The following is a 106,748-nucleotide window of genomic DNA, read 5'->3' on the forward strand; positions in this document are numbered from 1 at the left end:
GTCTACAAGGGTTTGCAAGGAAAGGGACTGAGGCCTTGTGCAGTACCTTATTGGCCCAACCCAGAAAACAGCCTGAATTTTCCCTCTTGTTTTAGAATCATAGAATCATAGAAAGTTTTGGGTAGGAAGGGACCTCTAGAGGTCATCTAGTCCAACCCCCCCGCAGCGAGCAGGGACACCACTAACTAGATCAGGTTGCTCAGAGCCCTGTCCAACCTGGTCTTGAATGTTTCCAGGGATGGGGCCTCCACTACCTCTCTGGGCAACCCGTTCCAGTGTTTCACGGCCCTCATTGTAAAGAATTTCTTCTTTATATCTAGCCTAAACCTACCCTGTTTTAGTTTAAAACCATTACCCCTCGTCCTGTCACTGCTGTCTCTACTAAAAAGATTGTCCCCATCTTTCCTATAGGCTCCCTTTAAGTACTGAAAGGCTGCAATCAGGTCTCCCCGCAGCCTTCTCTTCTCCAGGCTGAACAAGCCCAACTCTCTCAGCCTGTCCTCGTAGGAGAGGTGCTCCAGCCCTTGGATCATTTTTGTAGCCTTCCTTTGGACCTGCTCCAACAGTTCCATGTCCTTCTTGTGCTGAGGGCTCCAGAGCTGAACGCAGTAGCTCCATGCTTTACCTGCTTCCTAAGGCCCTACCAGAACCAGCAGGCAACATTTTGCAATACGCTTACGGAGCTCTGCAAATTCGGGGCTCTGAGCTACTCCTGACTTGTGAGCCGCTTTCCTGCTTCTGTCCGGTCTGCAGGAGGCACACAGCTCTGGCTCTGGCCCTTCTGCCTTCCTTGGGGCAGGCGCAACAGCCAGGTCGCTTGCTTTGGCTCCTTGCTGCCTGGCTAGTAAAGCTCTTATGGGAGGATTTGTCCATAGTTCCTGACGATGTAGAGCCCCCCACAGCGGACAGGGAGAAAGGGAATAGCCATAGAACTCGGTCCTGCGGAGGAAATCACCAAGTGGCAGCCTGGTATCTGGAGTTTTGGTGGCACGGGCAAGTTTAACCATGCGACCACGTTATTCTAGTGAGGCAGAACCTGCCCTGGTTTTGGGACTCTTCTCTTCCTCAGGAGTCTGAAATACAGAGGGGTCGCAGCCCCGATGGCAAACCCAGAGGCTTTTCTCTGTTTTAACACTGTCCCACGCTGACATTGAGCACAGGCTTTGCTCTTAGCAGCGTTGTTTTCTCATGAGTTAACGACCTTTGCCCCGTAGTGTTTCTCATTTAGCAGCTGCCCCAGAGCCCTGCAGAGAAGTCGGTGGGAGACGCACAGTGAGCTCGGAGGACGGCAATGGCAGGTCATCGCGGGACAATGTGGCTTCTTCCCCTTGTCCTCCTTTTCCTTCACTTGGTGCAGACAGGTACAGCCCTTGCTTTAACTTGGCTTTCTGCTGCTTTGCCTAAACCACAAAGGTAAAATCATTGGCCACTATTTCTGCTTTGTGCGCCAGGGTGACACGAGTGGAAGTCTGGTAGCTTTGCTTTCCAACCCGCATTGTTCCCATTTGTACTAGGGAGTACCATTCTGGACGGAAATCATTGTGTCAGTGCAAAATATGGGGTTAGTACATCAAGATGCAGGGCTTTCAAACTAACAGCACAAACAATGTGCTATTCTTTGTGTGCTCAAGAGAAGTGAGGATTAAATAATCCGTACTACCCACTCACAAGCTATTGGGTGACCAGAGGAACCCCACTAGGTTTAACAGTTCAGGGGGGAACCAGAACCCCACACGGTCACCTGCTGTGCTTGTCTGAGTCTCAACACAAACATCACAGCTCCACTTGAGGAAGCTTCCCACCTGTCTTTGAGGTTGGAGCCTGAGACGCTTCTCTACAGAGGAAGGGTGTGAATCACACTGCAGACATGATGCACGCCTTGTTGTTTAATTTTGCTGTAAAAGTCATTTGGTGATTACAGAGGGCTGCTTGGACACAACTGAACAAACACCTGAGTCATCCACGTTCCAAGAGCTGGGAGTTAGAGGGAGATTTGGACATCCCAGCGATGAGGTAGGAAAGGTACTTCGTGGGACACGGGGTGCCCTGAGACTCTTCAGGGTGTTTCAAGGAAAATTTTCTCCTACAAACACGTAGAAAGCAGTTTTGAGTGCACTCCTCTACATTTGATTTTAATCAACACACTGGAAGTGGCTGACAGTACAAAGATGGAAGATGACTTTAAGAAGAGTAACTGTAAAATGACAGAGCTCGTGAAGGAAGTAAAGAAAAAGAACAAGGGAATAAAATTAATGTGTCTTTTAAAGAGAGAAAATCAGGCTACTTCTAAAAAACTCCACAAAACATCCTGGTACAAAACCAGAAAAACTAAGGAGTAAATGCAATGTGATAAACATGATGTGAAAATCAAGAACTGATCTAAGCATATGGATATTGTAAGAGAGACCAGGAAGAAAGTTAGTCTGTTCCCAACGGAGAAGAAAATCTGTATTCGTTATGGTACCAGATGACTTGTGTCTAGCAAGGAGGAAAGAAGCTGCAGAACTGCAGTAGTCAGGAGCAAATCTCATCAGTCTCTTCCAACGCCAGGGTAACAGGCTGGGTGGCTGTAAAATATGCAGTACCTGTCAGGTCTTTCCATTAAGGGAGGCTTCTAACATCATTTTACATAACGCTTTTATTGTAACAGAAACTCTGGTCTGGATGAAACTATTTTAAGTTTGGTGCACATCTGGTTGGGAAACTGTGCTCGTCTGTGTTTCACTGTCAAATGAAAGGTTATATGGAGTGGAGGGCCCCACGCACATGAGCCAGAGGAGCTCTGATACTTGGTATTTTCCACAGTGGCGTGCAAGACACAAGAGAGTGTTTACTCATTGCATTTGTAGCTCATTCCAGACTGGAAGGACTGCCATAAGTCGAGATGAGAGTTCAAGACAACCTTGTGAAATTTGAGCAATGGTCTAACATGAATAGGAGGCATTCAGTGAGCACAAAACCAAAATTTCACCCTCGGTCCCACAATACACAAGCAAGAAAATCTGTAAAATACATAATAAAAGCAAGAAGTCTACTTCATTTTCACAAGGGTGAAGAGCTAGGACAAGAAGTAATGGGATCACGCCACACTGAGGGACACTCAGTTATCAGGAAACACTTTTTAGATATTAGAAGGCAAGTGAAGGAGTGGATTAGGCTGTGTGGGTGGGCTGTGGAATCTCATAGTGAATCTGTAAGAACAGGTTAGACAGCATCTGTTAGGACTGGTTTACCTCTCCTTGCTCTCCCACTGTTGGTGCTGGGAAGAGCTCTCCCTTGCTGCCTCTGATCTTGCAATGCCAGGGACTGAGCTAAGGTGAGTAGTATGAGCCATATACAGATGCAAAAGGAATATTGCAAGGGTCTACCTAGAGGCTAATATTTCATTTATTACTCATACTTTTGTTGCTGCTAATTTTAGCCTCTTACCTACGCCCACGTTCATCTTCGCCTTAGTACGATGGCCGTTCTGGTGAGTACGGATTATCCTTTCCTTTGCCCTCAAATTGCTGCCAGTTATAGCTGGGAAACACAGCAGAAGGTGTAAAATAACAGTGGTCTACCTAATGTTGACAGCTTACCGTTTTTTAAATAATGATAGCTACAAATGTTGTTATTACTAAGGCCTTTGGCAGGAATTGTTCCCAAAATGGTGGGGAGTTTGACTAATGCTTGCAAGAGAGGTTTTGCAAGCTGCTTGTGTTTTTAACTGCCTATAAATGTTTAACCTGCCTATAAATTTATCTCCTTTGCAGTCATACCAAATGCATGCAAGGTCAACAATGGGAACTGTGAGCAGTTCTGCAAAGCTGAAGATGAAGGAGTGGTGTGTTCCTGTGCTGCTGGCTATGCCCTGGGCAATGACAGCAAAACCTGCGTTCCTGTAGGTACGAAGCCACACTTAAAGCTCACTGTATGGGAGTGAACTCATCACATCTTCACCACGTTTGGGAAGTGGTGGTGTGTCGCAGTGCCATTGTAGCATAAGGAATAACATTAACTGTTCACGTCTTTCACATTTCTTGCCTGAGGTGTTACCAACAAAGATAGTAAGATCTTAACTAAAGGTTGTAATTTAAGTAACGTCAATTTGTGCAACTGTGAGCAATGTGCAGTGGCAAAAATATCTGTGCAAGTGGGTGCATTCTCAGAGAGGACTGCAAAACCCACGTCCCAGCAGGTATGAAGCCATATGAGAAACCAGTGGTTACAATGGGACTCAGGCTCCTCTTTGCCCACAGACTGAAACAGGCCTCTCATCCTTCAGGAGATTTTGCTAGAAAGGAATGGGTTAGTTTTATTTTTGGTGAAAACTGGTGTCTATTTTCAAGGCCTCCAGAGTGTGCTGAACACCTACACATCCAAACGAGTAGAAACCCAAGAAACTTCTCCCTTTACAACATGCAGATCATACGGAATCTTTGTAGTTTCATTGGTAATGACATAATGAGATTGCAGCTACATCTCACTTGCTTACACTCAAATATCATCTCTTCCATTTGAAAAGAATACAACCTGCATTTCCACTTTCTTCTAAAAGCTAGTTTTCTTCAGTTAACATACAGTAATCTAATACACAAATAATGACTGACATTGAATTTAAACCCACCAGTTTTACCTGCATTCAGAGAAAGTGAACAGTAACAATTATTCTTCACCTATTCTTCTGTCTGTCTGATTATATTTGTTATAATGTCCTTTGTATTTTAATCCCATATTGCTGTCATGAGCTTTTAATTCCTGATATAGAATACTTTGCTCAGTTTCCCAGTTACAGAAGTTTTACTAAAAGCAAGTACACAAAAATAATGATGCTAATAATAGAAGCTGTTTAACTTTTAACAACTTTGAGAATGCTGAATGTATTTGCCCACTTGCCCAAAATGGGCGAATTTTAGAACTGGAAAATTATTTTCTTTTTTCAACCGTTCTTGTCACCCTCCCTTTTGCATTTACAAAGTTTTTGTTAATGTCTTGAAAAGTCTTGCAGAACCAACCCTGATAAGGACACCTGCGTATCTAATTTAATTGAAAAAGCCTGCTGCCAGGGAGTTTTCCTTGAACTTTTAATGAGTTTTCTCCCATTTTCATAAAGAGTTGTTTTCCTGAAAGTGACCTGTTTCCCTGCAAACCAGTCTCCTCCACCGTAGGTATCTATCTGTGACTCTGGAGGCTACTTCTCACTGCCAAACCCATGTTCCAGCAGGTTTGAATCATTTATTGCGGTGAAAAGCAACACAAAGTGCACTGGAATCTTGATTTACTTTTCTGACCACAAAACTGTCCCTTCTACTGTGGGCTCTGTCAGACAAGCTCCGTTGAATGGCACTTTGGTGACAGAAGTTGTTTTCACCAGCAACTCTCTGTCCTTCTGCTCTGCTGGAGGTTACTGTCCCTTGCCTGTCACTTGGCTTGGTATTTCAGGGACAGCACAGGCACCAGCCCCCCCAGAGATGGAAGGCTGTGCTCCTCCACATCCTATAAATTTGCTTAAATCAGCAAAAGTGAAGGCCGGTAACAGCAGCTGAGCCCTCACAGCTGTTTGCTCAGGGTTATGGATGGGAATGCCTTGCTCTCAGCATGCGACACGTGCCTCAAAGCTCCAGCGCCATCCAGACGTCAAGTATTAGTGTTTCGGTTTTGCCTTCGCAGTCAAGTTCCCATGCGGTAAGCTTCAGAGAAGTCACAAAGCCGGTCAAGAGAAAGTCACAGGAACCACAGCAAGTCCAGATGCTCATCCTGAAAATGAGGGAACAACTGAGGCCCTGAGCAGCCATCCAGAGGTCACCGGGGAGGCTGGCGGCTTACCCAGTGTGTCCCCATGGCAGGTAAGGTGCCCTTGTCCTCAGATGTTTAACACCTGACCCTGCTCACCAGGATCAGCAGCCGTTTGCTCCTCTTTGTACTCATCCCTGCTTGCCAAGGGGATCTAGGTTGAATTGAGACAGACTTCCCTGCTGTCAACATTTTGGGTGGTCATTCCACTCTCCTGAGTACTGTGTTTCTGCACAGGTGTCCTACCATGAATGATGTTGGGCCTCTGTTTCTGCATCAAGCGAATGCTGAGAGGGGGAGGCTGCGGGAGGTTAGGGTTGTAGCTACAGGACGCAGAGCTGGGTGAGCTGCAGGGCCCCTTTGCTGCCAGCTACCCCGCTACTGACGTTGCAGCGTAGAGGTATCAGCAGAATGGCTTGAGGTCCTGTTGTGTCCAAGACTAAAGCGAAATAAAAAACCCCAAGGAGGAACAGTGCTATTACAAGATTAGCTGAATTGTGTTTAAAAAATAGCAACCAAAAACTACAGGCAAAATAACTGAATGCACAAACTCCGCTTTGAGCCAGGAAAAAGATCTGTCTTGACAAGTTTCCCACTGCGGTGGCCACACCACAGTGTAACTCTCATCACCTCTGAATGAAGGATGCCTTTGACAGAAAATATGTATGAAAATGTCTACTTAAAGAAAACTGTTTGAATCCCAGCTAGCTGTTCAGGTTTTCTCTGTACATATGTTTTGTGCTTTATCTTTCTTCTCACTCTTTGCAGGCTGTTCTGTATATCGATGAGTATGATGAATGGCATTGTGGGGGCACAATTCTGAATGAGTATTTTATACTTTCTGCAGCTCATTGCGTTAACCACTCTAAAGACTTCTCGGTTATCGTTGGTAAGTGCTTCTCATTTTGCCCTTTACTACGAAAATAAGAAACTGTCCCACATTCTAGTCTCCATACACAGGACATCTAGCTCTGCCAGAGTTTTTCTTACTCTCCTGTTATTTCCCACTGCCTCATCTTGTCCTTTGACTAACTGTGACATATGTATTGAATGGACAGTTTCTTTAAGCCTGGTGTAGCTTGTGTATGATAGAAGTCAAGTATAATCTGGAAAGATATGTGGACAAGTAGGGTTGAGCTGATGTAGCTAATTGGTCTAACATTACACCTTTATGCAATTTCCTGTGTTGGCCAAACCCTGAAGAATTCCAGATGCCTCATTCAGATGTTAGCAATAACTGTTTTCACAGCCTGTAGGTACTAGTCTGAGACTGTTCCACACTTGAAACCTCAAATTAATTATTTATTACTGTCATTTATGAAAAAGTAGTTTATCACAAGTTCTAGGCACTGAAAAATGATGTTCTGAGTCATAAAAATTGTACTCAGCCTGCAACAGTAAAGCAAAAGTTGTACTTGCCTAAACTCCAGTTGTCTGTCCATTTAATTCCCAAAGACACTTCATACAAATTGAGAAATACTAAATATATATAAATTCCTAAGTTTTTGTATGCAGAACGTTAAAGTTTTAAAAGACAATGAATATCTGTATCCTATTTAAGTCTGACTATGTTGCTCTACAAATGACAGGCAATATTCTTCTTTTCTGTGTTGAGGTTTTTTGGTTATATATTAGAAAAGTGCCACTGGGGATATTGTAATGAAGCCCAAGATTTTGTATCAAAGCTTTTATTGAGAACATTATTCTGCTAGGAAATTTCTGATTTTCTACTGGCTTGGCATTTTGGCAGCCTTTTAAATCCCTTGAAAATGGGTATAAAATGCTACAGCATCAGGATACAGGACTGGTCTATTTTATTTGTACAGTAAAATGCTTAGAAAAAGCGCAAGGAGCTTTGGTCCCTGCTTTTATTGAAGTGCAGTTTAGACTTGTTGGTATTGTCTCATTAACAACTGCTTTACTAATCTGGCACAGGGATGGTGGACAAAGAAAAGGCAGAACCAAGTAGAGCAACGCACAGAGTGAAAAAAATAATTGCACACTCTCAATATGATATGTCAACTTTTGACAGCGACATAGCCCTTCTCAAATTAGAGGAACCTATCACATTCTCTGAGGATGTTGTCCCAGCGTGCCTTCCAGAAGAAGACTTTGCTGACTACATTCTGATGAAACAAACATTTGGAATTGTCAGTGGCTTTGGGAACACATTTGAACGAGCACCACTGGTCAGAAGAATGAAAGTGCTTCAAATCCCTTACGTGGACGAGAACACTTGCAAGCTTGCCCTTAATAAGCCGGTCACAAAAAACATGTTCTGTGCTGGTTATGATAAAGATGGAAGAGATGTCTGCCAAGGAGATGGAGGAGGTCCCCATGTAACCGAATACAATGGCACTTATTTTGTTACTGGTGTCACCAGCTGGGGAGAAGGGTGTGGAAGGCCAGGGAAATATGGAGTATATACCAGGTTGTCAAAGTTCCTACCCTGGGTAAGAAGTGTTTTGACAGAAAGCTCTTAACAGTTTGACATTTAATCCACCAAATTGTCTCAGCCATCAGATCTGATCCCAAAGTAATTTTTTCCTTTTGTTTTAACATGCTAGCTAAAATTCTGATAGTTTGTGCTTCTCTTAAGAGACACCATCTCTTTCTTCATGAGCTAATGCCTCCTTTCCAGAAAGTGAGCTTGAACTTCAAACAAATTTTACTGGTTTTGGACAATAATGAAGTTTCTTCAAATGTGATAGTTTAGGAACTCTTTCTGCTCTCACTGTGATAACCTAAATTTGTCTGTTGGAGACTATGTCTGTGCTGATAAGCCCCCTCCCACTGCAATGAAAACTGGAACAAACTCAACATTTCTGTGGCAGCACCTGCTTTATATAAACAAACCAGACTAGGATAATATCAAAGGAAGACAGTAACAGAGTAGGACAGCATTTTAAAAGCCTCTGGAGTAGCCACCTAATTTTCTAGATTTATATGAATGTCCACGGAAAAAGCTAGAAAATGCAAAAACCACCCATGTATCCACACGAGTCGAAATAACTAGGCATGTGACTTAATCCAATGAGTTGTTAGATTAAGCTCATTGAATTGGAAAGGCTTTTTTATCGTCATCAAAATCACTGGTGTTCTGATATTTTCTTGCTTTCTTTCTGAGGTACCTTCTTCACCAGTGTTATTCATGTTGTGATTTTGGCCATAATAAAGTGAATGCATGGCATACCCTATAAATTACAATATTGTTGTATGTCGTCATTTATATAAAGCATTATAAATTATTTTACATCAAGCATTATTTAAATTATACACAACTGAAGAGTTTTTAAATCTACAAGGATAAATAATATTTCAAGACTCAGAAAAGCCTAACTGTCTAGTCAGTTGAACCTGACATCCTCTGTCTGCCTTATTTCAGTCCAGAGATAAAAACGACTTGTTTTTCAGCCAACTCAGTGGTACATAAAAACGGTGAACTTTACTTTAAAAAGTGTGTGAGTACATATTTTGGAAGAGAGGGAAAAGAAATGTTACAGATCATATGGTGGCATGAAGTGTGCAATACTTTTCTCATTCCCTGGCTTCACAATATCAAGTTTGCAAGTGTGAAAGTTACCCTTTTGAGGTAATTTTTAATAGGGATTATGTCAATCTATTTGAAAGGAATAGGGAGGTTAAGTTTATCCTGCAATGACCACTGTCCTGTTCCCCTCCAAAAATCTCAGAAGAATCACGCTGGAGTCTGTTCCATTTGTAGAATTTCCGACCACCCCACTCCATCTTTCTCTGATACATCTCCTAAACTTCGGGACTGCTAAAAGAACTCGGCCCTGGAGTGACAGCACTGGTCATGTCGTTTAAGCCACAGAAAGAAGTTCAGCCCCTGACGGCTGCATATGCAACTCCCTGATGTCACTGCTCCAAAGGCGTCACCCCTGCTTGACTTCCCACAGGTCCTCCATTGAGCACCTTAAATTGCAACATCTGGGCACAGCCGCAGGGCTGCTCCCCACGACCTCAGGGGAGAGTGTCAGGTGGAAGAGAGAGGAACAGAAAACAGCATTAAAACCTCTGAAATCCAGGTAAACTCCAAACACTTTCTCCTTATTGCCCACTTCAGACTGTGTCAGTGTTCCAGGCATTTGTCTGAAAGATCCCCTGTTTAGGTTTCTCTGTAAGCCATCCTCAACCATTTTTATCTTGAAGTCCGGGCCAGGATAATGGGGAGATATTATTAGAGAAAATTGGAGAAAAAATAATAAAATCGTCATGCAAATGGCGCAAATCCTAAATCACGATATTGTTCATCTCAGGGCTGAGTTAACCACCTCACAAAACTCCCTTATCCATCACTGAAGCTGAATCTAGGAGCTTAAGTGGTACGGCACTGTCTGTGCTTCTGCTCTGCCATCCTCCAGCTCTTCCATACCCGGTTTTATTGGTTGCAGTTTTGGTAGGGAAAAGGATATTAAGACAAAAGTGGGGAAAAAAGGTAAAGAGCCAAGAAGATGGAAATAAAGAAAGCATGTCTTTTAATAACTGAAATATTAACAACAATTGCTATTTTTAACAATGTGTGCACAGAAACAGAAAGTGTCAAAGTTTGCATCTACAGAGATCACAGAACCATAGAAGGGCTTGGGTTGGAAGGCATCTTCAAAGTTATCTAGTGCAACCCCTCCTTTTCTTTCACTAGATCAGGCTGCACAAAGCCCCGTCCAGTCTGACCTTGAACACTTCCAGGGATGGGGCAGATGTCAGAGTTGTTCCGAGATGAATTTTTGTTTTCACTGCCAGGCTGTCAAGAGACTTGTACAAACTTGTGGCTAGGGTCAAAACCTTTTTGCGGGTGCAGCATCCATGGGATAGAACCAGAGCTCCCCGGGGTTACATTCCTCCCCCCTGCCCTTTCCCCCAGGATTTCTTGCAATCGATAACCAAGCCAGAAGGGCGGTGCTGATGTTCCTCTGAAATGGCTGCAAGTTCGTCCAGTTTTTGGAAACGTTGATGCCCTCTGGATTTGGCAAGAAAAACTTTTTTTTTTTTTTTTTCCTGCAGGTGGTGAACAGAATTGGCTGACAATAGCCCAGTCGTTTAGCTGAATTATAACCCATTCTAACCACACTAAGGATTAACCCTTTGCAGAGTTTGTGCTTCCTCTCTGCTGGCTGGGCAAAACTCAGCTGACATCTTTGTAGCTTCTGTACTCACAAAGACCCATGCTGCTTATAAGCATGGATGCTGATAACAGTGCTTCGTACGAGCTGAGTGTACATTGGCATGTAAATGGGATTAGCTTGTGTCACTCATCGCTAGCTCTTGACCAAGATTACACGTGACCACACTCACCTGATTTGAACCAACTGGTGTCCAGTCAGGGCTGAAGGATACACTCCTGTTTTGTTGTTCCTAAACAGCTGTCTGGAAGTGGGCATTTCATCTTAATTTGAAACAGCACTCCTGTGTTCCTGAATCTGCTGCTTCCATTTCCATATTCTCGATGCAAAGAATAGCCTCAAGCTCCACAATATCTCAGACCTCTGACAGCGGAATTACTGAGTTACATCACAGTAAAACCTGGACTCTGCCCTCTTCGTTTCTTTGGAGCTGGCAGCCATCGCTGTGATCTACCTGCAGCTTTTCCAGGGCTCTTCCTTACGGGTAGGGAGAGACCAGCTGGGTAGGGGGTGGTTCGTCTCGGTCCCCTTCTCTGCCTCAGGTGAAGGGATGGTGCTTTGGTGACCCATCGATGCTCATGGCATGGGGCAATTTTGCCTTCAGTTTGCTGGGCAGGAGGTGGGAGATGAGTGACCTGTATGGAAAATGATGACATGGAGGACAAGGAGGTGGCTTGCCGCAGCCGTAGGAGTTAGCAAAAGGGGTGACAGGGCCATAGGGTTCAGTAGCTCTTTGTCTGCTGCCCTGTGCCACCTGGGAGTGGACAGGCGTTGCCCAGGGCTGGCTGCAGTGGGGCTGTAAGCACATCAGTCAGTCTCATCTGCTTCAACATCCTCGCCCTGCCAGCCGGGGCTCTGGGGAACCTGGAGCAAGGAGAGAGCACAGAAGAAGCCAGCAGGGTTTTGAGGACCGTGCCAGAGGCACAATGGGGCAGAAGAGGAGGCAGAGGCAAGAAACTCGCCAGGTCCATCTCCACCACAGATGGTTCAGAACAGAGGGGCTTGGAGCTGTGGTGTGGTAACAGGCACACAAGACTAGGGGGAGGGGGGGGCATAGTACAAGGCAAGACGGGAGGGGTCTGCTTCTTATGGACCCAGTCCCTGTCCCTCCTCTTCCTCCCAGCCCTGTGGCAGCAAGCAGCTGCAGGCTTTCCTCCATCCCAGGGCCCCCAGCTCCCTGCCGAGGGCTGATGTGAATAGAAGAGGAGGAGGAGGCTGGAGCTGCTCCTGCGAGCCTGCACCTCCTGCCACAGGGCAGGTGGACCACAGTCCACTTCAACTTGAGCCATCTTCAGCGTACACAACCCAAAACTAACCGCAGAGCCTGCACGTCACTTGGCAGAAGCACAAACCCAGGGAGAAACATGGCTGCGAGCGCAGCCATCAGCTTTCATCCTTTGCTTAGGGCAGGGGCAACATTTTCTGGAAAAAAATTGCTGTCCCCTCTCGCTAGCTGAGGTGTGCATTTCCCAAAAGCACGACAGTGATGGGGTTGCTCAGGACAGCTGCCCCCAGCTGCCCCCGCCACAGCGGGTGCCAGCCAGGGGCACGATGTGGATGGCATTGGCGTGTCCCCATCACTGTCCCATCGCCACCTGCACAGCTGGTCTACAAACTTGCTTTTCCTAGTTCCTTGCACTGCTGGCGGGAGGACTTCCACGGGAACTGGTTGCTAAAGCAGGACCAGCTAACCCAGTTACTTCACCCTGAGGAACTGCAGGGTTTGTATCTGACACCAGGTGCAGGCTTCACGTGGGGAAGGGCAACCCTTCAAGCAGGAGGCAATCCTTAAGCAGGGCTGCAGGAAACAGGGGTGCGGGACTCCTTAATGAAACACGTCTCCATGTGCTCACCGCGACAATTTAAGCAATGGAAAAAGAAATCCCAGTAACTCTTCATCAAGACAGATGTGAGGATAGGACTGCCCTTTCCAAACCCCTCTCTTTGTGCAATTTTCCGTAATATTAGGAAAATTAAAAGTAAGGTCTGTTGCAGTAACATCCACACGGAAAAAGCCAAGTCAGTGCCCTAGCGTACTGAGTACACTGTGGCCCATCCCCAGGGACACAGCTGCTCTGTCAAGGAATACTTTGTTTAAAACAAACACAGTAAGAAAAGATGACTGTGTAAACTAAAGTCTGGTGAGAATACAGCTTCTGAAGCTCTGTGTTGTCATTATTAACCTAATTTGAAGAATTACCTTATACCTTGAATAATTACCTAATACCTAAAAGAGCTGCCTAATTGACATAGGTTTGCAAAACATAAACAGCTTGTTTTAAAAAAAAAAAATTAATCTGCAGACCCTCATGTTTGTGCTGGGTTCTGTGAAGTCCTGTGCTGACATCCAGTGGTGACACGTTTTCCATGCCAAAGGGAGCCGGACTTGCCGTGTTGCGTATGTACGGGGCGATATTCGTTATCTCGGGGAGGTGCTGGCTGAGCCCCCCAGCACCCACCAGATGTGACCGCCGGCAACAGCCCCAATTTTCCCCAGCCAAGAAACCCCTGGCTGGGACAGTACAATGGAGCTTGGTGGCCTCAGGGGACTGAGGAGGCCACCAAGAGCTCATTTACTAAAGAAAACTTGACCCAGAGTTAACCAAAGAGTATGGGAGGCTATGTTGATTGGTTCTGCAGAAATACCAAGGAGGGAAAAATAAATATGAAAGGTTATGATCTGGCTGTGAATAAAATCAAGCTTGATATTTGAAAGGTTTTAACTCTGAGTGAACTTCTGGAACAATGTGCTGGCAGAAACTGTGCAGGAAAAACCTCTCACAATGCAGTTTTAATGTGGAGGTTAATTATTTGCTGAAGGCATTAGGGTCCATGACGCGAGCTGCAACATCAGCCCTGGGTTGGCAGGGACTGGCCTTGGTGAGGCACGCAGTCTGCTTCAGCCCTGCTCATCTGCCTTGGTACTCACCGACGCCAGTTTTAAAAACTGCAGTTGATGTAACGTGAAATTTTATTCGAATTCTCATGAATTCTCAGGCCAATTATATTTTGTTACAAGAACTGCACACTCAAATAGTAACTGGGAATTTATGACATGAAAATACAGAATGGTCTTTATGTTTCAAAGTCAGATTAAAAAAATATATTTCCTCTCACCGGTTGTTGCTCCAACTGTAGTAGAATGGCTTCCTGCTCTCCCCAGCAGCCTGGCCGTGCTGGGAGCCACACAGCTCCCCGCGTCCCCGTCATAGTGGCAGAGCCCAGCCCATGCACACCAGCGTTTGGCTCCTTCCCCTTGTCCTGGCCCAGGCAGGAGGGCTGCACGGCACGGCACCCCAGGGAGCTGCTCCGGTCCGGCCCGCTCCGTACGCCTCCTTCCACAGATCGTGTGTCTGCCTGCGACTGGGATCCTGACGTTGGGAAGAGTTTCCCCTGCTATCCTTCATGGCTGGGCAGCACAAACCTAACAGTCAAAAGGAAAAATGCCATACCTGTGCAGATACATCCCTGTGGAGAAAATCCCATGCTTGGTTGTTTGGATGCTCCAAAACCCAGTGGGATTTGACCGGTGCAGCTAAGCCTCGGCAAATGTCTTGTGGGGACAGTGTGTGAAAGAGCCACGCCACCAAATTGATCCCTGTACTCATCATCCAGCTTGTGCTTTGATGTGGTACAAATAAATGGTAGTACTGTTCGTCTTTCCCCATTTTGTGTCACAGCAAAGGAGGGCTGGGAGGTGGGAGGAATCCCCAAACCCTGGAGCAGCTCTCAGCAGAGCTGGTAAACCTACTCAACCTTCAGCCCGAGCACTAAGTGAACGGGGGCTCTTGCAGCGCTAAGCAGGGCTTTTTTTGAGGTTTTTCGTGTGTTGACATTGAGGCCAGGCTTTGCCCTTAGAGGTTTTGTTTTCTCATGAGCAGCTGGACTTTAAACTCCGACATCTTTCACGCAGCCATTTCCCGCACAAGCTGCAGGAATGCAGGTGGACGGCCGTTAGGCTCCGAGGGTGACAATGGCAAGGTGCTCCTGGACGAGATTATTTCTTCTCTCTGCCTTTTTCCTTCAGACGGAGCAGACAGGTATGGCATTTGTTTTGCTGTGGCTTTAATTCTGTGCTACTGCTCTTCTGAACATAGCAGGAATGTTGTACCGTGCCTACAAAGTGTTTACTTTGTAGCGCAGGGTGACACCACTGAGAACTGTCTGTTCCTGATTTTCGTTACATTTCTCCTGGTTTGCCTTTTTTTTATATATATAGCAAAGTGAAAACTGCAGTAGGTTACTAAGGCAAAGCAATTTTGAATTACCATCATGTACACCAGGGTGATATTCCGTCTTTTGTTATCTTTCTTAAAGAGTACCCCAGATATCAAAGAGAAATTTGTTTTGTATTTCTAGTTGCTGCTGAAATAGAAATAAGTCTTATGAAAGAGGCTGAGATGAATGCTTTTTATAGCTTGAAGAAATTAATATTTCCGTATTAACCCTCCATGGTTTGTCAATATTAAGGAGGAGCTGGGCAAGGACGAAAAAGATGGTGAGGGCTTCAGAAGGTCAAAACGCCCCTGGCAGCAGCACAAATGCATCCAGTTATGCTGATGCATCAGAAACATTGCACTGCAGAAATGTGCACTGGGGAGTCAGATAACTTTTTAAATTGCAAAACATGAAGCTTTTTTTCCTTTTTTTTTTTTTTAATGTTACGTGGAAGCCTGTTGCTTACCAGCTATCCTTCAAAAGCACAACTAAGCATTTGTACGCAGTTTCAGGAGAGGTTTGCTACTGCCGTCACTTTTTCCAATTCTAGTATTATCGATTATTTCAACCTTTGTGCCCAGCAGTGCTGGGCTCCCAAACTCTGTATAAAATAAATAAAAACCCGAAGACACACAGCCCCATGATCCTGAATGTCAAAGGCAACCGGCTCCTGCACAGCACCAGCCGTCCCGCTGGCAGGCAGCTTTTGTTGTGGGTATCCTTGCAAAGAGGAGTTATAAGATCTGATAACTCTCATGTCTTTGATCTCTCCTCCTCTTTACTCAAATCAAAAAGATGGTGGTGTCTTCCACATATAGGATGGTACATGATAAAGCCCTCTTAACACTGAGCATCGTTGAGATGCAGCTTTTATTTATTCCCCATAAAACAGAGTTGATTGAGAACTCAGCAATGTCATGGTTTTGCTTCTCAGCAAAAAAATCACTGCGAACTAAGACTGCAGGGCATCAGCTGGGATCCACCATCATAAATTAATACAAATCATTTTCACCTCTACTGATGAATCTGAAAGCCCCATGCGGTCTTACCAAATAGTGTCTGTCTTTATGATAATACTTTACCCCTTTCCCTGGTCATGCCACAGCAACGCTGCTCTGCGCGTCTGATGCAGGAAAAAAAGTGTTGGCAAGGGCTTCAAATTGTCCCTGCTTGGGAGCAAACCAGGCACTCTCCAAAACTAAAAGTTCACAACTCCTCAGCTGAGTTTCGGCTAAGAAAATAGGGCTCTTTCAGTATCTAAGTTTAATGTGGCTGAAACCCTGAATCAAAAGGATTTATCTTTAAAAAAAGGAGGTAACAGTATGTAGAGAAACGAATCTAAGTACTCACGTTACCACTTTGTCATACAATGTTCCAGTGTTTATATCAGCTGATGATGCAAACAACGTTATTAATAGACAGAGGCGTGCCAGTTCCCTACTTTTGGAGGAGGTCCTCCAAGGCAGCTTGGAAAGGGAATGCCTTGAAGAGAGATGCACACAAGAAGAAGCAAGAGAAGTATTTGAAAATGATGAAATGCTCGTAAGTATTTTGTTTTCCTGCATGCATAATAAAAATTACTGCCTTGGTCCTTTACTACCAAGTACAGCTCCACAGCCACCTTAATTTCTTTGGGTTTCTCTCCATGTGAAATCTCTGCACTTTCCACCTCAGCAGTTAGAAAGCAGATGTCTGCAGTGGTCAAAATGGAAATGCAGAAGTCAACTCTGACACTTTGGAAGTCCCCTCCTGGAAATGATGTGCCCTGCTCCTTCTGCTGTGAAAGTTTACGGCTGTTGTCCCACCCTGACCACGTGCAGAGACACAGCTTCAGCCACACTTAGGGACCAGGAGGGGCAGGGAGATGTGGAGATGAAGGGAAGCAACGCATGGGCAAGAAGTGGGACCTATGAAGAGAGGCTCGCTTGGTCAGCGGGTGGCAGGTCCCCCTGTACAAGAGGCCATCCTGCCACGTACAGCCAGATGTACAGCCAGACGTACAGCTGGACACTGTGTTCTGTTATGGGAATCTGGCTGGAGATCATGTTGGCAGGGGAAGCAGAGGGAACAGCCATCGGGCTGCCCGCGGGTGGTCCCGGTGCTTTGGAGGAAGTTGACAGAGGGGAGGTACAGGGTGGGGAGAGGTGTCCCCTCGGGGAAAGCAGTGGCAGAGCTGACTGAGTGTACCCAGGGAAAAGTGGAGCGCGTGAATGTGGTGACCAGCGCTAGTGACCTGCAGCTCCGCACTCTGCCTCCAGCAGCACCTGCTGGGGGACAAGCCCGATGGGACAGGATGGGATGGGATGGGATGGGATGGGATGGGATGGGATGGGATGGGATGGGATGGGATGGGGTCACTTTCCAAACTGCTGCATGCCAGAGAGGTTCAGCTCTTCCTCTCTTGCCTGCAAAGTGTTTCTTTTCCTTTATAGCTTCTTAAGAAACAATAAAATGAGCAGGATGCAAACCCCCTCCCATCTCGTTCGAATTTTGCTGACAGGGCAGAATTTGTAGTTGTGCAGCTGGATAAATGTTAAACCATAGTATATATTGTCTCATGTAATGTTTTTGTTTTACCAAAATATATATGGAAGATTATCTTATTTGAGAATTAAAATCTAATTTCCCTTTTTGTTTCAGAAAATGTTTTGGGATGCCTACCACGGTAAGCTGGCCTCTTGATTTCTCTGCATATATGCATATAATCATTTTTCTATCCATATGCATATCAAGCTAACACGGGAGACCTAAAACACCAGTCTCATACTGCATTCGTAATGAATCCATGAACTGTAAGCCAGTGCTTCTTCCTGAAGCCGAGCATTTGTCCTCCAGCAGCAGGCTCCGCCTCTGGGCACCTCCCGGCCTCCCTGCCAGACGCTGTGGGAACACCTCTGGAAGCAGAGACCTGGGCTAAAATTACCCCTGAGCAGCAGTTCGGAGAGACGTAGCCCATTCCTTTCCGAACTGCTTTCGGCAACGCTCGCCGCCGGGGAGGGGGCTGCGCAATTCGGGCGGGCGGTGGTGGCCACTCACCCCTGTCCCGTGGCATTTCCGCAGGTGGCAGGAGGTGCTCGTCGAGCCCCTGCCAGCACAACGGGGTGTGCGAGGACAGCATCCGCGGCTACACCTGCACCTGCGCCGAGGGCTACGAGGGAGAGAACTGTGCTTTCGGTAAGGCATCGCCCCCTCTTCAGAGAACCCGTCTCCTCCTGTCGTCGGGGGTCCCTGGGAAGCCATATGCAGAGCTCCCATTATACCCAGTTGTCACTTTTTAGGTTAAAACACACAGTTTTTGGCAGAGCAGGGGTGATGTGTGTTCCCTGTCTACTGAAACACTACAGAATCCCGAGGTTGCACTGGCTGCCTCATCCCCCCAAGCCTCCCTTCTCTGGGGACGCAGAAAAAGGGCTGGAGCAAGCCCCCGTCACGAGTGGGCTCCAAAGGCAGCCCTGCCCGCTGCCACCCATGCTCCCCGGCTGCTTGTCCTGCTGTGGGGCCTGGAGAACCAGGGCTGCGGTGCCGGGGTGTCTTCCCAGCCACCATGGTCCCTCCGAGGCCACACACCCCCACGAGACAGTCCCCCGGGATGAAGGGACTCCAGAGAATAAAATGTTTTCAGTGGAAGTGTAAAAGGCACAAAGCAAAACAGACGCTTTCTGGCACGGAAGCCACCCTGGGACAGATCCTACATTTTTACATCTGCCAGGTCGTGCTTTCCAGCCCTGACATCAGTATTTCTGCCGGCTCAGAGGTCCCCTGGGGTGGGAGACGCCCTGGCTGCCGCAAGGCAGGGTCATTTTCTGGGTCAGGGGTGTGACCGTGACCAGCTTCTGGGGGAGCACAGAGGGTGACACAGCTTGGACCAGTGCTGGGAACTGGATCTGCTCAAGGTGAGCCTTAGAGAGCCTTAGCTGCGTGGGGTTCTTAGCTGCTTCTCCACCTGTGAGCTAGATCCACCATCAGATGGCTGTTCCTCCTGTTCTTTTGTGCCAAAGCTTAGCTGTTTGCTCACCTACGGAAAGTTGACTGAGCGTGTTTCAAAGGTGATTAATACTCTCTTTCTTTTTTTCTTATCTTTGGCAGCTGTTAAGTTTTCTAGCACAAGCATGAGAAATAAGAGCTATGTATTTGTTTTTTTCTGAAAAACAGAAAGCTTTAGCCGTTTTCTTCCTCAAGCAATTCCTGCCTTCTGAACACGTGCAACGGTTTCCCCCCCCCGGCGGCAGACACTTAGTGAGAGCAGAAAGAAAACCCACGGCATCCTTTTGTGGGTTCACATGGAAGGCCTAGTTTGACCCTTGGCTAATGCTCCCCAAAACTCAGAGGTGCAGAGAGTCTGGCGCAGGGAGGTGCTGGGTGAGTGCAGTTTGCAACGAGTCTGTGGGCGCTGCAGAGGCTCAGAGGTCTCTAAATTTCTGCTTAACAAGGGGAGAAACAATGTGGTGGGAAATACTACCAAGCCAGAGTCCCTACCCACCTCCACACGAAATGAGTAAAAATAAAATGCTTGGTAAAGAGGACTCCAGCTACGCAAGCATACTCCAGCTGAACTGTTCCCAATGCTTTTCCTCCGCTTGTTCTGTTTAGCTAAAAACGAATGCCACCACCAAGCGAAGGAGGGATGTCACCACTTCTGCTACCCGGGAAGTACTTCTTACCGCTGTTCCTGTGCTGATGGCTACGAGCTCGGGAAGGACAACAAACAGTGCATTGCGTTAGGTAGGTGTGAGCACGGCCGTGCCGGGGGCACACGCTCGGTGCTGGGGTGGGCAGGCCACCATCTGATGCCCGGATGCCACCAGCCTGCTTGGAAACTCAAGCGTTGAGAATATTACTGACCTTCCAAACTGGGCAGAAAAAGGAGGAGTCTAGGGACCACCACCCAAGATGCCAGAGGAGTGGTAAAAAAAGCAGTATTTGATCTGAACTTTTAAACCTGGGTCTGCAGAGAGGATTTGCATCATCCTACGTATCACTCGCTGGGCCAGGTTTTCCATTCCTCTGCTTGGTAAAGAGCAACTCCGCTGAACACCTGTCGGTTTGGGAGTGAAGTTCAATTCCGATCAGGTACCTGATGGTCTGACAAATGAAAGGCAACATTTTCTGCCATATTAATTAGTTTAAAGCAGTAGTCCTCTTCATTTTTTCATTCTCATACTAGGTATCTTATTCAACCTCACCCCTTTACAAAGTGGGCCTACTAAACCCACATTAGTATATTTAGGCCCTTGTCTATATCAGCAAGCAAGGCAACAGAACAGGAGCTGTAGAGCCATGCTCTTGGTGATGAAGGCTTGATGTCCACACTCAACACACATTTCAGGTGGGCTTTACTTCAGACTAGCTCGTTTGGTCCCGTGGACCAAGCACCCATTAGCTATGAGAGTACATTACATGTGCTGCTGGAAGGTGCCTTCTGCTTCAGCTTCACCTGAACAGAACCCCATTTGCATGACCCAAGACCATGCCACCAGTGAACAGAAAGTCGCAGTCCAGACATGGGACACAAAGCTGAGAAAGTGAGCCGGAGAGGCTGGCTGGAGAGGAAGCCTCATTTCACCAGTCACAGGAACAGCAAAATCCGGCCACCACAAGCCTCACGCAACAACCCAAAGTGTTCAGTGCCATCGCTAAGTGATTAGAGACACTGAGCGAATTATTCTGATTTTCACCAGCTGAGAAACTGTCTTTCTCCTTTTCCTTGGTGCAAAAACGAAACCCCAAAGTCAAGGTGGAAGCAGTAAGATAGTAGTTGTCTTGAAATGATACAGCATGAGGTTATTTAATTTTTTTTTTAATTAATTTGCTAGATCATTGTGCATGTGGCAGACTTCAAGACAATAATAATCTGATAAGTGAAACCAGGAAGAAACGTGATGAGCGATTTCCTTGGCAGGTATTTCTAGCAATTCATGAAACCCATCACTCAGCCTCACATGGACAATGCTATCTATCGTTTTTTCGCATTTTCTTAGGTCCTGCTGCTAAACTCCGAAGGGAAGGGCTTCTGTGGAGGAGTGCTGCTAAAAAGTAACTTCGTACTGACTACAGCGGAGTGTGCCCTTCTGCACAGCCACTTCGAAATCGGGGTTGGTGCTGGTAGGTGACCAAACCCACTGTCTCTCCTTGCAGCACATTTTAGTATTGACAAGCTAATTTAAAAAAAAAAAGCTTACTAGAATTTTTGCTGCATAAAAACACTGTTAAAGGAAACAAACCTGCTGTCATCTCATTTAAGCACCTCAGTTAAGTATCTTGAGCTAGAACTGGAGCTGCCCCATACCCCCTACAAGCCACCCAGAGAGACAAGAGCTCCCCTTGAACGCCATTCAGAACTCAGCACCTGGGGATAAGCTAAACCAGGTGGATTTAGAGGTGGCTTTTGTTACATGCCAAAATCCACTTCTCTTCTTGGGTGTTTGTCCTTCCCTCTGAAATTACGCATGTTTCTAGGCAGCACTGAAAAGCTGTCTTGATCTCATTCCTAGCGTACCTTTACCGCAGTGGTTTCAAGAAATAGCACCTTTAGTTTCTCCGCTGCACGTATTTCTCAGCAACACTGGGCAGTTGTCAGCTTGCATGCAGTTTTCAGTTCTCTGATAAATTATTCCGAAGAGCAGTGAACTGTCATTGCTTCACAGGGCTGAACGGAACAAGTGGAACTGAGAAGACAATGCAAGTCAGCGAGAAGCACATTCACATCCGGTACGACGAAGACACCGGTGAGAACAACATTGCACTACTGAAACTCCAAGGGCACGTCGAGTGCAGCAACCACCAGCTTCCTGTGTGCACCCCTGAAAGAGACTTTGCAGAACACGTTTTAATTCCAAAATTGGCTGGTACAGTCAGTGGCTGGAGAATGGAAGGCGATGAACTTCACGATGATGAGCTGCAGGTTTCATACCTTCCTGCCGAGGACTGCAAACAAACACTCAACGTCAGCCTCACCAACAGGCAGTTCTGTGGACACCTCCAGGAGGCCGTGGACAAACAACTGGCAGGAGGAAGCTTTCTGGCTACCAAGTATAAGGGCACTTGGTTTCTGACCGGTATCCTGGGATCTTGGCCACTAGAAGACACCGACCGGGAAACATTTCTATTCACTAACACTGCGAGGTATATGATATGGTTTAAACAAAAAATGAAATAAGACACAAACACAACCAACCCTCCGGCGCCAAACCCCTAGCAATCACTGCAAGGAAATATTTGGATGCAGCCAGTACACCCAATTGACTGTCTACCATGATTTGCAGCAATGGAAGTTGCAACGATACGTATATAACTCCGATACATATAGAAAAGCCCATTTGTCTTTCCTTCTGTTGACGCACCACACGGTAAACCTGAACTGTTCATCCTAAAACTCAAAAAGCATTGATGTTTTTCTGGGATTTTAAGCTAGAAGGAAATGAGTCCTTTTAATTCTTGTTACCCTGAGTTTGATTCAGCAAATTCATATTATTATTTCAGCATCCATACAAGAACAACTTATGAAGAGCCAGGGGAACTCGAAGCCTTTAAATGCCTATGTTGATGTAGGACTTAACACTCTCATCACACTGAAAAATGCTTCCCCTCGTACATGGTACCTATGTTTTCCCTTATGAATCATGTCCATGTCATTTAGTGGGTAAACTACAACCCAACTCTCAGAGAGGGGGAAAAAATGTTTTATTCCCTTTAAAAATAGTTTTAAAAACCCCGAACTACCATTCCATCGCTATAGACGAAGATACGTTGTACCACTCCCTAGCAAACAAACAAAACCCCCAAGGCAGTAACACTTAAAATAATGGATCCAGTGGCAGTGTTTGCCTCAGAAGCAGAATAAATCACAGTATGGATAAGTTACCTAGCTAAGCTTTTGTTCATCACAACAAAAGCAAAACAAAGTATTACCAGAATTAAAAAACCCCAAACCCTTCTGTGGGCATCTACAGACAAAAATCCCACATTTACTTGAACCCGTAAGTATTGCTGACACTGTAAAGCTTTTGGTGTCAAGCACTTCTCCAGTTTATAGAGGAAGCTTGAAGACAGTATTTAATATCAGCAAGACTACTGAAGTGACTTAAAAAAACTGAAATCATGAAAGAAAACATCATTCCCACCCTGAAGAGTGGATTAACACGAGTAACAAGGGATGATACTTCTCCTCTCCAAAAGATAAATGCAGATATAGTAACACAAAGTACTTTATTAGAGCTTTTAAGTAGTTTGGAAGGAATTTGGAATGCTTTACTTTATTTCGTCATTAAATACTTTGAATGATCTAGAAAGCCTGCGGAAACTATCACTGAAAAGTTAGCATTTCGTTCCAACGCGCTCTGTAACACTGGCACAGCCTTGGTCATTCTGGGAAAGGAGCCACAAACAGTTCCTGGAATTCCAGTCCTGGCCACGCACCACATCATTTACAGTGTCCTCAGGGTGATTAGGAGCAGCCCCGCTGGGCAAGCGGAGTATCTGAAAAGTGCTTGCACAGATAAGATGCAACGCTCAGCACACTGTTGACAGCGGAGGAAATGGGTTCTGCTTACTGACCACAAGCTTTTGATGCTGATGAGATATATAGCCTTTAATGTGACCCTGACCGAAGGAGAAAAAGAAAGCGTTAGTACTGGAAGCTGGTAAAACAATGCCTAGAACCTCAGCTCTCTTCAGACCACATCAAGCAAAGCTATGTGTGTATACTCAATCACCACTGCACTACTGCACTTCATACCTGTAAGTGGGTCAACTCACAGAGTAACCAGAAAGTTGGAACCATAACCACGTTTGCCTACTCACGGTGCTGTCAGACTGAGAGCCTGTTGCCAGGGCCCCCTCCTGGTCTGCTTACATTTTCTTGAAGAGTCAGAGCTCTGCAGAAGTGTTTCTAAATTTACTCTTGCTCACTTTAAAATTAGGATTTTAATTAATCGTTATTCCATACCTAATAAACTAAATAACATAGCACTTTCTTTTCAGACACATAATGTTGGAACACTGAAAGAAATCCTCTAGCCACCTGATCCCACCCTCTGTTACTTCAAGACCACACCCAATCATCTGTTTCTGAAACAGAAAAGTGGTTCACTTTCTTGCTGACACTGCAATGCCGCTCTAAAATCTCCAATTTATTAGAAATCTGTTAATTTCAAGCCTTTATCTGTTCATGCGTAGCTGAGATCCATTTAGAGTAAAAGACAAAATGTGGAACAAAACCAAAGAAAACTGGTCTTAATTTTTCCTGATGTTAGAATGTTGAGAGTCTCCTACTTCAAACACAGAAGTACAAATCTTTCTTTGGTCCCAGCTAAAATTTTGGTCTTTTTAAATCAGTATTTGCATATATAGAAATGTCAGTACTAGATTTGTAACATAAAATTCAACTTCAAGTTATAACTGAACCCTGCAACAGAGGCGAGAACTAGAGGAAGCCCTTATGTCAAACGAAAACTCTTTGGGCACAAGTGAAGCAACATTTTTTACAGAAGAAAACCTGGGATTACTGATATGTTTTTTGTAATAAACTTTTATTCTCAACCTAGTATTTTTTACTGTTTGAAGTGTGGAAGGACCAGACAACAAGTGGTCAGCACATACCATATATATAAGGTTAGCTAAAATGCACTGGACTTCATCAATATCAACATCGTCTACTTGCATGAATTTCAGGGCAAACAGAAAGGCATCTAGAGATAGCTGATGGGTTTTGAGTAGTAAGTATCTGAAAGAAACAACAGAAAAAAATCAGTTACTGAGAAACAATCACCCAAAAATTCTGGTCCTTAGAAAAAACGGCCTTCCTACAATACATTCACTTTAACGGGAATTCAGCTCTCTCAGAGAGAACTAAGGAGCATGTATGTCTCTATCTCAGTCCTAGATGAAGCCATATTAAATCCACTTTTGCCAAAATGGGGGGTTTGTTATGCTTACACTTTCTTAAAGAGATTTCTGTACGTGATGATTTTCAGCTTCTCAAGGATAAGAAAGATTCCACATCGAATAAAGAAAGTCTCATGCTTTGTCAGAGCGTCATTCAGTAGGAGAAGATTGCCTTCACTATGAGAATGAAAAAATGAAAACATGAGAAGGTCTCACTCAAATGAGAAAAGAAATTGTCTGACTTGGTAGGAATATCCCTCCCCTACCTTCCTCAGTCATCCCACATAAACACCTTTCACTTAACACTTTTTAAATTAACACACAATGCAGTAAAACAATCATCATACCTCACAGCCTTTGTTACTTCAGCAAACTGCATAAGGTCATACTTTTTTAAGAGCTGAACTGTTGGCATGTGGCCCTGAAAAATAAATGGTTTCCAAGTTTTCCAGGGTAGAGTCAAATGCATTTTAAATGTAATCTAGTCGGTTATAAAAACTTTTGTTACAGAAAAAGACAAATGTTTAACCACTTTTGTTTTTTTCTTCCCCGCAGAACAAGAGGTGAACAGAAGTATTTGTAAGACAACTCCCTCGCCCCTGCCAAACACCTAGTAGTTCAACTCACAATAACTACCTATTTATCATGGTATAGGGAGTCTTCATATTTCTTAATGTTGGGGAAGAGTTATCAAACTTGTAAAATCAAGATCCTGTGACACGAGGCCTAAGCAGATGCAAATTTTATGTCATAGCTGTATGATCTAATCCGCAAACAGAAGAACCACGGGAATCCCTAGCATTACTAATAATACAAGCAGTGCTTCCGCACTGTCAAGTGCTAGCTCAGTCTGTACCAGATTTTTTTCTTCACTGTGCTCTTGTGTGGAAATAAAAATGTCCTCTCAAAAAACAAAACAAAAAACACAGACAGAAAGTTTAAATTTAAAGAAACAAAACTAATTCTCATTGCTAGATCAGGTAAGGCTGAACCACCTACCCTATCAAAAAGAAACTTTGGTTTTTTCCCCCTGCACAGCAGGGATCAGATTGCACACTGACTTGGGTCAGACTTTAAATTTAGTTACCATCATACTGTGCTGCTGGTAACTCCTTTCCTGGTTGCAGGATGAGCTGAGAGCAGAACTCAGCCGCATGTTTACTGAGAGCTGCTAGGAATAAAAAAAAACATCCAAGCTATTTTAGTACAGTTTAAGGTTAGTGTTAATGTTTGGGCACTGACTTCAAAAAGCAACTGTAAAAACAATGACCTTTATCTAGTTCCTTTAGCGCCTCCTGTGCACTAGAACTGCTCCAGAAAAGCCACAGTAATTGTAGGCAATAACAGACCCACCAGTTTAAGGCACCCAGTCAGGACTGGGACAAAGTTCTTAGGAACACTGTTAGTTTTCCTTTATCAATCCTGCCATTGACTGATCTGAAAACAACCAGTAAGAAAGTCAATAAACAAAAAATGAAAAGCAGAAGCCAATTATCACACCCGCTATGCTTCCCCTTTACCCACTTGACAGTGCAAAGGACTGGAAAGGGAGCACTGAGTGGAAAAGGGAGGATGGGCATAAGCAGGTTGGAGCAAAGGCAGAAGATGGCAACTCACAGGAGCAGGCGGTAACAACACTCTCCATGGGTAACTTCGGTAACAGGGCCAGGAAAAGGCAACTCTGAAATCTAGTTTTTTCCCCTTCAGTTACACTGAATTAATTGTTAGCATCATTCCACTAACTCAGGGATACATAAAAGATAGCACAGCACATGGGAAAGGACAGGAACAAGAAGCAGAGATGTGCTTAATTCTTTCAACAGAAAGATGAAATGTTCAAATAGTAACCAGTCTTCACTGATTTTTTCAAAACCAAAATGCTCTACTTCATGACCGTTCTGACGTGCCTCGAATGGGCAAATGCACAAGGTGCAAATAGAAAACCCAAAGACAAGAATCTTTTCTCTCCTGTGGCAAAACCCCCTCAACAAGTCTTCAGCCATCTGTTTGCACATCCTCCTTCTCTTCACCAGGTGAAAGCAGACAGAACTGTACTAGTGAATCCACACTTTCCTGGGCCCATCTGTGCAGCTGATCAGATCACCAGACAGGCGCTCTGCTACACGATGTTAAGTTACACTGTTAAGGGCTTCTCTAAAGAGCTCAAAGTTGTCTTTATTACAGTAACTTCAAGCTGCACCTTTTGGAGGGGTGGGAGGAAACCAGGGGGAAAGGAGGGTGGGGTTTTTGTTTGGGGAGTTTTGCCCCCCCTTTCTCATTTCCTGTGTTCCTATAAATAACAACACTTCAACATTTTCTGTCCTCACACAACAAAGTGTGTACATACTGGCTCCTATGGGAGTGAGGCACAGATAGCCTCTGCATTCCACTAAGCGAAAAACAAGAACCATACTGAGCACCAGCTTGGTTGTCTGCCCCCCAAAATTTGTTTAGAAGATTAACATCTACTCACCAACAACATTTTCACTGGCAGCAGGTAGATCAAAATCATTCTTTTGTTCTTCTGGCTCGAGCGGTGACAGTGCTCAAAGGCAAATGACAGATACTCTTCAGCTGCAGACACAAATAAAAGTGCAAGTAACAGAAGTCAACAACGAAAATGGATTAAAACTGTAACCCATATTCTGTGTTCAATGTCCATCTCTAGCTTGAACACATAATTATTTGAAATTATATAAAAAAGAACCACGCCGATCAAAATACACTAAGAAAAATGCTGTAAGAATTACTGGAGATTCACACAAAATACGAAGTATTACCAGAAAAGTAAGTCCTCCTTCAGTAAGTCAAAGAAAACTTGTCAAGGTCTAGATGTCAATTACAATCAATATTGGAATTTTCAGCTCATTTTAGTAACATTATTGTGTTACTAGTACAAGGAGGGGAGAATCTCAAGAAGCACTGATGAAACAGAACTCTAAATTCACAGATTAGGTTCTTCAGAGGATGTCAGCTGCATGTGATACACACACCTGCTAAGCTGCAGAAACGTGCCCGTGAGATCACACAGCATGACAAGATGAAAATCGCTCACCAGTTTTCACCAAGAGATAAGAATGACAAGCCTGACAGGCAGAAGACACTGTTTAGAGTAACCAAATTGGCTCCAGAATACATTTTGATCAGGGGCTTATGTCAGCGATGAAGGTTATACACCTTAGCTCTAGAAGCATTTCTATTAGTGAATAAGAAATCTCAGAAATGCAGTTTCTGCGTCTTCCAAAATCAATGCACTGAGAAACCAATTCTATAGAAGAGATTGCGGAAGGTTTCCTACACAGCATACAGCAACTTGACGAGGACAAGACAGTCGCAAAGCCTCACTTGCGAAACCTTTTAGAAACCCATTCTTGTGGATGCCAGTGCATTTTATTATGCACTACAAAGAACTTCGCTGCCACAAATATTTTAAAATGGGCATCTACTACAATTAGAACTGTCATGTAATCTCATCTCTGATCTGACTCCGCCTGTGGGCCCTGGACCAACGCAAACTCAATGGCACGTTCCACACGCATTTTCAGTCAGCCAGATTTCACACCAAGCAGCATGATTTAAATCTGTCTTCCTGGCACACAGTACCTTGCTTGAAGTCACTGTCAAACATGGCTTTGCGTCCAACATAGTATCTGTACGTAACTCGCTGTGCCATACTATAATCATCCTTCAGATTTGAGCTGTCAATTGCTCTAATTAAGGGCTTACATAGATGGAGCTTGTTGATCTGTTAAAAAAATTAACTGTGTTTTACTCAGAGAGTGTAGATTAGCATTACAAAATAAGGGTGGGTTTGACTGAGAATATGAAATACAAAACACAGCTTACCAGACTTGAACCCTACCTTAAAATAAATTTTAAACAGCTGATTCACAAGAAACAGCATGCCCCACTTTTTGGAATCTTCAATGCCTGCTCGACTGACATAAGAAAAGAAAAAAGAAAAAAACTACTAGTACTGAACACCATAAGAAAATAATTACTTTGCCCATATGGTAAATTCCCTCCACAGATATTTTGTGGATTGTAGGGTGAAAACAGGTGTCTGCACATAAAACTCAAGGCCAAACTCCTTCTCTTAAGCCATACCAGCACTGTCAAAACAGAACATGTGCTCCCATCTTAAATTTTACACAGCTCTGCTACATTTCTTCTCAACATAATGAAAAGGTGTAATGCAAAATGCTATTCAACTTCATCACAGGGTTCTCACTCCACTCTACAGGTAACACATACAGTAGCATAACAGTTGCTTATAATATTCAAGGTGAAAGAAAGATGGAGAAAACAAACAAACGAAAACATTTTGTCCACTTCAGAAGTGCTAAAATTGCTAAGACTGGAAACCAAAGAGTCACTTCTTTTCCACCTAATCATAATGAAGCAAGCTTCACAACTGAGCAGGGCACAAAAGCGTTAACAGTCTTTCCTGAGTAATGGAAACTTGATCGGTCCCTCCCAACAACATCTGCTAGGAGTGTGAAACCTGAAGGGAGGCCACTCCAGCTGTAGTCAAGAGAGAACACAGTATAAAAGAGAGGAAACAAGCCTCTGAAGTGTTCATTCTTACACAGATATGGTCTTAGCAAGTGGAAAAATCTTACGTGAAGTTCACTAAGTTGTTAACAATTTAATAGTGCAAGTTCTGTAGAAGATCTTTCACTTACGTGTCACTGGCACAGACTCGAAAACAGCTCATCAGCAGTTCTGCTGCTTTTTCCAACATGTCGCCAACTTTGCTTTTCCCTTTCTTCACTAGCTGTTGATCTGCCTGTCATTACACAGCAAAAAACAATCTGTAATTTGATATCCTGATTCGCTGGGTTGTAAACTGCTCAATTCCTTAATATAGCATTTTATAAGGTCTTGTAGCAATAGATTTGTCACGCTTGCTATCCCCCAAATCCAGAAGGTAGTCAAGCTCACAGAAGAGTAGAAAACACTTCAAGAGGCTCCTGAACATGTACCAAACCTAATGCACAGGAGGACAGCCCTTTGAAAACAGCACTGACCGCTATTACCTTTAACATCACTAAGCTTAACGCAGCTCTCAGAAACCTGAATTCAGCATCATCTGACAGCTAAACTGGAGCATTAATATCTCAACCCAAGTTTTCAAAGACCAAGAGTCTGGCAAAAAAATGTCTTCTGAATAAAAGCAAACTAAAATGACGCCCCAGCTATGGAGTTGGAGTTTTAGAATTTATAATTATGATTCTGTCTGCAGCCACAAGGGCTAGATTTTATTTCTAAACAATATTCAACATTTTCTAGTAGTAACACACACTGCTAGGACCTGGGATTTTCAGAAGGAATTGAAAACATGAGGTACAGTGGCAAGAGAAAAAAAAATGAATTGCCAACACATGGGAAAGATCCATGCACTGATTAATGCAGAACTTAAACAATGAAGAAGGGGGGAGTGGGAAATAGTGAGTAGATATTTACTATGTTCTTTCTAAGGACTTTTATTATAATCCTTGCATTCTCGTGAGCTGAAATGTGAGGAAGAGAAATGGACATGTATCCTTTGCTGCAGAAGCCTTCTCTGTATCAGCAGCCTTTGAATATACTAAGGTTAGAAAACAGAGTTCAAACACTTCCAACATAACTGATCCCACTTTCCCCTTTCTCATGCATCTCAAATAGATGAATCTGACCCATTCCAACTGAGAATCGAGACTTGTAACAGAGCAGGCATGCACACACAAAAAATATTCTCTGTGCAAGCATGCTAAATGTGTTGTGTGTGGGTGAGTGGGCACAAGAATGTCCTGAGGGGACAAACACTGAAAATACTGGGTATTGTAAAACTCTAGCCCAACTTCAACTCTAGCTTCGCCTCTTCAGGTACAGTGAACTAGGAGTAAGATCGTGACCCTGCCACTTACATTGGCCTAGCAGTTCTGATTAGATACCTACACAAGCTACTTCAATTCACTAGCCTGATAAAAATAATGTAATTTTGTTTTTTTGCTTGTCAGCAGTTGTTTGGGCTCAGCAAGGGCTCCAACGAGCATCAAAAGCAGTACACACAGCTGGAAGAGGGGAAAGGAGGCAGAAACTTCCCTCTTCCGATGTTGTGAGTGGTTCGATCATCTCAGTTGTCTAGGATATCTCCACCCTTATAAAGATCTCCATCAAATCCCAAGGATAACACATGGAAACAGTGAGTTGTGCCACCATGCTACTAAGACAGTATTTAGTCACTTTATATGCTTTAAGCAACTGCTGTGAGTTGCATGCAGGTCCTCAGAACCTCTCTAGTTCAAGCTGCAAACAGGAGACGGGCAGACTGAGTAATCTAGTTTTTCGATAGGACTGGATGAATTTAGTGTGTCAACAAAATCCTAAACAAGGAGTTAAACAGTACTGAGCAAATTTAGGCTACGTAATAAAGTCTAAAATATTTCAACCATGGAAACTCCTAACTGTTACCCCTACAGTAATGAGGCTATTAATCAGACCTACTTACATTATTTGCAAAAATTCGAAGATCGAGGGCTACAGCATACATAATAGGTAAAGCCCTGGAAATGTAAAACACAGTATACTTAATATGTGCAAATCACACAATAAGTAAGACACAAGAAACAAACTTTTTTTTTTTTTTTTTGCTAGTTGGTCTTAAAACTAGAAAAGTATACATAAATCTTTAAATAAAGAAGGATGCACTTTTTAAAAGGAAAGGTCTTCAAGATGTCAGCATTTCAGAAATCCTACGCTGGAGAAAGAATTAATTCAGAAACATTTCTGTGGTGACCTTAATAAAATACCATCTCACCTTGAACAAATATTTCACGTGTTTACTTATGGACCATTCTACATAATTAAGTTTAGATGTTTAATTTCCACACTTTTGGATCTAAAAGCTCAAAAAGGCAGCAAGAACAATTAGGCTGCATTCAAGTATCGTTAGGGATAAACAAAAACTATAGGCATAATTTTAGTTTGACTACTATAGTCTTATAATAGTGAAAGATGAGTCTGGTTTCTAGCAGCTCTCCATGATGTAGCACTCACCAGTTTTCCTCTTTATGTGCCTGAAACGCTCGCAGGAAAGATGTATTGTATTCAGGAAAATTTAAAATGATATTAAATGAGGCACAGATATAAAACCCAGCAGTTGTATGGTACCACACATCACTACATGGAAGGGCAGAAACCAACAAAGCAGCAAGTAGGTGAGAAGTCAGGATGCAAAGATACAGTAGGGAAGAACGCAAGCACAGCCACGCGCTCCTCGGTGCAGCAGCTGCCGTGACAAACACTGGTCCCTTAGAGGTAAGATAGCAGCTTTCTTTATCAGTATCTTCCCCTCCAGCCAAGAACAAGCTGGGATGTATATTAATGATTTGAGGGTCTCCTCTACTCTGTGAGAAAAAAATTTTCTATCCTAGAGCCAAGTGACAGATTCTGTCTTAGTCCTAGAGAAAGATGAAAGAAGAGTGTATCTGTATTTCTTTGTTTAAGAACCTAAATAGCTGAAGTGTATTCGGAAGCAGACCACGGGCTATTAAATTTAAAAGGGGTAAAGATAACTTATTCTACAGGAAGACATACAGTCAATTCAAAAACAATACACAAGATTTATGAAAAGGATATTGGACAATAACTGTTTGGCATTTGTACGCCTCTATAAAGTCATGGTTTCCAACAGCATAAGTACACCTGTCAAAGAAAAAGTGCATTAATGCATCAGAAAATACCCTATACGTAAGACAAATATTTATTTTTGCCTTTTAACAGGCACAGAGCTTTACAGTTCATTTAAAAGAGCCACAGAAATTTGAGTAGAAATGTTCCTAGCAAAATGGCACAAGTATTTTACCACAGCACTAAGCCTGATAATTGTAGAAAACTGATCCAAGAGAAGAATCAGGATTTGTTTGTGTAACACATACAGTACCAACTGTAATATGCTAATGCTTATTGAAACTGTCACCAAGATTAGCACAGACAAAAAGAGTTCCAAGACTCCTGGACTCTCTTTTCAGTCTTTTAAAATAACTAAGTAAACTTAAGAATATCCTTCCCTATTCCTGGATGCCTCACAAGTGATTTTACATTTCTGGTCCATCTTTACCTTAAGTGGGCCGCAAACATTTCATCATATGGTGGTTCCAAAACTTGCTGACATTTCTCCTCTGGAGATGGAAGCTAAGTATAGAATAAATCAATGAAACATTAAGGGAACATCCAATGCACCAGAAACAGAACATCAAATGAATATTTTCTCCCAGCAGTTTTATGCATACATGCCCCTGTTATCCCTCAGAACCTTAAATTACATTAATTATCACATCCAGTGTAATGAATTGCTAGCATGCATTCTGTCTCCAGAACCTGATTAGAGCTAGCCTTAAATAAAAGCATCTGAAATGTATGTAGCACAAAAACTAGACCCTTGCTACCCACTGTTTTTCTTTTTATAGTCACTTCCACGATGCTACGATACTAATGTAGACCTGGCCAGAAGGGATGTTCAAGACTGTATCTACAGAGAAAGGAATTCAAAGTGGAACACAAAAAGGCATCCAGGGGAAATATCCTAGTAAGAAGAAAAGAGAAACAAACCTACAAGGGAATTGTGCTCTGGCTTATGAAACAGATTTCTGAGGTTTATCTCCAAGGGAAAAGAATCCATATAGAGAGCTAGGAAAACTGAAAGCAAAACAAAAGAAAAGTCACAGACAAGATTCTCACCTGTAGCCTTGGGTTTGCAACATGTGGATGTTTAAATGACACCAATTCTGCACAAAATTGTCCATCTCTGCTGTCAATGGCTTCTTGCACCTACCGAAGAAAACAGCCACATTACAAAGTCCAGCCACACAACACATTGATACATGACTACAGAAGCCAGCTTCTTGTTACCACTGTTCATCCACATCGATAGCAACCCAAATGTGAGTTTTTAAAGGTTTAAAACTGAATGAATCAATATTGTACTTTCAATACACCTGTTTTTCAAAAAGCTCTCAGGGAGAAGGTAGGGTGAACATTATCATGGATTCTTCCTTATTTGCAGGACACAAGCAAACCAAAGAATCCCCAAACAACTTACATGGGTTTAGCATTGCAAAGCAGAAGTTGTGAACCAGATTTGGTTAAGCTTTTTAAAATTCCAGTTGGACTTTTGGGCATCAAACATATATGTGAAGGCATAAACAATCTTTGATTAATGCTTAAAAATAAAGACAGGTAGATTAAACACGGAGCTGTCATTCCAAAGGCAATGTCTGATATTAGACTAGCATCTGTATAGAATACTTATGAAACCTGTCAAGACTGTAAATTTTATATTCTGTGGAAGAACAGTTTAATTCTGCTTCCTGCTAAAGAGAACTCCTCAGATAGTCTGTCTGAGAAGCTTACTGTGACATCAAGCTGGAAATTTCTTCGGTTGTGGAAGCAGTTTTAGATGTTACTTCTTAAAGAGTTCCTTTCTCACTCTTGTTGCTTTATTTGTCATACTTTTGTGTCCTGGTACGAAAAAAAAAATATTTTTGCTGTATGGAAAGCCCACGCCAAATGGGGAAAACAAAAAAACAACAAAAAAATCAACTGCTTAAACTCTTTCAGAGATTGGTGTGGGTTTTTTTCAAGTAAAGGAGAGCTAGTTTTGTGTTTTGGAAGTAGTATTTCTTACTAAGAGATACATGGACCGTCAACTGGAGAAGACACTGACTTTTCAGAGCAGATCACTGACCTGAGAGATCTCAGCTGCTCCATTTTTGAGACTAAAAACCAAGCAATTATTCTCTTTTTGTGCCTTTCCCTCAACTGACTTGACCAAAGCGAGTAAGATGATAACAATGACAAAAATATGATGGTTCAGAAAGAAGCAGTACGAGTGGTCACACTAACAGCTTGACGCTGCAAGTTCAGTCCAGCTTGTACCCTTGTGACCCTGCTGCTGTATTTCCACCCTCCATGCCACGCATGCTGTGCTTCCACGTCTGTGTGCTACTTCAGTCCCTGTACTTCTCCAATCCCTGAGCTGCGCTTGTTACTGCACGCACACACAACCCCACCACGTCAGTTCTTACGGATAAACCACTTCACCATCCGTTATGGCAGTAGCCATCGTGCTTCTCAGAAACCCCAGGCACGCACCCTTGGCACACAGCGGTATGCTTACTACTGACTTAAAAATCGTGTTTGCTTATCACACCACATAATCGAGGTCGATTAACTTCTTAAACGAAGTAACAAATTTCCAGCAAAGAAAAACACATCCACGTAATCCAACAGCGCCCACCAATAAAAAAAGCGTTGCTTACTTGCTGCAGATACTGATTTATGGTGATGTGCGCCATCACGCAGCAGCGGCGGGACTCCCAGACGAAACGCAGCCGTATCACATTCCGCAGAACGAACGGGCCCGTGAGAGAGGGGCGCAGCGGCAGCCCCTGACGCGGATCCCGCCCTCCCCCCGGCCCTGACGAAACGCGGGATCGCCTCACCGAGCCCCCCGCCGGCGGGCAGCTGCTGCCGGCCTGCGGGAACAAGGAGCGCGGCCGCGGGGAGCGCGGCGCAGAGCAAAATCGAGGGAGGGGAAGGGGAAAAACCCGCGACTCCCGGCCGGCCTTGCCCACCCTCAAGCCTCGCCGCTTCCGGCAGTCGGTCCGGCGCTTCCGGTGACTTCAACGCGCTTCCGGTACCCTGTGAGGTACGGGGGCGAGCCCGCTGCCAGCCGACGCGCGCATGCGCCCCACGGCCGAGGGGCGGTGGGAACGGCCCGGTGAGTCATGTGACACACCCCGGCCGCAAGCGCTGCTGCCGCGCCTCTTCCCCGCCCACAGCGGCAGCTGGGAGGCGTGGCTCTGCGCCGGCAGCCAATGGGAAAGCGCGGTGGGCGGGGCCGAGGGCGTACCTCAGCGATAAACCTCGTGCGCTGGGGCGCGCGGCACGTTCGCGCGTGGCGGTGGCCGGTGTCGGGGGGCGTTCTCCCTGCTCCGGCCACCTCGTAGGGGCGGCGGGCCCCGCGCTGCCGTGTGCCGGGGCGCGGCTGGCGGGAGCCCCGCGCCGCTTCCCTGCGGCAGCCCCCGGGGTCTGACCTCCCGCCGGTGCGCTCCGGGGAGCGAGCCCGCCCGCCCGCCAGTAGCGCTGGGGGTCCGCGCGGTTAAATGGCGCGTTCCGCTCTCCGAACCGTTGCCCTTCAAAGCCCTGGCGCGAGGCGCGTGACGCGCGCGGGCAGGAGCGGGGGTCGCGGGGGACCGGGGCGGGAAACGCGGCTCCGCTTCTGCCTGCCGACCGCCCCCCCCCCCCCCCCGGTACCGACGGACGGAGCCGAGGGGGTGCGCGGCGATGGCGGGGAGCCGCTGCCGCCGCCCGCTCTGCCCCACGGGGGGCTGCCCGGGCCGCCGGCGGGAGCCATCTTGTGAGCGGGGCTGGCGCTGCCCGAGCGCCGGGGGCGGCCCAGAGTCCGGCACGGACCCTGACCCGCACCCGGGATGGGCGGCGCGGACGGGGAGCCGGCTGCCGGGTCGTCCCGGGAAGGGTGGAGGTGGGTGGCTGCCGGCTCGGCGGCGCTTGGCAGCCGCCCGCGGGCAGGCCCGGGAAGCCGGCGCGGTGGGGGAGGGCGGCTGGGTGGCGGCGGCGGAGGAGGAGGGGAGCGGAGCGGGGGCGGGGACCAGTCGGTCCCGGCCCATCCCAGCGCCTTGCCCCGGCCGGACACGGCGCCCGGGGCGGAGATGGCGGACGAGCCCCAGAAGAAGCCGCACTTGTCGGCCCTGGTGGGGCACACCAACGGGCTCACCAAGCCCGCCTCGCTGGCCGCCGCCACCCGCGCCGGGGCGGGAGGAGGAGGAGGCGCCGCCGCCTCCTCCAAGAAACTCGTGATCAAGAACTTCAGAGGTGGGTGCGGGCCGGGCCGGGCCCTCTGCCCCGGCAGGTGCGCGCTGGCCCCGACCCCGACGTTGTTTACCGCGGGCCCGGCCGCTCTCCGGGGTGGGGGGGCGGGGGGGGCCGCCGGGCGCTTTCACCCTCCCCGCTGCCTTATCTGGGCGCGGGGAGGCTGCCTGCGGGCCGATAACCGTCCCGGCCGCGCCGCCATCCCGGCTGAAGGGGAGCGGGAGGAGCGGCGCAGCGCCGGCCCGCGGCACGTCGCCACCTCGGTGTCAGAACTGATTAAAGCCAGGCGAGGGTTACCTCGGTAAGAGCGACGCGGGGGGGGGGGCAGGGGCAGGCGGCGGGGCCAAAGGCGGCGTGCGAAGGGTTGGTGGCCGCGGGTGCAGTCAGTGAACCGCCGCCCCCCCCCCCCCCCCCCCCCCCCCATCCCGGGCCGGGCTCCAGCGATCAAGCGCGGCTGGGCAGAGCTTGACGAAGCGGGGTGGTGGGAAGCGTTGCTGCAGGCCCCCGCCGGGCGGCTGGTTTTCAGCTACCTGTGTCCCCCCCCTTTCACAGAAAGACCCAAGCTACCGGATAATTATACTCGGGACACCTGGCAGAAACTTCATGAAGCGGTGGGAGCGATACAGGGCAGCGTTTCCATTAAATACAACCTTGAAGAGCTCTACCAGGTAAGGCGTGTAGGGCTCGCCTTCACTTTGACAGGAGGAAAACTGACTGCTTTGGGACTTTGACCGAGCTGCGTGGTTAACTTAATGTGTTTTGATTTGTTAAAAACCGATCACGTTTCCCAAACTGTCTGCTCCCTACTCTGTTTCTGGCCAGTTTGCAGTTTTAGGTGCCAGGTCCTCGGAGAGCTATGAGGATCTGGGCCTGTGAAAAAGCAGTTTGCGTTGGGAGACGCGGGAAGTTGCGCCTGGGCAGGGCCGAGGTTTCAGTCTGGGTCTCTCCCATACGGTGCCTACTCAGGATGCTGAAAGCGGCATGTCACACGCGCTGGGTTGTGTGAATACGTATTTTATGATGATTTCTCTTTTGTATGTGCTTTGGTCTCTTGTAAATAGTAATGCTGAAATATTTGCCATTATTAGATGATTAGACTCAAGCATCAATACCCTTTGGGGAATTAAGAAAGAATCTTGGTTGAGCAGGCAGCAAGCTATCAGTTCACCTGTGGTTCAGATTACTGTTACATTTTCGTAACAATCAGGATCTTGATTTTTTTTATTTGAATGATGAAAAAGTATCTCTGGAACATCTGGATTACTGGAGCAGGGGCTAGGGGAGGTAAAAGAGAAATGCTCGTGAGCCATTTCTTCCTTTCTACTTTCTCCACTTATATATGGTTTAGTTCTATGTATTTTAATGTATGTGCTTTGAGGTATTTAACCGAAGCAGTAATTTTGTGGAGTTGTTATGTTAAAAAAAATTACTGGTGCGCTACATAGCTTAAGCGAGTTAGGAGTTCTCTGTGGGTGCAGGTGTTTGATCTGCAGATGTGGATCATGTTGTCAGATCAGGACTTAAGACATTATTATGCTCAGCTAAAATTTTCTAAGTGTTGTCTGCAAAGTGCAGACTGTGAGGGAGGAGAAAGCCAGCAGCCTATACTGGGTCTGTGCTGAAGAAAAGCAGGATGAATTAGAAAGCTGACTAGACTTGTCTCTGTGATTAGTTAGGGTGTATAGTATATGGGTCTAAAATGGCTGATTATGTAAGTGCGTATTCATTTAATATAATTTATTGCCTTTAAAATAGGTAACTTGACTGCAATATATTAATCTATTAATACTTGCAGGTTTGCAGAGTTTGAATTACATAAAACATTTTATGGTTTTAAACTCAGCTTTTGAAAAATCCTGCTTTTTCATGCCTAGCTAAAAAAAAACCCTGCAGATGCTTTGAGCGTTACCTAACTTGTTTTTAGAGGCTCAGATATGAGATTATAGGAACATGGCTATGAAATCACCGGGGTACAGACTGGAGTTTTGGCAGAAGAGGAGGAGAGAGATTTAAGATAAACTGTGAAGGGAGAACTGCACTTCTTGCTTTTTCTGTTTGCCTGCTTATTTGTAAGAACTGCGCAAGACCAGTCCAATAATCTGTAAGGCAGCGATGCAAATCAGCAAGATTCCTGCCCGGTGGGTGGTGGTTGTCAGTGTGCCTGTGCGTAGATAGGTACTTACTCTCCTGCCAAAGGAATAAAAGATGAAGTTCAGCATCCATTGGAAACCTGATCTGTACTTACAGATCGTTTTAGCTGCCTGTTGGTGAGCACTGAGTCATCCACAGGGGGAAATTTCTCTGCGTGCATCGATTCTTACTATCAGGGCTTTTTTCTTTTTGACGTCTTTGTTTGACATTATGGGAGGAAGTGAGAGGCCTGTGAGAGTTCAGTGAGGTGAGCGGGCTGGTGTACCAGCCTGCCTTTGAACTTTCTGATTTATTTATTGAATTTGGCACGGTGGCTGAGGAAAAAAACCTGAAGAACAATGATAAGTCCTTGTGGGAAGCCTGAAGGATACTCCTTTCCAGGCATTACAGGCAGTATGGGGTCAGGCATGAAGGTGCTTGGCAGAGACATAGTCAGTGAGCAGTGGGAGGGTGGCAGCCAATTTTTTGTGACTAAAATAGAAATGATGTCTGGGATTGGTGGTAGATTGCACAGATTTTGATAGAAGCAGCTTATACTTGATGGGATAAAGTGGGGCAGTGCAAAGAATTGCCGAGTGTGGACTGAGTGATAAAAATAATGGAAAAAGAAAATTCCCTTTGCAGCAAAGTCCTAAATAACACGAAATGGGGCAGCACTGCCCTTGTGGAGAACAGAGTAGGGCAGTGTGGTAGTGAAGGAAAAAAAATCATGAGTGTCCTAAGAAGACTTTTATTTAGATAGATCAAGAGGGGAGGGCTATGGCTTACGGAATGCAACAAACTATCTGCAGAATGATTAGGTGTGAATACTGTTTGTTGCAGATGTCATTTTACTTACCTGTTTTAAGACCAAATGAAAACATAGCGTAGGCACTGTGTGATAGTTTTGTTTGTTTGCTTTCTTTAATATTGTTTGGAAATTGATGAAACCATAGTTGATGTGCATTTAAACAGAAGTTACCCCATGGAGAGATCTCTGAGAAACAGGTTCATTTTGTTTTAGAAGACAAACTCTTCAGGATGTTAGAACATATACAGGTAATAATACAAGAAGTAGCAAGAATTTGCATGCTAAATGTTAAAACAGAAGACTCTACTCAAAACAAACTATTAAAAGGTTGATTTGAAACAGAAATTCTACTAGATTTGTGTAGATGTGGAGTCTAAAAGTGTTGTCTGTCTTGTATCCTTGTAGATGTGATAATTACTGTAGCTTTTTCCCAGACTAATTGTGTGCAAGACAAATAAAAGTCAAATCAAATTTCTTCAGAGAGGCAGCAAAAACTCTGAAACAAAAGGTGAAGAAGGAGAAAATTACTGGATTTTATGCCCCCCTCCCCCAATCAAGAAAAGCAGAAACAGCTAGTAGAGGCAGTACTGAGGTGATACGGCTGCCGTTTGAAATACACTTTAAGCCAGCACCATTGCCCAAAGAAGCAGCCCTGCTTTTCCCCTCCCCTCTCAGCCCACACACTTGCTAGCCCGTGTGTTTGGGTGGTCTTAAACTGAAAGAGAGTGAAGAACATTTACTAATGCTTTGACAAAGAGTTACACGCTGGCATTAGGCACCATAATGTTTAATATTACAAAGAAATGAGACACATCAAAAAAAGCTAAAATTTGGGGAAAACTGAGTAAAGGCCAAGCACTGGGAAAATACTGAAACTTTGTCCAAGTTCATTGCTGCTATCAGAAAATTTGTCAATAAAATTGGACACTGTAAGGAGCAAAGGAAAATATTCTTGAGTCAGTTTTGGTTGCCTGGGTGCAATAGTTCTTTAAATCTTAGGCAGCGTTCTCTGCAGTATCAACTTATAGCTTGAAAACAGTTGAGGTGAAGTTAAAGGAAGAGACAGCTGGGTTTTTAGTTCTGAAACCCATGTACAACTCCTTTAGATAATTTTGTATGAAGCGCTGAATGGCCAAAAATCCTTAATGTAAACTTTACAGTTCTCACAGAACATTTGGATGTCTTCATTGTGATTCATTTCAGATGCTGTGGTCTATTAATAAAATAATTTATTGAAATACAGCACACAAGTTAAAATAAAGTGTGCCTGGAACAAAGTCTAAATATAGGCAACAGTATCAAGTAGGGCTACGTTTTCTCTTTGGCATTCTCATTGAGTTTCTTGTGAGGAAAAAATGTCAGTGTAAGGCAATGTAATTACTGAATAGCTGAACAGCAGTATTCTAGATGTGGCCAGAGCTGTCTCAGCGTAGCCTAGGTCAGCTGCGTAACAACTCGATTTACATTAATGTAGTGACCCCAAGAACATCTAGTTTTGGGCAGAATCGTTCTTCTTGGTCAACTATGGATAGATACTCAACTAAATCCCATGAGGTCCTAATAAATCAATTCAAGTCTTTAACGGTTAATGTGGGGGTTTTGTTGGGTTTTTTCTATTATTTTTTTCTCCTCATTTTACCTTAGCGTGAGTATGTGAATCAGTGGAAATGTTCAAAAAGAAATAAGTTAATAAAATGACAGGAAAACAGCTGTATTCATTTACCATTTAGAGTGGTTGATTTGTCTACCTTAAAGTTATTAAGAAATTAAAATATTTGGTATGATAGTGTTCCCCCAAAGAAGTGCGTGTGTGCATGCCTTGGAGGATGCATAAGTTGGGCTTACAGGAAGAGCAGTATTTGGGGAGGGAAATTCTGGTAACAGCACATCTGAAATATGACCCAGAGGGTGATGGTGGACATTGTTGGTACACAAAATCTAGCAGTATAAGAGGGGAACAAAATTTAAAAAGAATCATGAAGTCTTAATTTTTCTACATAGTTTGGGTAATTTAATTTTGAGGTTTTGTTTTTGTGCACAGCTTGGACAGATAATGCTGATACCTTTGTTGTTAGCCTTGAATCCCCAGGCACAAAAATTTGAGTCCTGTTTGGTTTTTTGTCTCATTCATAATCTTTTTTTGGTTTCTAGGCTGTCGAAAATCTTTGTTCTTACAAAGTTTCTGCTACACTGTACAAACAACTGCGACAAGTCTGTGAAGATCATGTGAAAGCACAAATCCTTCAATTCAGAGAATATCCTTTTCTCGTGCACAGAAGTGGTTAGAATGGTTAGTTTAAATCGTTACTTTAAGGAACAATGCTTTGCAAAAATTATACCAGTAGTACTTACATATTTTCATATCAGGCAGAAGCAACTTCAGTCATCTGGGTGAATGATTTTTGTGTACTGATAAGTAACATGCTAATAGCAGTTTATTTATTGTTTTAATAGGAATGCAAATTTTACACCTAATCTGGAAAATTTCAATAGCACTATGAGATTTAACAGCAGGTATGGATTTTTATGTCAGGTGAGTAGTGGAGATGCTTACAGTACCAGTAGGTTAAAATCACCACAGTAATTTTCAGCAATAGAATTCTCAATCATATTCAGTTCTCAGCCCTCTTTTCTGAATCCTGTTGTGCTTTGCATGCTGAGACTGTGCTTTACATGACAGTTGTCTTTTGTGCAGTAGCATGCAGGTTGCACTTGCTCAGGCAGTAGGATAAATAGAGTTTATGCTCACCTGACTGTCCCTGTGTTCCTGGAGAGTGCCTTAGCCAGCAGGTGCTGGAGAGTGCCATACTGAACAGATACTACAGTACTTCGGGTGCTAGCAGTGTCCCAGGTCTCTGTATGTATTTTTATTAGCAGAAAAAGGTGGGTTAAAATAGAAACAAGGGACTGGGGCCCAGAAAGAACCTTCTTTCCAGGTGAGTGCCTTGAATGTGATTTGGATTGTGACTCTCAGTTTGTCAGTTCAGTGCATTCCCTGGGTAGGTGTCTACATGCATAAATACAGTTACTTAGCTAAGTCCCAGGATGGTTTTGGGTTGTGTGTTTTGGGGGCATTTTTTGAGTCCCAGTTAAGGAGTCTGTCTTCTACATACCATGTAAGAAACTTAGGTACATAAATGAACACTGTGAATTCGCCTCTTATATGGCAGCTGATTTCTTCATTACGTTTACTTTGCATTTAAAGTCACATCTGACTAAAAAGTACATTAGTCAGTACGGTGGTCTCTCAAACAGAACTGATCTCTGAGAACCAAATGTTAAAGTCTACTTTAAAGCAGTGTACAGTCAAACATTTTTTGTATCCCTGCCTTTTTAGATGATCTTCTGAAAAGATATTTTAAAACTGGTGTTTTAAAACTTGGCTTTCTCCCTGCCCTCTGATAGAGCTGGTGGTTTGGAGAGTTGAGAATTTTATAGTTTACAGGTATACCACTTTATATCCCAAGGACATGAGATCAGATTAATCAGATTTGTCCAGAGAGAGTTGGAGATGATACTGTGCAGGAGAGGAAGGTAAAGCCACGTTTGGATTTACTCGTATGACATGTGAGAATTGTGTTATTCGTAAATAACAGTTGGATCTGTTGTGTAATGAAGAAAACTATAGTTTACATAGGGAGACCTGGAGATGTCATGAAAAGACCGATATTTGGATTTGTTGAGGATTATTTAGAACTGTAACTGCTTTTGAGAGATTAGGGTCACTCCTGTTGTGCACAGTGTGAACTCATTAAACAAACAAAATAAACCTTTCTGTTCCTTTCACATCAGTTGGTGACAAGGTTGTTTTTGACACTGGTAGGATTTCTTGTTTAAATCTGTATCAAAGTTATACAGTACAGCCACTAGATGGTATTACTGAAGAGCAGGGAATGTTATTCCTTGAAAACATAGGGAGGCCTTTTGGAGAACTGCTAGTCCCTCTGCTGGGCAGGAGCTCTGCAGTTAACGGTTTATCCCTGGGCAGTCACAGTGACATCAGAATATCCATGGAGCATCTTTGCTTAATGGCTGGCAAACGTCATCTCCAGAATCTGGCCTCAAAAGATACCAGCAAGCTAGTTTTCCTTAATAGGTGCTGTACAGATTCTCTGGATAGTCTTTTGTTTCTAAAGAAAATAAATAAATGCTGGCAAGATCATTGCAGACAAATGGTAAGTTAAATGTTTGTTCAGAATACATATCCTTGAGGTGTGAAATCTGGCAAAAAGGAGTTTGTCATGGTTTTGACTTGGGACTGCATTGCACCTCCTCCAAGTTTCAGCATTGCCCTTCACTTTCCCCTTTGCTAGCTGGGGGCAGTTTTGTTGTTGAAAGTTTATATTCTGTCATGTTAACTATGACTTTCATAGGTTTCATATCAAGTTGGAATATCACTCGGGAAATATATTGACACCTGTTTTCTATGGGTGGAAAGAAAAAACAGGCTATGCTGAAATTGCTGTTTGTGATTTGAAGTAATTGCAGAATCCACAGTGTTTGCCTTTAGGTAGCTGCAAGAGCTAGGTTAATTTGAGTTGTTTTTTATTGTTGTTTTGTCAAGGCAGAGATGATTATCCTTTCTGTAGGGCTAAGAAACAGGAAGATTAAAGAACTGAAATTCGGTGTCTCTTTCTTTCTGCCCTTCTTGCCTTCTACCTCCATAATGAACTACATTACAGAAAAAAATCCTCTCTCAAAAACACTGTGTGAATTGGGAATGTCCCTTTAAGAATGCATCATTATAATTCTAAACCAGGATTTTACAATGAGTTTTCATTGCAGTGTCACTTCGCTTTCACTACAGATGTCCCAAATGGTTGCATTTCTATTTTAATTCCTCAAATCTACCTCTCTCCCCTCCCCTGTGGGGGATGGGCAGAGGTACGTGATTTTTATCCGAAATAAAAATTGAAAGCCTTATGGAAACTGTTCAAAGCAAATTCAACAGTCTGATGAAAATAGAGTTGAAGTTTTATTGCCTTGAAAATGGAGTTAAACTGGACCTATATTTTTATGAAAAGACTTTCATGATGAACTCTGTTCAATTACTTCTGAGAGTTTGGGTTTTTTACTCCTCAAAGCAACAACCTGTAGCAAGTGGCTTTCTTGCCTGTGTGCTGCGTTAGCATTTGTGGTATTTAAGAAAAAAATCAGCCTCACTGCTGTTTTGCTTTAATATGCTTGGCCAGCAACTATGCCAGCTTGAGAATTGCTGTAGAAGCAACGAAATCTTCTAGCAGAGGACTAGGTGGGAATAGAAATCTCTGTAGCTGGCCTGGGGATGAGTTTGTTACTGACATCCTGAGTTACTAATGCTAAACTGAAAGCTGGGCAGCCTTTTTATGAGCAAAGTTAAAAATGGATTTTGAGTGTAAAAGAGCTAAAAAACACCTCCTTCTCCCACTTTTTTAATTTTTAAAAAAGAGAATGTATTTTTATACCTTCTTTCCAATGTTAGAATTGGTGTATCTGTGGTTTCCTATGATTTTTGGCAGCTAACTTTTATTATGAAAAGATCTGTTGCACAGCTTATTACTGTTTCTGCTTAAAGCTTATTTTTTTTTTTAAAAAAAGCAAAAACTACGGCAGCATGCTATTTCAGGGTGTTTACTGGATGTCTTGGTGGTACTGCTTGAATGTATGTATCTTGGTAGCAGTAAAACTATTAACAGGCTAATAAAACTATTTAGTTGATGGTTATGAATTTGAAAACTGTCTTGGATGTACTTGACAATACTGCTTAGTAGTAGTATTAACATCAATAAATTACATACCACTGGGTGTATGAGTTGCCATAGAAGTTGAAAATACATACATCACTAATTAATGTGCATGTCTATGGGATGTAGTTTTTCAGAAGTTGTTTTATAATTCCAAATACCATGTGATGGTGAAGACAAAACCATTTTCTTAATGTATTTTCAGATCATGATCAGAAGCATTTTCTTATTTTTGGATCGTACATATGTACTTCAGAATTCAATGCTTCCTTCTATATGGTAGGTATCCATGTAAGTATTCCTCGAATCTTCAGAGTTTGAGCATGCTATTATATTGGCAAAGGTTAAAAATAAATTTTTCACATAATATTTGGTCTGCGTAATAGGGGTCTCAAATTTTGTGTTAGTTCATGGAAATATATGTGTCAGTGCATGCATGTGTCATTTCCTCCTTCCCCAGGAATATTCGTTGTAATGTAGAGTGTAAAAGAAGAAAAAGGTCTGTGAACATATGCTTAAAAGTCAAGGCATATATATAGCTGTAGTTGTCACGATCTGGGTGAGGCTGGCTGCGTGGAGAACCTCCTCGGGCTGCTGCCTCTGTGCCTTGCCACTTGCCCAGCGTTGCTTTAGGTGCTCTGGTTTTGACAAAATTCGACATTCGGCTTCTTGCTCTGTTTCTTTTAAATAAGTCAGGTACACTGACAAGGTGTAGATCGTCTTTCCAGCACTGGCCTCTTGAGAGTGGCTTACGGCACTGAGGTGATGATGCTGTACTTTCAGCACACCACAGTCACATCTTTGGGCGTTCTGTTTTTAAGCATCCCTACTGAGGGGCACTTTATATCACTGCCCAAGCAAATAAAGCGTGGCTTTGCTGAAAATTCTATTTTTGTTACTCCAACTAAAGCAAAAAAAAAATGTAGATAAAGTACTGAAGTAAGAGCACGCATTTTTCCTGCCTGGGTGGCTTCTGCACTCTCAGGAGTTCCTCAGGCTGTCTGAGGAAACTGGCATCCTTCTCCTGCCCCTTGCCCATCCTGTGGACCATTTCCTTCCAGACCTCTGCAGTAATTTTCCTCCAACTCTTTCTGTTAGGCTTTCTTTTACTAAACATTGTTGAAAAGGCCGGTTCATACTTTGTGTCTTTTTTCCTCATACTGGGAAAATTCCCTTTATTGAAATCCTGATGCATGTGAAGAAGTATGAGGTAACAAGTTTTCTCTGAGATACCTCTGTTTTCCTTGGCCAAGACAATGTTTAATAATTGGCTGCTTTATGGCATGGAGGTGCCATTCCTCATCCTCTTAGAATGAAATGAGAATCTGATACAGGTGATCACAAGGTCCTAAACATACAAACAATTCATGCATTTGAACAAAACTTATAAAATGCACATAGATTGACTGATCCAGGGAACCTTATGTTAAAGTATATGTTCAGATTTTGTATTTTCATAATAGTAATTTTTTTATTAAATGGAGAACGTTATAGTCTGTTTTGTGAAATATGGACAGGCTTGTTACAGGTCTCAGCTGAAATGTGTGTATTTGGTAGTGTGTGGCCTGCTGTTTTTTAGATAATTCTTGTCACAGTTTTCTTAGTGAACAGTGTCAAAAAGAATATGCACACCATTAATATATTCTCTTTCTGTGTAATATATATACACTATATGTATTTCATATGTATTTACTTTTCTCAAACCGAGATGCAGGATTTTGAGAAGAATGAACAGTGTGATTTATTAATTTTTAATATTCACACAGGGATATGGGGCTAGAGTTATTTAGAAATCACGTTATTAGTGACAAGCAAGTTCAAAATAAGACTATTGATGGAATCCTCCTGCTGATCGAACGAGAGCGAAATGGTGAAGCTGTGGACAGAAGTTTGCTGCGGAGTTTGTTGAGCATGCTGTCTGATCTGCAGGTGAGAGAAGCAAACTTTACTAATAACTATGTTTAGAAAAGAGTTTGGACTTTTCTAATTCTTGTGCTGTACAGAAATAATTTTATTCTTCAAGTACATGTGCTTCCAAATCTAGCTATTAGATTGATAAGATTGCCTCTTCTTTACCCAATATGCAATCTTGTATTCTCTGCTTTTAAATGAGACCTCTCTGCTTGTTTTCCTTAGCAAAGATAGTGGCCTGCAGACTCTTGAAGAATAGATATGCAAGTCTTTTAGGATATGCAATATTTTGTCTGTCTTAATCACTCATTTTCTAATCCTAGTGCCAATTAAATGTAGGACTGAAAAAAGACCACCTCTGTCACTGTGAAAAGATGTCACTTTTTGCAGTCCAGATCCTGGGTCTCTATCACAGAAACATCACTGTATTGGCAACTTCTTAGCAGAGGTGCCAAGGACAGAATAGGATGCAAAGTTAAGGCCAAGGTTTTCAAATATATAAGGTCAATCTGTAACTTACTGGAACTTTCTGTTAGCATAGATACTAAGTAACCAAATCGACTAAAAAATGCTGTGCTGCTGACTTTGGCATAGGCTGTCCTCTAGTTGACATTGCAGCCTTATGTAATGTGCAATAAAACTTAGAAGCTGTCTTTCATTCTTAAAAACTGTTGAGGTTGCTCCATTCAGAGTGGTGTACAGCATTGTGAAACTGGCTGAAGGTTTAAAAAAGAGTTCAAAGAGCAAGACTGCATAAAATAGTCCTTTTTAGTCATGCAACTTACTTGCTTTTCTGCCTTTCATGTTGATTGTCCTGACTTTCATCCATAACTTTCTCTAATGTTCCAGAAAAATTAATGACTGATTATTCTGTTCAAGAGAGAAGGCAAACTTCTGTCACTGATTTTTCAGATCACGTAACCCGGAGGTGTGGATCTGACTTGTGTGCTTTTCCCTGCTATTTTTCCCATTGTTATTTGCCAGGTTTCTCTAACTGCATCAGCTTTTTCTAGGTGTTGACTTTTTAAGATTTATTATTTTTTAGCAAAATACTCTGCTAACTAAACATTACCCTTTATTGGATCCTTCTTACAGAATTGGATTTAAGTCTACATTTTCCTTCATTTGCTCAACAATGTACTTTTCTGTTTCACTAAGGAAATTAACCTAGTCTAATCTGTTCTTTTATGTCAATTCACCGAGATAGAGATGTGCTCATAATCCTGTTATTATAAGCCAAGATCTCTACTTCTCCCTCTTTCAACAGAAGTTAGCTTCTGGAGAAAGATTAATTAGTTAAGAAAATCTTGTATTTCATTTGAAAACAATTAATCTCCAACACATTCCTGAGTTTTAGGCAATTGTGCAATTGAGGGCCAGCTGCTGAAAGTTGATTCCTGCTTGCATAAATCCCATCCTATAGCTGTTTCCTGTTGTAGAGCTTTACACGTGGTTTATGCAGAAAATAGTTCCATATACTGTTATGTTAATGTTTTTCCAGTTATCCTGAAGGAAAGGAAGGTAAGAAATGAAATCTAGTACTTGATTCTGTTGAACATGGAGCTACTGTAAAGAGAAGGCTGAAACAATGAGTTGATGTCTGCTTGTGATGCTGAATTGGTGAACTGTCATGCTCTGAACACTTGTCAAGCCAGAGGTCTCATATTTGAGTTTGCACTGAAAAAATCAAGCTTTTAAAAGTCCTTAAGAGAAAAAAAGTGGCCAGAATGTGATGAATTTTATAGCTCTAGTATGTTTTGGAAGAAATATTTTCTTCTATTCTTCCACCATGCTCATGGAATCTTTCATTTTTCTTTTTGCTCACTTCCCTCTGTTTACATGTTATTCCCTAGCTGCCTTCTCCAGACTGTTTTAACTATTTTATATTGTTGTCCTTTCTAAGTTATCTCCTTTCTATACTTACCTGTTAACTATTACGCAGAATTTTTTCGATGTCTGTTATTGTTGGTCGTGCCCTTTTTTACACACCTTATTCCTTCCCTGGTGTTTTGGTTTGGCCTGGATAAATGCCAGGTGTGCACCAAAAGCGCTCCATTACTCCTCCTCTTCAGCTGGACAGGGGAGAGGAAATATGGTGAAAGGCTCGAGGGTTGAGACAAGGACAGGGAGAGATCACTCGCCAATTATCGTCACGGACAAAACAGACTGAACTTGGGGAGAAAAGGAAATTTAATTTATCACCAATCAAATCAGAGCAGGATGGTGAGAAATAAACCCATATCTTAAAACACCTTCCCCCCACCCTTCCATTCTTCCCAGGCTCCACTCCAGCTTCTCTCCCTCCTCCTCCTCCCACCCACCCCCCCCACCCCTAGCTGCGCAGGGGGACAAGGAATGGGGGTTGCGGTCAGTCCATCACATGTTGTCTCTGCTGCTCCTTGTCCCTCAGGGAGGACTCCTCACACTCTGCCCCTGCTCCAGCATGAGGTCTCTCTCATGGGAGATAGTTCTCCACAAATTTCTCCAACATGAGTCCTTCCCACGGGCTGCAGTTCTTCACAAACTGCCCCAGCGTGGGTCCTTCCCACAGGGTGCAGTCCTTCAGGAACAGGCTGCTCCAGCGTGGGTCCACCATGGGGTCACAAGCCCTGCCAGCAAACCTCCTCCGGCGTGGGCTCCTCTCTCCACGGGTCCGCAGGTCCTGGCAGTAGCCTGCTCCAGCGCGGGCTCCCCACAGGGTCACAGCTTCCTTCAGGCATCCACCTGCTCTGCCGTGGGGTCCCTTTCACAGGCTACAGGTGGATATCTGCTCCACTGTGGACCTCCATGGGCTGCAGGGGGACAACCTGCCCCACCATGGTCCTCACCATGAGCTGCAAGGGAAGAGTCTCTGCTCTGGCATCTCAAGCACCTCCTCCCCCCTCCTTCTTCACTGGCCTTGGTATCTGCAGAGTTGTTTCTTTCACGTAATCACAGAATGGTAGGGGTTGGAAGGGACCTCTGTGGGTCATCTAGTCCAACCCTCCTGCCGAAGCAGGGTCATCTACAGCAGGCTGCACAGGACCTTGTCCAGGCGGGTCTTGAATATCTCCAGAGAAGGAGAGTCCACAGCCTCCCTGGGCAGCCTGTTCCAGTGCTTCGTCACCCTCAGAGGGAAGAAGTTCTTCCTCATGTTCAGACGGAACTTCCTGTGCCTCAGTTTGTGCCCATTGCCCCTTGTCCTGTCGCTGGGCACCACTGAAAAGAGCTTGGCCCCATCCTCCTGACACCCACCCTTCAGATATTTATAAGCATATATTAGGTCCCCTCGCAGCCTTCTCTTCTTCAGGCTGAACAAACCCAGCTCCCTCAGCCTCTCCTCATAGGGGAGATGCTCCAGTCCCCTCACCATCCTTGTAGCCCTCCGCTGGACTCTCTCCAGTAGCTCTTCATCTTTCTTGAACTGGGGAGCCCAGAACTGGACAGAGTACTCCAGATAAGGCCTCACCAGGGCAGTGTAGAGGGGAAGGAGAACCTCCCTCGTCCTGCTGGCCGCACTCTTCTTGATGCACCCCAAGATGCCATTGGCTTTCTTGGCAGCCAGGGCACACTGCTGGCTCATGGTCAACCTGTCGTCCACCAGGACACCCAGGTCCCTCTCCACAGAGCTGCTCTCCAGCAGGTCCACCCCAAGCCTGTACTGATGCATGAGGTTGTTCCTCCCCAGGTGCAGGACCCTGCATTTGCCTTTGTTGAACCTCATCAGCTTCCTCTCTGCCCAACTTTCCAGCCTATCCAGGTCACGCTGAATGGCAGCACAGCCTTCTGGTGTGTCTACCACTCCTCCCATTTTGGTGTCATCAGCAAACTTGCTGAGGGTACATTCTAACTCTTCATCCAGGTCGTTGATGAAGAAGTTAAACAAGACTGGGCCCAGTACTGACCCCTGGGGGACACCACTAGTTACCAGCCTCCAACTAGACTCAGCGCCGCTGATGACAACCCTCTGAGCTCTGCCATTCAGCCAGTTCTCTATCCACTTCACTGACCACTCATCCAGCCCACACTTCCTCAGCTTCCCCAGGAGGATATCATGGGAGACTGTGTCGAAAGCCTTGCTGAAGTCGAGGTAGACAACATCCACGGCTCTCCCTTCGTCTACCCAGCCAGTCATGCCATCGTAGAAAGCTATCAGATTGGTCAGGCATGATTTCCCCTTGGTGAATCCATGCTGACTACTGATAACCTTCATTTCCTCCACTTGCTTGATGCTGACCTCTAGAATGAGCTGTTCCATCACCTTTCCCGGGATGGAGGTGAGGCTGACCGGCATGTAGTTCCCTGGGTCCTCCTTCTTGCCCTTTTTGAAGATTGGAGTGACACTGGCCTTTCTCCAGTCCTTGGGCACCTCTCCTGTCCTCCAGGACCTCTCAAAGATGATGGAGAGTGGCTCAGCAATGACATCTGCCAGCTCCCTCAGCACTTGTGGGTGCATTCCATCGGGGCCCATGGATTTGTGGACGTCCAAATTGCTTAAGCGATCCCTCACACAGTCCTCCTCGACCAAGGGAAACTCATCCTCTTTGTAAGCTTCTTCTCTTACCTCCGGGGCCTGGGATTCCTGAGGGCCAGTCTTAGCACTGAAGACTGAAGCAAAGAAGGCATTCAGTAGCTCTGCCTTCTCCGCATCCTCTGTCATCAGGACACCCGCCTCATTCAGCAGCGGCCCCACATTGTCCCTAGCCTTCCTTTTGCTGCTGATGTAGTTGAAGAAGCCCTTCTTGTTGTTTTTGACATCCCTTGCCAGCTTCATTTCCAGGTGGGCCTTGGCCTTCCTCGTCGCATGCCCTGCCTTCTTGGCAGCCAGGGCACACTGCTGGCTCATGGTTAACCTGTCATCCACCAGGACACCGAGGTCCCTCTCCGCAGAGCTGCTCTCCAGCAGGTCCACCCCAAGCCTGTACTGGTGCATGAGGTTGTTCCTCCCCAGGTGCAGGACCCTGCACTTGCCCTTGTTGAACCTCATCAGGTTCCTCTCTGCCCAGCTTTCCAGCCTGTCCAGGTCACGCTGAATGGCAGCACAGCCTTCTGGTGTATCTACCACTCCTCCCAGTTTGGTGTCGTCAGCAAACTTGCTGAGGGTACATTCTAACTCTTCATCCAGGTCGTTGATGAAGAAGTTAAACAAGACTGGGCCCAGTACTGACCCCTGGGGGACACCACTAGTTACCAGCCTCCAACTAGACTTAGCGCCGCTGATGACAACCCTCTGAGTTCTGCCATTCAGCCAGTTCTCAGTCCACTTCACCGACCACTCATCCAGCCCACACTTCCTGAGCTTCCCTAGGAGGATATCATGGGAGACTGTGTCGAAAGCCTTGCTGAAGTCGAGGTTAGACAACATCCACGGCTCTCCCTTCGTCTACCCAGCCAGTCATGTCATTGTAGAAAGCTATTAGATTGGTCAGGCATGATTTCCCCTTGGTGCATCTTACTCCTCTCTCTGCACTGCTGTTTCACCACAGTTCTTCTTCCCCTTCTTAAATCTGTTATCACAGAGGCGCTACCACCGTCACTGATTGGCTTGGCCCTGGCCAGCGGCGGGTCTGTCTTAGAGCCACTGGCACTGGCTTTATCAGGCATGGGGGAAGCTTCTCGCGGCTTCTCACAAAAGCCACCCCTATAGCCCCCTGCTACCAAAACCTTGCCACACAAACCCATAACACCTGAAGAAAGAGCTGTCACCTTATTTGGTATAATTCATTTTTTCTTCAGCCACTGAGGTAAACCTGGCAGATCTGAAGAATTATTACTGAGTGTATTATCATATTACTGATGGGAGTTACCTGTTTTGTGCCAATGTTTCACTAGTTGGAAGTAATTTTTTTTTTGCCACAGAAGTATCAGTGGAAATCTTGAGCTCAGGTGGATTGGATGTCATTGCTGTGCTGTGATGTTGGGTACTGGTGTTGGCCTGTGTGCCTGAAACAGAAGCCAGTCAGTTTAGATGATTTGAGTACTGATGACTGAAACAGGCTATTGCTGCACTGGGAAGTCAGCTCTGATCTCAGTCTTTCTAAAACCAGTGGGCAAACAAAGAAATTCTGTGTTAATGTAATATTACTCTGACATGTGTCATAACTGTGTGTGTTCTTGAGATTTTACTTGCCCTCTGTGCCTGACAACCGAAATATGCTACCTTTACTGACAGCTTACTGCAAGTAACTAGATTAATTTCTTGAGCAGGTTTACAAGGAATCGTTTGAACAGAGGTTTCTGGAAGAGACAAATTGCTTATATGCTGCAGAAGGCCAAAGATTAATGCAAGAAAGAGAGGTAGGTGCATGTTGTAGATGATTGCTTTTGTGCTAGTTTTATCTGCTATGGGATTACGTAAGAACCACTGGTAGAGCCATGGTGTATTAATGTTCAGTGAAATTCACTGATACCCATGTACACATTCACGTGTTTTGATGAGGAGCACAGTATTGTATCAAAGGGAAGAGCAGACTCCAGACTGCTGTGGTGTTTGAAATATATATTTAAGGATGGAGAAACCCAGTGACATATGGTGTAGCTAAAGTAACACTACCAGAAAGTAATTTCCACATAAAGCTTAAAGGGGTGCCATCGATACTATTTTTTCCCAAGAGCTGTGAAATATCCACTGGTATCATTTTACTGTATGGTTAATACACATGTAAACCATTTATGTTTTTACTATTTTGTTGCATTTATTTTGCAGATTTGTTTCTTCTCCTTGTTAGTTAAAACAGTTTTGTTTTCTGTCCTCTTGAGCTAAAATTATGCTCTGCAGTGGGCAGCCTGCAAATGTGGTTATATCTGAAAATGTGTATCAAATGACATGTTTCTTGGTGGTCTAAAATACAGAAGACTGCTTTTATTAATTCTGTTTTAACACTGAGTCACTACAATCGTTTTGAAAATGCCAGTTAATGTTGCACTGAGGTGAATCCTTGTCACTAATCCTGCTCCATTCACCTCATTCCCTGGCGTTCCACTGGGACCTGAGGTGAAGTGCTTTGGCGGAGATTTTGAAGCCAGGAGTCTTACTGCTTTTATGCACCTAGTGGAAAGCTGTGGAAAAACACAAAAGGAGTAAGGCCCTAACTTACACAGTGTATAAATGTACATATGTATGCATAACTGCATCATTTGATCATTTGAAGCCTGAGTTTCATACCTGTGTCATAACGTGATAAATATGTGAAGTCTTCACAGGGTCAGATACCCTGCTGGAGAAACTGCTGTTGAAATAATAGAACGATATAGTTCACACCACTTGAAAATCGGCTCCATGATATTTTAAGGGCTAACTTAACTCAGTAGGATTTTGAGAAAAAATTAACTTTCTCTGAAAAATTCTCAGATTTCTCTTTTTCTGTTCCTTCCTGTCAGGTATGGGTATAATACTTTTAATATGAAGTAACGTTGTTTAATAAAAATACGTATTATGTAATATGTAACAACATTCTGGTGGAATAGTCCTTCCCAATTTGTACTCTCTTCTTAAATTTGTAATTTAGAATAATTATAATGGATCGAGATTATCTGCCTTTGATACGTTTGAAGCTGAACTTGGCATTCTCTTGTCTCACTAGGTCCCAGAGTATCTTCACCACGTTAGTAAACGTTTGGAAGAAGAAGGAGACAGAGTAATAACATACTTAGACCATAGCACACAGTGAGTACAAATTCTGTCATTCTTAGCAGCAGTCAAGCATCCATCATAAAAAAAGTGTGGCTGTCTATGGTTATAGAGACACGGATTATTTCTTATTATTATCTTACAGATATTATCTTGTTGACAGAACTTCTGATACAGCTTGGTTTTTTTAAGGCTTTTTATCAAAACTGATTTCTTTAAAATCAAAACATATTTTGAGTAAGAGGGGTGAATTTGTCCAAAAAGACTTAGCAGTATAGATTACAGTTAACAAAACTTTATATAATAACTCAAATTTGCATTATCAAAGTAGTAGCTAGTTTTAACCATCTATGTGCCGATGGTAAAATTCACTACAAAACACGTAAGGGAAAGAAAGATTGATTAGGGAAAAAAAAGGAAAGACAAAGTTAGATTACGGCAAGGATACAGGCCATGAACATCATTCATGAGCAGTCCAGAATGTGCATTTACAGTACCTCAGCTTTGGTGCAGCTGCTGCCAATCTGTTGTGCAAGGTAGCTTGCCCTTTTTTCACTCGGGTATTGAGTAATACATATAGTGTGTGTTTTGCTAGGGTAAGAACATGCGGTCAGGAAGCACCACAGAGTCAAAGGACTGTTGTGCTGTAACCCAGCAGGCAGCTAAACACCACGCAGCCATCTGCTCGCTCCCAGTGGGATGGGGGAGAGTGTCACAAAAAAGGTAAATCTTGTGGGCTGAGATAAAGGCAGTTTAATAGGACAGGAAAGGAAAATCGTAATAATAAAAGAATACCCAAAACAAGTGATGCACAAGGCAGTTGCTGACCACCCGCTGACCGATGCCCAGCCAGTCCCCGAACAGCAGCCCCTGCCCCCTGGTCAACTGTCTCCAGTTTTTCAGCATGACGTCATACGGTGTGGGATATCCCTCTGGTCAGTCGGGATCAGCTGTCCCGGCTGTGTCCCCCCCAGGTTCTTGTGCCCCCACACCTCGTCTCCGCAGAGCAGTGTGAGAAGCTGAACAGTCCTTGACTCAGTGTTAAGCACCGCTTGGCAGCAACTAAAACACCAGTGCGTTACCAACATTGTTCTCATACCAAATCCAAAACGTAGTGCTGTACCAGCTACTAGGAAGAAAATGAACTCTTATCACAGATGAAATGACACATATTATAAATCCATATATAACTTGTCCTGTAGTAAGCTGTTGCATGTTTTTTTAATAAAGAATGTAACAGTTAATAACATTTTTATTTTAGGTGTTTATTTTCTAGATGATGTATTGGCATTTCAATGAATGCTAAAAGAATAACTGGATAAAAATGATCTTCTTAACTTACTATTTTCTTCAGACATATTTTGCATATATTTATACACACACTTGCACGTGCCTGGCGTGTCATGGTACAGATTTGAACATGAATTTTTTTCTGTAAATGCTGATTGCAGGGTGACTAGCTTCTTCAGGCAAAATCAGTCACATTAAAATATATGGAACTATTTCTGTGTATAAAGTTAAAGCATATAAATGTATTTATTCAGTATTTAAGTAAAACAATAGGTTGGTATCATTACATTTTCAGTACGTCTAGATGTACATCAAGTCCTTGCTTTGAATCTAGTCCTTAGTTAAAGGCTCAGAAACCTACTTTTAGAAGGCTTTGCACTAATTTCCTTTTTTTTTGTAGTAAGAAACAGCAGGTCCTACAATTAGTGCCCTTGAGTTGTCCTCAGGTCATACTGTCTCTCCAGGTGTGCATGTAAAGAGCAGAAAGCATGTTGGATTTAGTTGCTAACTTAGATCTTGAGATGGAAATGATACTTCCAGGACAAAACCATGGTGGGAAATGCCATTTAGAACATTTCAAGCCAGGTTGATGCAACACAGGGAGAGTGTGGTATTGCAGCCCATGTAGGGATTTACTCAGCCCATCAGTACTGTATTTTATACAGCCTTGACTCCTGCTGTGTTGGAGACTGTCCGCAGCTGTAGATAGCAGTAGTTGGAAACTCCAGGGAATATGGAAGTAACCATAAAAATGGCTGTATGTATTAAGACCAAGGGTCGGTCTGACTAGTGTTTCATGTTTGCTTACAGCCACTGCAGGGAAAGAATAGAGTAAGTATACGTGATCCTCTCCTAGTATCTGCCTGTTTTCAGCTCTGGGTATTTTCTGAACCTGATGTGGTTTGTCTGTTTGGATCTCTTTCAAATACTTGCACTGTCTCACTGGGATTCACACAAGCTTTTCCATCTGTGCCAGCCTTTGGCAAAGTGTTCCACCAGTGCACTAGCCACCACGCGATAAATCACCTGCTTTTGTTTAAGTCTGGCTCCCACTACCATCACCGATGACCCCAGCTCTTGCACTGGAAGGGAGAGCAATCAGTTGGTTCCCTTTCGTGTTTTCCCTGCCTGTCAATGCACTGTGTCCCCGCCGAGTCATTTCTTTCCCAGAGAGAGTACTAACGTGTGCAGTTGTTTCTCTTCAGCTGCTGCTCCGTACTTTTGTCACCCCTGTTCCCTTTTCTGAACCTTTCCAAATTCTGATTTAATCTTTGGAGATGAAAGGACTAAAACTATATTGTATGGAAGGTCAGGTAAATCATTGGTGGGCTGTTTCAGGAAAGGTGATGTCTTGGTGAAGGAAGGGACATAAAGTGGTAGCTGCTACATAAAAGGCTTCCATCAATCCGAATTGAGCATCTGTCATTTAGAAAATCTAAATGAAGGGTCTGAGAACAGTTTTATGAAATTTAATGCAGAAAGAAGTGGTTGGTCTTTTGCTGCCATACAGTAAACAGTGGAACAAGTTTAGATGTTTTAGTTATCCCTCTGCACTTCAAACATTTCTTCTTTTAGGCTAGAAAGGATGGAAAGGAAAACTTGCCATTATTTTTCAGTCCTATCTAAAGTGAATGCATCAAACAAATATTTCAGTAATAGTAAAAAGTACAGAAAATTCAAGGAGAAATTTAAAATGTTTTGCAAATTTTAGTCTTGTAGTTCTAGCTCAATTTATGCTCATGTAGGTGCATAATACAATTGGACAAAAAGTTTGAGTTTTGAATATCACCAAGGTGTGTTGTGTTGTTTTGGAGTTCAAACCCTTGGAGGATTTTGTTTTGTTTGTTGATTTGTTTGTTTCCAAGAAAATATCAATTTTGTGGGTTTTTTCAGAAATTTTTTGTACTGAATTTTGGTTTCTAATCTTTTCTACTAAGAACTTGGTTTTTAGTATTCAAAACTGAATTTTGTTTTTAATTACATAGGTGGTTTACTGTTTTCTTGACTTCTTTCACATGTGACATTTTTCTCTTAATTTGTAGCCTCTGTTTTAAGTAGGAAATTGTTGTTTTTGTATTGTCAGGTGAGCTATTCACAAATACACTGTGACAGGAGGCAATTCCCTTATGTGCTAGTACTTCTAATATGCTTTTCTTGCCTTATTTAGGAAACCACTGATTGCTTGTGTGGAGAAACAGCTACTAGGAGAACACTTATCAGCTATTTTGCAAAAAGGTATTTTTTAAAATTTGTGGTCTCCAATGAGCAACAGATTCTTGTACTCTGCAGCATCTATAGACTCCATAGCTTTTATTTAAGGAGACATGTTAGCCATGGAATAAACTTCCACAGATACATAAAGCCAACCCTGTGACACCGTTACACCCACTGTGACAAGTAAATTGTATATGTGGAAACAAATATCTGAAATACAATTCCATATTTTTAAAGGTTGCTAAACCCTCTAAATCTCCTTTGACTTACAGCGGTGCGCTTAGGAATCAAACCTTTGGAACTGCTGATTTCCTAGAATTATATAAGTTTCTAAATGAGAACTGCAGTTACTGTCGTACCTTCTTTTATGTGATAATCACACAGCTGAAGTGCAATAGCTTGACATATTCTTGTCTTTGCATAGCTCGAGAATCGTGAGTTATTGGAACTGACAGCATTCCAAGGCAATGCACTTTCATGTGCTTTTGTCAATGTTTTGTGCATGCAACGGGTACAAACTGAAGCACGGGAAGTTCCGTCTGAGCATGAGGAAGAACTTCTTCCCTCTGAGGGTGACGGAGCCCTGGAACAGGCTGCCCAGAGGGGTTGTGGAGTCTCCTTCTCTGGAGATATTCAAGACCCGCCTGGACAAGGTCCCGTGCAGCCTGCTGTAGGTGACCCTGCTTTGGCAGGGGGGTCGGACCAGATAATCCCCAGAGGTTCCTTCCAACCCCTACCATTCTGTGATTCTGTGATAGTTTACCTTTTGTCTGGCAATTTCAGATATGAGCTGCAGTCTTCCTAGGAAGTCCTTACCCAGACATCAGTGTCTTCAAATCGCCATTTCTTTGTTCCTCTTAATTTTCAGTCTTTCTCACTGAGTTCCTGGGTTTGATCAGTGTTCCTTCATCTTCTAATACTTTAAATGATACCTTCCTTTTCTTGCGCTGGGCATCTTTTTCAGTTTTAGATCTTCTAGCAAGTTACCCTTGTGTCTGTTTCCTTTACTGCTGCAAAATAGATGTCCCTAGTAGTCTGGTATCTTCGAACTCCATCATGTCCATGTTTGTTTATACTTGTGGGTTGTTACACATACCACTTTCACTTCTTTCATTGTCCCCTTTTTAAAAATAGACATATGCTCACAGACTTCTCTGAACTGCTCTGGGAATAAGTTATTTCACTGTTTCCAATAAATTTATAAGTGGTCACTCCAGTTTAGTTATGTTAAGCTTATCATAAACAAAAGGTAATAATTTTTTTTGTTGTTGATATATGTCAGTGTTGCTTGCTCTTTAATTCAAGTATTTTTTTAAAAGTAACTTTTCCAGTGATATATTTGTTCATCAGTTGGCTTAACCAGAAAATATGTGGTGTTCTTTTACTCTGAATGTTTTTTGGGCTTATAATGTATGCGCACCATCCATGTAAATATGGAAAGAGTTGTACATTCTTCTAGTTACTGTGGTATTGTTGGATCAGCTTTTGCATTCTGTGTCTGTGCTTAAAAAAAAGTAAGGCTAGTGTCACTTGAGTTGCATAACTTTCTGCATTCATTTGATCCAGGGCACATTGTAATCTGCTTATAACAGCCTGGTGTTCAATGCAAGTAGAAGATGACACTGCCTTTTGTAGCTTTTGTTCCTTAGGAGAAGGCATGTGATGTAGTCAGTGTGATATGGGGTGGGGAAAAAATAACCTTACAAATGCAGGGTATGTAGAAGAAACTTTTAAAATTGTGTTATTAAAACTGTGATTGACTAGGTACTGGTTGTTTTTTTTCATTACGAGTGTAATGAAGTTTTCCAAGGCTGTGACAGTGCTTTCTGGAAGTTGTGTGAAGCCTTGTCTTAGAAGACTTGCCTATGTCTTTTTCATTTGTCAAATATGTGACAAAATAATTATTTCAGTCACACAGCTCATATGCCAGAGGAAGAAGGAAGGTTAAACTATATCATCTAGGTTCCAACAAAGCACTTAGTGTATTGGTGTCTTTAAATGAATAGGTGGTGATGCTTGGATGTGCTGAATGGGCATTTCTTAATGCCCTGTTCAATGCCAAAAGAACACCAGTCACATGTATTCAAGACTCTGTTGTCTTACATGCTTTTAAATTATGTCCATTATTCTGATATCTCAAAAGTTTAGGCATATCTTGAAGTTCAGGAAATCTCAAAATGTCACTCAAAAGTTTACCTGACATTGTTCTTGAACATTGGTTGCCTTTCTGAACATGTAAGTTGTAGTATACAGTGAAAGCATTTTTAAGATTAAGAATATAGTAGAAAATAGGATAGTTCAGTAGTGATTGAAAATTCTTTGTGATCTAATACCATTTAAAAATTTGAATTAATGAAGTATATTTTATGAACTAGAACAGTTACACAAAGTCAGCTACACTGATGTGAATGGTCAACCTGTGTAAAATCAAGCTTTCTGGATTTTTAAAAATGCCATAGGTCTCTGATACTGCCCTCCTACATTGCTAAACCCTCTGTCAGCAACACCAGACAATGTATCTCTGATTACACTGGGACTACACTGATCATATTCTCAAGTGTAAAAATGTGTACATAGCTGTTACACTTTGTGTTTTGCTCTGAGCTTTGCTTCTCCGTTCTTTAGTCCAAGGCCTAGTCTCACATAGGGTGAACTGATAAAAGTGAAAGTTGCTTGGAAGGCATTTGTAGTCATCTTGTTATTCTATCAGTATGAGTATAGACAATTCACAGCACATTCTTAATCTAAAAACATGGCTCACCACACTCCACAGGAAAAAAATCTTCGCAATATTTATCTTTAAATATGAAGCAGTTTACTTAGCTTACTATTTTCTAACATTCTTTAGAGATTCTATGAGATCACTTGATGACACTGTACCCTTCAAGTCAAGTACTGTTCATAAAAGTTCTGCAAAAGGCTTACAGGTAACACCTTATTGGGAAAGCACTTCAGTTGAAATAGTTTTAAAATATTATACCATAAATCGTTTTGGCCAGTTTAAACAAGGGGGCATGTTAACCCTGAACATACCACTTGCTTGGAGAAATGTAGTCTTAAAAAGTTCATACTTTTTAAACATGGTGGAGGTTTTTGTTTTTTTGATGTATTTCATAGCAATTTTTCCAATATATTTCTAACTGTATTTATGCAACTATATTCAAATTTGCTCTTTCTTCCAATTTTATTTTTTTAGGACTTGATAACTTGCTTGATGAAAATAGAATATCAGATTTGACCCAGACGTACCAGTTGTTCAGCCGGGTAAAAGGTGGGCAGCAGATCCTTTTGCAGCATTGGAGTGAATACATCAAGGTATTTCAAAGATCTCGTATTAATGTCAAAAATTACACTGTTACCGTATACTACTTCTATCAGAAACAAGAACAGTATATAAGTGTATGCATCAAAATCCGTTTTTAAGCAAATGTGGGGAGAGTTGTTAATGCTTCCCTCCCCCAGTAAGTCACATGATGAGAACCAGCAACACGGAAGTTTTGGTTTAAAATTTCTGTTTGGAAATTGCTTTCCTTAGAGGTTTGATAATTACACAAGAAGTTATTTTTGTTTGCTTTGCTTTTAAAGAGCCACATGCACATGTGTTTAGAGTATGCTGGATTGTACTATGTGTTGTGTTTTGCTACAAATACACTCAACTGTTTACGTATCTGCAAAATCGGTGGAACATCAGAATGTAGCTATTCTGCTGCAGGCTAGCAGTGCTAGATGTAACCACCCTACAGCAATGCTGATGAATGATCAGGGTATTTTAAACAGAATGCTCCTCTTGAAAATAATCTATCATTAAAGTTGTATTTAGATGCTTCAGGTTTGTTTTGCTAGGCGTAATATGCGTGTAGTACGCTGCCCCAGAGCACTTGCACTCTAGTGCTCTTGCAAGATGAAAGCAGCAAAGCTTCACAGAAGATACTTCTCTCTGGAGCTGATAATTCATGATGTGATGGTTCTCCCCTGAGTCACCCATGGGTGCGTCACCCTTCAGGACTAAGAGCGTAGCATCAGTGCCGCTTCAGAGGTCCCCTTCCTCCACACCCATGTCGAGTTGTGCACGGCACAGCCGTGTCTGGGGCACAGTCTCCCTCTGCCCCCAGAACCAAGGTGGAGTGTGCTCAGCAGGGGACGGGGATCCATAGGTGGCTGGGCCAATTTCTTCCTTGCTCCCACATCGTGCTCCTGATTTTAACCCTTGTGCTGCCCTGCCACTTCATAGACTCTTTTGGGATCTGTTTTAACACAGTACCTGGGCAAGGTCGGTTGTATGCTGGGTTTAGTGAGCTAAAGAGGCTCACAGAAGTCCTGTGCTGGCCCAAGGAAACAAGCAAGAGTTTGGGACAGGTAGGCAAATAAGGGAGGGAGGATCAAAACCTCTCCTTTCACAGCAACAAGTTAAGTTGGCTTATTGTACCTTATGTCGCACAGAATCAGATCTTTTATGGCTTTGTTTTTCAGAATTTTTTTTACAGACTCAAAAACCTGGAAGCCATTTTTTGTAGTTAAATCAGTAAATCTCCTCCTTTCAAATCTTCTGTATGACAGAATGTATTGAAGTAAGGCTTCAAGAACTTAATTTTTATCTTGTGAGCCAGTATAAGAAAAAGCACAGAGAGCGTGCCAAATTACTGGGGTGAAGGTCTGTGCTCTACTGTAGTCGCCTTTTTATTTCAGAGGTGCCACTTAGCTTTCTGTATCTCGGTTTGCCGTTTGTAGAATGGGGGGAATGACCTGCAATTTATGAACGTGACTGATAGAGAGATGTCCAGGTGCTGTGTGGAGGAAGGGGAAATTGTGCGAAGTGTAAGATATGATGGACTAGATGATCTTCAGAGGTCCCTTCCAACCCAAACCATTCTGTGATTCTGTGATATACATATTAAATCTGAGGACCTTGGGCAGCCTCGTGTTTGTCTTGATTTGATGCCAATGAAAGATCACAGTGGATAATTAGGTACTGAGGTGCAAATTTTGAGGTTTGGGAGGGATTTCCTTGTCTCTCTGTTTGTTGTGGTTTAACCTGGCAGGGCAGCCAAACACCACACAGCCGTTTGCTCACTCCCCCTGTAAGGTGTGAGGGGGGAGAGAATCACAAAAAGGTAAAACTCATGGGTTGAGATAAAGACAGTTTAATAGGACAGAAAAGGAAGGGAAAATAATAACAATAAAAGAAGATACAAAACAAGGGACACTTCACAAATGCTATTGTATCTCTGACTTTAAGATAATAAATGTAGGAACATGAAAAGAAAGTCAAGTCTGTGGCTCGTTCTTGTGAATGGGAAAGTTTTGTTTTATTGCAAGTCAGCTAGGTTTTTTTGCTTTTAAGCCCTTGCTGAAAGAGAAATTTCGGCGTGATAAGCAGCGGTTGAATTTTCAATTTTCGCCACCTGTTCCATCAGTAGAGCTCTCTAGTAGATTTAAGAAAAATGGTTCAAAGTTTACACTTAACATTTCTGAGGCAATTTGCATATAATTTCTTTTACATGAATCATGTAGTTCTGTATCTAACTGTAAACTTGCACATCATAGTCATGTGTACTGTGTATTTTTTTTTAGCTTTTGTGTTAAATGTATATAATCTTTAAATCAAACACAAATGTTTGAAATCCATTATTGTGTGTCTGGGTTTTTATTTTAAATTTCAATACATCTCATTTTTTGAAAACTTGAAGTCACATAAGTAGCTCTGGAAAAAAAAAAAGAAAAATCTTTCTAATGATAAATTTCCTAAGGGTGAATGTGTCTGTTGGGGGAGATAGGTAGCACTCGAAAGTATTTTATTATCAAAAGTGTTTGTTTTACAGAACTTTGGGACAACAATAGTGGTAAATCCTGAAAAGGACAAGGATATGGTGCAAGAGCTACTAGATTTTAAGGATAAAGTGGACCATATCATAGAAGTGTGCTTTCAGAAAAATGAAAAATTTATAAACTTGATGAAGGAGTCCTTTGAAACATTTATCAACAAGAGACCAAATAAGCCTGCAGAATTGATAGGTACACAAATGTTTTTCTGTAAAATATTTCAAAAATCTATAGAAAGCATGATAAGATGATGCTGCTGAGTGTGCTAGTGCGATAGTGATGCAGTACGCATTCTGCTTGAGGAGACTCGTTTTGGGGGTACAAGGCAAAAGTTAACCTGGGAGCGCTGCGGGATCAAAAAGCTTGGGTGTGCTGTTGGGCGCGTGTGCAGCGTCCTGACGGAGCATGCCAACTTCTGCTGCCCTGCGCTCTGCTGCTTGCACGGTGCCTGGTGCTAACAGCTCTCGGAGAGCGTAATGCTGATGCTGCGAGTGGAGTGAGTGGTCAGGAGGAAGAGTAGCTGTGGCACAAAAAAAGGGGGGACTGCTTTTAATTGTGGTAGTAGAGAAGTTCTTTGGATGTTACGGGTTTCTCAGAAAGGACCGAGTACAGCCTATCTATCCGCTTTTGAAGGCAGAGGTTGGGAGAACATTTTTAAAGCCTTCAGATACAAGGAGTTTTAATAGAGTTTTTTCTTTTTTTTAGCTTGATGGGGGAACTAGAGCTCATTAAGGGGGGGGGGGGAAATAATAAAAAACATCTTAAAAATACTATTAATGTGTTTATCCCTGATCTGGCAAAAGCTCTTGTAACTGTTTTGCCTGCAGTAAAATTGGAGCTGTGGCGTTTTACACCGGGAGAGGATTCCGCTCCTTGGTTGTTTGTTTTCCCTCTGTATGTTCTTTTGCCTTTATTCAGCTTATTTTGTGGCTTCCTCTAAAACCAGCTTTATGTAGGACGGATTGCACAATCTAGTGATACAGGTTAAAGCCATGATACAGGCTGCTCTCATTTGTCGATTGTGGTGTTTCAGCTCTTGCAAAGGTTTCCTTCTTATGCAGAAGGTTGTATAAGGATACTAATGTGGCTTAATAAATACCTAGCTGAACTCATGGCTTAACCTTATTTCTGGCATTCTGAAGCTACTAACTTGAAAGCCTTGCTGCTGTTTAAATTTTGGTATGTTCCTACCAAGGAGCACGAGGGACATGGTAAAGGTCTACAAAAATATAGTCCTCTTTGTGTTGTTTGTTTCTGTTTCTCATAAAACACATTCATATGCATTGTACACTTCCAAAACATTGTCTTTCAACAAGTAATGTGCTTGCTAAGACCATGACACAAAATGTGGGAATTTCTTATGCATTAATTTTAATGATTATACTGTACATTTTTTTTCTTGGTTCCTTTTTGTGACATTTTTCTGTTACGGCAAATAGTACAGTGGGGCTCTGTTATACCACTGAACATAGGGATGGGAAAACAGAAAATTTAACACTTATCCTATATTTTAACATACAGTAATATTTAACAGATAGTAATATTTCAAGTGAGAGATGCTTAAGTTGGTTACTTTAGATTTATTTTTTTTAAAGCTGTTAAATTGTTTTATTTGTAGCAAAATACGTGGATTCCAAGTTAAGAGCTGGTAATAAAGAAGCAACAGATGAAGAGCTGGAAAGAATCCTTGATAAAATCATGATCATATTTAGATTCATTCATGGTAAGACATAGTGGTTCACCATTGATGCAATTAAAACTTGCTACTAGCAGAACTGCATTCTGCTGAATATAAGAGATCTTTTTTAGCATGAGTTTCTGCTCGACTTGGTCTGAAATTCAGGTTGCCTTACATCTGAAGGAGCACAATAAATACACCAGGGAGGACAAACTTGTTCTACTGAGATTGGCAAGTTACAGACCTTTTGCAGTCTTTAAGTGGAGATCTAAGAGTTAGTGCTGTTGGTGGAAGTTTTTTCACATAAATTAACCATATCTGTAACGACAACCTCTCCTCTAATGACAGAGAACAGAAAGATTAGTACAGGTTTTGAAATTCCTTGTCCACCTCGGTATGTCATAGGTGCAAAGTACCTGAAAACTCAGCAACTAAGGACTTGTTTTTTCTCATCATGGCTGAGAATGAACACAGAGGATGGCTCAGATTGATGGGAGAAAATGTTACTGCTGAGTTTTACTGCCTTTGAAATGCACTTCACTTGTGAGAGGGAAGTCTCCCTGTCTGAGAAAAACCCTTGAATGTGTTAGGAGAATTTGGTTTTTTTGCTGGGTTGGGTATCGGGGGGGGGGGGGGGGGGGGGGGGGAAGTGGTTGACTCCAATAGAGATGCACGGTCACTGTTTTGAGGGAAGTGGGATGTGTGTCCTGGGCTGGGGTGGAATCAGCAGGAACTGCCCAATTCTGTGTTACTTTGTTCTAAGGTCTGTGGGGTTCTTTCCGCATAAAATCTAAAACAAGTACAATATAATGGGAAAGCAGACAAAAAATCAGTCATAAAGCAGTATCATTTGCATCATGATGTTTGTCAGATGCAAAGGGTATCAGGTAGAGATGGTTAACGAAAACAGTATCACTAGCAACTTGTCAGCCTAAGAGATTAATTTCTGTTAATCTGCAACTTTGACCAGCTCTTTTTCTCTTAATATTTTTTGTAGTACTGAGCTAAAAGTGCAAATTTATTTTGAGCTATCTCGTGCGTAAGAGTCCTTTTAAGAGTAGATGATAATTAGTTAGTTAATGGCCATTGAACTTCTCGATATTATCTTGATGCTGCTTCATGAAACAGCGCTTCACGTGAGGGCAGGATGGAGAAGGAAGAAGAGTATCAGAGGAATTGCTATATTGGAAGGTGTTTGCAAGGAATTAGGAGGGGCTACTGTAGGCAGCGCAAATAGTGCCTTGAGCTACAGTGAATTTCTTCCGCTTAAAAGTGAAACAGTTTGCTGATATCTTTACATTATCAATAGAAAAGATTCGCGGAAGCTCTGGTTTAAGGTGTGAAACGTTGTGGGTGCCTGTATCAGTTCTTTCTTTCACTCTGAGGGTGACGGAGCCCTGGAACAGGCTGCCCAGGGAGGTTGTGGAGTCTCCTTCCCTGGAGATATTCAAGACCCACCTGGACAAGGTCCTGTGCAGCCTGCTGTAGGTGACCCTGCTTCGGCGGGAGGGTTGGACTAGATGACCCACAGAGGTCCCTTCCAACCCCGAACATTCTGTGATTCTGTGAATCTTTTTCAAAAGGCTATTGGTAAACCAAGTGAGACAACTTCTGTCAATTTTTCTTTGCCTTAGGCTCTTAAAGGATGTTTCTTTAATACATAGGAACCCTTTTTCTTTTTCTTCCCCCCCCCCATTTTAATAAATCAGACCACTGGAGGCAGAATGTTCTTTTGGACCCCAGAATTACTTCATGTGATGTGCAGCTGATCCAATGGGAAATACAAGGCAGCCCATGTTCCTGGGGGGCAAAAAAAGAAAGAAGTAAAAGATTTTTGCAAAATATGTTAAGAAAATAATTAAAGTATAAAAAGAACTAGTTGTCTACATGTTTTTCTTCACTGTTGTGTAGGGAATATTGTTCTGCTGATCAACATGTCATGCGAAAGGCTTGTGTCACAAACCTGAAGTGCAGTAATGCAAATTGCATATATGATTTCGGTTGTATTTTATTTTTGTTTCAATTTCCATACAGGTAAAGATGTGTTTGAGGCATTTTATAAGAAAGACTTGGCCAAAAGACTGCTGGTTGGAAAAAGTGCATCAGTAGATGCTGAGAAATCCATGTTGTCGAAGCTTAAGCATGGTAGGCATATCCAGATGTTAGATCTTTATTACTTTTTGGCATGTGAATTGGAATCCTTATTTTCTCATGCTTTGAGAAGTGACAAGCCAGATTTTAAGTAATAGCTGAGCATATCACAGCTTTCATTGCGCTCAGCGAGAACTGCTGGGCTGACCTCTTAGATATGTGACTGGTTCGTTTAATGTAGCTACAGAGGGGCAAAGTCCTTAAAACATGTACGTGTTTGCGGGTGCTCTGTAACCTGACAAATCAGCTCAGCTGTCTCAGGTTAAACCTTCATTGCTTGTTCTGTGCTTCCTTGTAATTGTGGGACCTTTGCTTTAATTTGTGTGACAGAATGTGGCGCTGCTTTTACGAGTAAACTGGAGGGCATGTTCAAGGACATGGAACTGTCAAAAGATGTCATGGTTCAGTTTAAGCAGGTACATGTAGCTTTTGTTTGTGTACTAAATTGTTAGTAGTGATGGGGAAGCACTTAATGGTGTTATACGTTGGATTAAGCTAAAATTAACCAAAACAGCTTTGGAGCAGGTCCTGGTCATAGTAACAGCATCTACTTATTGTTCTGTTTATAGAACAGAATTTATTTATTGTATATTTATTCAGAGATAATCTTATTTTACAGTTTTATCAGATTCCTTTTGAAGTAAATTACAGTCTATATACCACAGAGTAATTTAGTTGTCTGGCATCTGTTAAAGTCCCTACCCCTTCATTCTGTAAACTGTTGCTGCTCTGATGAATTCTTTGTAAATGATCCATACCAGAGAAACTCCCTGCAGGTTGCTAAGTGCACAGAAACTGGGTATGTCTCAGCCCCAGAGCTTCCACCCTGCTGGTGACCGAGGGAGTGCTTTGGAGGAAATACCGTATATGCTCACCCCGTTGTTGCACTGCTCCCTGGGTACCCGTTTTGGGGCCATATTGAAGAAGGGATACTGGGGTAGAAATCTGACCCAGGACACCTGCCCCTATAGTAAAATACTGCAGCAACTTTTCTGTCCCAGACTTTGCAGTCTGGCTTGACCGATGCTGTGCTCAAATTATATGAAAATGTTTTATCTAACAGATGTGGAAGTCCAAGGGGATCCTTTTGATCTTATAGTTCTTGCCCTGACTTCTGATCGAAAGCTTTTCTTTTGCTTTATTTGCATGTGATTGAAGGTCTTTTGACCTGTAAAGACAGTGGTCTAGGATACTTCAAGGCATGTTGTTCTTTTCTTTTTATTTCCATTGACTTGCTGTGTTTTGAAATTGGGGAGGGGAGTGTTAAGTAGTCATTCAAAATCCTGGTAGAACATGTCTAACCAAGGATGTGGCCTGTGAAATTTTTTCATTGTTATACTAATTTTAAATTTCTAATGTAAGTATATATATTTTCTACTTTAGCATGCAGACAGTGTGCTTGAATTATTTTTGCTTCTTGTATTTTAGTATATGCAGAACCAAAGTGACCCAGCAAACATAGACCTGACAGTAAATATATTAACTATGGGATATTGGCCAACTTATACGCCTATGGAAGTCCACTTAAATTCAGAGGTTAGTGTTTGCATTCTTCTTCTAAATGCACTTTACAGAGTGGAATCATAATCACCGTCACAGACTGAACTAATGCCCTTCATTTAATGGTTTTCTGATGGATATTTAAGGGGCTTATCTCATTTTAAAGATTCCAAGATTGCAAAAAATAAAATGTAGTACATAAAATCCACTTCTTTTTTGATGATTGTTTTACTTAATGTGTTTTTGTACCTTTTTAATAATAATAATATAAAATTAGTAGTAAAATCAAATCAGTGTCCTAAGTAACATTGCAGTCAAGCACTTAAAAGTTTAAAACTTGACGGTTCACCTTACTTTAGTCAATCTTTAACTACATTGGTTAGGCATTTTGATCTAGCCAATGGTTATGTTACTGCACTTCTTTTTTCCCTGTAAGATCCTTCCTCTGTTCCCTGCAATGGGTCACACAAAACTAGCCCCTGCATTTAAAATGTCAATTTTAAATTGAGAGAGAGGAAGCGAAATTAAAAGCTATTTTTTAATTCAGGCTTTCTTTTGTCCATAATAGTACGAGTGTACTTGAGAGCCGAATTTTGCTCTTTGGATCTAGTTTTTCACACAAAAACACTTACTATGAAACATTGTTGAGGAGAATAAAGAAATTATGTGTGTGAAATAATCCAGCATCACTGCTCTGGTATAATGCTAATAAACATTTTTCTCTCTTTGCTTTACAGATGATAAAGCTTCAGGAGGTATTTAAAGCCTTCTACCTGGGAAAACACAGTGGGCGAAAGCTTCAGTGGCAGACTACTCTAGGGCATGCTGTCCTAAAGGCAGAATTTAAGGAAGTAAGTTTGCTTGTTCAATGCTTAGCCTGTTAGGATAAATTTTAAGTCAATTATTTGGAATCTAGTCATGTATTGTATTTTTTGTATAGGTAGTAACACTTTAGTGGAGTAACAATCACAATACAATACTTTTATTTTGTATAGAAAGTAGGCTTTTTGTAATTAAACTGAAATACTACCTAGCTAACGGAAGACAACAATGTGATACCTTTTGGTGACATTTGTATTCATTTGATAGGAATTGTTGCTCATTCGAATAAAGTTGTAATAAAGCAGGAAACCAATGAAAGAAAAAGAATGCAGCATCTTTTTAATACGGAATTGTTTTGATCATAGTAATACTGGTAGCGCTTTTAGTATGCTTCACTGATACAAAAAGACTGAATGGTGTTAGTCATGTAGTGACTGTGGTTAAAATTTAAATGCTTGTTGAATTATTTAAGTCTTAACTCATTGTTTCTTAATGTGGTTTTGTTTTGCCTCATGGAATATCTTGCCTTGCTAATAATGCAGCTTAATTGAGCCAGAGCAAAGACAAAAACTTGAATTCTTTTACAAGCTCATTGTAAATATGAAACTCAGAGGTTTAGGCATTATGTAACAGTAAGATGGATAGGTTTGTAGTTGTTGATTTGACAGAAGTGTTAACAGCAGTCTGAAGCGTTGGAGTTATTTCTTTTCCATTGCCTGTTTGTACAAACATTGTGCTACTGCTAATACTGTCACTCTGTATCATAGCAAACCAAAATACTTTTATTTCTCTAATATTTGATCCAATGCTAAGATTTCTTTTGTATTAGCTTGCTCATCTCTGTAAAATGAAATTTGGGTGAAGTATGAAGAGATTCGCTATTGGTGGCGGCAAAGCCAGAATTTAATATATTGTAATTTAAGTAAATTATGTGAAATAAATACAAGGCCATTCTAATGAGCTTCTGCTGTATTGCTACTGTTAGAGGAGCAAAAAAAAGAGGTTTTAAAAATAACCTGTTTCCTTAATACTGCATTCAGGCAGGCTCTTCTGTGTGCTAGGCATTTGAAAACGCACATTTCTTCTAGAAATAGAAAAAAGAATGTATGGCTTATGTAACTCATCAGATTTGGGGGATACAATAGAAGATGCTCGGAATATTACTTCTAATTATTTGATATTTCTTTTCTAGGGAAAGAAAGAATTTCAAGTATCGCTTTTTCAGACATTAGTGTTGCTTATGTTTAATGAAGGAGATGAATTCAGTTTTGAAGAAATTAAAATGGCCACTGGTGTAGGTAGGAAGAATACTTTTTGATTCTTAAATGTGTTCACTGAGTGATTGCTGATTATGATTTGGTATTGAAAGGCCTAATTTTAAGAATTTTGCCACAATCATTAGGACAAACTTTATGAGCCAATAGTATATAGACAACAAAAGAGATGAGGAAGACATACTGCTGGTACTTCCTAGTGTAGAAAAAATAGTTGCTTCACAAAATAATGAGCTGTGTAGTGTATGGTACTACTGACAACCTTTTAGATTTACAAAATGTATCATTGCAATTCTTAAATTCAAGTGGTGATAAAGGCTATTGCATGTACAGATTATTTTTGTTCCATTACAGTTTCAAATACTATATTTTCAGAGTGATCTGTTGTAGAATGTTGTCATTTTGGGGTGATTCAAGAGAGTATTTTCAATTGAACCGTTCTGAGAGCTTGCTCGCCTGTTCTCCATTACTGCTGCTGGGAATGCCCCAGTTATGATAGGTCTGATACCTTAAGAAGAGCAGTGTCCTATAGGGTGTATACTTTGTAGCTGTCTCCCTCTGCACTTGAAACCTGAAGTCAGAAAGGACAAAGAAAACCCAGCAAAAGTGTGGGTTTTTAACCATCTGCAGTATCTACCTTCTGTGTTCTTATGCTCTTGGGTGGTTTTATTTCAAAGTTTTACGCTTCCTTGAAATAGTTACAGCCACTGGCATTGAAAATAACACTATCATCTCTTTACTCTCTGAAACTTCTGCATCAACCAGCAGGTCATACCCAGTAGCCCTTCACATGTTGAATCTTAAGATCAACCCAATACAACAACTGCTGAAAGAGTATTTGAAACCATACAAGTACTACAGTATTGTAAATATATTTACTAAAATATTGTAAAATGGAGATATCAAGAATCCCTGTGGTTCAGACTGATATGTTGCAGAAGGCAATGCAGCCCGTGTGCTCCAGCTTCTCAGCATCAGCACTTCAAGTTGCTTAGTCATCCACTCCATTAATGCTAAGGGAGCTGAAGAAAACTCATACTGGTGTGAATGATAAACATTAGGATAGTCTGGAGAGGCTCATTAGGTCAGAGTACAATGATTACAGAACAGACATAAGTTCACGCAAGCCTGATCTAGATCCTGCTTTCTCATCTTGTATTGCTGTACCTCAAAGCTTGCTTCCTTGGCTGCCTGACAGCAACGGATAAAATCTGCTGCATGGAAATCTATTCCGTTATAGCACACTAGAAAGGGTTTCAGTAGACTTTTTAAGGCATCTGGATAGACCTGATTGATAGATGGGAGCTATGTATATTTTGTTATGTCATTGCACCTAGTGCCACATCTGCGTTTCTCTCCCGTATGGAGAAATAGTGTAGGAGTGGAGGTAGTGAGGACAGTTCATGGTCCAAGGGCTTCCTGTGGGGCCAGGGTGGAGGATGTAAAATATGTGTCTTCCCAGGCTCTACCTACACAAGGCATTTGAAGCTGCATTAGAGAGGTCCCATTCCCATCTAGCAGTCTCCCTACTTGAAAGGACAGGAAACTCTTATGGCCAGAAGTGATCTTGGAAATAGGTCCCACACTGCACCCTTTCTGCCTCTTGTTACACAGATAATCCTTTCGCTCAGTGGCACCCTGCCGAAGGCTGATGTCCCAGCTAGTTGGAAAAGAACAGAGATTCAGTTATTAGAAAAAGTAGCTGCATTTGTGATGCAGCTGCTTGGTGAATTGACCACCAAGGGCAGAGGTGCTGACCACCAGACTCTGACAGACCGGCCTGGATGACCCAGAGGTCCTGGCTCACAGGTACAGATAGCATTGGACATGGTAGAAATCCTGGAGGGCAAAATGTGGTCACTAGGGTTACCGTAGAAACTGTTCTAGATGTTCTAAACACCATGTGCAGCGCTAGACACAGGCAGAATTCCAGTGTATGCTTGAAAAAATGATGTATGGAAGAGGGTCTAGATTTATTAGGAAAGCCGCTGAAATAGAGGGAACCTGTATGAGATGGATGGGCCCCATCTAAATTTGAAGGGACTGAAGCTGCTGGAACACTAAAATGTTTTAGAAAGTCTGTAGGATTTGTCAGGCTTCTCTCTCCACCATCTGAAAATAACATAGTAGATTCAAGAAGAGTTCAGAGAATGGGAATGAAGATGGGAGACAAGGGACAGCTTCTTTAGGAGGAGCAGCTAAGTGTGCTAGGACTAAACTAAATAGACCAAAAGGTAAATAGAAATTGGTGAGTAGGGATTTGTTTTCTTACTCAAAAAAAAGCTAGAGGGCATAAAACAAAATGAGCACATGGGGTGATGGAAGCCTTGTGCAGTTTTTATTTAACTAACGTGTATTTGTTGAGCCCCTGTTAGGAGGTGTTACCCACTCTCTGCACGCTGGTGTTTACTGCAGAAGAGTGCAGCCAGCCACACCCATGATGTAGGGCAGAATAAAATATTGCAAGTTGAAGTGCCAGTAAGGGTTTAGAATAGGTCAGTAAATCGGACAGTAACATAGATCCACCACCAACTGGTAGTATTCATCCACAAGTTTTACAGGAACTTTCCAGTATAAATACTGAATTAGTTTGTCTAGTTTATAATTTGTGAGCCTTGGTGCGATAGAAATGGCAAGTCACAAGAGCAATGCTAATTATTTTGTTTACGTTTTAAGTTCATGGAGTAATTCTGCAGATTACTGTGGGGTAGCAGGTCTGTATTGGGAAGAACAGAACTGGTAGGCTCATGGATAAGTGTATATTAGGGAAGAGCCGGCATGATTTACATGATGCATGATTGCCCTTTCAAGTTCTTTGAGAGAGTCAGCAAGCATAAGCACAATCATAATTGTCCACTTGGGTTTTAAAAAGTTCTTGATAAGAGCTCCTCACAAGCTCTGAAATAAACTAAATTTTCGTGGCTGGAGAGAGAAGTTCCTCTTAGGGGTGGATAATTGATGAAAAAACAGAAAACAACAGGTAGAAACGAATGGGTAGCTTTCGTAGTGAAAGGAAGCTCCTATTTGGGATCCCCAGGTATTGTTCAACACAGTCATTAAAGATCTGAAGAAGATGAATACTGATGTGACAGAATTTGATGCTGATTCCTTAGAAAGGTCAAATCTGAAACTTCTAAAAAAGTTTAAAAAGGGTCTCACACTGTTGAACAACTAGGAGATCAAATTGCATCTAGTGTTGATGAATATAAGGATGTCTGTAGTGGAGAAATAGCCTTAACCACATGCCGGAGATTGACTTTGTTAGATATGACTGCTCAGGAATGAAGTTGTTCAGTCATTGTGTCCCCTGAAAACATCACCTGAGAGTTCATCAGTGATCAGAAGGGCAAATAGCATGCTGGTAACTTCTGGAGACTGAGAACAAAGCAGAAAGCATCATTGTGCTTTGTGTGTGCTTGTGTTTGGATACTGCATAAATTGCAGGTTATCCCATCTCTAAAGGCGTGTAGTAGAATTAGACAGAAAGATTAAGTATGGATGTTATTGAATGGTACCCATGCAGAGGATGGAGAGTTCACCTCTTAAACCTGGGGCATGGTAGTTTAGAGAGAGGTGAAAAGCAGGAACTACAATAGTCTGTAGAGTTACGAATGGCTTAGTGAATAGTGAACTCATTAGCCCTCGCAGTACAAGAATTCAGGGATCTTTTAGCTTCTCCATCTGTTACTAGCGAAGTCAAAGAACCCATGTTGGGTTAGGCAGACATTTTTACCCAATCCATATAACATGTAATGTAGCTGTTCTCAGCTGAAACTGATAATGGCAGGTCTTAAAACGCTAATTCTGAAATGTCAGGCCAACTTGAGTCGGCCCCCAGTTCTTGCATGTACATTGGTTTTTAATTGAGAACATCATAAAGGTGACTAAGTTATATTCTGCTTATTTTATGTGTTCCTGTGGATGTCTTACACTATTCATGATGTTTCTATAGTACTGGAATGAGGTGTGAAGCATTTGGGATTTCCCAGTGCTACAAAAACCTGTTTGGCAAGTTTGGCACTCTTCTCCTGTTGAAGCAGCTTTAGCAGTGCATCCATGGGCGTCACCAGGTCTGTCGGTCCAGTGTCCCTAGCTCCTTGCTGACTGCAGCAGAGTATAGTGCCAGTCATTCGTTGTTCCACTCAGTCATACTGCAGTTAATGGAAAGAAATGGCCAGTCAATATGGCAGAAACCAGTAAGAAAGTGTGACTTAACACTTTCAGTCACTTAAGCAAGCACTTTTACAAAATAAAACCTAGCCATTTGTGTTCAGTGCTGCACTGACAGGACAGCCACAGCCAGAGTTCCAGTTCTTGAATGTCTTTCATACATTCATGATATACTATACTTACAGAGGTGAATATGATATATTCTGTGGTTCTGCTGTTCAGACACTCATCTGTGCAGCTTCAGTATTGGCTACATTGCTGTGTTTACAGTATTACAAGTTAGTTTTGTAAATGTCTTGCACTTAAAATAAGTGGGTATCCGGATATCAAAACCCCTGGGTATTGAAACAGTGTGGGTAACAGGTCTCTGTACATTTCAGACTTTATTGTATCTTTATATTCCATTGCCATCTAACACAAAATACATACACTTTTGGGACTCAAAAAGTGACACTCACGTGAGTATGAAATAGAAGAGTACTTCATGGGTGATTACCACATTACTTGGAAAAAAAAAAAAACCCCAGACAAAACATCCCGTGGATTTCTGTCCCTGTAGGATATTACTGTCTTCAGGTGCACTAACTAGCCGTAGCTGGAACTCGTGTTTTCCAGTCACTATTACAACAAATCATTGCCAGTCTCTTTAAAGAGCTGAGGTTGTCCCTGGTACATGAGCACAGTTAGAAAACGCATACACTGTCACTCAGAGAAAGAATGGCTACCTTCTCTTTGGTAAACATGCTTCTTCGAGATGTGTTATCCAAATATACTCCATGTTTTTGCCTGCCTTTCTCATTATCAAGAAAGCCCCTAGGAGCTGTTGTTTTTACTTTTACTTCAGTGATTGATAGGTAATTGCAGATTCCTTCCCTTTGTCATACTGTAACCTGCAACTTGGTGTGCAGGACAGCAGCAGAGCTCCAAAGTATACTGAGAGCATGTAACAGCATCCTTTGTTTGGACAAAACCACAACAATCTGCATTTATGGAAGGTGAAACACCCAAAAAAGTGTGAAACATCATAAAAGCCTGTTTAGTCAGTGTGCCTTAAAGGCTTTTTTTTTAGTAATCATGGAACAGCTGGAAGTTTTAAAAAAGAAAAAGGTCACTCTGTGTGAAAGTTAAAGTATTTTAGAAATAATAATAGTGTTAGTCTCTTGCTCAGTTACACTGCACTTCAGCACTAGATTGCAAAACATTTCTTTCAATTTTTAGACTAAACCTCCGTTCAGGAGATCCGACACATTTAGTGATAATTTTATATTGTGAATAAAAGTATTCTGGAGACTGCAGAGGCTGTTAAATGCAAAACCTTGATACAAAACTTTGCAACATAATTATTGGAATGTTTTAGACTTCATTTTATCTACTTGTCCAAATGCTTTTAGCTTTAAATCTTACTAGATAAAATTTTCCTCACTCACTTATTTCTACTATTTTCCTGTTGTGGGGGAAGTTTGTGACTGTAATAGCTGTCAGCGCTGGCTTCTCACAAAACATCTTCCTATCAATTTAGACTCCTTTTCTGTTTTTTTTTTTTTATTTTATTATATATTTTCTGGTGTGTGTTAAAAATAGGGATGAAATCATAAAATGGGTGGCTTGAGTTTCTTGTCACCAACTGATCTGTTTTCTTCTAAAGTCCTGTTACTACCAAACAAAAGTAAAGCAATAAAACCAGGCTCACGTTAATGTGAAATCTTTTCTGAAACTACTTTTGGACGGAAAGCTCACTGAGAAGAGCCTGAGTCTGTCTTCCTGGCATGTACAGTTCTGTGCATGCTCTCAGCACTTCCCTGTGAAAGATGAGACCAAGTTTGAAGGCTGTAAGTTGTTCCCTAATTGGAACTTAGCTGGGAGAAGGTACTAACATAAACCCAGTAACTTTTCAATTGTATTTCCAGATAAATTACATAAAACTCTTCATGTTAATGTTTTGTTCTGCTTTCTCCCATACTTTGAACCTCTTCACAGAGGACAGTGAATTAAGAAGAACCTTGCAGTCTTTAGCTTGTGGAAAAGCACGGGTATTGATTAAAAATCCAAAGGGCAAGGATGTAGAAGATGGAGATAAATTCATCTTTAATGGTGATTTCAAGCATAAATTGTTTAGAATAAAGATCAACCAAATCCAAATGAAAGAAACAGTATGTATTTATTTTTTGCATTTATTCTGTTTATGTTAACTGCTTATCCATGTCCCACATAGAGAGACAGAATCTCTGCACTTCCTCTCATAGTTTTTGCATATGGAGAAAAGAAAGATATTTATATAAATATAAATTTTTTGGTTGTCAGGATGACTTGTAGAGGAAATAAAGACTTTAAAACTCACTGAAATGGTGCTTGCAAATTTGAATGTCTATATAAATGCCTGTAAAATGACAGGATCTTGTGGATGTTTCAGTCCATCTTACAAGTTTGTGTGGTATGGCCAAAGTGTTAGTACTATATTGAACTCATGAATCAAAAGTCACCATGCTGCTTCATTTCTTTATGTAGCGGGTAAAAGAGAGCTACTAAAGTCAGGGTTGTCCCTGTTTTTGTAGTGGATGTCTTTGCTGTTCTTGAATGCCAATTCTTAATGCAAGGCAACATGTTTGAATTAACATAGAGTTGTTTCGTTTTTGCCTTTCCATATTAAAATCCCTAGAAGTCAAATCAGAGTTGAGCAGTTTGATATGGAAGACTACTGTATTGGGGCTGTCAAACTCTGTTATGTGTTCTCTCAAAAATCTGAAATGAGTTTTTAAGATTTAGTTTAATTTATCAAATAGATTTAAAAGAAGAGGTATATTATTTTTTTCTTTACATTATCCTTAATTTTATCTTTGGCTTGCTTTAGCAGTATGCTTCAGAATCACTTAGTCCTTAGCATGCAGTAATGCATGTGTCTGTCTCAAAAATGAGTAATACTACAGGAGTTTCATTTCATTGGAAAGGTTAACTATAGAAATGTAATTGACAAAAAAACAGCAATAAAAGGTGATATGATTTGTGGTGTCCTATTGTTCTTTAGGTCGAGGAACAGGTCAGCACAACTGAAAGAGTATTTCAAGACAGGCAATATCAGATTGATGCTGCTATTGTACGAATAATGAAGATGAGAAAGACACTTGGTCATAATCTCCTTGTTTCTGAATTGTATAATCAACTGAAATTTCCTGTAAAGGTAACTGATTTTTTCTCAAACTATCCTAGGATTATCTAAAAATATTCAATATATTTTCCACTGGGCTTGTCCGTAAGAGTAAGAAATGTGAAATATGTCTGAATCAAATCCAGATATTGAAGTATTAAAATGAGGGCGTGAACAGAAATGAACCAGAGTATTGGCAGGAAATTATGTTTAGATATTTACTGTGGTGCGTTTTCTTATGTAGCTGTTAGCAGTCCTGTTTTTTTAAAATAAAATATATTTGCATTTATATTGCTAACTGTTTTACTAATCTCATCTTCTCTTGTAGCCTGGAGACTTGAAAAAGAGGATTGAATCTCTCATTGACAGAGACTATATGGAGAGAGACAAAGACAACCCCAATCAGTACCACTATGTTGCGTAATGGAGAGGACATGCTTTTACTTACAAAAAACAGAAAACACACCCAAAAAAATAAAACCCAAAATCATCCACATGTATCTTCAGGACACCGAATACCTATGCTGTTTCAGACTTTCCTTGTAGCAGATTTCAGGTTGATGTATATTATTCAACCAGCTGCATGCACTGCTGTGGAAAAGAAGCAAAATGACATGTTAATTGATCATCCTTGTCAAGACTCCTTACAAATTTTAGATGTCAGGGGTTTATTTCTTTTAGTTACTCTTTTGTTCTTTTGAGTTTTTCAAAACCTCGTTTTCCAGTTTTGTTTAACACTGTCATTGAATTTGGATGGAAAGGTAAAATTACCTGTGTGAGGAATACTTCTGTGATGGATGCAAGTCTGGTTTCTTCATTTATGTGTCCCTAACTGCATCCATAAAGACCCTATATGCTGCATTCTTTAGCTACAGTGACAACTTGGGTAACTTTTTAAAAACCCTTAATTGATGAACACTTATGTAGAAGCAGTGTTGTTGAAATACACTGAATTTTTGAAATTATGCACCAAACCCTTAAACTTGTGTTCAGTTAATTTTCTTTCAAATGATTATGAACTTCAGTCTGGTTTGGATAAATCAGGTTTTGAAGTGAGATCCTTGAAGTGCCAAGAGGACAACTGCATTCAGGTGTGTAGTGAGTTGCTGGATTATTTAGCTAAAATATGGATTATTATTTTATTACTACTACTGCTGGCTTGGGTGGCAAAGATTAGATCTGAGTCAGAGGCCCTACCTCATTTTAGGGCAACTGGTGTTTATCACTGTTTATGTAATTGCTGGAACATTTAGTTTTGCCTTTGAAGTAACATACAGGGAACGTACTGTACAGTGTGCTCCACTTTAAAAAACCTTTTTTTAAAAAAGACTCTTATGTCTCGATATTGTGAAAGCATAGTTTTTTTGTCTTGAAAGACTAAGGATTTTGTGAGTACTTTGTCACATATTGTATATATGTAAGTTGATCTGAATTAAAGAATGAAAGACACTGTAGATCTGTTAGATAATTGTAACTATAAGGAATACACCTTTTGTGGTAATACTTACAAGACTTCTTTATTTTCTGGATTTGCATATTTGTGTGTCCTTCTGAAAAAGAGCTACCAAAGGAGTTTTGATCATGGCATAAATGAGAAAAAACTGAGCAATATTTTCTTGAGAGATACCTTACGAAGTTTATGTAACATGGGGTTTATGCATCAATTAAAAGGCCACCACCTCTTCTTAAAGTAAACATTGCTAAGAGTTGACATCTTGTGGATTTACACATTAAAGTCCTTATTCTGTCGTCATTAACTGTATTGCATTCTTCTGAGTTATTTTTGTTCCCTTTGTTTTTAGAAACTAAACACGTTTAGTTTATTGTATTTAAACATATTTAATATTGTAATTTAATGTAGACTTATTTTAATATTTGAATCTTCAGTTAATGCAAATAAAATCTTCAATGCATATTAAATATTAACTTCTTAGCCTTTGTGAGAATGTAGCACTTTAGTTTCTTTGTGTAGTTTGTTGTTTAGTGTTAATTACACCATTCATCTTGTAATTCACTTTTTGGGCTTATGGAAGCCAATCAGATCCATCTTGCTGGACTTCTAAAACAAAAAGGAAACGTAATAGCCAGCAGCTTTATCCACACAGAAAGTTGGCAGAGGTGTGCAGTAACTGATACCAACCATTGACTGTGTCCTGCCTTTCCTTTCTGAACCACAACTTCCTGGTTCAAGGGTTTTAAACACGAGATTAAAAGCAGTGGTGGTGTCCTGAAGATTATTGAAATAGCTCTGCCTTACAAAGCAATGTTAACTGATTAAAAGTGCCAAGATGTGCAGTTTTTCTTAATTGCCATAGACTAGAACTCTTTGGCCAAGTTACTCTAGTATAGCAGTTAAAAATTAGTTGTTCCATGAGCACTGGAAATAATGAAGCCTGCCTGTCTGTCTGTGGTGCAGGGCCTTGGTCCTGTGCTGTATCCTTCCCCCCTCCCCAATAACCTCAAGCAGGGGTCTTCTGCTTAGTTCTGCCTTTCTGCTCCTGAGAGCGTTGGTTTTGTTCTCCCTTTACCCAGCTGCTGATCGCCATCCATCCCCTTACCCCCTGGACCTACGGAGAATGTGATGATCTCTGAAGTTTTTCACTCCTCCAACTGGGTCTGAAAGTGGCTTCAGAGGAGCAAAAGCTATGGGAGAGACTGACAGGCCAGGTGATCGTCACTCTCTCAGGTCCTTGTTTTTAATTTTATTTCCTCAAATTTCTCTTCCTGCGATTTCGCATGTGCTAAACCAAACAGGTCGATTGTTAGTTTATTAGTCAGCATGGTAATCACTTCCTCATAGCAAAATAGCTGTATTTGATTGCTTTTTGATAGCGGTGACAGAATTTGGGCAAGCATGCAGTCTCAACCAGTTGCTTTGATGTTGGCTGTTGGGGGCACATTGCCCCCTGAGCGTATGTGTGCTCACAGGGCAGAGGTCGCTAAACATTTCTTGCTGGAAGATCACCCAGTGCTGAAGACATCAGGCTGCAGCAAAGTAACACCTTTCCTCTGTAGCACGTCTGTGTTCAGAAGATGTCTTGAAAACCTGGATCTTGGCAATTTGGCATCCTTGGAACAAACTGTATAGCAGCTTTTATAGAATGACAAAAATAAGAGTGGGAATCTGGGATACAGGTGGGGGCTCTCCAATCTCACCAAAACCTTTCACTTTAACTTGAAACTCTCCAGTTTAACTTAAACATTCAGATACTCATCAGATATACATTACGTGTATTTACAAAGCAAATTTCCTAAACATAATAGCCTGTCATCTAGCCCAACAGTTCCCGAAGGAAAGCGAGCGAGAGAATGCAGACTGATGGCTGCCTTGCAGTTACTTCTCAAGTCTGGCATTTAGAGCTCTCCTTACCAGCCACCAGCAGTCTCCTTCCTGCCTGTTCCTTGTGTCCTGTTTTCTTAGTTCTGTATTTTAGTTCCCCCTGTATTCCTTTATCTGACCCTGGATTTATCATTTAACTCTCTTCGTCTGCTGCGGCTGCTTTCTTCCTTTGTGCTGTGCATCTTTGAAAAAAAATCGCACACCTTTCAGGCAACTCTGGTGCATCAATTTGTTACATGGATAGACCTGTCTGTAGGTTTATGATCTTTAGCAGGTGCGTTAGGGAGAGAGGACTCTGTACTGTAACCTTGCTTATCTATTCCCAGCAAGTCTGTTCAGAAAGAAAATAACTCAGTGAAGTCAGATAATACGCAGCAAAAGGCTACAGGAAAAATGGAGTCATGTTTCACAGAAAGTCTTTCCTGGTAAAAATTCCCGACCTGTACTTTGTTTTCCATGCTAGTATTCTGCCTCAACTCTGCAGAACAGTTTTTATTGTAGTATTTCCCACATTCTTCCCCATAAGTAGCGATTCTGCATCCATGGCTTTTCAGGGCCAGGAAGTGTGTCGTGGTTCATCTGGAACTGCGCGCGTGTCGGTTGGACAGCAGCTCTGTCAAACAAAACGCATATGGGCTGGGTATGGACTAGATTTCCCTCGGTGACGGCACTAATTTGGATCTCCAGGCTGCCTACATACCAGCTTTTACAGAAGCTGTAACCTGATGTTTGGTTATGTCTCAGCCTGCTATCAAGTTTGACTGATGTTGGCCAACAAGTTACCGAGCAGCGAGGCTGATGGCCAACATGGCTGCATTAAGACTTGTTCCATTAGGAAAGCAGGCTAACAAACACCTTGGCAATACCTGTACTGACACTGACATGGAGACTGGGCTCTGTGCAGTCTCTACACCACTATAAAAGGCTTCGTAAGCTAGTGATCCACAGCATGGAAGAGCAACGCCATTCTCTGCTGACAGAACATTCTTTACTTACCAATTACTTGCCACAATATTGTTGCTTGATGCAAGTCATATATTAGTAACCTAAGTATCTATCATTTTTCAGTTCTAGGCACCCACCAATTTTCCAGTAGAGGGGCAGACTACTGCACAGCAAGTTTAAACCTGACGTTGGGCCTCCCTCTCTTTTTGTGGCAGACTTCAAGTAGCCCCAGACCTTCTTCCACTCCTGGTGCAGGTTCCAAAAACAGTGATCAAAAAATGAGAGCAGCTGATGTCCCACCACCATTAACCTCGACTCCTCTGCAAATGACTCATTCAAACACTTGACCAGAGCTGTTTCTTAGGTCCTTTTTCAAGCTGACTAACTTCTGCTTTTGGCAACACATAGCAAAAATAAAGATTGTTAGAAGCGCTGCAGGGAAAAGCAAACAAACTAAAACACTTCTGTCTCTAAAAATGGACAGATAAAAATGCAGCATTAAGAAAGAAATGTCTGTTTGCAGCAATAGCATTCAAAAAGAAAGGCAGATCCCCAAACCACTCTGAAGAGCAAATAAACTTCTCTAGGATGTTTAGGGGAAATGGGAAGTGTAAGTGAACCAAGACAAACACCAGGGAGAGGTCAAGTTTAGAGTAGCTGGACTTCAGCAGCTGGTACTAGCTAAACTGCATTTCATACTGGTTCTAAGTAAAAATGTATGAAGGCAGCTTGGGAGCATAAGGGATTCAGTCTGCGAGCTGATTAGCTTGGAGGACACTGTAATGAGGAGGATGACACGGCAGTCATTTTGAGAAAGCAGAAGCACAGTACTATTGGCACGCTTTCCAGCAGTACTTGAAACGGGACTTCAGTGGCAAAATAAGTACTTCTGAGGTTTCACGTGAAAACAGTATATTCTTAACAGCTTAGATAAGAAAGAGCATTGAATTACAAAGCGATCAGATGGCCTAGGCTCTGTATCTCCGTTACTGCGCTACCACTGGACAACGCCAATAGACAAACTTCACCTCTTTCTTTCTTTCTCCCCAAAACACGGGATTTCTTGAACCGCTTGTTTCTAAAAACATCAGCAACTATGCGAAGGAACAAATAATTTTACCCGTGCAACCACAAGTCATCGTCAGTCCTTGTTACGACTCGGAGCAGGTACGTGGACTGCACGCACGCAGGCGTACGTCAATGCACCCCTGCGGAGAGGGCAGCCCACCGACTTCCAGTGCCCTCACAGCACTGGGTCCGGGCTGGCAGCGGGCAAGATGGCGGCGCTCCCCTCAGGCTGCCTCCGCACGCGGGGGCGGGGAACACGTTCCGGAGGCGACGCAGCCCCGAGGCGCCTCAGCCGCTCAGCGTAGCCCCCGCGCGCGCTTACCCGCCCCGCCCCCTGCCCTCGCCGGGTCCCTCCCCCCTCCGCGGCCGAGGCGCCCGCCGCGCTGAGCGCCTGCGTCACGTGACAGCGCCCGGGCCGGCCGGGTGACGTCAGCGGTCATATGATCGGCCGGGGCCGTCGCCAGTCTCCCGAGCGCGGTGCGCCGCCGCCGCTGCTGCTGCCGCCGCCTCCCTTCCCCGCCGCCGCCCGGGCCCCCTCTCCGCGCTCCCGCCGCTTCCGCCTCGCCCCCTCCCCTGCCGCCGCCGCCTCGCCCCCTCCCCTGCCGCCGCCGCCTCGCCCCCTCCCCTGCCGCCGCCGCCTCGCCCCCTCCCCTGCCGCCGCCATGGCTCGCGCCCGGGGCGCGCGGGGGCTGCTCGCGGCGGCCGCCCTTCTCGGTAAGGCGGGGGGCGGGGCGGCCGCGGCCTGTGGGGAGCGGGTGGGGGGGCGCAGAGGGGGTGTCACGGCGGCCCCGGCGCTGGGCGCGGCACCTGCGCGCCGGCTGTAGCCGGACACCCGCCCGCGGGCTCCCACCTGCCGCCGCCATTCCGGGGCGCGGTGACTCCGACACGGGGGGTCCCGGCCCTCCCGGCGGCGCCGAGGCCGGGGTGGGGGGCAGCGCTGCGGGGGTAGGCCGGCCGCGGGCCGGTGTCTCTCCCGGGGCGCGGGGGCCGTCGCTCGGCAGCAGCTCTGTCTCCGACGGGCCTGCCGGGCTCCCTCGCACAGCGGCTTCCGTCCCGCCGCCTCCCGAGCGGAGCCTGAGGCGCCGCCGGGCCGGAGAGGGGTTAGGGCTGTGCTGGCGCGGCAGGGCCGCTTCGCAGCTGCCTCGCCTCGGGCTTCCTGGCGTGAGAGCCGCCTCGCCCGACGCCCGTCAGGCGCCTGAAACGGGGCTTTGGCAGCGCAGGGAGCTCCTGCGGCAGCCGGAGGAGGTGTTCCCCGGGTCAAGCAGCGGTCTGGAGCAGTGACCTGCCGCCGTTCTGGAGATTGTGACAGCCTCCTGACATTTCCCCGGTGGTAGGTGCTTTCACCGTCGCTGATGGTGCTTTGGTGTCGCCGAGCCTGAAAGACCTCATGCACAGGGGACCCTGGGCGGTTCAGAGATCCAGCTTCTTGTCACCCGGCTGGGTGAGCGCAGCTACTTGTGGCGCTGTCAGGCTGGCTTTCGAGGATTGGCACCTGCAGCTTAAGAGGTGTTGAACCAGTGCTATGGTGGGAATTCTTTGTGTAGCTCATCTCATGTAGGTATGGCTTAAATGAAGAGCTGCTTTCGTCTGCCTTCTGATCTAAAACCCTCCGTAGTTTTTAAGGGGTAACAGAGGTAATATTTTCTGGGACTGTAGTAGTCTTCCTCTGCCTAATTAGCAGTTACAGATGTATTTCAGTATATTAACTTTGTGACATGTGAAATGTGTTAGGTTCCAGCAGATGAGGCAACAGATTAGTTTATTTTACTACAGAGTAACTGTTTACTGACAGTCGGGGCCTTGTACCAGTGCGTAGCAGCTGGGCGCTTCTGCATGACTTTATCCTGCAACCTCAGGGGAAAACTTTGTGGTGCAGATAGAGACCCCTCCTTGGAGTACAGATAGCCTCCACCATCTTCTGCCAGAGTGTGGGGCCTGGGCGGTAGCGAGGGGGGAAGAATACCAGATTCTATGACAATGAGAAGAGATGGGCTGAATTCTTTAGACCGTTTTAGCTCATTTGGAGCCTTTTAGTCATCTGAGGGAACATGATGAAGATAAGGTAATGATCACAGGAGGCTGCAGGATTAGCATGGGAGGGGCAGATGTGAAAGCTTCTTTGGCAGTGCCTTGACTTCGGGACAATAGAATTCTTTTTTTTCCCTTCAGAATACCTCACCTCACTGTGTCAGTTTTCCGTTCACATTGAGCGGCAAGCACTAAGCTGGATATTTCGTATGCCAGCATTAAGTATTTCGTGATCCTTTTCCTCACGGATATCAAACACACATATGCAATGAAAAAAGATTCAGGCAGTACAGTGATAAATACAGGGAAAGGGGGCTGCGGGAAGCGGACTACCTCCCCTCCAACTTTGCTGCTGCTGTGTGAAATAGGGAGGAAGATGGTGCCTGTCTGCTGTTGAGCATGATGGGTTGGCTGGGTTGTGTGCCAAGCCCCGCGGAGCTGCTTGTGCTGCTGGAGTCCTAGAGCTCCTGTAGGTTTTTTGTTTTCCTTACTGAAACATGAACACATCGGAGAAGATACTTCGAAAAATCAGAGTTGAGAGTCAAACATGGATTTGGTATCGGTGAGTAAATAATGAAATGTCTGAGATCTGGAGAAGGAAAAATGAGTTTGAAAAGGTAGCATGATGCCATTTCAGGGTGATTGATGCATAATCCACGTGTTTCCATTGCACAACTCTAGTCTGAAGGGGAATTTCAAACCTTGCTACCAGTGTGGGGATATTTGCGATAAACTTGGGTAATAAATTCCAGCCAGTGAGTAATATGGTGTTGTATTGTTTTCCTCAGTTTTGGCATTGCTAGCTGTGTGGAACTGAGACTGAGTATAAAGTAGTTTTTGCAAAATGTAATCGCTTTTACATTGTGTGACTTTCGAAACATTGTTTTACTAGATGCTGCCCTTAACACCGTGTTTGCTTGATAGCTTCTTGAAGTGTGTTGACACAGTCTCTGTGGATCTGGATTTGTGTGCTAGCCCCAAGCCTGCCGTCAGGTGATAGGTTATGCAGCCTTGGCTTTGGGAGCTTCTCTGGCTCGTAGAGTAACCTCTTACTTGCCGAGTAAGAACTCCGCAGGCTCCCTGACATGCCGCTGTTGAGATGCACTCCCGAGGTTCCTGTTCAGGCTGACTTAGAAGTTTCATTTCTGGTGTGACCCTGCTTCTAGATTGTTCTGTAGTGAATGGGATGATTTCTAATCAGTAGCAGTTGACAAACAGAAGAATTACCTCTAGGTACAGAGGAACCCTACTTAAAGAAACGATGGATATTTTATGGAGAAGTTAACTACTGTTATCTCTGTTAAGCCTTTCTACGTCTTAAAGATAATTATTTCTAGCACTAAGGTGGCACGCCTTGCCTTTGCTTGTTGCAACTTAACTGTTGCTTAACTGCAACAGTTTGTCTTTCCTCTCAAGTCAGACATGATTACTTGGAAATTCTTTGAGAAAGCTTGGTGCCATAATGGATTTCTTGGTATGTATTCTCTTAAACTTGGTAGGAGCCCCTTTTGGGTATGTGTGTGGCAGTATTTACAACAGCTGTTTGAACACTTCATTGCATTATATTAATGCTAAATTCTAGATCTACTATTCTAAAACATACCTTATGTTTTGGTAAATCAGCCTTCCATGTTTTTTGTGCATGTGACTTCAAGGTGGACCGGTATCCCTTTCAGTCTAAGGGTAGCAGTTGCTTAACCTTCTCTGTCACTTGGCAGCACCACTGACTGTCAGTACTACTTTTTCTACTGTAATTCAAAGGTGAGAGTGTTAGTAGCACCCTGACAGTAGAGTACAGAATTTCAAATGTGGTTCAGCTCTGTGCAGTGGGCACTTGTCTAGCTGTTCCCTCTCCAGTGTTCAGGCTTGAGCACAGCAGTCCACACTTAATACGCTTAATTTTCTTGTGTTAAACTTCATTGGCTTCTGGTTTCTCAACAAGGCAGAAATCAGTCTGTGTGATGTGGGAACACTGGTATGTCTTTACTTTCCTCGACAGAGGTGGGTCTACTCTCTCCTCAATAGGACTAGGAGAGTCGTTTACTGAAGGCAGTTGGTTTATGATTTTTTTCCAGTATCCTGTTCTCTGGGGAGGCTTTCTTTTTGAATTGTCAACACAGTGTTCCTTCCTCCAAAACATTGTTTGGGGCTGCCAGCTACCTTGAAGGCTGTCTATTAGTTGTATGGTGTAATACAGCAGCACTAACCACAGCAAGTGCAGAATGAACTTGTGTGAATGCTGAAAAGGGTCTAGCCATGGGAGGTCAGACCTCCTGGTAGACTCATAATCATCTGCTGTAGAGCTATCCCAGGACTTCCTCTAGATAGGAAGCCATAAAGAAGTTTCATGTGACTAAACTTCGTGCAGTTGTGCAATTCTCTGGCCAAATGGCAAGTACAAAGCTGCTAAATAGCCTTTCCTTTATAATGGTTTTGCACTTTTATAAATTCGTTTATAAAGACAGAGATTATCCATCTGCAAACTTGAATTGAGAAACAAAATGTTTACCACCTTGATGGAAACCAACAATATCAGAAAACATAATCTGAGACTGTATGAATTTGTCCCTGTTAGCTGGCAAGGATGCATCTTCTAGGGTTGGATCAGGAGCTTGGTATAGAATCATAGGCTGGAAAAGGTAATCAGGTACTGCACCTGTGCAAGTGCAGCTGATTCTCTTCTCCCCAAAAGTACTCTCGTCCATCCTTGAATTAAGGTTTGTTCCTGCTTTCTGCAACTGCGTGTGTTCAAGTGTGTCCAACAGCAGTTGAAGTGGATCCAGCCTTGTCTTTTCCTGGTTTGCTTTCCACATAGCTAGTGTTTAGTCTTCTGAATCCATTGATGACAGGTAAGTGTAACTCATAACTTTATGAAGACCATCTTGTCTCACACGAAGTGGTTCGTACATCAAGTCTGTTAAGGGGTTCTCCTGCTTTCAAATGTTCCCCAGAAATGTTTAGGGTTAGTAAACAGTGTGATCTTTAAAAAAAAAAAAAAACCACCCAAAAAAAACACCCCTATTTTAAGGTGTTTGTTTTTTTTTTTATGTACTCTCCCAAGGTAGTATAGATCCTGGATCCTGAACAAGTGATCTTGACTTGATCTTCTGAGAAAGGATTTGTACCAGGTGTCCCTCTGGGAGTGGTGCTTACATTAGAAGATGAGTGATTAGAGGAGAGTATAACTCCTCAGGGATTTTTCCATTCTCTCCTCTGGCATAGACTTAGGAGTCTAAAGTGGTGACCTTAGTCACCACTTTGTTCACAAAATGGCACTGGGATGACAAAATCCTTCTAAACCATCAGAATGAGTAAATTACTGGGCACTTCTGTTCACATATACAAAGGAGAATAACACTTCTTTAGATAAGAACCGGCATTTCTTATCTGCTTGAATTAATGCCCCATAGATAGCAGCATTCACTGTGTATACCCGAAGAACCTTAAGAACATCTGGGCAAAGGTGCGGGGCAGCACAGCAGTGCTGTAGCTCAGGTACCGGATGACTGTCTGGTGCTGGCATTCGTCAGCAAGCGTCGCTTCCCTTCGGAGTGCTGCCGCACGGTAATTATCGGGTAGGCTGCAGCCGAGCAGAGGCTTTGGCCTGCATGACCAGGCTGTGGGTGTGATACTCTGAATGACTGTCACGGCAATTGTGGGGAGCAGTTGGCTGGGCTATGCTGCAACCGTGGTTTTCCTCCCTAACGCCAGTCACTCACTGGAACTGCAGATGGTCCCACCCACTAGATAATCTGTATCGCTTAAACTACCGATGATGTGGTGTATGGGCACGGGTGGATTTGGATGGCTTGCTGTCCTTTCCTACAAGAGGGAGGCAGAAAGATACTAAAAAAGCTTTTACTTATGCAGGAAACATGAATATAGTAATGAAACCCAAATAATGTAAAGGTAGCTTTTGTGTTTGAGTTCCTTTTGGCAATGTTCGATGTTTCTAATAAAAATTGGAGACAAAGTAAATCATTAACTGTAGTAACTGAAGTCCTCTTTGCAAACAGACAGTGTAAACATTTGCCATTAATACCTGCTCGTTTTTCTGGAGCACAACAACCATTAATCTTTCTCCCTTAGTAGCTTTCTGTTACATGGGGGAGTAACATAAGGGTAGCTGCGCTTGGCCAACAGGACTTCAGTTGTAAAGAGCTTGAAACCTGAAAGCGTCTTTGTATGGTCAAGAGATGGGGAATTCTGCAGTTCTAAGAGCCATATGCAAAAGAGCTGAGATTTAGATTGTTTTGTTAGCTTTGTAGTTTTCAATTTAAAAAACAAACTTAACTTTCTGAGGTAGATTTCTTTAAGATAAGTTGTTATATAAGTAAGGAAGTCTTGTTTGACTTGTTTATTGTATCTCAGTGTTAATATGCTCTGCTTGTTTTTTTGGTGTGGGTATGTTAGATAAGGAAGGATGCTGGATTTAATTCAAGTGACACATCTAGCCGTTGCTTCAACAGTTTTACTTTCAATCTTTTCTTGCATGAGACTATAATTTCAGAAATGAGCTATAAAGGGAGAGATTATCTTATGATTTTCAGATGAAAATATGCAGCTAGAATAAATATGTAAGCAGCCCTTTTTCAGAACCTATTGGAATACAAAGGAAGCATCTGAACTAAGTGAGATTTCTTTGATGCTAATACGTTTTTGATGATTCATCTAGTAGATATCCATAATGTAGTATTTCCAGCCAAGTGAATAACGAACTTGACAAAACTTACTTTTTGCTATTGAAAAGCCTAGGAGCTGTTCAGCTGTGTAAATCTGAAGTACTGCACTTGCTCTCGCACATAGTTGCCAAAGAGGACGCTGCAGTTTATTAAGAAGAGCATTTAATGTCTGAAGTTAAGAGACTAGAGGTTCTATCAGTTTTTGTGTTAAATAGCAAAGAGTGATATTGTTATGAGCAGTACAAGCAATATTGTCTACTTGTAGACATGCCATGATAGAATTGAGTAATACTTTATGTAACTGAATTAGAAATACTCCCAGGCCAGACTGATTCAACATCAGTTTGCTTTTCTGTATTCTTGACATTTTGACTGTAGGCTCTTACTATTTGTGGGCTGGTGATGATTCATGCACTAATCACTAGTGAACACTGAAACTGCCTTCACAAACTCTACAGCTGCTTTGCTGCCAAACCCGGCGAGCTGTTCTCTGGCTTAAACTAGCTGGAGCGAAGAGTAGGCAGGGCCTTCTTTCCTTCAGTGTCTTCATTCGTTCTTCAGTGGGTTTTTTGCTAATTTTTCTTTGCCCCTGTATCCCTTACGTTTCTCTTTCTCCTGCATTCCTCCAAGACGGTGGGAGCAGACGATGCTGCAGCACAGTGCTCTCTCTGATGGCCGTCCTTGTGCACGTCAGCTTACACGCAGTGGAACAGCCCTCCTGTCACTTCATCGGGGACAGCTCAGTGTCTTGTGCTTGGTGCGTCCGTCTCATCACTGATGCTGTGAACCCAGCAGCTGCTGAACGCTCCTTAAGAAGGAATGGGGTTTTATAGCGTTTGTTCCACGCTAACAAAATCGGGACTTGTATCACAGTGTGAACTTAACCTTGCAAAAATCTAGTAGTTATGCAGGTGGTATTTTTTACTGTTTGTTCATAACCCTTATACTTTATTACTTAAATGCGTGGAGGGTGGTTTGTCAGCTCTTTATTCCCAGAGTCCGTCTTCCATTTGGTGCATTCTGGTACCTCTGCATTGTCTTTTGTTGTTCTCTGAATCATCTGTAATGGGTAGGTCTGTCACATTTTCCTTTAGGTCAGCAACATTTTCTTAGTTGTTTTTCAGACTTTTCTTTCCCCTGTACTTTAAAACTGATTTTTTTTTTCTGCTTCTTTTATTCTTTTGCTGCCTATAACTTGTTTATTTTTAGCTCTAAAATTGCTAAGCTTTTTTAATAGTTATCAAATGAGGGATCAGTATGCACACTAAAGACTTTCATTTGAACATGTTTTCCATTGGTAGTGTCAGTTCAAGTAGCCATGGGCTTTTATTCCCTGGGTCTACACTGTTTTCTGTGTGGTGCTAGAAATCTTCAAGAAAGTATGAGCAGCTTGCTCTTGAGAAAACAAGTGCTTGGGTAAAATGTAAACAAGTTCCAGGCGTAAATTTAATTGAAGGAAACTTTTCAAATTGAAACTTCCGTGTGGAGGAGCATCGATTATTTCTAGCACTGCACTGGACTGCAATAAAGAACATTTTCCTTGCGAATATATGTTCCTTAGTGGACATGAAGTCAAAGGTAGGACAATTTTGCTTTGAAATAGCAGTTTGCTACACTATCTGTTCTTAAGTGATTTCTTCTGTTTATCTGTGGTTTCAAGTCTAGACTCTTTAACCAAGTGGGTAAAGTGTGTGAACTCCAACTTAAGTTTTGGCCCCCTTTGGTGCTGGGGAAGGATATATTGTTGCGAAGCGGAAGGTAACAAGGGAAAATGCTTTCTGAGTGCCAGAGAAACTTTCCAATGTGTTGCTACAACGGAAGTGCCTTCTACCCGAGTCCAACTGACAAAAGTCCAATTTTTCCTAACTGTCTTAATACAATTGTATGCACCATAGTTTTGTAGTGAAAAGTTTTTAAATTGGGAATTTGCTTTTTGAAAACCTCTTGAGGAGGGAAGCTAGCTAATGGATAATACTTCATCTGGATCTTTTTGCGATATCAGCAGTTGAATGGATCAGCATGTTTGACTCTTTAAGGCTTATTTGCTTGAGATAATGGTTTATGTATTGCATCTGCCTTTTTTTCTTGGGTTTTCTGCAAGAATGAAGTTGTTGAAAATACAAGCTGATAGCTAGTGCGAAAACAGTGCAGACTTTTTGCAGTGAGGTTTGCTTCAGGGGTGTGTGCGGTGACAAACTGAGAATCGGAAAAATACGATGCTCTACAATAAAGAACTCGGAATAGCTTGGTATGATCTCAGATACAGGAGCACTGTCCGGTTAGCCCTTACCACGAATGAAGTATGAGATTACCATCTTTTTGGCTGCATCCAGCCTGCTGCCATGTGTCCCCTGGGTGAAGCTTCATTGTCAGTGGATGCTGGCTGAAGTCCATGCTGCTGTCGGAAAGGCTGATCCCATGCTCCTCTTGCCACATGTTCTTACCCTGTGAAGTCAGTACCGGCGTGGTCAGTTGCACCGGTGCTCTGAGTGCTGGGGCTGGAGGAGAGTGACTGGAGGGGAAACTGTGCTTCTGTCAGCAGTGCAGTCTGAGGTTAGCTTAAACCAGTCAGGAAAACATAACCTCAGTCTGTCTCAAGGTCTTGGCCCCCATCCTCCTCCCAAGTGCAGAGAGCGTGATGACAGTAAAGAGCAGTTCTCCTGGCAAGGATGGCATGCTCCATCATGCTGTTTTTGGCAGTCTGTCCAAAACATCTACAGTCACACTAAACTTTCTGTATGCTGCATTCAGTGCATGTAGAGCTGAGTGACCTGGTACAGCGGGAGTGAGGGCTGCGTGCTGTGCTGCGGGGGGAAGGCTGAGCGCTGCAGGCATGCAGGGTCAAATGTGCGAAGTCAGTTCTGGCTGAAGCTTGTAGAATAGTTGCTGTGTAGGGTGAGCATTGAGTAGATGCCTTGAACAGTATGACTGGTGTTGTTGCAAATTTTTCTTGCCCTCTGAGGGCCCAGCACATCAACAGTTTTGGTGGCTTTGTCTTTTTATAAATGAGGTGTTAGATTTGCCCTCTGTGTGTTACTGATGTTGAAACTAGTATAGAGACCATTAATGCCCAAGTTTCCAAACTCAACTGCTGTTTAGGATGTACTCCTAAAATGTACAGTTGCATGTATTTGTCTCTTTGGGATCAAAAATAAAGACTTACGTGACACCAAGTTAACCACTTGTCATTCTTAACAGGCTTTTTACAGGCTTCCTCTTCATTTGAGGTGAAAGATTCAAGTGGTAAGGTCTGCATAATTGCTGATCTGACAGTAGCCTTCTCAGTGGAATACAAAAGCAGTGGGCAAAAAGAGGTAAGGGGAGTATCTCACTGCTTGTCTCTAACTTGTGTTTATAAAATATGTGGTATTTCTGCCCTTGCTCAGTATTTAAACTTTGAACAAATATTTAGGCATGAAAAACTGCTTCAGCCAAGATTTCCCCCCCTCCCACTCATGTAGCATCAACTTTTCTTTATTACTGATGCTTTTTCTAATTAAGCAGGGTTAAGGCTGTCTGAAACCACAAACAATACAGGTGTGAAATTGCTTTTGTGACTGAAATTCTGCAGCAGTCCCACTGGTAGCTAAAACGGCTTTCATTGTAACTGTAAAGGCAAAAATGCTACCAGTCGTCTTTTGGTGAACGTGGTCATACTTACTTGGACAAAATCTGACCTGAAATGGCCATTGGCACGTAGCTTTTAAACTTCCCTGAAACCTGTGATCTTCTCACTGAGCAAATCTCTAGCTTTCAGTGTATCTACAGATTAGTGCAGTGCCTACAAGTTGTTCCGTATTAACAGCAAAGGCCTATTAATGGAAAGTTAAGGATTTTTATTCACAAATTCTTCGCTTTTCAGTTTACTTCTTTGGTATCTTTACTACTGAACAGGAATTGTGGATTATTTATCTCATTGCAGTTGCATGTTTTGAGGCACTCTTGCTGAAATTAATTTTTTTCCTAGCCACCAGTGTAATATGAGATTAAAAAAATCCTACTACTTTGCCAGTGGTGCACTTGCTTTGTGTGACTTGAGCTGAGAGTTACATTGCATAGTCCACTTTTTCAGTGGTGCTGATGGTGTGAAATCCTACTGATACTGGTATGCAAGTTTGCATTCAGAGATGACTGCTTTCAGAACATGCTTTTGGCTGTTTCTTCTTGTAAGCAGTAAGCTCCAGAGTTTTCAGTAAACACTGTATTGGTCTTCAGGTACCAAGTTACTTCTCAATATGTAATAAACTCAAAGTATTGTAGCCAAACTATGTAGGCTGTACTGTTGGCTTTTGTTCTTACTCAACTGTACTACAAGAAGCAAAGCTTAAACTCTCCCGTTTTTCAAACATCCAGAGTTTGCCAGATTTGATTCACCTAGTACAGAAGTAACTGCAAATTCATCGTGCTAGTTTAGCGGGGGGACAGTCTGAGGTTCTGTGAGTATGTACTGTTTCGTCCTCAAATTTCAGAGAACAATATTCTTAGAAATCCAAGCATTGGTAACATGCTGCTTGCTATATACAGGTATATAAGTAGACATCTTACAGCATATATGAATGTCAGCTGTATGTTTTATAACAGTTTCACAGGATATTTACAAAGCAGTAAGGAAAAGCTGTTACCTCATCCTATTTACATGTGTCTTGTTTTCTGCCTCACAGTTTGCACACTTTCTTCTTCCACAAAATGCTACAGTAGAGCCACAGAGCTCATGTGGTAAAGGTAACACATCTCATCCAGTTCTGGTATTGGGTTTTGGAGCGGGACATTCATTAAGCCTGAATTTCTCAGAAAATGCAGACAAGTACCAAGTTGAAGAGCTAGTTTTCCACTACAATCTGTCAGATTCAACTTTATTCCATAATTCAACTGCAGGTAAGACGGAAACTTCATATTCTCGTTGTGTAACCCTTCCAGATGTCATACCAATTTGTTTCTATAATACTGTTACATACTAATGCAATGTAATCTTTTTACAGGAGAAATGAGGAGAGTATCACATAAAATTATTATTCAGGCATATATGGGCACAAAATACAGATGCATCACCTCCAAGCACATCAATATGAAGAGTGTGAACATTACTTTCAGCAATGTTACTTTGGAAGCCTATCTCACAAATGGCACTTTCAGTATGAACAGTAGGTATCTTATTAGCAGAAAATGTACTTGGTGAGCTATTATTTCCGATAATAGATTATTTCTTTAAGTCCTTACTAATCATATTTAGGCAGGCACAGGCTGGTTCTAAAGCTCTGGTAGCAGCATCTTTTGAAACAAATCGACCTGCTTCAGCTTTTCTCTGTAGGGGTGTCAGCATCCATGACTAGGAGGTAGTGCCCTGTGTTCCCATGGGTTTTGTACAGGTATTGGGAAACATTCCTTCTGTTTGTGAGTATGTACTGGTGTAAATGTGCTGCAGTAGGTCAACTGGGCACATGGCCAAAATCCTAGTTTAAGAATATCTGATAACTTCCAAGTATTATGCCTCTACCAAACTAGTTTGAACTAGTTACTGTGTGCTCTGGGGAAGATCAGTGATACAACAGCAGACAGTAGAGAACTGGTCTGTAGGGAGCAGACATGTGCATCTTCCTACAGGAGCCCTTATATAAGCTGTGATGTTCTTTCTCTGTCAGGCTTAATCACAAAATGGCTTTTTGTCCTGATTGCTTGTGCTGAAAAGCATTTTGGAATTTCACTGCTATAATGATTAGAAGACAAACTACTTCATGGTGTGTCGATGCCCTTTGCTTTAGTGGCAACACTTTTCAGTTTACATGGCTCTTGATGTTTGACACCCGTGGTATCTTGGAGTGATAAAGCTTTGCCTTACCTTTGGGGCAAGTAAGAAGTCTGATCTTCTCTGGGAAATGTAGAACTTTTCTTATGCTGTTAATTCCATTTGTGCACCTGTTGAAATGAATCTTAAAAACTAGGGTAGTCAGTTCTGGCATGTGATGGATACATTGAACAGGTGTCTTCTACAGGAGTATCTATACCTTGCCCTGTGTCTCTGAAAAATACCTTACCTGATGGATGATAATACTGGAGTTGACAACTTGTATGGCTGCCTCACATGATTGGCTCAGATTTCAGTGTGTATCATTCTCTTGATCAGTCTTTTCCATTCAGTGAACTAGTTTGCAGCAAAGATGTGGACCTACATTTGTAATTTAAAAAAAAAACAACCCAAAACTGATTTCTGTTACTCCAGTCTTCAGAATGATCTCATTTGTCAAATACGATATCTTGATCCAGTTATACTGGATAAGTGATCGGTTATCAGAAGGCTTGAACATAAGCCATGATACTGGGAAAAGCTGTTTTTTAGCTTCTATACAACTTCAAATAAAATCTCCCTACTGTGTAATAATTTTCAGTTTAACACCACCTATTATCTGTTCTTACATAGTCCTTTGGTTAAAAAAAAAATCAATATTGCATTATTTTGAGAGTGTTCCTTATGCAACACAAGTTTGTCAGCATTTGTTTTCTTTTCTATTCCTAATTACTTCACTTCTTTTTTAGATTAATAGAAACAATTTAATTTGCCAGGATCTCTTCCCCAGAATTGCTGTTCTCCATCTTGTGTTATCACTCTCTTGATGAAACTATTGATTCTCAGAAAAAATCACGTGATTTCCTGTGATACTGGGGTAGACACTGTTTGGTCTGAGTTCAAGTGTTTTGGGTTTTTTTAAACTTTTGTTTGTTTGTTTTCACATTCCTGTTATCCATACTGCCATGCACAATTTTTTGTTTAAATTATCATCATCCCTAAGTTTTTATTACTGTCTTGGGACTGCACAATGAATTATTCCAACTGCACAATTAATTGTCTCTTTCTTGTGGTTTTTTGTTATTGCTGTTGATTTGGTTTTGGTTATTTTTCTTCAGTTGGTTAAAGAATTCTCAGTTTATCCTTTTTTTAATCTTGACCCTGAAATCACCATGTTCTTTCCAGATCAGTTCCTTCTTTCCACTCTCGTAGGCTTGAGACTTCCCCTGTCTTTTTGTCAGCTAGTTACTGATAAACTTTAGATTGGAATTCTCCCTTAACGCATTTTTCTGCTGGTCATCTGGGCAAGACTCGCTGAAAGGAATAAGAGTCAGTATTCAGTGCATCTGTGCATCGCTAGTAATGGTAGCTTCTGTCAGTGTACCTAGAAGTCAGTGGCTGAGGTTACGGTAGTGATTATCTGCAGCTCTGAGGAAAAGGAGGCTTGAATTTTATCTGTTGGTAGTTTTGTCAGCTGCTTTTCTCTAACTGTCAGAATAAGACATAAGAATTTTCCTCATCTCCAAATCTGTCTTGAGGAATTACTAGGAGATCTGCTGTGAATCAGTTCAAGACTGATTATATATCAAGACTCCACCTAGGACAAACTTTTACTTGAAGTGATTTGGTTGTTTCCATATCTGCTAAATTGAGTAAGAGGCTGTATGTGTTGGGATCTTGCACATGGAGGGAAATCCTCCATTGGAGTACCAAGTAAAGCGGCTGTGTGGTTTATTTGTTAGGAAAGTAACACATTTTGGGACTTGACCAGTATCTATGAAGCCTACAAAAGACAGGTTCACTTCTCCATTTATCCACCTCCCCTCTGCTCTTTGCATTTCCAGAAACAGAGTAGAAACAGGACAGCGTGCTATGTTGGAGTCTGAGTTCAGAAGGTGTGATTAGAGTTGCTCTTTCTGAGCCATAATCAAAAGTTGGTGTTTAAGCACTGAGGCTATTTATTAGATATCTAGTATCTGCAGGGTATGCATGGATTCAATCTTAGAAGCAGGGCCTTTGAGTCAGAAATGACTGCTTGCTGCAGTTGCTGTTGTCCTTATAAAGTTGCAAGCTGTTATCCCTGACACGTGGAGATGACCTTGGTTTTGGAACATGGATGCCTCTGCTACATCAATGTCTTTGCTGTGACCTTTGGTTTTGGCTTAGATGTCCAATGCAGGAACCTTCTTGGCTCCCACATCAAGTTAAGATCTATCTGCCAGGTGTTTCCGAGTACTCTGGCAAATAGATCAGGGTCACTGTTCTTTGGAAGTTCCTGCTGAACTGGATGAAGAGAGAAGGCAGTCCTGCACATCTTCCCTCAGCCTTGTGCCCCCGGTGGTGGGTGGCTACTAATGCAGGGCTGAAGGGAAGGACAGACACGAGACCCAAAGGGAGAGGATATAGCAAATCATTTGCTATTGGAAGCAATGTCTTAGAATCCCTTTATTAAGGACAGAAGAGCCACAGCACTGCTATGAGGACTTGAAAGGTCCAGTAGTAATTTAATGTTACTGTGGGTATTGCCAAAATAATGACAGAGGGTCCTCAACCTGGCAGTGTAACTGAGGGAGGGAGAGGAAGGAGAACAGCACATCTCCTGGGAGACCACTTTCAGCAGCGGGCAGGGGAACTGTTCCTCTGCTTCAAACACACGAGTGTCTGAGGGGTTGTCATCTCAGCCCTGCAGTGAACGTACGGCAGGAACGCTGGCTTTGTCAACACAGCAGTGCCATGCATATCCCGACTGGATGGCAAAGTGAAATGACAGACATGAACAAAAGCAGGTGTGGTCACCATGAACCTCTGTAAATAACAGCAGAAGTGTCACTTTCACATGCCAGGCTTTAAAAGTGTCTCAAACTTCTCAACAAGAGTTTAGGGAGCGCTTTACCATTGTGTTTCTCAGCTTTTATTCTCTTCTATTAGGGAAACCTACTTGAAATAGTGTCCTTCTTTCCTTTGAGGACTAAAAAGGTAGAGTGTCCCACAGCTGCATTTGGTTTGATAATGACTGTTTTCCTTTCTCTCCAGAGACAGAATGTGCTGAAGATATGGTCTCTACTACTGCTGTAGTGCCTACAACTCCTAAACAGACCACTAGCCAGGTTCCAACAACTAGCCCAGCACCAACTGCATCACCTCCAAATCCTGCAGTTGGTAAATACAATGTGACTGGTCCCAATGGAACCTGTGTACTTGCCTCCATGGGGTTACAGCTTAATATCACCTATGCAAGAAGAGATAAAAAGGTATGTTTTTTTTCTTTCTTCAAAGCCTTCAGATTCCTTCTTTGGGGAAAACTTGGAAAATTATTATTGGCTAACTTTTTTTTTCTTTAAAAATCCCAGTTCTTTCTAGTGTTCATCCATGATCATCCTCTATTTGAATTGCTTAACTTGGACTACACTTTGATTGAAAAAGTGATGATTTAAACAGTTTTGTTCTATTCAGTGGTCATTCAGTAAGAATACTGAACTTGTCTGTCAAATCCAGTAAGTGTATATGGCCATTCCACAGAAGCGGTAAAAATCAACAAGATACGAGTAGGGGGAATCGTACTATCAAAGATGCCATCTGAATGAAGTTTTAAAACTGTTAAAAAAAATACAAAAAATAGGCCTGAGACACATGAATGAAAACAGTGAATGACTATTAGAAGGGAAAATTACTACTTTTGTAAAACTGGACAGGCTTGTGACTTAGTGAACTTGCAGCCAGTACTGAAGAGGCTTGGGTTTGACTTTAATGCTTAAGAGCTACTTAATGGCTGATTTTAACAACAAAAATGCTACGTGGTTCATGTAAGATCCAGCCCTGGCAGAGGTTTTTTCCCTCCACTGTTGATGCAAAGCCCAGCATGCCAGTTCATGGACAAACCCATTACCCGCTCACTGGTAAAGCGAAGCTGAACGTAATCCAAAAGGGGCTGCTGGAGGCCCTCGAAGGGAGACAATGACCAAGGTTCAGTAAACCTTTATGTTCAGTAAATCTTTGTTACGAGGACCTTTGATCACAAGCTCCTTTTTCCGATCCTGTGGCTTAATCTGAGGTAACGAGGACAAGTGCAGGCAAACAAATTAAACTCCACAAAAGCAGCCATGTTGGATCTCGGTGATTAAGGACCTGGTGTGAGGAGGGTGGTATCTGTGTAGAATTTAGCTGCTTAATACTGTGTGTGGTGGTGCAAAGGACTACTGCATTTATGACGATGATGACTGAGAGGTAAAATCTTGTGCAGTGATAGCTGGTGTGTGACTGTGCAGTAGCTGGTTGTGATGGTTGTGTGTTTAGCCACCTTAATTAAGTGAAATTCCCGAAGCTGTGTTCTGTAGCATGGCATTCCAGCTCTGCTGGAACAGCTGGTTTCTAATGCAGTGACCAGGTGGGGAGGTGGCAAATATGTTTTCCAAAGTCACATGAGGGTCAGCTAAGAGCTACTGAAGGTTTCTGTTGGATTGTTCAGCAAGTATGTTTAACCCACAGCCTTCTGCAGATGCAGGGCAGTATAAAATCGCGTATCATGGGCAAAGCCAAAGCATTGTGAACTGGTGACGTGCAAGATGATCCTGCTTACAGGCAGCTCCCCTGATTATGTCCAAGCAGTATCTTACAGCTTGTTGCCCCCTGTGTAGTGGTGATGACTGATGGTTTTCCTTACGCTGCCAGGACCAAAGTAGTTCAGTGTGGAGAAAGCAGCAGGTTATGAGCCGCAGCCAGCCAGGGCTGCCGAAAGCTGCGTTAGGCATGCAAAGATGCCCTTTGTTCTCTGTGCCAGCCTGGGAACTCAGGTGCAGGCTACACCAGCCTATAACCTGCACATGTGTCTGCCCAGTTGTCTGCAAAATGCGTGGGCAAATCCAGCACGGTGTGCGCGTGGGTACAACCAACCTAGAAGTGGACTGAATGCGTGGTGATGTAGTAGTCCCTTCAAATGTCATAACTGACCCTCTTCTCTCATAGATGGGATTGGATTTGCTGAACTTCATACCACATAATACAACTTCTTCTGGGAGATGTGACAGTACGTCTGCCTCCTTGAATCTGACCTTTGAGAAAACAAGGGTTATCTTCTACTTTGCATTGGTAAGAATCTCTAGACAAAGCATGTAGGGTCTGCAGGACTTGTCACGTGGGAAAACTAATCGGGGCACATACAAGAGAAAAGAGATGCAATGACAGGAAGGGGAGTAAATAATTCCTTTGGTTTTAATACTAGGTTTTAGAGGGTTTAATACTTGGTAACTGTTGTGAGGAAAGAATATATACATGTATGTACGCACAGGTACACATGTATACACATACATCGAGTTTGGAATGGAATTTCTTTTAAGGTTGTATTGCCTGCTCTCCAAAGCTTCTTGCCCCAGCTGGGAACAGTTCTGCCGTATTAGAGGAATAGCCTGTGACAAGTAGGCATCTCATCTAATCATACGAGTTTGGAACTGGATTTAAGCCCTCATTAATATTCTGTGTACAGCCCAAGAGCCTAATGGGCTTGTCTTTATGGTCTCCTGTGATGGCTGGGAATCCTGTTTCCCACAGCCCTGCCCTGGTGATGTATTAGAGCTGTGTACCCTCAAGGACTGAATCGACTCTGTGAGAGCTTCATGCACCTTTTAACACTCATGGGACTGATCAAATGCGATCGCCTTCACCTCTTGCTATTAAATGACTCCCCACATCTCTGTAGGGTACCGAGCTGCTTTAAAGCTGTGTCTGTAGCACAGGTGAGATCACTGTGCCAGCCTGGTTAAGGCGTGGGTGGGACTGTACCTGCAGTGTGGAGGTCAAGTCAGCAGTCTGAGAGGTGACAGTCCCCCTTTCCCTCCCCCCCAAGGCGCATACCTTCTGTAGCTGTTCTCTCCTAAAGTGCCGCTAAGCTCTTCCTTTAGATGCTCACCCCAGCTGTGGACTGTCCTTTGAAAACCTTTACTCAAAATGCATGCAGAATGGAACCCGAATGTTAAGAGCTTCTGTTGTACAGCGTTAGCTTAAATGATAACTGCTGTTTTTTTCTTTTTTAAAAAAGAATGCAAGTACTGAAAAATTCTTCCTGCAAGGTGTGAATCTAAGCACGACTCTGCCTTCTGAAGCAACAGGTAAGGACTTCTTAAGTCTACTTTCAGTGACTACTACTATGAATATTAAGGGTTGCCTGCATTAAATAACATGTTAGAAATGTTGGGGATGGACATATCAAATGTGAGCTCTGTGAGCTCACAGCTCCCACTCTTCAGGATTCTGTAATAAGAGTTTCTCTTACACAGTTCCGACTTTTGAAGCATCGAACAACAGCATGAGTGAGCTGAGAGCTACTGTAGGGAACTCCTACAAGTGCAGCGCAGAGGAGAATCTCCAGGTCACGGACAAAGCTCTTCTCAATGTATTTGATGTTCAGATCCAGGTTTTCAAGATTGATGGAGACAAATTTGGGGCAGGTAAGAAGTTTATATTTGGGGGGGGACCTAGGAATTGTGAAGTTCGCTTTGATATGAACATACAGTATTCTGTAGTCATGTCAGCTTGTGGGTGCTCTGCTTAGTCTCTGCATTACAGGTGTTGTAGGGGCTGGTAAGATGTCCGAGTTGAGGCTAATGTTAGAAGTATGTAAAAAGCTTTGAAATAACTAGGACTTGTTCCTTGTGGTCCAGAGAAGGGTTAAGGAGGAGCGTTATATTTCCCTCCTGACTGTGTGCAGACAGTTGTATGAAAGGGGCAAAGTTCTGGGAAGCTCCTGACTCTTTTAGTTAACACTGTCCTTAGTGACTGGTGAAAGCAAAACGACTAGGGCAGGAGTCGTGTGGATCTGTTTATGATGGCTAAGTTCTGCATAACAGTAACAGCTCTTGAGAAGGAAACAATTATTGTAAATCTCTGTATTGTGCGCGCAACTAGTACCAGAAAGACTTCATCCCGGATGATCGCAGTTAGTGGACTTGGCTTCCGTTTGGTTGTTGGCAAGCTGAGCTAGAAGTTATCCTGAGCCAGTTTTATCCATGTGCTGGGACGAGCAATGTGGAATGCTGGATGCGGCCATCTGTTGGTGCGCTAGTGGCTAACACGGGTCTGTCTTTTTCTCTCTCTTTAGTGGAAGAATGTCAACTGGATGAAAATAACATGCTGATCCCTATAATAGTTGGTGCGGCCCTTGCTGGTCTTGTTCTAATTGTCTTGATTGCTTACTTGATTGGCAGAAAGAGGAGCCATGCTGGATATCAAACAATTTAATGACTTGCACTATAACCCAGTGTAGATGAAAAGCAATTGCAAGAGGCTGGGAAAAAAACCCTACACAATTCCCCTGAGCTAAGATTGATATTGTAAGGGAACACCTTTTCTTGCAAATTGCTGCTTCTTAAAGTTTGCTTTATTAAATGTGAAATCATCTTGCAGCATTTAACTATGCACAAAAGTAACGTCTGAAAATTCTGGTGTTTAATTTTGCTAACTAGTTTAAATATTTACCCACTTAGAAACAAGCTAAAGGTTTTTAAGGGTGATTTTTTGGAATTGGCATAAGGTCCTGTCAGCTAAAGATTCCAGAGAGGGTTGTTGCTAATTCACACTGACTCAATTTCAGAACTCTTAACAAAGGGAAAAGTTCATTCTTTGTACTGCTGCCATCTGGCGAGGACGTTAATTATACTGATGATGCATTTAAAGAAATTTAGTAACAACTGACAAAATTGAAATTTAAAATCTAAACTCCACCTTGTCTTTCAGGTGTGTATTTTTTACTAAGCTTTAAACTCAATGCCTGGCACATGCAGGGTGTGAACAACGCAATACTCAAACCTTATAGGAACTCTTTATGATTGGACAACTCCCCTGTTTGGTATTTTTGATGCTCTGCCAGCTTGTTAGGAGCTGGTACTTTTTTAAAATGCGTGTTATTTTTATTTACTTTTTTTTTGTACAGTGATTACAGTCTCTTCTGTTGGAAGGTCCAGAGAGATCCTGTTACTGCACATGTGTACAATATAGGTCTCAATCTGCTGATTCTCTTGCTTTAAACTTGGCTGGGGGGTTGTACATTTTAAGGATCAGTTCTTATGTATGCATTGCCTGTAACAATGCTAATAAAGACACTTTTTTCTGTATATCTTGGTGTTGCTGATCACTCTTAAAAACACTTGGCTGTTCAGTAAGTCCTGAAGTCTTGGTTTGGCTCTGCTTTGGGAGTTTTAAACAATCCTTAGTGTGGAGTTGTGTTAAAGAAATGTTTAAGTTTTTCTCTGTGTGGCACAAAGGTGAGGCTCAGCTGTGTGTGTGTCTTCAGAACAGTCCCTTGTTTTGGATTTTGTGCTTGGAAACAGGTAAAGCTTCTGCGTACCAGTAACCCGAGATCTGGAGATGATCACGCTTACATTGCATTGCCGCTTGCTGAGACATGTCAGTGTGTTGGCCTGCCCTGCTAAGCATCGCTTTCTGAAAGTGCCACAAAGATGCTCAGTGTAAGGACTGTGTAAATGGCATTTGATGTTTTATTTTGAAGTTGCGTTTCCTACTCTGTGGTAAGAATCCATGTCTGCTGAGGCCCATGTGTGCTGTCATGTGCTTGGAAACGAACCTCTGTGTTTAGAGCTTCCCTGACTCCCTCCTGCTGTAATGTTCTGGTGTTAACAGTAGTGGCTGCGCAGGGCAGGAACCAGGGCACGCTGAAGCACTGCACAGACCACTGTTCTCCTGACAGGGAGAACTGAGCGCGTGGCAGTAAGGCTGGTATACTTTGGACCATCTGCCCTGCTACCTTAAAGGTACCTGGAAACTATGGATTTTGGCAGGAGTGAATAAACTAGTATTTCCTGATACCTGCTGATGTGCTAGAAGTATGGTACTGCTAGTGTCCTCACAATTCAGTACTCGAGGAAAAAGGTGTCTTCTGGTACTGTAAAGGATGGGATACCTTGGAATCATTCTTCTGAGCAGCTGTCTTGTCTAGAACAGCACACATCTACTTCCTTTGAAAAGTTGGTGGGTTGTTTTCCTTCCCTGCTGAGGAACGAAACAAACTCAGTCTGTGGGGACAGGGGAGAAGATAAGTCTTCCTTAACAAGGAACGAAGATACCTTGGTGTAGAGTCTGTGAAGGAGTGTGGTATTAAAAGGTGAGGCTTTCCACAGCAGCTGTTCAATAGGGGGAATAAAAAGCGCAAACTGCTGGCCTCGCTGCAGTCTGCCCTCCCATCCCCACCAGGAAGGCGAGGCATCTGGCCACAAGAGGGCTCTGTAAGGACAAGAATCAGAGAATGTTCGGGGTTGGAAGGGGCCTCTATGGGTCATCTGGTCCAACTCCCCTGCCAAAGCAGGGTCACCTGCAGCAGGCTGCACAGGACCTCATGCAGGTGGGCCTTGAATATCTCCAGTGAAGGAGACTCCATAACCTCTCTGGGCAGCCTGTTCCAGTGCTCTGTCACCCTCAGAGTGAAGTTCTTCCTCCTGTTCAGATGGAACTTCCTGTGCTTCAGTTTGTGCCCACTGCCCCTTGTCCTGTCGCTGGGCACCACTGAAAAGAGTCTGGCCCTGTCCTCCTGACACCCACCCTTAAGATATTTACAGGCATTTATAAGGTCCCCTCTCAGCCTTCTCTTCTTCAGGCTGAACAAGCCCAGCTCCCTCAGCCTCTCCTCGTAGGAGAGATGCTCCAGTCCCCTCATCATTCTCATAGCCCTCCGCTGGACTCTCCAGTAGCTCCTCATCTTTCTTCAACTGGGGAGCCCAGAACTGGACACAGTACTCCAGATGGGGCCTCACCAGGGCA

At 42.8% G+C, this 106,748-nt stretch overlaps 5 protein-coding genes across 11 annotated transcripts; 4 read left to right on the top strand and 1 right to left on the bottom strand.

Annotated features, from left to right (window-relative positions):
* Positions 1–1,215: 1,215 nt before the first annotated feature.
* Positions 1,216–8,982, top strand: LOC104332935 (coagulation factor X). The gene is made up of 5 exons (XM_075425108.1): positions 1,216–1,361; positions 3,756–3,887; positions 5,653–5,828; positions 6,544–6,664; positions 7,711–8,982. The coding sequence occupies exons 1-5, from the start codon at positions 1,292–1,294 to the stop codon at positions 8,256–8,258; spliced, it is 1,047 nt and encodes a 348-aa protein (XP_075281223.1). The 5' UTR covers positions 1,216–1,291; the 3' UTR covers positions 8,259–8,982.
* Positions 8,983–11,332: 2,350 nt separating this feature from the next.
* PROZ (protein Z, vitamin K dependent plasma glycoprotein) lies at positions 11,333–24,101 on the top strand. 2 transcript variants are annotated; one of them, XM_075425130.1, is made up of 9 exons: positions 11,333–11,403; positions 14,833–14,959; positions 16,516–16,679; positions 17,778–17,802; positions 18,198–18,311; positions 19,728–19,859; positions 20,951–21,036; positions 21,116–21,239; positions 21,782–24,101. In XM_075425130.1, the coding sequence occupies exons 2-9, from the start codon at positions 14,893–14,895 to the stop codon at positions 22,291–22,293; spliced, it is 1,224 nt and encodes a 407-aa protein (XP_075281245.1). In that variant the 5' UTR covers positions 11,333–11,403; positions 14,833–14,892; the 3' UTR covers positions 22,294–24,101. The 2 variants fall into 2 exon arrangements, with proteins under 2 accessions (XP_075281245.1, XP_075281236.1); XM_075425121.1 differs by lacking the exon at positions 11,333–11,403 and having other exon boundaries at positions 14,816–14,959.
* PCID2 (PCI domain containing 2) lies at positions 23,646–35,718 on the bottom strand. Of its 2 annotated transcripts, none has more exons than XM_075425145.1 (14): positions 35,324–35,718; positions 33,744–33,833; positions 33,124–33,197; positions 32,641–32,708; positions 32,061–32,100; positions 31,513–31,567; positions 29,705–29,808; positions 28,882–28,957; positions 28,623–28,764; positions 27,493–27,593; positions 25,367–25,440; positions 25,071–25,196; positions 24,735–24,858; positions 23,646–23,735 (listed from the first exon to the last, which is right to left on the bottom strand). In XM_075425145.1, exons 1-14 carry the CDS (start codon positions 35,357–35,359, stop codon positions 23,646–23,648), a joined length of 1,200 nt encoding a protein of 399 aa, XP_075281260.1. In that variant the 5' UTR covers positions 35,360–35,718. The 2 variants fall into 2 exon arrangements, with proteins under 2 accessions (XP_075281260.1, XP_075281270.1); XM_075425155.1 differs by lacking the exon at positions 35,324–35,718 and adding an exon at positions 34,416–34,516.
* Positions 35,719–36,475: 757 nt separating this feature from the next.
* On the top strand, positions 36,476–80,903 carry CUL4A (cullin 4A). Of its 5 annotated transcripts, none has more exons than XM_075425192.1 (20): positions 36,476–36,549; positions 37,449–37,564; positions 41,989–42,092; positions 43,943–44,012; positions 45,766–45,839; positions 47,327–47,489; positions 53,658–53,747; positions 55,034–55,116; positions 58,538–58,605; positions 61,781–61,899; positions 64,404–64,596; positions 66,023–66,127; positions 68,117–68,227; positions 68,564–68,649; positions 69,662–69,769; positions 70,471–70,584; positions 71,748–71,853; positions 77,977–78,149; positions 79,022–79,174; positions 79,470–80,903. In XM_075425192.1, the coding sequence occupies exons 4-20, from the start codon at positions 44,010–44,012 to the stop codon at positions 79,563–79,565; spliced, it is 1,845 nt and encodes a 614-aa protein (XP_075281307.1). In that variant the 5' UTR covers positions 36,476–36,549; positions 37,449–37,564; positions 41,989–42,092; positions 43,943–44,009; the 3' UTR covers positions 79,566–80,903. The 5 variants fall into 5 exon arrangements, with proteins under 5 accessions (XP_075281307.1, XP_075281317.1, XP_075281280.1 ...); XM_075425165.1 differs by lacking the exon at positions 36,476–36,549 and adding an exon at positions 36,675–36,899; XM_075425173.1 differs by lacking the exons at positions 36,476–36,549; positions 77,977–78,149; positions 79,470–80,903 and adding an exon at positions 36,675–36,899 and having other exon boundaries at positions 79,022–79,134.
* A 4,028-nt stretch (positions 80,904–84,931) lies between these two features.
* LAMP1 (lysosomal associated membrane protein 1) lies at positions 84,932–105,088 on the top strand. The gene is made up of 9 exons (XM_075425216.1): positions 84,932–85,208; positions 94,403–94,518; positions 95,866–96,079; positions 96,184–96,345; positions 100,020–100,237; positions 101,949–102,071; positions 103,018–103,087; positions 103,256–103,426; positions 104,077–105,088. Exons 1-9 carry the CDS (start codon positions 84,935–84,937, stop codon positions 104,214–104,216), a joined length of 1,488 nt encoding a protein of 495 aa, XP_075281331.1. The 5' UTR covers positions 84,932–84,934; the 3' UTR covers positions 104,217–105,088.
* The last annotated feature ends 1,660 nt before the right edge of the window (positions 105,089–106,748 follow it).

This window comes from Opisthocomus hoazin, chromosome 1 (genome assembly GCF_030867145.1).
Source record: "Opisthocomus hoazin isolate bOpiHoa1 chromosome 1, bOpiHoa1.hap1, whole genome shotgun sequence".
Classification (NCBI taxonomy): Eukaryota; Metazoa; Chordata; class Aves; order Opisthocomiformes; family Opisthocomidae; genus Opisthocomus; species Opisthocomus hoazin.

Excerpts from the sequence above, each read along its gene's own strand:
- CUL4A (XM_075425165.1), top strand. The coding sequence starts at position 36,737 with ATGGCGGACGAGCCCCAGAAGAAGCCGCACTTGTCGGCCCTGGTGGGG. Across the intron at positions 66,128-68,116 it reads CATATTTAGATTCATTCATG|GTAAAGATGTGTTTGAGGCA; the intron begins GTAAGACATAGT and ends ATTTCCATACAG. Across the intron at positions 69,770-70,470 it reads AAGTCCACTTAAATTCAGAG|ATGATAAAGCTTCAGGAGGT; the intron begins GTTAGTGTTTGC and ends TTTGCTTTACAG.
- LOC104332935 (XM_075425108.1), top strand. The coding sequence starts at position 1,292 with ATGGCAGGTCATCGCGGGACAATGTGGCTTCTTCCCCTTGTCCTCCTT. Across the intron at positions 1,362-3,755 it reads CCTTCACTTGGTGCAGACAG|TCATACCAAATGCATGCAAG; the intron begins GTACAGCCCTTG and ends TCTCCTTTGCAG. Across the intron at positions 5,829-6,543 it reads CCAGTGTGTCCCCATGGCAG|GCTGTTCTGTATATCGATGA; the intron begins GTAAGGTGCCCT and ends CACTCTTTGCAG.
- LAMP1 (XM_075425216.1), top strand. The coding sequence starts at position 84,935 with ATGATCGGCCGGGGCCGTCGCCAGTCTCCCGAGCGCGGTGCGCCGCCG. Across the intron at positions 85,209-94,402 it reads CGCGGCGGCCGCCCTTCTCG|GCTTTTTACAGGCTTCCTCT; the intron begins GTAAGGCGGGGG and ends CATTCTTAACAG. Across the intron at positions 96,080-96,183 it reads ATTCCATAATTCAACTGCAG|GAGAAATGAGGAGAGTATCA; the intron begins GTAAGACGGAAA and ends ATCTTTTTACAG.
- PCID2 (XM_075425145.1), bottom strand. The coding sequence starts at position 35,359 with ATGGCGCACATCACCATAAATCAGTATCTGCAGCAA. Across the intron at positions 33,834-35,323 it reads TAAATCAGTATCTGCAGCAA|GTGCAAGAAGCCATTGACAG; the intron begins GTAAGCAACGCT and ends TTTCTTCGGTAG. Across the intron at positions 27,594-28,622 it reads TGACAGTGACTTCAAGCAAG|CTGAAGAGTATCTGTCATTT; the intron begins GTACTGTGTGCC and ends TTGTGTCTGCAG.
- PROZ (XM_075425130.1), top strand. The coding sequence starts at position 14,893 with ATGGCAAGGTGCTCCTGGACGAGATTATTTCTTCTCTCTGCCTTTTTC. Across the intron at positions 14,960-16,515 it reads CCTTCAGACGGAGCAGACAG|TGTTTATATCAGCTGATGAT; the intron begins GTATGGCATTTG and ends ACAATGTTCCAG. Across the intron at positions 21,240-21,781 it reads CGAAATCGGGGTTGGTGCTG|GGCTGAACGGAACAAGTGGA; the intron begins GTAGGTGACCAA and ends ATTGCTTCACAG.